This window comes from Pristiophorus japonicus, chromosome 19 (genome assembly GCF_044704955.1).
Source record: "Pristiophorus japonicus isolate sPriJap1 chromosome 19, sPriJap1.hap1, whole genome shotgun sequence".
NCBI classification, from domain to species: Eukaryota; Metazoa; Chordata; class Chondrichthyes; family Pristiophoridae; genus Pristiophorus; species Pristiophorus japonicus.
This window is the reverse complement of record NC_091995.1, coordinates 85,538,043-85,650,597: the sequence shown is the minus strand read 5'-3', so window position 1 is coordinate 85,650,597 and position 112,555 is coordinate 85,538,043. Positions and strand designations below refer to the sequence as shown.

Sequence of the window (112,555 nt, the reverse complement as noted above, 5' to 3'; positions counted from 1 at the left end):
ATTAGTCCAGGCCCCTGGATTACTAGCCCAGTAACACAACGACTATGCTACCAGGTACAGTAAGTGTCAGCCGTGGCTCAGTGGGTAGCACTCTCTCCTCTGAGTCAGAAGTTTGTGGGTTCAAGTCCCACTCCAGGGACTTGAGCCCATAAATCCAGGCTGATGCTGCAGTGCCGAGGGAGCGCTGCACTGTCGGAGGTGCCGTCTTTCGGATGAGACGTTAAACTGAGGCCCTGTCTGCTCTCTCGGGTGAATGTAAAAGATCCCACGGCAGTATTTCAAAGAAGAGCAGCGGTGTTATTCCTGGTGTCCTGGGCCAATATTTATCCCTCAATCAACATCACTAAAAGCAGATTATCTGGTTGTTATCACGTTGCTGCTTGTGGGAGCTTGCTGTGTGCAAATTGGCTGCTGTGTTTACAACAGTGACTGCATTCCAAAACGACTTCATTGGCTGTATAGTGTATTGAGACGTCCGGTGGCTGTGAAAGATGCTCTATAAATCCAAGTCATTCTTTCTTTCTGTAAGCATGACGATAGATGTCAATGCAACACTCAGTGTGTTCATTGACTGCAGAGCAGCAATGACTTGCATTTTTATAGCGCCTTTATCATCTCAAGGCACTTCACTGGAGTGACTATCAAACAAAACTTCGCAGCAAGCCAAGTAAGGAGATGTCAGGGCAGCTGACCAAAAGCTTGGTCAAAGAGGTAGGTGTTATATATGTAAACCTATATATACCTTGTGTAGCCACCAGAGGGCTCACCCCCTGGATCCCACAATCCCGTGGGAGCACAGGTACTTAAGGAAGCCTCACAGGCTAGAGAGGCACTCTGGAGACCTGCAATAAAAGACTAAGGTCACACTTTACTTTGAGCTCATAGTATTCAGTCAGACTCCTTATGGCAAAAACGGCCGACTCCTGCCACATTCTATGGACAAGGTCACTGTATGATCTGAACCTTTATTCACAGGACCAAGAAGTGATGACCCTGCATGGGACCTCCCTTTATATACCTGATGACCAGGTAAGGAGTGTCTCCCACAAGTTCACCCCCTGTGGTCAAGGTGTGCATTGCTTAAGTATATACAGTATTGCAGTGGTGTTACATAGAGGTTACATACATGACAGAAGGCATGGCCGCCCATCAACAAAGCCAGTAGAACAGTAAAATATAAGACGGAGGAAGTCATGGCCCAATTCTCACAGATTGCACCTTGAGTACTGTGAGGAGTTCTGCTCAATGAGGAACAAGGGAGATATTTAAACACTGAAGGCGGGGTGGAGATGAGCCACTGAGCTAATCCCTACTGTTCTTCTTCTTTCGTTCGGTAGCAGCAAAGCAAATCAAATGTCAACATCTAAGCCAAATATCCAGGCCAAAGCTTCCGGTGTAACAGTGTGGATATCTTGTAGGCTGCCTGCAAATTTCCTCTGAGGGCAGTGCCCACAGGAACACAAGAAATAGGAGCAGGAGTCGGCCGTTTGTCCCCCCCCCACACTGAGCCTGCTCCTCCATTTAATAAGATCATGGCTGATCTGATCATGGACTCAGCTCCACTTCCCCGCCTGCTCCCCATAACCCTTTACTCCCTTATCACTCAAAAATCTCTCTATCTCCACCTTAAATATATTCAATGACCCAGCCTCCACAGCTCTCTGGGGCAGAGACTTCCACAGATTTACAACCCTCTGAGAGAAGAAATTTCTACTCATTTCAGTTTTAATTGGGCGACCCCTTATCCTAAGACTATTGTGAAAGGATATAAAAGGGGTCAGAGGGTCTAGTAAGGGGGAGGAACTGAGGGAAATCCTTATTAGTCGGGAAATTGTGTTGGGGGAAATTGATGGCATTGAAGGCCGATAAATCCCCAGGGCCTGATGGACTGCATCCCAGAGTACTTAAGGAGGTGGCCTTGGAAATAGCGGATGCATTGACAGTCATTTTCCAACATTCCATTGACTCTGGATCAGTTCCTATGGAGTGGAGGGTAGTCAATGTAACCCCACTTTTTAAAAAAGGAGGGAGAGAGAAAACAGGGAATTATAGACCGGTCAGCCTGACCTCAGTAGTGGGTAAAATGATGGAATCAATTATTAAGTATGTCATAGCAGCGCATTTGGAAAGAGGTGACATGATAGGTCCAAGTCAGCATGGATTTGTGAAAGGGAAATCATGCTTGACAAATCTTCTGGAATTTTTTGAGGATGTTTCCAGTAGAGTGGACAAGGGAGAACCAGTTGATGTGGTATATTTGGACTTTCAGAAGGCTTTCGACAAGGTCCCACACAAGAGATTAATGTGCAAAGTTAAAGCACATGGGATTGGGGGTAGTGTGCTGACATGGATTGAGAACTGGTTGTCAGACAGGAAGCAAAGAGTAGGAGTAAATGGGTACTTTTCAGAATGGCAGGCAGTGACTAGTGGGGTACCGCAAGGCTCTGTGCTGGGGCCCCAGCTGTTTACATTGTACATTAATGATTTAGACGAGGGGATTAAATGTAGTATCTCCAAATTTGCGGATGACACTAAGTTGGGTGGCAGTGTGAGCTGCGAGGAGGATGCTATGAGGCTGCAGAGTGACTTGGATAGGTTAGGTGAGTGGGCAAATGCATGGCAGATGAAGTATAATGTGGATAAATGTGAGGTTATCCACTTTGGTGGTAAAAACAGAGAGACAGCCTATTATCTGAATGGTGACAGATTAGGAAAAGGAGAGGTGCAACGAGACCTGGGTGTCATGGTACATCAGTCATTGAAGGTTGGCATGCAGGTACAGCAGGCGGTTAAGAAAGCAAATGGCATGTTGGCCTTCATAGCGAGGGGATTTGAGTACAGGGGCAGGGAGGTGTTGTTACAGTTGTACAGGGCCTTGGTGAGGCCACACTTGGAGTATTGTGTTACAGTTTTGGTCTCCTAACTTGAGGAAGGACACTCTAGCTATTGAGGAAGTGCAGCGAAGGTTCGCCAGACTGATTCCCGTGATGGTGGGACTGACCTATCAAGAAAGACTGGATCAACTGGGCTTGTATTCACTGGAGTTCAGAAGAAAGAGAGGGGACCTCATAGAAACGTTTAAAATTCTGACGGGTTTGGACAGGTTGGATGCAGGAAGAATGTTCCCAATGTTGGGGAAGTCCAGAACCAGGGGTCACAGTCTAAGGATAAGGGGTAAGCCATTTAGGACCGAGATGAGGAGAAACTTCTTCACCCAGAGAGTGGTGAACCTGTGGAATTCTCTACCACAGAAAGTAGTTGAGGCCAATTCGCTAAATATATTCAAAAGGCAGTTAGATGAAGTCCTTACTACTATGGGGATCAAGGGGTGGCGAGAAAGCAGGAAGGGGGTACTGAATTTGCATGTTCAGCCATGAACTCATTGAATGGCGGTGCAGGCTAGAAGGGCCGAATGGCCTACTCCTGCACCTATTTTCTATGTTTCTATGTTTCTATGTCCCCTAGTTTTAGTTTCCTCTATGAGTGGAAATATCCTATCTGCATCCATCTTGTCAAGCCCCCTCATTATCTTATATGTTTTGATAAGATCACCTCTCATTCTTCTGAACTCCAATGTGTATAGGCCCAACCTACCCAACCTATCTTCATAAGTCAACCCCCTCATCCCCGGAATCAACCCAATGAACCTTCTCTGAACAGCCTCCAATACAAATACAAATATATCCTTCCTTAAATACGGGGACCAAAACTGTACGCAGTACTCCAGGTGTGGCCTCACCAATACCCTGTACAGTTGTAGCAGGAATTCTCTGCTTTTATACTCCATCCCCCTTGCAATAAAGGCCAACATTCCATTTGCCTTCCTGATTACTTGCTGTAGCAGCATACTAACTTTTTGTGTTTCATAGACAAGGACCCCCAGGTCCCTCTGTACTGCAGCACTTTGCAATTTTTCTTCATTTAAATTATAATCTCATTTTCTATTTTTTCTGTCAAAGTCTTTAACCTCACACTTTCCCACATCATACTCCATCTGTCAAATGTTTGCCCACTCACTTAGCCTGTCTATATCCCTTTGCAGATTTTTTGCGTCCTCCTCACAATTTGCTTTCCCACCCATCTTTGTATCATCAAACTTAGTTACATTACATTCGGTCCCTTCATCCAAGTCATTAATATAGATTGTAAATAGTTGAGGCCCCAGCACCGATCCCTGTGACACCCCACTAGTCACTGTTTCCCAACCGGAAAATGACCCATTTATCCCGACTCTCTGTTTTCTGTTAGTTAGCCAATCCTCAATCCATGCTAATATATTACTCCCAACCCCGTGAACTTTTATCTTGTGCAGTAACCTTTTATGTGGCACCTTATCGAATACCTTCTGGAAATCCAAATACACCACATCCACTGGTTCCCCCTTATCCATCCTGCTCATTACATCCTCAAAGAGCTCCAGCAAATTTGTCAAACATGATTTCCCTTTCATAAAACCATGCTGACTCTGCTTGATTGAATTATGTTTTTCCAAATGACCTGCTACTGCTTCTTTAATAATGGACTCCAGCATTTTCCCAACAACCGATGTTAGGCTAACTGGTCTATAGTTTCCTGCTTTCTGTCTCCCTCCTTTTTAAATAGGGGCATTACATTTGTGGTTGCTCAACGATGTACTCCAGGGTCTGGTTAGGAGCTCCACAGTCACATGATGGGGATGCTTTACTCTTCCACCTATGGAGAAGGTGGCAGCATCGACCATGACCGGTTCTGAGGTGGTTGATGGTTGTCCACTGTTTGCGAGGAAGGTTTGATCCTTCAGGTTGTACTGTGGGGTCCTCGATAAGGAATCCATTACATATGTCGCAGCTCTTCCAAGCATTTCACCATCGGCCATCGAGACTGAGGGGAGATCGCTGAAGGGCTTCGGTGACGGTCCAAAATGGCCTTCTAGATTTGAGACGGGTTGGTGGTAGGTTGTTCAAATCGGCCTGGATCGGTATGTCATTGCTGGTGTAGCGGTTGTATTCTCTGGAGACTGCGTATTTGCGGCATAGATGTGGTGGTGCGATGTTTGCAAGCACGGGGAGCCAAGGTGTTGATGTCGCTAAAAGCATACCGGTGATAATTCTCATAATAGAATTCAGCTGGACATTGACGGATTTGACATGTGGACTTGATAGCCATCCCTAATGTTGAAGACCTGCCTTAATGAGCAAAGTGTGATGAAACTTGTGGTGGGTAATTTTGACTTTGGGTGATAGTGTAAAACTGGCGATATTGATTCATCCGCCTGTTATACATCTGTCCCGGTTTTTATACCCAATCGGGAGCGATGTATATAGGCGGCTTTCATTACGTTTATTCCTGGGATGTGGGCATCACTGGAAGGCCAGCATTTATTGCCCGTCCCTAATTGCCCCTTGAGAAGGTGGTGGTGAGCCGCCTTCTTGAACCACTGCGGTCCGTGTGGTGAAGGTGCTCCCACAGTGCTGTTTGGGAGGGAGTTCCAGGATTTTGACCCAGCGATGATGAAGGAACGGCCGATATATTTCCAAGTCAGGATGGTGTGTGACTCGGAGGGGAACGTGGAGGTGGTGGTGTTCCCATGCGCCTGCTGTCCTTGTCCTTCTAGGGGGTAGAGGTCGCGGGTTTGGGAGGTGCTGCCGAAGAAGCCTTGGCGAGTTGCTGCAGTGCATCTTGTAGATGGTGCACACTGCAGCCATGTGTAAGGGGAGCTTGGGGCGTGGGTTCGAATCCACACTCCCCTGGGGTTCTGTACGTGCGATTTATGAGGATGGGTGAGTAACGAGGCACCAGACACGGTGGGTAAGAGTACAAAATGGCTAATGTTGTTTATTTGAATAGTAAACACCAAGAGAGCATCGGAAGAGGTCATAAATAGAAGTAATGGCACAATCTCATTCAACAACACGAAAAATCTCGCAACAGGGAAGGGGAAAATAAGAGGTTAAAACATCCCACTCACACACAACCACACCTCCCATTTCCATCCTTCTTCCCAATTCCTATCCTAAATTGAGTCTGTGAGGGGGTTTGGGCTATCCTCACAATCCTATCAACTCCGGGGTTCTGTGGGCACTTATTTCAGCTCGGGGTCCCTCTGGGGTGGGTTTTACGTTGTCGATCATTTCGGTTTTCCTCCTCGATGTTGCGTCGGTTTCTTCGCTTTGCCTTTCGGTTGGCTCCTAAGCAAAAAGCTGCTGGAGTTGAGCGAGGGCCCTGTGAAAAACTGACTCAACTCCCAAAATCTGACTCCAACCTCCAACCTCTGGTTGGTTTCCTTGCTCAGCTCAGCTGTGGGAAGTCACTGCCACTGCCTGCTGGTTTTTCAGTCTTGGTGGCTTCGTCTGCGGAACTGCTGCTTCTTCCTCTGGTGGAGCGAGAGCGAGAGGGAGAGGGAGAGCGCTCTCTGGATACAAGCTGCAAACTCCCCAGCTGCTTCCACACCCTGCTGCTTCTACCTCCCGGTGGTTCTGTGGGTCCTATAACCAATTTAGTTCTGGCCTTTTCGCGCTCAAACTCAGTTGGTGGTCCATTGTGTAAGTTTGGGCGGGGAGATAGCTTTGAATATTTAATCAGAAGATGTCACAGGTGCAGATAGATAGGTGTGAGGACAGGGGTATTGTTTCAGTGCACATTGGTGCCTAAAAGTCTGCTGGTCCTTTGTTACAGTCCTGGGAGTCTATTGGTTTGGACCTCCCCTTTGATGGGCCATTACTGCAGTAATCTCAGAGCTATTGTCCATTGTCCATATTAATTAGGTAGATGATGGTCCACGTTCATAATTTGAGTCATATTTTCAAACTGGGCTGGGCAGTTCCTATTGGTTGAGGATTTCCCCGCTTCAGGCCCGACTCGACCCCTGATTGGCCGGCCAGAATGCACTTTTCCCCCATTGGCCAGTGCCTCTGCCTCGCTTGTGAACCAGACTCCACAATCTCTGTATATGCCCACACGTTTCCCAGCCTGCCTGGTCTGTGGGTTTGGTGGCCCAAAAAAATGTTCATTTAAAATGAATAGAACGATCCCATGTTAGTTTTCTTGTCCTTAGGGTGTTTCAATAAAATGCGGCCGTGGATTTTCAAACCGTACACACGATGCGCCGGTGGTGGAGGGAGTGAATGTTGAAGGTGGTGGATGGGGTGCCGATCAAGTGGGCTGCTTTGTCCTGGATGGTGTTGAGCTTCTTGAGTGTTGTTGGAGCTGCACTCATCCAGGCAAGTGGAGAGTGTTCCATCACACTCCTGACTTGTGCCTTGTAGATGGTGGAAATGCTTTGGGGAGTCAGGAGGTGAGACACTCGCCGCAGAATACCCAGCCTCTGACCTGCTCTTGTTGCCACAGTATTTATGTGGCTGATCCAGTTAAGTTTCTAAAGGCTAAATCAATATTGCTTGTTTTACACTATCGGTCCTCGTGGACTTTTCAGCTTGGAAATGTGACATCTGAGAGACGATAGTATCGAAGTACATAAGGTCATTACAGGAATAGAAAAGGTAAACGTTGAATAGAAAGGAAAGACTTGCATTTTTATCGCGCCTTTCACGGCCACTGGACGTCTCAAAGCGCTTTGCAGCCAATAAAGTACTTTTGGAGTGTAGTCACTGTTGTACTGTGGGAAACGCAGCCAGCAATTTCACTACAGCAAGCTCCCACAAACAGCAATGTGATAAATGACCAGAGAATCTATTTTTTGTTACGTTGATTGAGGGATAAATATTGGCCCAGGACACCATGAATGACCTCCTCCTGTTCCTATATTCCTAATTTCCCTGCTGTTCTTTGAAATAGTGCCTGGGATCTTTTACATCCACCTGAGAGAGCAGACAGGGCCTCGGTTTAACGTCTCATCTGAAAGACGGCACCTCCGACTGCAGCACTCCCTCAGCACTGCATTGGGAGTGTCAGCCTAGATTTATGTGCTCAAGCCTCTGGAGTGGGACTTGAACCCACGACCTTCTGACTCCGAGGCGAGGGTGCTGCGCACCGAGCCACAGATTGCACACGAGTTTGACTCCAATTCCTCGTGTTCAGGGACTCACAGTGTGAGAGCAGCCCCTTTAATTCACCATCTCGCTCAGATAGATCACAAGTGCGGGAAGTGAGAGAAACATCACATTGGGCCGTGTCAGGGACGTGAAGGGGTGGGGTGGGGGGTGGGGTGCTGTGTGGCCTGCCCTTCAGAGGTTAACATTGTCCTCTGCCGCGATTGGTCAGCGCTGCACCCTGTTCGAGTGCTTGGGGTTGATCGTGGCGGATCGTGGCTGATCGCTGCGGATCGCGGCTGCCTTTGGTGAGCAGGGATTCCATGAATTGCAGAGCCTGAATCGATGGCCCTTGCCTTGAAGGGAGAGAAGGAGCCTGTGATCCCGGCAGCATTGCACGGGACATTGTGCAGCGCTCTGCTGCTATGGCCCCTCTTCCCTGCTTTTGCACTCCAAGGGAAGTGGTAGTGTTTGATTTCATGCTCCACTTCCCTCCCGGAGCGCTAAACTGGAAGTTTGTATCTGCTAGGATTAGGTTGCAGCCAGCGATACAAAGGTTATCGCCCCAAATGGAATAGAATCATAGAAACATAGAAAATAGGTGCAGGAGTAGGCCATTCGGCCCTTCGGGCCTGCACCACCATTCAATGAGTTCATGGCTGAACATGCAACTTCAGTACCCCATTCCTGCTTTCTCGCCATACCCCTTGATCCCCCTCGTACTAAGGACTGCATCTAACTCCTTTTTGAATATAGGCTGATTCACTAGGCTGATTCCGGAGATGAGAGGGTTACCTTATGATGATAGATTGAGCAGACTGGGTCTTTACTTGTTGGAGTTCAGAAGGATGAGGGGTGATCTTATAGAAACATTTAAAATAATGAAAGAGATAGACAAGATAGAGGCAGAGAGGTTGTTTCCACTGGTCAGGGAGACTAGAACTAGGGGGCACAACCTCAAAATATGGGGGAGCCAATTTAAAACTGTGTTGAGAAGAAATTTCTTCTCCCAGAGTGTTGTGAATCTGTGGAATTCTCTGCCCAAGGAAGCAGTTGAGGCTAGCTCATTGAATGTATTCAAGTCACAGATAGATAGATTTTTAACCAATAAGAGAATTAAGGGTTATGGGGAGCAGGCGGGTAAGTGGAGCTGAGTCCACGGCCAGATCAGCCATGATCTTGTTGAATGGCGGAGCAGGCTCGAGGGGCTAGATGGCCTACACCTGTTCCTAATTCTTATGTTCTTATGTTCTTATATTTAGTGAATTGGCCTCAACAACTTTCTGTGGTAGAGAATTCCACAGGTTCACCACTCTCTGGGTGAAGAAGTTTCTCCTCATCTCGGTCCCAAATGGCTTACCCCTTATCCTTAGACTGTGACCCCTGGTTCTGGACTTCCCCAACATTGGGAACATTCTTCCTGCATCTAACCTGTCTAAACCCGTCAGAATTTTAAACGTTTCTATGAGATCCCCTCGCATTCTTCTGAACTCCAGTGAATACAAGCCCAGTTGATCCAATCTTTCTTGATATGTCAGTCCCGCCATCCCGGGATGCTACGCAATTTCTAGCCCATAAACTTCTCTGGCTCAGCATTATCTCACAGAATGTTCGCCCATCTCTCTCTTTTTCTCACGCTGAACAACCAGCTGCACAATTTCATCATATCCTTTTCGTTTTTCATTTCAGACAGTCCATTGGGTCCATGTGGTCAGGGTCACATCGCAGCAGAGCTGTGATTCTTTGTTGATTGAAGAAATTTCCCTTCAAATCCCTTCGAAACCTCTTATCAATTATTTTAAATCCATGTCCCCTGGTTGTTGATCCCTCTGCTAAGGGAACCAGGTCCTTCCTATCCACTCTATCCAGGTCCCTCATAATTGTATACACCTCAATCAGGTCTCCCCTCAGCTTCCTCTGTCCCAAAGAAAACAACCCCAGCCTATCCAATCTTTCCTCCTAGCTAAAATTCTCCAGTCCAGGCAACATCCTCATAAATCTCCTCTGTCCCCTCTCTAGTGCGATCACATCTGTCCTGTAATGCACGCAGTACTCTAGCTGTGACCTAACTAGTGTTTTATACAGTTCAGGCATAACCTCCCTGCTCTTGTAGTCTACGTCTCGGCCAATAAAGGCAAGCATTCCGTGTGCCTTCTTAACCACCTTATCTGCCTGGCCTGGTTTTGTCCCATCCATATGTGGTGCATTTTATTTTCCTGTTGGCTCTTCCTCCAAAAGACAGCAAATCCCAACGACAGAATAATTATGAAAGCAATTTTATACAAAGAGGATGGTGTTGGCTTAGGAATTGGATTGTGCAGTGTGTGCAGGATTGTGGCGTTTATATCTGCATCCTCTCTCTCCGGGATCAGCGGCCTATCTGGATGGGAGACTCCGGCCTGGTGATCAGAATTTAAAAATTAAATGGCATTCAGGCCATCCTTAAATCCATAAAAATGAAACCAGTGTCAGTCAAGGCAAAAGGATTCCACAATCGCCTCGCACAACCCCAACAAGCGCTGAAGTCAGACCTGTGTGAGCGAGAGAGTGTATCTGGGCGTGATCACAAACCCGCAGCCTACAGCAAGTCGCAGGGTTTCTGTATAAAATAAGGGATACCAGGGAGTCATTGCAGGATGCAACCTAACGGAAGGGTTTGTATGCTTTAGCAGATAGCTGAAAGGACTGGAATCTAATTGAGGGAATCAAATGGTTCATAGTTAGATTAATGGATATCTGGACATAATGTTCCCATGTACCTGTTGTATTTTTTTCTTCTCTTCTGTGAATGTTTGCTGTGCAGTAAACCACCCCCCCCGACCTGTGTGAGAACAGCACCGTGGCTCGGGGCTATAAATAGAGCTGGAGCGCCGGGCTCTGGAACATCGTGGGCGAAGGTGCGGTGAATGAGGGTACAGGGCCCAGAAGAGCCGAGGGCCCAGGGGCAGCACGGGCCCAGCCCACACTGCGATATGTGCGCACACTAGGTCCGTGCAGCAGAGCAGGTCTCCAGTCGTCCTGGTTAATCCTTGCCATTGGTTAAATGCCTAGCTCGGTCAAGCCCGTGTGGTGGCTGGTGTGCAACGGCCACCCCACGTTAAAAAAATCCACGCACAGGCATCTTCCACCCCCTCAACTGGAGTTCAGGACTGGAACATCGGGTACTTATTGAAATATCTGTGAACTCTCGTGGAAGCAAGTCATCATCGTTCAAGGGACCACCTATGATGATGATAACGTCCCGTATCGTGTACAGAGGCGGAAAAGGTAGTTAGCGTAGTAACGCTCGAAATACTCAGTCCACTAAGTTAGCAGAGGTTTCAACAGCAACTTGCGGCATCTGTAACGTAGTGGAACAACCCAAGCTGCTTCACGGGAGCGTTATCTGACAAAGCGGTATTTGACACCGAGCCACACAAGGAGATATTGGACCAGAAATTGCAAATGCCTCCGACCTGAAACATTTCTACGAATTTACCTGGTGGTCCAGGAGGAGCGTGAGATTAGTGGGGAGGCCTTCTCTTCCCGCGCTGCGAAGCGCGCTCCCGTCCTCCAGGTTCCCACGGAGACGGTGCAGTCATGTGTGAGTGCTCAGCCAATCAGGTGCAGTATTCCACAGCTTTCTCAGTAATAGCAACGGGAACTCGGTATCTACCAGTTCTCATTGCCATCAATGAGAAAAAAACTCAAACACACTAAACACCATAATAAAAAATAAAAAACACAAGTCACATCATTAAAATTAATTGAAGTTAAAGTTAATAAATATCTTAGAAAAAATATATCATTTTCCGATTTTTTGTAAAGTTTTGTAATTTGGGTTAAAAATAAACTTACCTTAGTGGGCAGGGTTTTTAAACAATAACATGTGTTTTTTAAATTTAATTTAATTATGTTTTTGTATGTTTTAAAACTCTTACGCCTGCTTTTATCAGGCACAAGAGTTTTGAGGACAGTTGCTGGGCAAAAGCAGGAAAGGGGTACTGAGGTGAATGATCAGCCATGATCTTATTGAATAGTGGTGCAGGCTCGAAGAGCCGATGGCCTACTCCTGCTCCTATTTTCTATGTTTCTAAATCCTGCAATCTTGCCCTTGCAAATGTCCTCGCTCCCGAGATGCGTTGGATCTGTAAAGCATGCGCATTGTGAGCTGAAAACTGGCTTTTGCGATGCCTTCCCGGGTCTGTACACACTCCGTACACACTCTGTATACACTCCGCACGGACCCGGGGAGGCTGGGATTTCCAGGCCATTAGGGCAGATGGGTAGGTTTTAAGCGGTGTCTTAAAGGAGGAGAGAGAGGGGGAGGGAGGCGGAATAATTTAGGGAGGGAATTCTAGAGCTTAGGGCCTTGGCAGCTGAAGGCATGGCACGAATGATGGAGCGATTACAGAAAGCAAGACTTGCATTTATAGAGCGCCTTTCTCCATCTCAGGACATCCCATAGCGCTTCATAGTACTTTTGACGTGTAGTCACCGTATTAATGTAGGAAAGTTGGGGATGTGCATGGGGCCAGAATTGTAGGGTCTAGAATGGTTGTGGGGCTGGAGGAGATTACAGAGATAGGGAGGGACGAGGCCATGGAGGGATTGGAAAATAAGGATGAGAATTTTGAAATCGAGACGTTGCTTAACCGGAAGCCGAACAACAGTGTATACACTTCAAAAAGTAATTTATGAAGCGTCTTGTAACTGGGCAGGGCCGTAATTAGATAACACAGGGACACGCAACTGGGTTCCTATTGATAAAGAACAGGCAGCCAGAATGCCGCTTCTGGCTGCCTGTATTCCCCTCAGTGCAAGCTCCAGACTGTAACATTTCTCTCCTATGAGATAATTACTCGGGGAGTTACATAAACTCGCATTGCAGCCGACTGACGCTGAATCAAAGTTCCGCACTTTCGCTGTGGCAGCTAAGTCCTCTTTTTCAAACTTTCGGCGAGTGTTACACCTGAAAGGGTGGGGGCATCGTCGCCTTTGCAGGTGCATTCCTTCCGAGACGCGTGGGGGGGGGGGGGGGGGGGAACCTAGGGTCAATGAGCCAACTCATTCCAACTCGTGGTTCGAAACGGGCCAGCGCCACGGCAACCCGCAGGCGCTGGCTTGAGGACCCCCCCGAAATTTGGGCCTCGTGTGCGTGAGACAGGCGAGCTGCGGACGCCAATCTGGGCCTTAGGATTTTCGGCTGGCTTTATCCCTGAGCGGATAGGGGGAGAGAGTTCCAGATTTCCACTGTTCTTTGTGCGAAGAAGTGCCTCCTCACATCACCCCTGAACGGCCTAGCTCTAAATTTAAGACTATGCTCCTTGTACTGGGCCCCTCCCCCACCAGAGGAAATAGTTTCTCTCTATCTACCCTAAAAAAAATCCTTGATACAACTTAAACACCACAATTAGATCATCCCTTAATTTTCGATGCTGTGGCTCAGTGGGTAGCACACTTGCCTCTGAGTCTGATGGTCGTGGATTCAAGACATTCCAATGACTCGAGCACGAAAATAATCTAGGCTGACACTCCCAGTGCAATAGTGAGCAAGTGCTGCACTGTCGGAGGTACCGAGTTTCGGGTAAAATGTTAAATCAAGGCCCCGTCTGCCCGTTCAAGTGGTACTATTTCGAAGAAGAGCAGAGGAGTTATCCCCAGTGGCCTGGCCAATATTTATCCCTCAATCAACATAACAAAAACACAGATGATCTGGTCATTATCACATTGCTGTTTGTGGGAGCTTGCTGTGCGCAAATTGACTGCCGTGTTTCCCACATTACAACAGTGACTACACTCCAAAAGTACTTCATTGGCTGTAAAGCGCTTTTAGACATACGGTGGACGTGAAAGGCGCTATATAAATCCAAGTCTTTCTTTTTTTCTATACTCGAGGGAAAACAAGACAAGTCTATGCAATACTTTTAGCCCTGGTGTAATGCTGGAGAATCTACCTCGCAACCCCTCCAAAGCCAATATATCTTTCCTGCCCAGAACTGAATGCAGTACACCAGGTGGGGTCTAACCAGAGCTTTATATAACTGTAAGGTAACTTCCATCCCTTTGTATTCCAGCCCCCTTGAGATAAAGGCCAACATTCCATTAACATTTTTACAATATTTTCTTGCAGCCCATCTAGAAGGCATCTATCCACTCGTTTAATCTAGTCCTACTGTCTGTCGCTTGAAGTTGCTGTTGAAAGTTGCAAGAAAGAAAGACTTGCATTTATAGCGTGCCTTTCACGACCACCAGACGTCCCAAAGCGCTTTGCAGCCAATAGAGTGTTTTTTGAAATGTCGTTGTTATGGGCCCAAGTTTCCACATGATTTGCGCCTGATTTTTAGGAGCAACTGGTGGAGAACGGACTATTTTAGAAATCGCAATTCTCCACATTTTTTTTTCTGCAGTTCTAGTCAGGTAGAACAGTTCTAGTTTAGAACAGAATTTTTTCTTCAAAAGGGGGCGTGTCCGGCCACTGACGCCTGATTTGAAAGTTTCCACAGTGAAAATGTACTCCAAACTAAAGTAGAATGGCGCCAGTGAAGATTTTTGTAGAACTGAAAAAACCTGTTCTACACATTAAAAAATCAGGCGCAGGTTACAAATTAGGCGTCCAGAACGAGGTGGGGGGGCAAGGGAAGTCATTAAATTCGACAATACATCCTTATTTATACTTCTACAAATATTATACAAATAAATCCAACCTGAATAAACATTTATAAGCCAAGAAAAGATTAAATAAACCATCTTCCTACCTGTGTGAAAGTGCTTCAGCCAGGGAGAATTCTGCAGCTGTTTGTGCCGCTGAGCGAGAGAGGGAGGGAGAGAGAGAAGGGGAGAGGGAGAGAGGGAGGGGGAGAGGGAGGGAGAGGGAGAGGGAGAGAGGGAGGGAGAGGGGGAGGGAGAGGGAGAGAGGGAGGGAGAGGGAGAGAGGGAGGGAGAGGGAGAGAGAGAGGGGGAGGGAGAGAGGGAGGGAGGGGTCGGGGAACAGGAGCGGGTGTCGGGTCGGGTCGGGGGGCGGGGAGTGGGTGTCGGGTGGGGGTGGGGGAGCGGGTGTCGGGTCTAGGGGGGGGAGCGGGTGTCGGGTCGGTGGGGGGGGGGGAGCGGGTGTCGGGTCGGGTCTCGGGTTGGGTCAGGTCGGGGGGGGGGCGCGGGCCTCGGGTCAGGGAGCAGGCCTCGGGTAGGGGCGGGGGGAAGAGCGGATCTCGGGTCTCGGTCGGGGCGGGGGGGAGCGGGTCTCGGGTGTCGGGTCGGGGCGGGGGGGGAGAGCGGGTGTCGGGTCGGGGCGGGGGGGGGGAGCGGGTCTCGGGTGTCGGGTCTCGGTCGGGGCGGGGGGGAGCGGGTCTCGGGTGTCGGGTCGGGGCGGGGGGGAGCGGGTCTCGGGTGTCGGGTCTCGGTCGGGGCGGGGGGGAGCGGGTCTCGGGTGTCGGGTCGGGGCGGGGGGGGGGGGAGCGGGTGTCGGGTCTGGTCGGGGCGGGGGGGAGCGGGTCTCGGGTGTCGGGTCGGGGCGGGGGAGCGGGTCTCGGGTGTCGGGTCGGGTCTGGGGGGGAGAGCGGGTGTCGGGTCGGGGCGGGGGGGGGGGAGCGGGTCTCGGGTGTCGGGTCGGGGCGGGGGGGGGGAGCGGGTCTCGGGTGTCGGGTCTCGGTCGGGGCGGGGGGGAGCGGGTCTCGGGTGTCGGGTCGGGGCGGGGAGAGCGGGTGTCGGGTCGGGTCGGGGGGGGGGAGCGGGTCTCGGGTCGGGTCGGGGAGAGCGGGTGTCGGGTCTCGGTCGGGGCGGGGGTGGGAGCGGGTCTCGGGTCGGGTCGGGGCGGGGGGGGGGGGGAGCGGGTGTCGGGTCTCGGTCGGGGCGGGGGTGGGAGCGGGTCTCGGGTCGGGTCGGGGCGGGGGGGGGGGAGCGGGTGTCGGGTTGGGTCTGGTCGGGGGGGGGGGAGCGAGTGTCGGGTCTGGTCGGGGGGGGAGCAGGAGCTGGCCGTGGGAGGAGCCTCATTCACGCAGCCCCAGTGAGGCCATTGGGCCAGGGCTAGGGGCTGCGTGCTTCGGGCCCCTCCCACACAGTTCGGCACCTGGAGCTACTGCACTTGCGTGCCGACTGTAGCACGCATGTGCAGAGGTCCCGGCACTGTTTTCAGAGCAGGGACCTGGCTCCACCCCCCCACAGCTCGTGCCGGCTGCGCCGAGGGCCACAGGACCTGTAAGTCGGTGGAGAATACCGAGGATTTTTTTAGGCGCCGTTTTAGGCACGAAAAACGGGCGCCCAGCTCGGAGGGGCGCCCGTTTTTTTTCTTGTGGAAACTTGGGCCCATTGTGTGCACATGTTTGTAGAGCTGTTGAGTTGGGAGTGGCTTAGCCAGTCACGTGATGTTCACAAGACTCAATAAAACCCCAGCCAGTTGGGTTCGGAGGATCCACGATGAGGCAGGTGGTTGTGAGCCTGGTGGATGAACTGGTAATGTGTAGTGTGATTGTTAAACCTTTTGCTAATAAACCAACTAGTTCTTAATAGCATTGTGTTGTTATGAATTCTTAAGCAAAGAACCCACGAAGCAAATACATTACAGTCGTCGCTGTTGTAATGTATGAAACGCGGCAACCAATTTGTGCACAGCAAGCTCCCACAAACAGCAATGTGATAATGACCAGATAATTTGTTTTTTATAGCGATGTTGATTAAGGCATAAAAATTGCCCAGATCATGCGGGGATAACTCCCCTGGCCTTCTCCGAAATATCACCGTGGGATCTTTTACGTCCACCTGAGAGAGCAGCTGAAAAGAAGCATCGATAGCTATTTTCAACTGTGGCAGTGAGTTTCACATTCTCATCCCTCTCTGTGTAAAGAAATTCCTTCTAAGTTCTTTATTTGATCTCTTAGTGACTATCTTATATTTATGTCCCCTTGTTCTGGATTCTCCCACAAGTGGAAACAGTTTCTCCACTTTAATTCACGGGATGTGGGCATCGCTGGCAAGGCCGGCATTTATTTCCCATCCCTAATTGCCCCTTGAGAAGGTGGTGGTGAGCCGCCTTCTTGAACCGCTGCAGTCCCGTGTGGTGAAGGTGCTCCCACAGTGCTGTTAGGGAAGGAGTTCCAGGATTTTGACCCAGCGACAATGAAGGAACGGCCGATATATTTCCAAGTCAGGATGGTGTGTGACTTGGAGGGGAACGTGGAGGTGGTGGTGTTCCCATGCCCCTGCAGCCCTTGTCCTTCTAGGCGGTAGGGCTCGTGGGTTTGGGAGATGCTGCTCAGTCTTCAGTGCAGTGCTGAGGGAGTGCCGCTCTGTCGGAGGTGCCGTCTTTCGGATGAGACCTTAAACCGAGGTCCCGTCTGTCCTCTCAGGTGGATACAAAAGATCCCATGACACTATTTGAAGAAGAGCAGGGGAATACACCTAGTGTTCTGGTCAATATTTATCCTTCAATTAACATCGAAACAGGCTATCTGGCCATTTATCACATTGCCGTCTGTGGGAGCTTGCTGTGCGCAAATTGGCCACATTACAACAGTGACTGCACTTCAGAAATACTTCATTGGCTGTAAAGAGCTTTGGAACAACCTGAAGATGTGAAAGACTTGGTATAAAGGCTAATTCGTTCTTTCTAATGCATCTTCTATATAAGGCATTAAAAGATCAGCACATTCTGCTCCGTTTTATAGACCTTTTCTAAAAAGCAATTATGCTAAAGGCATTTCGATGGAAAGTTACATTTGTCATTGGTTAACACTGAAGCAAACGCTGAACCGAGCAGACTTTCTGCTCCCAAACTTCTACCAGATGTGGGTTTTCTCTTTATTTCGCTCGGGTTACAAATGCAATTATTTGGCAGACAGCTGTCTTCCTTGTGGTTTGAACGAAGCAGCCGTATGTAGTTCTGGGAGTAGGCTGGAAATGAGTTCCAGTGAGGGGATACGTGGCCATGCATCATCGCAAGTTTCTTGCGCGTCGGTCTGAAACTTCGTCAACCCTAATTTCGGTGAGCTTTATTAGTCGAGCTGAGGTGCCCTCATCTCGAGCTATCCCGGGCGCCTGTTTCTTGTGAAAATGATTGCAGAGCTGCAAGAGAATCGCTGCACCCAGCATCTTTGACAGCTGGATCTTAGTGCACGTTGCCAGCAGGAGTAAGATCACACGCATTCTGCTGCCGAAACATTTATTCAATTGGAGCCTCCGACACGGATTCTGGAGGTCCTTTGGTCTCATTATTGTTGCAGGATAGATCCCACATGTGGGTCCATGACTGCTGGTGACAGGAATGTCTGATTATAGGCACTTGGACGGGGTCTGATGCAAGGAGGTGGTCAGACTGGAGTCGGCAGAGGGTTATCAGAGGGTATTTCACTCAGTGAGAAAGCTATCCCGATCATATCCAGAACGACCTTAGCTTCAACTCAGGATCCCGTTCGTTCCAAGGGAGTAATAGCTTGGTGGGAAATCACAATTGTTTTCCACATCAATGGACCACATGGGTAACTGAGTCGCTAATGGGCGTCCCTCCCTCACATAAGGGATTACTGTGCATACTGAACTTTTGCTCTGTGGTTCCTAATCATAGAATCATAGAATAATTACTGCACAGAAGGAGGCCATTCGGCCCGTCGAGCCCGTGCCGGCTCTCTGCAAGAGCACCTCAGCCAGTCCCACTCCCCCGCCCTTTCCCCATAGCCCTGCTAATTTTTTTCCTTCAGGTGCTTATCCAACTCCCTTTTGAAAGTCACGATTGAGTCTGCCTCCACCACCCTCTCAGGCAGCGCATTCCAGATCCTAACCACTCGCTGCGTAAAAACGTTTTTCCTCACGTTGCCTTTGTTTCTTCTGCCAATCGCCTTAAATCTGTGGCCTCTGGTTCTCCACCCTTCCGCCAATGGGAACAGTTTCTCTCTATCTACTCATGATTTTGAACACCTCCATCAAACCTCCTCTCAATCTTCTCTGCTCCAAGGACAACATCCCCAGCTTCTCCAGTCTCTCCACGTAACTGGTCCATCATCCCTGGAACCATTCTCGTAAATCTTTCCTGCACCCTCTCTAAGACCTTCACATCCTTCCTAAAGTGTGGGGCCCAGAATACTCCAGTTGAGGCCGAACCAGTGTTTTATAAAGGTTCACCATAACTTCCTTGCTTTTGTACTCGAATGCCTGTATTTATGAAGCCCAGGATCCCGTGAGCTTTTTTAAACTGCTTTCTCAACTTGCCCCGCCACCTTCAACAATTTGTGCACATATACCCCCAGGTCCCTCTGTTCATGCACCCCCTTTAGAATTGTATTTATTGTAAAACTATTATTCAGAAATGTAAATGTATGTCTTCTGGTCCTCATATCCTTGCTTAAACTGCTAAATTGGGATCATTTATTTATACCATTTAATATAACAACAACTTGCATTTATATAGCACCTTTAACGTAGTAAATGTCCCAAGGCACTGGACAAAGGCGTTTAGTGATTTGTGTATGTGTACTTCGAGATGCCTTTGTTTCTCTACCCTACCCAGACTCTCACCCTCCAAGTAATAAGTGACCTGTCTATTGTCCAAGGTCGTTGGTTAATGACACATGACTGCACTCAACTCAGGAAATCAGAGAACAATATTTTGAGAAACCAGATTCAAACATAGCATCTATTGTAGTTTGCATTTCTAGCTGGATACATATCTTAGCACTGTCGTTTTCAAAGATAGTTTTTATGTTAACTAATTTTTGATAAACAAATTCTTTTGGTTGAGTCAGACAAGTCAGCTCCAGCCAACCGATTCAGGTTTCAACAAAATGAGTGAAATCCATCTTAGAATGTGGTTATAAATACACACGGACTTATCAGGACAAAAAATCCTTTTGTTTTGTTACAGCCTCCTATCTCGCTGATGGGTATTGAATAGCACAGCGGACTGCAATGATCCAAACATTGGCTTGTAGCCAATCGAAGACGGACATGGACATCTTTTGTGCCGAGGACTCAATTTCATGCTAGGTCAAGAACATGGTCCTTCCACATTCAGAGTTTGTTTTGAGCAAGTGACGAGGATTAAAGTGAATTAAAGCCTTGCATTTATACAGCTCCTTTCACAATCCGGATGTCTCAAAGCATTTTACAGCTAATGAAGTACTTTTGAAGGGCAATCATTGTTGTAATGTGGGAAATACGGCAGCCAATTTGCGCACAGCAAGCTCCCACAAATGGCAATGTGATAATGATCAGAAAATCTGTTTTAGTTATGTTGATTGAGGGATAAATAATGGCCAGGGCACTGGGAAGAACGTCCCTGCTCTTCTTTGAAATAGTGCCATGGGATCTTTTACGGCCACCAGAAAAAGCAGACAGGACATCAGTTTAACATCTCAACCGAAAGGCAGCACCCCCTCAGCATTGCACTAGAGAGTTAACCTAGATTTTTTTGTACTCAGCCCCTTGGAGTGGGATTTGAACTCACAACTTTCTGATTCAGAGGCCAGGGTGCTACCCACTGAACCACAGCTGACAGGATATTGGGAGGATGGTTCCCCTAGCTGGAGAGCCTAGAACTCGGGGTCATCATCTCATGGAGTTCAGAAGAGATCAGAAGAATGAGAGGGGATCTCATAGAAACGTTTAAAATTCTGACGGGTTTAGACAGGTTAGATGCAGGAAGAATGTTCCCAATGTTGGGGAAGTCCAGAACCAGGGGTCACAGCCTAAGGATAAGGGGTAAGCCATTTAGGATTGAGATGAGGAGAAACTTCTTCACCCAGAGAGTGGTGAACCTGTGGAATCCTCTACCACAGAAAGTTGTTGAGGCCAATTCACTAAATATATTCAAAAAGGAGTTAGATATAGTCCTTACTACTAGGGGGATCAAGGGGTATGGTGAGAAAGCAGGAATGGGGTACTGAGGTTGCATGTTCAGCCATGAACTCATTGAATGGCGGTGCAGGCTCAAAGGGCCGAATGGCCTATTCCTGCACCTATTTTCTATGTTTCTATGTTTCTATGTTTCTATGTCTATGATGAGGGGTTGGCCATTTACAACTGAGATGAAGAAAAATTTCTTCACTTGGAGGGTTGTGAATCTTTGGAATTCTCTCCCCCAGAGGGCTGTGGTGCATGGTCGTTGAGTATATTCAAGGCTGGGATTGATAGATTTTTGGGCACTAAGGGAATCAAGGGATTTGGGGATAGGGCGGGAAAGTGGAGTTGAGGGAGAAGATCAGCCTTGATCTCATTGCATGGTGGTGCAGGCTCAAGGGGCCATTTGGCTCCTATTCCTTACGTTCTTATGAAAAGAGCCCATTTCGAAGGACATAGCAAGCTAAACATATAATCAAATGCTGGGAGGCCATAAAGATAATAATGGTGTTCTTTTGAGGTTAGCATTTTGGTACATGATGAGATGCGATGCAGAGGAGAAAGGAAGGGGTGGTCCCATGTCTCAAACTAATGATGTCCCCAGGGCCGAATTAAGGGCCTGGTGGCTCGGGAGCAATCTAATCCAAATGGGCCAATAGCTCTGTTTGATCATGTTCATTACATCACGTGTATGATTCTGATTCTGAGGTATGGAAACATAGGCCGGTATATTCAACAATTAAAGCATATATTCTGTGTCAAGTAGGTATAAATTCTGGTTCTGGTATCATTGCAATACTAGATTCCTATACATATATGCAAATTTCTCTCAATAACATGTGAAATAAAACAGGCTAGTACATATTCTATTTTGTATATCGTTACATTAATATAGGTACTTCTGTATATAGGTACATTAGTGTATATAGGTACTTCTGTATATGGGTACATTAGAGTGTATATAGATATTTCTGTATATAGGTACATTAGTGTATATAGGTACTTCTGTATATAAGTACATTAGTGTATATAGGTACTTTATATAGGTACATTAGTGTATATAGGTACTTCTGTATATAGGTACATTAGTGTATATAGGTACTTCTGTATATAGGTACATTAGTGTATATAGGTACTTCTTTATATAGGTACATTAGTGTATATGGGTACTTCTGTATATAGGTACATTAGTGTATATAGGTACAGGTGTAACTTCCCTTATCCGGAACCCTTGGGACCTGGCCTGTTCTGGATAAGGGATGTTTCTGGACGAGGGGTGGTCACGTTAAATTGGATGGCACGGGTACTAAGCAAGGGGATATCGGGGCTGGCTTGGGGCTGGGAGTGCGGCAAACAGATCATGGGGATTGGGGGGGGGGAAGGGGGCGGTGGATCGCGGGGTCAGGCCAGCGATTGCAGGAGTCGGCAGCGAGGAAGGACTTCAGTTTGTTCGTGTCGGAGTTCTGTGCATGTGCCACCTGGTGGCCGGGAATGGTTCTGGACGAGGGATGGTTCTGGATAAGGGAATTCTGGATAAGGGAGGTTCAACCGGTATAAACAAGTGAATCTATTTTCCTTGGTCTTGTTTTTCCTCTCTTATTGTCTATTCTATTCAGCCTATTTGGGAGGCCTTATATTTTTTTTCCTACATTTATTTGGTGGGCCTGTGTTCGTTGGTGGGCCTGGGGCTATAGACCCATCCGCCCCGTGGTTAATCCGCCTCTGGGTGCGCCCATTCCTCGTGTAGGAAGTGGACACAGTTAGCCTCCAGCACATTCAGAGGTAAGCCATTGCTTCCTGCAGAATTGGACCATGGTCATGGGTTAGCTTTTCCCCTTGCTGCCTGGATATGGAACTGACGATGCAGATTGGCCGCCCGCTCTCGAAACCCCCTCGATTTTCAGCGCCCTTCATTTCAATTTTACGCCCGGGCGGCAGGTTTAAAATCGATCCCAATGAGTCGCCAACTGGAGAGTGAGGGGAAGGAGAGCCATTTCTCGAGTACTGATAACATAGATTTACATGATATTTACAGCTCAGAAACAGGCCATTCAGCCCAACTTTGGACTCGATATCAGACCCTTCCATCACTGGCAAACTGTGGCCGTATAGGATTACATAAGTACATAATAGGAGCAAGAGTAGGCCATTTGGCCCCTCGGGCCTGCTCCGCCATTCAATAAGATCATGGCTGATCTGATCCTGGCCTCAACTCTACTTCTTTGCCCGCTCCCATAACCCTTGACTCCCTTATTAGACAGGTTAGATGCAGGAAGAATGTTCCCAATGTTGGGGAAGTCCAGAACCAGGGGTCACAGTCTAAGGATAAGGGGTAAGCCATTTAGGACCGAGATGAGGAGAAACTTCTTCACCCAGAGAGTGGTGAACCTGTGGAATTCTCTACCACAGAAAGTTGTTGAGGCCAATTCACTAAATATATTCAAAAAGGAGTTAGATGTAGTCGTTACTACTCGGGGGATCAAGGGGTATGGCGAGAAAGCAGGAATGGGGTACTGAAGTTGCATGTTCAACCATGAACTCATTGAATGGCGGTGCAGGCTCGAAGGGCCGAATGGCCTACTCCTGCACCTATTTTCTATGTTTCTATGTTTCTATGGGCCCAAGTTTCCACATGATTTGCGCCTGATTTTTAGGAGCAACTGGTGGAGAACGGACTATCTTAGAAATTGCAATTCTCCACATTTTTTTTTCTGCAGTTCTAGTCAGGTAGAACAGTTCTACTTTGGAACAGAATTTTTTCTTCAAAAGGGGGCGTGTCCGGCCACTGACGCCTGATTTGAAAGTTTCCACAGTGAAAACGTACTCCAAATGAAAGTAGAATGGAGCAAGTGAAGATTTTTGTAGAACTGAAAAAACCTGTTCTACACATTAAAAAATCAGGCGCAGATTACAAATTAGGCGTCCAGAACGAGGTGGGGGGGGGGAAGGGAAGTCATTAAATTCTATAATAAATCCTTATTTATACTTATACAAATATTATACAAATAAATCCAACCTGAATAAACATTTATAAGCAAAGAAAAGATTAAATAAACCATCTTCCTACCTGTGTGAAAGTGTTTCAGGCAGGCCTTTCGGGACCGAAGGCTGAACGGGCCGGCCCGAGACTTCAGGCAGGGCCCGTCCCCAGCACCAGATTTACAGGTAGGTGGCGTTGGGTTGGGTCGGGTCGGGGAGGTTCGGTTCGGTTCGGTTCGGGTCGGGGGGGGGGGTGAGGGGAGAGGGAGAGAGAGAGAGAGAGAGAGGGGGGGAGAGGGGGGGAGGGAGAGAGAGAGGGAGAGGGGGGGGGGAGGGAGAGAGAGAGAGAGGGGGAGGTCAGGTCGGATCCAGTCCGGGAGTGGGAGTCGGGTCGGGTCCAGTTGGGGGGTCGAGTCGGGGGGCGGGAGCGCGGGTCGGGTTGGGTCCAGTCGGGAGGGCAGGGAGCGGGAACAGGAGCGCGGGTCGGGTTGGGTCCAGTCGGGAGGGCAGGGAGCGGGAACAGGAGCGCGGGTCGGGTCGGGTCCAGTCGGGAGGGCAGGGAGCGGGAACAGGAGCGCGGGTCGGGTTGGGTCCAGTCGGGAGGGCAGGGAGCGGGAACAGGAGCGCGGGTCGGGTCGGGTCCAGTCGGGGGGGGGGGGGGCACGGGTGTCTGGTCTGGTCTGGAGGCCGGGGGGGGGGGGGGGGCAGCGGGTGTCGGGTCTGGTCGGGGGCGGGGAGCAGGAGCTGGCCGTGGGAGGAGCCTTATTCACGCAGCCCCAGTGAGGCCATTCAGCCAGGGCTAGGGGCTGCGTGCTTCGGGCCCCTCCCACACAGTTCGGCGCCTGGAGCTACTGCACTTGCGTGCCCAATGTAGCACGCATGTGCAGAGGTCCCGGCACTGTTTTCAGCGCAGGGACCTGGCTCCGCCCCCCTACAGCTCGTGCTGGCTGCGCCGAGGGCCAGAGGACCTGCAAGTAGGTGGAGAATACCGAGGATTTTTTTAGGCGCACTTTGTGGCCCAGCTCGGAGGGGCGCCCGTTTTCTTTCTTGTGGAAACATGGGCCCTATGTTTCTATATTATTGTTCAAAAATCTGTCTATCTCCACCTTATATATATTCAATGACCCAGCCTCCACAGCTCTCTGGGGCAGAGAATTCCATAGGCTTATAACCCTCTGAGACAAGAAATTCCTCCTCATTTACGTTTTAAATGGGCGACCCTTTATTCTGAAACTATGACCCCCTAGTTCCAGATTTCCCCACGAGGGGAAAACATCCTCTCTGCATCCACCCTGTCAAGCCCCTCAGGATCTTATACGTTTCAATAAGGTCACCTCTCATTCTTCTAAACTCCAATGAGTATAGGCCCAACCTGCTCAATCTTTCTTCATAAGGCAACCCCTTCAATCTCAGGGAAGTGAGTTACATACAGCACAGAAACAGGCTATTTGGCCCAACAGGTCCGTGTTGGTGTTTATGATCCACACCAGCCTCCTCCCAACACTCTTCATCTTCGCCCATCAATATATTCTTCTAGTCCTTTCTCCCTCTTGTTCATATCTAGCTTCCCCTTAAATGCATCTATACTATTTGCCTCATCACCATAGGCGGTCCCTCGAAGCGAGGATGACTTGCTTCTGCGCCAAAAAGAGATGAGTTCACAGGTGTTTCAATGAAGGACCTAATATTCCAGGTCCTGAACTACATCCTGAAGGGTGGAAGATGCCTGGGGGTGGATTTTTTTTAATGTGTGGTGGCCGTTGCACACCAGCCACCACACGGGCTTGACAGAGCTCGGTCTTGGTCCAGTGGCAAGGGTTATCCAAGACTAACCGGAGACCAGCTCTGCTGCACAGACCGAGCGCGCGCACACATTTGCCTTAATCACACCATGTGGAAGCGAGTTCCACGTTCTCAGCACTCTCTGGGTAAAGAAGTTTCTCCTGAACTCTTTATTAGCAGCTATCTTATATTTCTGACCCCGAGTTTTGGTCTGCCTCACAAGTAGAAGCATCTTCTCTACATCTACCCTATCGAACCCTTTCATAATTTTAAAGACCGCTATCAGGTCACCCCCCCCACCGCCTTAGTCTTCTGTTTTCTCGAGAGAAGAGCCCCAACCTGTTCAGTTTTCCTGATAGGTATAAGCTCTCAGTTCTCGTATCATCTTTTTAGCACTTTCTCCAGTTGGTGAGAGGGGAGCAGCCTATAAAAGGCCCAGCGGGAGATCGAGAGCCAGCGGCAGTTGGTGAGAGGGGAGCGACCTATAAAAGGGCCAGCGGGAGATCGAGAGCCAGCGGCAGTTGGTGAGAGGCGGGAGCAGCCTATCAAAAGGCAGCTACAGCGGGAGAGAAAGCAAAATAGAAGTAGAAAGTAATCAAAAGGTGACGTCACAGCCAATGAGGTAAGTGATTGGCTGGTGATTGGTGAGTAGCTTTTCTTTTATTTTTTATATCAGTAAGTGAACTGTAACATTGTTATTACCAATTTAAGGGTATCTAAGGTTAAGACATGGCAGGAGAGCTCGGTCACGTGATATGCTCCTCCTGTACCATGTGGGAACTCGGGGACACTTCCGGTGTCCCTGGGCGCTACGTGTGTGGGAAGTGTATCCGCCTCGAGCTCTTGACGGTCCGCGTTGCGGAATTGGAGCTGAGGGTGGATTCACTCTGGAGCATCCACGATGCTGAGAATGACGTGAGTATCAAGTGTAGTGAGTTGGTCTTACCGCAGGAGAAGGGTCCAAAGCCAGATAGGGAATGGAAGACCAGCAGGAAGAGCAGTGCAAGAAAGATAGTGCAGGGGTCCCATGTGGTTATCCCCCTGCAAAACAGATACACCGCTTTGGGTACTGTTGGGGAGGATGACTCATCAGGGGAGGGCAGCAGCAGCCAAGTTCATGGCACCGTAGGTGGCTCTGCTGCACAGGAGGGCAGGAAAAAGAGTGGGAGAGCGATAGTGATAGGGGATTCGATGGTGAGGGGAATAGATAGGCGTTTCTGCGGACGCAACCGAGACTCCAGGATGGTATGTTGCCTCCCTGGTGCAAGGGCCAAGGATGTCTCGGAGCGGGTGCAGGACATTCTGAAATGGGAGGGAGAACAGCCAGTTGTCGTGGTGCACATTGGTACCAACGACATAGGTAAAAAAAAGTGATGAGGTCCTACGAAAAGAATTTAAGGGGCTAGGAGCTAAATTAAAAAGTAGGACCTCAAAAGTAGTAATCTCGGGATTGCTACCAGTGTCACGTGCTAGTCAGAGTAGGAATCGCAGGATAGCGCAGATGAATACATGGCTTGAGCAGTGGTGCAGCAGGGAGGGATTCAAATTCTTGGGGCATTGGAACCGGTTCTGGGGGAGGTGGGACCAGTACAAACCGGATGGTCTGCACCTGGGCAGGACCGGAACCAATGTCCTAGGGGGAGTGTTTGCTAGTGCTGTTGGGGAGGAGTTAAACTAATATTGCAGGGGGATGGGAACCTATGCAGGGAGACAGAGGGAGACAAAAATGAGGCAAAAGCAAAAGACAGAAAGGAGATGAGGAAAAGTGGAGGGCAGAGAAACCCAAGGCAAAGAACAAAAAGGGCCACTGTACAGCAAAATTCTAAAAGGACAAAGGGTGTTAAAAAAGCAAGCCTGAAGGCTTTGTGTCTTAATGCAAGGAGTATCCGCAATAAGGTGGATGAATTAACTGTGCAAATAGATGTTAACAAATATGATGTGATTGGGATTACGGAGACGTGGCTCCAGGATGATCAGGGCTGGGAACTCAACATCCAGGGGTATTCAACATTCAGGAAGGATAGAATAAAAGGAAAAGGAGGTGGGGTAACATTGCTGGTTAAAGAGGAGATTAATGCAATAGTTAGGAAAGACATTAGCTTGGATGATGTGGAATCTATATGGGTAGAGCTGCAGAACACTAAAGGGCAAAAATCGTTAGTGGGAGTTGTGTACAGACCTCCAAACAGTAGTAGTGATGTAGGGGAGGGCATCAAACAGGAAATTAGGAGTACATGCAATAAAGATGCAGCAGTTATAATGGGTGACTTTAATATGCACATAGATTGGGCCAGCCAAACTGGAAGCAATACGATGGAGGAGGATTTCCTGGAGTGCATAAGGGATGGTTTTCTAGACCAATATGTCGAGGAACCAACTAGGGGGGAGGCCATCTTAGACTGGGTGTTGTGTAATGAGAGAGGATTAAATAGCAATCTCATTGTGCGAGGCCCCTTGGGGAAGAGTGACCATAATATGGTGGAATTCTGCATTAGGATGGAGAATGAAACAGTTAATTCAGAGACCATGGTCCAGAACTTAAAGAAGGGTAACTTTGAAGGTATGAGGCATGAATTGGCTAAGATAGATTGGCTAATGATATTTAAGGGGTTGACTGTGGATGGGCAATGGCAGACATTTAGAGACCGCATGGATGAATTACAACAATTGTACATTCCTGTCTGGCGTAAAAATAAAAAAGGGAAGGTGGCTCAACCGTGGCTATCTAGGGAAATCAGGGATAGTATTAAAGCCAAGGAAATGGCATACAAATTGGCCAGAAATAACAGCGAACCTGGGGACTGGGAGAAATTTAGAACTCAGCAGAGGAGGACAAAGGGTTTGATTAGGGCAGGGAAAATGGAGTACGAGAAGAAGCTTGCAGGGAACATTAAGGCGGATTGCAAAAGTTTCTATAGGTATGTAAAGAGAAAAAGGTTAGTAAAGACAAACGTAGGTCCCCTGCAGTCAGAATCAGGGGAAGTCATAACGGGGAACAAAGAAATGGCAGACCAATTGAACAAGTACTTTGGTTCAGTATTCACTAAGGAGGACACAAACAACCTTCCGGATATAAAAGTGGTCAGAGGGTCTATTAAGGAGGAGGAACTGAGGGAAATCTTTATTAGTCGGGAAATTGTGTTGGGGAAATTGATGGGATTGAAGGCCGATAAATTCCCAGGGCCTGATGGACTGCATCCCAGAGTACTTAAGGAGGTGGCCTTGGAAATAGCGGATGCATTGACAGTCATTTTCCAACATTCCATTGACTCTGGATCAGTTCTTATCGAGTGGAGGGTAGCCAATGTAACCCCACTTTTTAAAAAAGGAGGGAGAGAGAAAGCAGGGAATTATAGACTGGTCAGCCTGACCTCAGTAGTGGGTAAAATGATGGAATCAATTATTAAGGATGTCATAGCAGCGCATTTGGAAAATGGTGACATGATAGGTCCAAGTCAGCATGGATTTGTGAAAGGGAGATCATGCTTGACAAATCTTCTGGAATTTTTTGAAGATGTTTCCAATAAAGTGGACAAAGGAGTACCAGTTGATGTAGTATATTTGGACTTTCAGAAGGCTTTCGACAAGGTCCCACACAGGAGATTAAAGTGCAATGTTAAAGCACATGGGATTGGGGGTAGTGTGCTGACGTGGATTGAGAACTGGTTGTCAGACAGGAAGCAAAGAGTAGGAGTAAATGGGTACTTTTCGGAATGGCAGGCAGTGACTAGTGGGGTACCGCAGGGTTCTGTGCTGGGGCCCCAGTTGTTTACATTGTACATTAATGATTTAGACGAGGGGATTAAATGTAGTATCTCCAAATTTGCGGATGACACTAAGTTGGGTGGCAGTGTGAGCTGCGAGGAGGATGCTATGAGGCTGCAGAGTGACTTGGATAGGTTAGGTGAGTGGGCAAATGCGTGGCAGATGAAGTATAATGTGGATAAATGTGAGGTTATCCACTTTGGTGGTAAAAACAGAGAGACAGACTATTATCTGAATGGTGACAGATTAGGAAAAGGGAAGGTGCAACGAGACCTGGGTGTCATGGTACATCAGTCATTGAAGGTTGGCATGCAGGTACAGCAGGCGGTTAAGAAAGCAAATGGCATGTTGGCCTTCATAGCGAGGGGATTTGAGTACAGGGGCAGGGAGGTGTTGCTACAGTTGTACAGGGCCTTGGTGAGGCCACACCTGGAGTATTGTGTACAGTTTTGGTCTCCTAACTTGAGGAAGGACATTCTTGCTATTGAGGGAGTGCAGCGAAGATTCACCAGACTGATTCCCGGGATGGTGGGACTGACCTATCAAGAAAGACTGGATCAACTGGGCTTGTATTCACTGGAGTTCAGAAGAGTGAGAGGGAACCTCATAGAAACGTTTAAAATTCTGACGGGGTTAGACAGGTTAGATGCAGGAAGAATGTTCCCAATGTTGGGGAAGTCCAGAACCAGAGGTCACAGTCTAAGGATAAGGGGTAAGCCATTTAGGACCGAGATAAGGAGAAACTTCTTCACCCAGAGAGTGGTGAACCTGTGGAATTCTCTACCACAGAAAGTAGTTGAGGCCAATTCACTAAATATATTCAAAAGGGAGTTAGATGAAGTCCTTACTACTCGGGGGATCAAGGGATATGGCGTGAAAGCAGGAATGGGGTACTGAAGTTGCATGTTCAGCCATGAACTCATTGAATGGTGGTGCTGGCTAGAAGGGCTGAATGGCCTACTCCTGCACCTATTTTCTATGTTTCTATGTTTCTATTTGTAATATGGAGACCAAAACTGCGCGCGGTACTCTGTCGGCTGGATTTTCGGTCTTCTGCTGCCCCAGTTAGCGCCTCGGAGGGTAGGACAGGCTTTTTTGGGCGGGCGGCCAGATTCCAGCAACCCACCGAGACTTTCGATGCTGGTTTCGATGGGGCACGGAGCAGTACCACCAGGAAGAGGCCACGCCCCTGGTTTCGACACCGGCTCGATTTTTGGCTGTCGCCCGACCAGTAGCGCTCCGTGGAGCGTTCCCTGCTGGGACCACCTGTGAAAGCGGGCAGTCCAAGGTGTAGCGGCCACAGTGAGGTCAGTAATATCAACCTCGGGTAAGTGTGACTGTTTTTTTTTGCGATTTATGTTGTGGTGGCATGAGTTATTTATTGGGAATGTTTTGAATGTAATATCTCCAAGTTTGCAAGAAAGAATTGAGTGTAATATCTCCAAGTTTGCGGATGACACTAAGCTGGGTGGCAGTGTGAGCTGTGAGGGGTATGCTAAGAGGCTGCAGTGTGACTTGGACAGGTTAGATGAGTGGGCAAGTGCATGGCAGATGCAGTATAATGTGGATAAGTGTGAGGTTATCCATTTTGGTGGTAAAAACAGGAAGGCAGATTATTATCTGAATGGTGACAGATTAGTAAAAGGGGAGGTGCAACGACACCTGGGTGTCATGGTTCATCAGTCATTGAAAGTTGGCATGCAGGTACAGCAGGCAGTAAAGAAAGCAAATGACATGTTGGCCTTCATAGCGAGGGGATTTGAGTATAGGAGCAGGGAGGTCTTACTGCAGTTGTACAGGGCCTTGCTGAGGCCTCACCTGGAATATTGTGTTCAGCGTGAAACAAGCTGTTACCCCCCACACACAGACAAAAGCGGGAGAGCAGGCCCTCGACAGCAGGCAGTGGCACCAGAAGCCATCAAGGGCCACATGAACGGCCGTTCACACCTCATCAACCCACAATGCGAGCAATCAACTACAGACTGTGAGAAGCTCAAGAGAGATCAGCCAGACGCAGCTCATTCTTTGGAAACAATGGAAGCGGTCAGTGCTGGAGGTGTCGGGGTGGCCACTCGTCAAGGGGATGTCAATTTCAGCAGGCTGTTTGCAGGAACTGTGAATATACAGGGCATCTGGCCCGCATGTGCAAAAAAACGGCAGCTCGGCTGGTATACGAATCGGATGGGTCGGAAAGCGGACCAGAGTACCCGGGACACTGATGTACAGCGGGTCAACACGATCAATGGCCGCTGCTCCTACAACAGGACGCCTCCTATAATGATGAGGTCCTACTCAACGGGATACCTGTCAACATTAAGCTGGATACGCGAGCGAGTCAATCTATCATGGGCGCTCAACAATTTGAACAACTGTGGCCGCATAACAGAGACAGACAAAACCTCACAGGGGTTGACACCAAACTAAGGACCTATACCAAAGAAATCGTACCAGTCCTCGACAGCGCCATGCTCTCCGTCACACACAAAGGGACAGTGAACCGACTTCCCCTGTGGATTGTCCCCGGAGACCCCCCAACACTGTTGGGGAGAAGCTGGCTGGCAAAACTAAACTGGAAATGGGATGATGTTCATGCCATGTCGTTAGAGGAACGGACCTCCTGCTCAACAGTTATAAAGCAATTTGAATATCTCTTTCAGCCAGGTATGGGCACTTTCAAAGGGGCCAAAGTCAAAATCTACATCACACAGGATGCTAGACCAGCCCATCACAAGGCCAGAGCTGTACCCTATGTGATGAGGGAAAAGATTGAACACGAATTAGACAGGCTTCTGCGGGAAGGCATTATATCACCTGTGGAATTTAGCGACTGGGCAAGTCCCATCGTCCCAGTCATGAAGCCTGATGGATCCGTACGAATCTGTGGGGACTACAAATCTACCATAAACAGAGTCTTCCTACAGGACCAGTACCCGCTGCCCAGAGCGGGTGACTTATTTGCCACATTGGCTGGAGGTAAACTTTTCTCAAAACTAGACCTCACATCTGCGTATATGACACAAGAATTGACCGAGGAATCCAAGCTACTCACCACCATCAACACACATCGAGGCCTTTTCATGTACAATCGATGCCCATTCGGCATCAGGTCGGCAGCTGCCATATTCCAGCGCAACATGGAGAGTCTGCTCAAGTCCATCCCGGGGACGGTTGTATTTCAAGACGACATACTTATCACGGGCAGGGACACCAACTCCCAACTCCGTAATTTGGAGGAAGTACTAAAGCGGTTGGATCGGGTAGGCCTACGAGTTCAGAAATCCAAGTGCCTGTTTCTCACACCCGAGGTTGAATTTTTGGGCAGAAGGATTGCCGCTGATGGAATCCGCCCAACAGAGTCCAAAACAGAAGCAATTCGCCTGGCACCCAGGCCCCGGAATGTCTCAGAACTGCGCGCCTTTCTCGGGCTATTCAATTACTTTGGGAACTTTATGCAGAACTTAAGCAGGCTGCTGGAGCCTCTCCATCTGCTACTCAGGAAGGGGTGTGATTGGTTTTGGGGGACGCCCAGGAACGCGCCTTCAATAAGGCACGCAACCTTCTGTGTTCCAACAGTGTTTTGACTTTCCTTGATCCAGGTAAAAAGTTAGTCCTCACATGCAATGCGTCAGTGTATGGGATCGGGTGCGTTTTACAACATGTCAACAGTGCGAGCAAATTACAACCCATAGCTTATGCCTCCAGGTCACTTTCGCGGGCGGAGCGTGGGTACGGAATGGAAGAGAAGGAGGCGCTCGCGTGCGTGTACGGTGTCAAAAAGATGCACCAATTTCTTTTCAGGGCCAAGTTCACGTTAAAAACCGACACAAGCCCCTTATGTCCTTCCTATCCGAGAGCAAGGCAATAAACGCCAATGCCTCGGCGCGAATTCAACGGTGGGCACTCAGGTTGGCTTCCTACGACTATACGATAAGGCACAGACCAAGCACAGACAAGCTCAGCAGGCTACCCCTGGCGACCACGGAAGGGTCTGATGAACAGGACTGTGAGATGGTCATGGCAATCAATGCCTTTGAGTCCACAGGTTCGCCCATGACGGCTCGTCAACTCAGAGCCTGGACGGCCAGCGACCCCACGTTATCCTTAGTAAAAAGATGTGTCCTAACCGGTGACTGGGCAGAGGCTCGCGATGCTTGCCCCAAGGAATTAAAACCCTTTCACAGGCGCATGCATGAGCTATCATGACAAGCGGACTGCCTGATGTGGGGCAGCTGAGTAGTCATGCCTCTGCGAGGCAGAGAGGCATTTGTCCGGGAGCTCTACCGCGAGCACCCGGGCATCGTTCTCATGAAGGCCATAGCCAGATCCCACGTCTGGTGGCCTGGTATTGACGCGGACTTGGAGCTCTGCGTCCGACGGTGCACCATTTGTGCCCAACTCAGCAATGCCCCCAGGGAGGCACCCCTGAGCCCCTGGCCCTGGCCTACCAAACCGTGGTCTCAGGTGCACGTAGACTATGCGGGCCCATTCATGGGCAAAATGTTCCTCGTAGTTGTAGATGCATTTTCAAAGTGGATCGAATGCACCATTTTAAACTCGAGCACAACCTCCACCACTATGGAGAGCCTCGCAACCATGTTTGCAACACACGGAATCCTTGACATATTGGTCAGTGACAATGGTCCGTGCTTCACCAGCGCAGAATTCCAAGATTTTATAATTGACCACGGCATAAATCACGTCAAGATGGCACCGTTCAAGCCGGCCTCCAACGGCCAGGCGGAGAGAGCAGTGCAAATCATTAAACAAGGCATGCTTAAAATCCAAGGTCCCACGCTGCAGGGTTGCCTGTCGCGACTGCTGCTGGCATACAGATCTCGTCCGCACTCATTGACTGGGATCCCCCCGCGCAACTGTTGATGAAAAGTACTTTAAAAACAAGGCTCTCATTAATCCTCCCTGACTTGCACGAAATCGTTGAGGCAAAGCGCCGTAAGCTGACTGAGTACCTTGACAGAAACTCGAGGGGGAGATGGAATAAGATAGGGGACAAAGTGTTTGTACTAAACTATGGCAGGGGTCCCAAATGGCTTGCAGGGACAGTAATGGGCAAGGAAGGAAACAGGCTACTGGTAGTACAAATGGACAATGGCAAAACCTGCCGGAGGCATGTAGACCAAGTCAAAAGCAGATTTACCAACAACACTGCGGAACCAGAGGCAGACTACAATGTGGAACTCGCACCACACCTGGTGGACAGACAGAGGGAACAACCTGAGGAAAGGGCAATCCCAACAGACAGCCCAGGTGAGTCAACAACAATCACACCAATCGAAACAGACAGCCCAGGCGAAATACAAGCAACCACACCGAAAGAAAAACAGACACCAAGGCAAACAACTGAACCACAACTCAGACGCTCCACGTAAGAGCGTAGACCACCTGAGAGACTGAACCTATAAAGACAATAAGACCTTGGGAGAGGGTGATGTCATGTGTCTTACATTATTATATATAACTGTATCCTAACATGCTATACATGACTGTAATAAGATCTGACCTGTAACCACCAGCATACCTTATCACCAGGAGACACTGGATATCTGTCCCAGACAGGTATATAAGGATAGGTCTCAGACAAGTGCAGCATTCCAGAGCTGTGTAATAAAGGTGCAGGTCCAGAGTGACCTTGACTTCACTACATGCCTCCTGTGAACTGTACTGAGGGAACAGGACTTTACACTTATTATTGTCAGTGAATGAACCCAGCTGGTTGAATTTATTTTCCACATTCAAAAACCCATCCTGTCCCATTCCAATTCTAGTTAAGAAGTTCAGTGAAAGTGACACTCAGTGAAAGTGTCAATCACTCTACCATTTCCATGACCCGTTTTATGATTCATTTTCCTTCAGTTTCCTTTCAAGGGCTATTGTTAGCCGGCAGCTGGTGGGGAGGGGGAACGGCTTGAGTGCCTGGCAGCCAGTGCAGAGGTTTGCTTTAAATTGTTCTTGGAATCACAGGCTGGGGACTTGTGGCTGACGCTGGATTTTTTTTGCGAAACTGACACAAAACATTTTTGCTTCAAAAGCGGGGAGCTGCCAAATGAAAGTTTCTTAAAAAATAAAACATGGACAACGGAGCAACAGGGTGGGTGGGAGTCGCTCAGGAGTGGCCCCTGGTGCTGGGTACATTGTACCCTTGTATCTTGCACCTTGTTCGGCACAGCCCTGGACAATGTGGACCATTTCCCATACGTCGGGAGCCTCTTAGCAACAAGAGCAGACATTGACGACAAGATTCAACATCGCCTCCAGTGCGCCAGTGCAGCCTTTGGCTGCCTGAGGAAAAGAGTGTTCGAAGACCAGGCCCTCAACTACACCACCAAGCTCATGGTCTACAGGGCTGTAGTAATACCCGCCCTCCTGTATGAGTCATAGACCATGTACAGTAGGCACCTCAAGTCGCTGGAGAAATACCACCAACGATCTCTCCGCAAGATTGTACAAATCCCCTGGGACACACCAACGTTAGCGTCCTCGTCCAGGCCAACATCCCCAGCATTGAAGCAATGACCACACTTGATCAGCTCCGCTGGGCAGGCCACATTGTCCACGTGCCAGACACGAGACTCCCAAAGTAAACGCTCGACTCGGAACTCCTTCACGGCAAATGAGCCAAAGGTGGGCAGAGGAAACGTTACAAGGACACCCTCAAAGCCTCCCTGATAAAGTGCAACATCCCCACCGGCACCTGGGAGTCCCTGGCCAAAGACCGCCCTAAGTGAAGGAAGAGCATCCGGGAGGGCGCTGAGCACCCTGAGTCTCATCGCCGAGAGCATGCAGAAATCAAGCGCAGGCAGCGGAAAGAGCGTGCGGCAAACCTGTCCCACCCTCCCTTTCCTTCAACGACTATCTGTCCCACCTGTGACAGGGACTGTGGTTCTCATCTTGGACTGTTCACCCACCTAAGGACTCATTTTAAGAGTGGAAGCAAGTCTTCCTCGATTCCTCAATCTATAATTATTTGTATTTGTTTTGATGATAGAATAATGAGAAAACACAAGAATGCCACAGTCTTGATGACAATTCATTTTTATAGAATTTTTAAGTAATAAATACGAGCAGATCTTCTGTGGATTGCTACCAGTGCTGTATATTAACAATCGGGGTGTTAGTAACAGAGTGTGACAGGGGAAAGTAGCAGAGAGGTTATGTTACTGAACTGGTAATCCAGAACCTGGATTCATCATTTCAGAGCCATGAGTTGAAATCCCATTGTTCTGATTGGACAATCATGTTAAGAGTTGAATTATAAAGGAAAAAAAAATACTTTCATGGAAGGCAAAATGGTCAAACACAACCATACTAGCTGAGGCAGCTTAATGGGTTAGAATAATGCTTGAAAATTTATATAAATGTACGACACATAGAAGTAAAGAAAGACAGGACAACGTATGGAGGTTAACTTTATTTTTTGATGATATACAATGGGCAATATTGCATTAGCCGCCATTATACAACACACCTGGTTTCCCTTTTCGACTGAAACCAACGGAAGTGAATTCGAGCGGGGTGTAGAACAGGCGGTCAATTCGATATCGGCCACCTTACACTATCACCCCAAGGTTAAAGTTACCCCACACAGTCTCCGGAATGTTGAAACAGCTAAGGATCAATTTGAAAGTGGTCCTGGGTGGTGAGGGAGTGAGGAAGGGGAGGTCTTAGTGGACTCAACGCTCAGCATGTGCAGCCAGGTCAGAGTAGCAGTCGACAGAGGAAGTATATATATATATATATATATGGGCTGGATTTTCTGTCTTTTGTCACCCGGAAGTGCTTACCGCCTGGGCGGCAATGACGGTGGTAAGCACTTCCGGGCCCAGTTTCAGCGCGGTGCGGAGCATTACCGCCCGGGAGAAGCGAGCCAGTGTGCAACATCCCTGCTCGCGACACCGGCTCAATTTTTGGCCGCCGCCGGATCCATAGTGCTCCATGGCGCCCCCCCCCCCCCCCCGCGGGGACCACCTGTGAAAGCGGGCGGCCCGACCTGTCGCGGTTTGCAGTGAGGTAATGCCGACCTCGGGTAAGTGTGATCGTTTTTTTTATTTTTTATTTCTTTGCGATTTATATTGTGGTGGCGTGAGGTATTTATTGGGAATGTTTTTTGGTGTTTTTTTTTTTGTTCAGGTTTCCCCCTCTCCCCCCCCCCCCCCCCCCCGCCCACTCCACAGACCTCTCTTACAGCGCTCCGAGGCCGGCTGATGAATTGATGTTGTCCCCTCTTTATTGTCTTAAGTTTCTTCCTGTAGTGTGGATTTTCACTTGCTCAGCCGGCCTAGCGCCCTAAGAGAGGTGACCTCCCTTAGCGCTCCGCCCCACACTCAGGGCCCAGCTGATGACATTTTCTGACTGAGGCGCAAGCTTTACCGCCATTAATGCCCCGAAATGAGCAGGACCGAAAATCCTGCCCATATTCTTAAACAGCAGTGTACAAGTCAAAGGCAGTCATGCCCCACATCTATTAGTGCACTAACAGATCGTGCAGTGAGTGCCATGTTCTGCTCTGGCCACCGAGACACAAGGGAGATCTTCAAATGCTGTAGAACAGCCAGAGGCTGATCATTAGTGTTAGAGGGATCTGAGCTATGAGGCCAGACTGGGGAAACTTGGAGTCCCTTTCTATCTGCCCTGTCCTATCCCTTCATCAGTTCCAAGACTTACCAAAATCACCCTGAAATCTCCGCCTTTCCAAAAAAAAATGTTCACGTCTTTCTCCATATTTATATTTACACATCCCAGGTAACATCCGAATGAATTGATGTTGTCCCGTCTTTATTGCCTTCAGTTTCTTCCTGTAGTGTGGAGCCTGAAACTGCGCACAGCACCCCGACTGTGGGGGGGGGCGAAATTTGGTCCCGCCGTCTTTGAGGCGGTAACACCGCCTAAAGGGTGATTTCACCGCCTCAAGTTGCCAAATTCCTTACTATTCCCCAAAGTTGAGGGAGCAGCGCTAAAAGAGGCAGCGTACACTCGTCCTCGGGCGCCAAACGGAGCGGTAGCTCAGGAGGGCCCGCTCAATTTCCCGATGGTCGGCTGCCGGCATCCTAGCAGATAAAACTGAGGGAGAAAAAAGTTTCCGAAAATTTATTTCGCCCACACTTCCCCACTGTTGTTATTAATATATATATTCTGAAAAATGTAAGTTAACAACTTACCTTGATCCCCGATGCACCCACGGCTTTTCCAATACAGGTTTAACCTCCCTTATCCGGAATCCTCGGGACCTGGCCGGTTCTGCATAAGGGATTTTTCCGGACGAGGGGTGGTCACGTTAAATTGGATGGTACAGGTACTGAGCAAGGGGATATCGGGTTTAGCTGGCTTGGGGCTGGCAGTGCGGCAGAGAGATCATGGTGTGGTGGGAGAGGGGGGGGGGTGGTGTGGTGGATCGCGGGGTCAGGCCAGCGATTGCGGGAGTCGGCAGCGAGGAAGGACTTCAATTGGTTCGTGTCGGAGCTCTGCGCATGCGCAACCCGGTGGCCGGGAATGCTTCCGGACGAGGGATGGTTCTGGATAATGGAGTTCTGGATAAGGGAGGTTCAACCTGTACAACACCTGCCGACGAAGCCGCCGAACCTACCTAACGCTGCAGCCGCCGCGCCAAGGGGGCGTTGCACGCTCGATGATGTCACCACGTGGGTGTCGGTAGAGTGCGCAGCGGTGCCTCTTTGAGCTGCCCCGACCGCTCACCTCCCATGGTAAGCCCGTTAGCCACCACTCTCTGACACTAGCGGGGAGGCACAACACATCGAATTTCGACCCCTGAGTGTTTCGATAGCTTTACCATTACATTGTTCACTAGGTTGATTCCGGGGATGAGGGGGTTGACTTATGAGGAAAGGTTGAGTAGGTTGGGCCTCTACTCAGTGGAATTCAGAAGAATGAGAGGTGATCTTATCGAAACGTTTAAGATTATGAGAGGGCTCACAAGGTGGATGCAGAGAGGATGTTTCCACTGATAGGGGAGACTAGAACTAGAGGGCTTGATCTTAGAATAAGGGGCCGCCCGTTTAAAACAGAGATGAGGAGAAATTTCTTCTCTCAGAGGGTTGTAAATCTGTGGAATTCGCTGCCTCAGGGAGCTGTGGAAGCTGGGACATTGAATAAATTTAAGACAGAAATAGACAGTTTCTTAAATGATAAAGGGGATAAGGGGTTATGGGGAGCGGGCGGGGAAGTGGAGCTGAGTCCATGATCAGATCAGCCATGATCTTATTGAATGGCGGAGCAGGCTCGAGGGGCCGTATGGCCTACTCCTGTTCCTATTTCTTATGTTCTTATTGTGACTTTTATATTCGCTACCTCTTGCTGTAACACCCAATGGGGTATAATTTCATCTTGACTGGCAGCTTCAATGTGATTTCAATGGGGAAGAAGGTTGGGGGACGTGTAAAGCCGGCTGTCGATTCGCTGTCGCACTACCGTGTACAAGCTGAAGTTATACCCCAGTATTCCATTCGCTTTTTTCATGCCTTCATCTGCTTGAGGTGCTGCTCTTAAGATCATTTCAACCTGAACCTCAAAATCCCTCAGTTCTTCCAGATCTCCCAGCTTACACCCAGTTAAAGTATAATTATTAAGTTTATTTTAAAAAAAAATCATAGCCGCTCACATTTACTGACATGGAATTCCACCTTCCGCTTTTTTTCCCTTTGCCCCATCCTGTCGCTATCCGCTTGGAGGTTCCTTTGGCCCACAGTGTTGTCTCCGATTTTAGCAGCATCTGCAAGTGTGGGGCCTCTTCCTCTGGAAACTATAACCAGATCACTAGGTGTACGCAGCGTACGGAGGTGGTGCCAGAACAGAACACGGGCATTGGTGGCCATCCCAGAGGTAGCTCCAGCACAAGCCATTCCACGTCCATAGATTAGGGAGACCAGGATGAGGAAGAACGCAGGTGAGGGAGAATTGAAAGAAAAGGGAGCAGCCCAAATAATATTTTTTCCCCCAAATTAGTAGGTCATGGAGAATTAACCCATTCAAAGGAGACCATGCGAGCACAAACACCCATTGCATGCTTCCATAGCAACAACGTCACGGATTAGTGTTGTACACTGATAGATCGTTCTTCCTGGTCACGTGAAGTTCCCACGGGACAAAATCGGGCGATTTGATCCCAGATGCACCTTTAGCCTGCAACGCCATCAATTCAACATCCATGTTGTCCACAATCCGCACCATATCTCCTTCGGGGTCGCGGTAGTTCAGGGCAATGGCTTCTTTCCCAAATTCAGTCCTGGAACGCCAAGAAAACAAAACTGATTTTAGTCTAAAGAAGGAACGGTGAGAGTCTTAGTTGCCATCTTGCTACAGCCATGGAAAAAGGAGATCGCCATTTTGTGCTACTCCCTCAGCACCAATCATCCCGTTGCCCCGAGGCCAAGAATCCAGCTTGATTCCAGCTCCCCACAAATCCCAGTTTGGAGATATCCCCGGTGTCCTGAGGCCAATATTTATCTCTCAATCAACGTAACAAAAAAACCCAGATTATCTGATCATTATCACATTGCTATTGTGGGAGCTTGCTGTGCGCACAAATTGGCTCCCGCTTTTCCGACATTACAACAGTGCCAACACTCCAAAAGTACTTCATTGGCTGTAAAGCACTTTGAGACGCCCTTAAAACCTACCTCTTTGGCCAAGCTTTTGGTCACCTGCGCTAATTTCTACTTATGCGGCTTGGTGTTAATTTTTTTAATCTCTTAATGCTCCTGTGGAGCGCCTTGGGATGTTTCACTATGTTAAAGGCGCTATATAAATACAGGTTGTTGTTGTGGTTGTAGACTGAGGAAAATCAGTGACCTTTTGTTGGCACCTCAGTCTATGGTCCTCTGTGCTTCCAATGACCTCCAGGGTCAATTCTACGGGATACCTGTCCTTGTTACAAGATCACAGGATATGGCCAAGCCCTGCAGCCCCTTTGATCTCACACTTCCAGAACACCCACCCATAAGAACATAAGAAAAAAGAGCAGGAGTAGGCCATTCGGCCCCTCGTGCCTGCTCATCAACGTAACAAAAACAGTTTATCCGGTCACTATCACATTGCTGTTTGTGGGAGCTTGCTGTGCGCAAGTTGGCTGCTGTGTTTCCCACATTGCAACAGTGACTACACTCCAAAAGTACTGCATTGGCAGTAAAGCGCTTTGAGATGTCTGATGGTTGTGAAAGGTGCTATAGAAATGCAAGTCTTTCTTTCTATATAATTACAGAGAGACTTCTTTACTCTTATACTCCAACCTTACAATTATGGCATCTTGTTGGATAATTCATAAATAAGTCACAGGCGGCGTTTGGCTTGCAAAGGTTCGGTTTGTGGCTCCGACATTTTACCAGAAAATTTATATTTAGTCCTGTCACGCTCGATCAGTTCCGATGGGCGGGCCATATGCTCGATAATAGACTGCCAAAATAAGTGCTCTACTTAGAGCTCCAGGAGGGCAGAGGAAACGCTTCAAGGACACCCTCAAAGCCTCTTTGGAAAAGTGCAACATCCCCACTGACACCTGGGAGTCCTTGGCCCATGACTGCCCAAAGTGGGGGAGGAGCATCCGGGAGTGCGCCGAACACTTCGGGTCTCTTCGCCGGGAGCACGCGGAAGCCAAGCACAAACAGAGGAAGGAGCGCACGGCAAGCCAAACGCCCCACCCACCCGTCCCTCCAACCACCGCCTGCCCCCACCCGTGACTGCAGGTCCCGCAATGATCTCTTCGGTTACCTGAGAACTCGTGTTAGTGTGGAAGCAAGTCATCCTCGACTCCAAGGGACTGCCCCAAGAGAGGTTTAAACTTATCACTGGCTCGGGGCTCCCAGGCCCCGACGTAACCCCCTGGCTCTGGTCTCAAATTGCCCACACTTCCACTCATTTCAACCCAACTGCTCCTTCTTGTTCGCTATCCCAATGTAAAACGTGTTCCGCTGAACTGGAGCAGGATAATTCATTCAAAACATCGAAAGTGCTGACACCACAACACAGAAACAATAGCGGCCAAGGAAAAATGGTCCAATCCCGTTGAGTACAGAGCGGACGCTACGTAATCACTTCCTAATCCAAGTCTGGAATTCCAATGGAGAAAATTAATTTCCTATTCAAAACATTGAATATTACGCTTCTGGTCCAAGTATAACATGGTTGAGATGTTAATGCTTAGCCGATCAGGCTCATTAATTTCCCACCCCTTTCTCCTCTGATGTAGATGGAATCGTAGATTGAAAATTCTCATCCTTATTTTCAAATCCCTCCTTGGCCCTCGCTCCTCCCTATCTCTGTAATCTCCTCCAGACCACCCCCCCCTCCACCCCCACCCCCCCAAGATGTCTGCACTCCTCTAATTCAGCCCCCTTGAGCATCCCTGATTTTAATCGCTCAACCATCGGTGGCCGTGCCTTCTGTTGCCTGGGCTCCAAGCTCTGGAGCTCCCTCCCTAAACCTCTCCGCCTCTCTACCTCTCTTTCCTCCTTCAAGATGCTCCTTAAAATCTACCTCTTTGACCAAGCTTTGGTCACCTGCGCTAATTTCTACTTATGCGGCTCGGTGTCAAATTTTTTTGTCTCATAATATTCCTGTGAAGCGCCTTGGGACATTTCACTATGTTAAAGGCGTTCAGTAACTTGAGCACATAAATCTAGGCTAACACTCCCAGTGCAGTGCTGGGGGAGCGCCGCACTGTCGGAGGTGCCGTCTTTCCGATGAGACGTTAAACTGAGGCCCCGTCTGCTCTCTCAGGTGGACGTAAAAGATCCCACGGCACTATTTCGAAGAAGAGCATGGGAAGTTATCCCTGGTGTCCTGGACAATATTTATCCCTCAATCAGCAGTAGCACATTTTATTGTGGGAACTTTCTGTGCGCAAATTGGCAGCTGCGTTTCCTACATTGCAACAGTGACTACACTCCAAAAAGTACTTCATTGGCTGTAAAGCACTTTGAGACGGTCCGGTGGTCGTGAAAGGCGCTATATAAATGCAAGTTGTTGTTGTTGTTGATGCCAGCCATCCTGTAGTGCCTTGCCCGAGAGGCCATTGTTCCGTGAGCCTAGATAGTGAGCATCGGTGACCCTTTCAATCATAGGGGTGTCACGACCAAATCCAGTCCCGCCTGCACTTGCACTCGTGTATTCTCCATGTGCAGCAGACACCTCAAGTTGCTGGTGAAATACCACCAACTATGCCTACAAATCCCCTGGGAGGACAGACCCACCAACATTAACGTCCTCGACCAGGCCAACATCCCCAGCATTGAAGCACTGACCACACTTGATCAGCTCCGCTGGGCAGGCCACATAGTTCGCATGCCAGACACGAGACTCCCAAAGCCAGCGCTCTACTCGGAACTCCTGCACGGCAAACAAGCCAAAGGTGGGCAGCGGAAATTTTACAGGGACACCCTCAAAGCCTCCCTGAAAAAGTGCAACATCCCCACCGACACCTGGGAGTCCCTGGCCAAAGACCGCCCTAAGTGGAGGAAGTGCATCCGGGAGGATGCTGAGCACCTCGAATCTCATCGCCGAGAGCATGCAGAAACCCAACGCAGACAGCGGAAAGAGCATGCGGCAAACCAGTCCCACTCATCCCTTCCCTCAACGAATATCTATCCCTCCTGTGACTGGGACTGTGGTTCTCGTATTGGACTGTTCAACCACCCAAGGACTGATTTTAAGAGTGGAAGCAAGAATTCCTTGATTCTGAGAGACTACCTATGATGAGGTATTCTCCAGCAAAAGACTCCTGGCAGCGATCAGTGGTATGAATCCGGTGTTCTGATGATGGGAAACGTTAACTCCGTTTCTCCTTCCACAGCTGCAGTCTGACCTGCTGAGGGTTTTCCAGCCTTTTCTCTTCTTACATCAGTAGTGTGAGCCCTCAGCCACGTTTCCCCTCAGACCACAGAGATCGTTGTAACATTTGCCCTGCCACCCTGGCTGATATCACCTAACCCTGTGACTGTTTTCTTTTATTAGTTCACGGGATGTGGGCGTCGCTGGCAAGACCAGACTTTATTGCCCGTCGCTAATCGCCCCCTTGAGAAGGTGGTGGTGAACCGCCTTCTTGAACCGCTGCAGTCCGTGTGGTGAAGGTGCTCTCACAGTGCAGTTAGGGAGGGAGTTCCAGGATTTTGACCCAGCGGCGATGAAGAAACGACCGATATATTTCCAAGTCAGGATGGTGTGCGACTTGGAGGGGAACATGGAGGTGGTGGTGTTCCCATGCGCCTGCTGCCCTTGTCACTCTAGGGGGTAAAGGTCGCAGGTTTGGTAGAGGTCAAGGCCGAAGAAGCCTTGGCGCGTTACTGCAGTGCATCTTGTAGATGGTACTTTCCTGATTTGTATTACAGGCACAGCACTCACCTACCCAATCAGTGGGGTCGCTCAAAGGAAGATCGGAACACACAAGGCTGGTGCTCAGACAAGTTTTCACCACCATTAAGAATGTAAGAAATAGGAGCAGGAGTAGGCCATACGGCCCCTCGAGCCTGCTCTGCCATTCAATAAGATCATGGCTGATCTGCTACTTCAACTCCACTTTCCCGCCCGATCTCTTGATTCCCTTAGTACCCAAAAGTCTGCCGATCTCAGCCTTCAATATCAACATCATCATAGGCAGTCCCTCGTATCGAGGATGACTTGCTTCCATGCCAAAAAGGGATGAGTTCACAGGTGTTTCAATGAAGGACCTAATATTCCGGACCCCGAACTACATCCTGAAGGGTGGAAGGTGCCTGTGCGTGGATTTTTTTAACGTGGGGTGGCCGTTGCACATCAGCCACCACACGGGGCTCGACAGAGCTAGGTCTTGGTCCAGTGACAAGGATTAACTATGAGAATCCACTGACCTCTGGGGTAGGGACAAAAGGAACAACGCCAAGCTGGGCTTCAAGTTGGCAGGGCCTGTTGAGATCCTGACTTCAGCCAGCTTGTCAGGGGCAAGGCACTGTGAAGGTGCCAGGCATTCCCGCGCAGAGAGGGGAATAGTTTACCCCCTCTCCTGCATCTCCTTGATAGATGACTGAAGAGCACTTTGCCACAATGCCCATTTTTGACAGGGGTTTCTGGATCGCAATCACTGCTGGGGAAGCACATGCCCATCCTCTTGGTTGGGAATGGTGCCTGGCACCTCAGATGAGAGGGCACGGCAAGTCCCTAGAGGCTAAAGAGGAGGGGAAGGTGAGTTACAAACACATTTTGGAGAAGAAAAACACAGCGAGGGGAACAAAACTGTTGTGGTGGGGGTGGGGGCAGGGGGAACTGTGTGGTAGAGGCAGGGCAGGATTCAGGGCCTGATGGGTCAGGGGCAAACTGGTCCACATGGGCCGATAGTTCTGTTTGATCATGTTCATTACATTATGTGTATGATTCTGATTCTGAGTATGGAAACACAGGCTGGTATATTCAACAATGAAAGCATATATTCTGTTTCTGGTAACATTGCAATACTAGATTCCTATACATATATGCAAATTTCTCTCAATAACATGTGAAATAAAACAGGCTAGTACATATTCTGTTCTGTATATCGGTACATTAGTGTATATAGGTACTTCTTTATATAGGTACATTAGTGTATATGGGTACTTCTGCATATAGGTACATTAGTATACATAGGTATTTCTGTATATAGGTACATTAGTGTATATGGATACTTCTATATAGAGGTACATTAGTGTATATAGGTACTTCTGTATATAGGTACATTAGTGTATATAGGTACTTCTGTATATAGTACATTAGTGTATATGGGTACTTCTGTATATAGATACATTAATGTATATGGATACTTCTGTATATAGGTACATTAGTGTATATAGGTACTTCTGTATATAGGTACATTAGTGTATATAGGTACTTCTGTATATAGGTACATTAGTGTATATGGGTACTTCTGTATATAGGTACATTAGTGTATATGGGTACTTCTGTATATAGGTACATTAGTGTATATAGGTACTTCTGTATATAGTACATTAGTGTATATGGGTACTTCTGTATATAGATACATTAATGTATATGGATACTTCTGTATATAGGTACATTAGTGTATATAGGTACTTCTGTATATAGGTACATTAGTGTATATAGGTACTTCTGTATATAGGTACATTAGTGTATATGGGTACTTCTGTATATAGGTACATTAGTGTATATAGGTACTTCTGTATATAGGTATAAACAAGTGAATCTATTTCCCTCGGTATTATTTTTCCTCTCTTATTGTCGATTCTATTCAGCCTATTTGGGAGGCCTTATATATTTTTTCCTACATTTATTTGGTGGGCCTGTATTCTTTGGTGGGCCTGGGGCTGTAGCCCCTCCGCCCCGTGGTTAATCCGCCCCTGGGTGCAGTGACTCAGAAAGCAACCACTTTCAATTCTAAGTTTGAATCCAAAGTTCCCTCCCTTTGGATCCCACATGAAATGAGTCCCCAATGGAATGCTCTGTCAGCCTTTCACTAAGGGCGAGGTTTGGAGAAATTCCTTGCTCAGAGGGTTGTTGGAGCATGGGATGCTTTGCCACAGGGTGTGGTTGAGGCCGAGATCTCTGGGTCTTTGAAGGGACAATTAGAGAAGTTGTTTGAAGCAGAGAGAGATACAGGGGGCCACGTGGAGCGAGCACGGCAGTGGGATTGGTTTAGGATTGCTCGAGCAAAGAGCCGGAAGAGACATGATGGGCTGAATGGCCTCCTTCTGAGCTGGAAACCTATGTGGAGTTTCCATCCGTTCTTTGTGCTGAATCATCATGGGGTGGTTGGGGGTGAGGGGGGGGGGTGGCGGGTGGCGGGGGTTGGGGGGAGGGGGTGGAGGTGAAGAGTCGGGTTGCAAACTTTCGTTGAATGTTTTCCTTGCGATTTCATCACATGACCTCTCATCTCCCACTGCCCCTCCCCACCATTGGTTCATCAACACGCCCATCCTCGTGAAGCAGTGCCTTCCACTTGAGCCAATTGAGAAGTGAACGGACTCTTCATTACCCGAATGAATGCTTCTCAACTTCACAGTGTCAGCCGTGGCCCAATACGTCGCACCCTTGCCTACTGAGCCAGAAGGCTGTGGGTCCAAGTTTCACCTCAGGAACTTGGGCACATAAATCTAGGCTGACACTCCAGTCATCATCATAGGCAGTCCCTCGAAATCGAGGAAAACTTGCTTCTACTCCAAAAGTGAGTTCTCAGGTGGCTGGACAGTCCAATATGGGAATTAGGTGGGACAGACAGTGGTTGAGGGAAAGGGTGGGTGGGGAGTCTGGTTTGCCGCACGCACCTTCCGCTGCCTGTGCTTGCTTTCTGTATGCTCTCGGCGACGAGACTCAAGGTGCTCAGCGCCCTCCCGGATGCTCTTCCTCCACTTAGGACGGTCTTTGACCAGGATGCCATTTGCTGAGGAATGCTGCACTGGCTTTTGGATGAGATGTTAAACCGAGGCCCTGTTTGCCTTATCAGGGGGGATGTAAAAGATCTCATGACACTGTTTCAAGGAAGAGCAAGGGAGTTATCCCTGGTGTCCTGACCAAAATTTATCTCTCAATAAATAGAATCATAGAATCATAGAAATTTACATCATGGAAGGAGGCCATTTCTGCCCATGTCCGCGCCGGCCGACTAAGAGCTATCCAGCCTAATCCCACTTTCCAGTAACCCAAAGCAATCTATAGACCCTGTAGGTTACAACACCTCAGGTGCACATCCAAGTACTTTTTAAATGTGGTGAGGGTTTCTGCCTCTACCACCCTTTCAGGCAGTGAGTTCCAGACCCCTACCACCCTCTGGGTGAAGAAATTTCCCCTCAAATCCCCTCTAAACCTTCTACCAATTACTTTATGTCCCCTGGTTGTTGACCCCTCTGCTAAGGGAAATAGGCCCTTTCTATCCACTATATCTAGGCCCCTCATAATTTTATACACCTCAATCAGGTCACCCCTCAGCCTTCTCTGTTCCAAGGAAAACAAACCCAGCCTATCCAATCTGTCCTCTTAGCTAAGATTCCCCACTCTCGGCAACATCCTCATAAATCTCCTCTGTATCCTCTCCAGTGCAATCACGTCCTTCCTGTAATGTAGTGACCAGAACTGCATGCAGTACTCTAGCTGTGATCTAACTAGTGTTTTATACAGTTCAAGCATAAACCCCCTGCTTTTGTATTCTATGCCTCGGCTAATAAAGACAAGCATTCCCTATGTCTTCTTAACCATCTTATCTACCTGGCCTGCTACCTTCAGGGATCTGTGGACATGCACTCCAAAATCCCTTTGTTCCTCTACACTTCTCAGTGTCCTATCATTTAATGTGTATTCCCTTTCCATGTTAGCCCTCCCCAAATGCATTACTTCACCCTTCTCCAGATTAAATTCCACTGTTCTGCCCACCTGAGCAGTTGATTGATATCTTCCTGCAGCTTATAGCTTTCTTCTTCATTATCAATCACACAGCCGATTTTAGTATCATCTGCAAACTTCTTAATCATTCCCCCTATATTCAAGTCTAGATCATTGATATATATCACAAAAGCAAGGGACCTAGTACTGAGCCCTGTGGAACCCCACTGGAAACAGCCTTCCAGTCACAAAAACACCCATCAACCGTCCTGCCTTTGAGCCAATTTTGGATCCAACTTGTCACTTTTCCCTGGATCCCATGGGCTTTTACTTTCGTGACCAGTCTGCCATGTGGGACCTTATCAAAAGTATTGCTGAAATCCATATACACTACATCATACGCACCGCCCTCATCGACCCTCCTGGTTACCTCCTCAAAAAATTCAATCAAATTAGTCAGACACGATCTTCCCTTAACAAATCCGTGCTGACTGTGCTTGATTAATCTGTGTCTTTCTAAATGAAGATTTATCCTATCCTTCAGAAGTTTTTCGAATAATTTTCCCAACGCTGAGGTTAGACCGACTGGCCTGTAATTACTCAGTCTATCCCTTTCTCCCTTCTTAAACAAAGGTATCACATTAGCATCCCTCCAGTCCTCTGGCATCGCACCTGAAGCAAGAGAGGATCGGAAAATAATGGTCAAAGCCTCTGCCATTTCCTCTTTTGCTTCGTTTAACAGCTTTGGATACATTTCATCCGAGCCTGGGGACTTATCCACTTTCAAAGCTGCTAAGCCCCTTAATACTTCCTCTCTCACTATGTTTATTTCATCTAATATTTCTTACTCCTCCTCCGCGATAGCAGTGTCTGCATCGCCCCTCTCCTTTGGGAAAACAGACGCAACGCATTCATTAAAAACCATACCCATATCTCCTGCCTCCACACACAGATTACCCTCATGGTTTCTAATAGGCCCTACCCTTTCTTTAGTTATCCTCTTGCTCTTTATATATTTATAAAATATTTTTGGGTTCTCCTTGATTTTACTTGCCAACAATTTTGCATGCTCTCTTTTTGCTTTCCTAATATCCTTTTTAATTTCACCCCTGCAATTTCTATACTCCTCCAGAGATTCTGCAGTATTTAGCCCTTGGTATCTGTCATAAGCCTCCCTTTTTTTCTTTATCCTACCCTGTATGTCCCTCGACATCCAGGGGGCTCTAGATTTGTTAGCCCCACCCTTTTTCTTTAAGGGAACATATTTGGTCTGAATCAATGTCACTAAATACAGATTATCTGGGTCATTATCACTTTTAGCTGCTGTGCGTAAATTGGCTGCTGCCTTTTCCACATTACAACAGTGACCACACTCCAAAAGTACTTCATTGGCTGTAAAGCGCTTTGGGACTTCCTGATGTTGTGAAAGGCACTATATAAATGCAAGACTTTCTTCTCTTTGAATCAAACAGTCCTTTTTTCCCCATTTCCAATGTTTGTTATAACTAAGAAGTGAAACTATTCAAAGAAAATGGGAAAATAAAGCACATGATTCTTTTAATATACCTATGATTTCTCTCCAGGATTGCTCTCTGCGGTGCTCTGGAGATCATGCTTCAATTTCTGGAACCTCCGGGACAAGCTTGGAGGGTTGGTAATGCTAAGGAGGGTCCTGCTAAACATAATCAGCCTTTGTGGTTGTACGGAGCGAACAACAATCGCTTCTTTCATTGACTCCCAAGCGAACAAGTGCAGCCAAGGGCTGGAAAAGCTGATGTCCGCGGCAAAGGCAGATGGTTGGCACCTCTAAGGTCTAAGGTTCTCTGGTTGAAAAACAAGATGGAGTTCCACATATCTGACACGCCCTTCACCTTCAGGGAGGGGGAAGAGAGTCGCTTGGAGGCGACTGTCTCTGATTGGGTGAGACTCCATTCTCTCAAAGCGGACCCCCCCCCCCCGCCTGTCAGCCAATTGGAATCGTCGCCACAGAAGATGTCTATGCCTCTTGAACATCTCAACATCGTGATTGAATTGAAATAGACTTGCATTTCTATAGCGCCTTTCACAATCTTAGGATGTCTCAAAGCGCTTTACAGTCAATGAAGTACTTCTAAAGTGTAGTCACTATTGTGATGTACCAGTGACGACACTTCATTGGCAGTAAAAACATTTTGGGACGTCCCAAGGTTGTGAAAGACGCTATTTAAATGCAAGTCTTTCTTTCTTTCATTGGCTTTGTCCTTCAGCTCGCTCTTTATTTATGATGAACATAGATGAAGAGCCAAGGCCCATAGTACCCAACCGACATTATACCGAGTAGGAAAAAAAATAACTCGATAATTGATGGTAAAAGGGCTTGACACGGGCTCGACGGGCCAAATGGCCTCCTTCTGTGCTGTAACCATTCTATGATTCTAGGAAAGAAAGACTTGCATTTATATAGCATCTTTCATGACCTCAGGATGTCCCAAAACGCTTTACAGCCAATGAAGTACTATAATGTAGGAAACACAGCAGCCAATTTGAGCACAGCAAGCTCCCGCAAACAGCAATATAATAATGACCCAGATAATCTGTTTTTTTGTTATGTTGATTGAGGGATAACTATTGGCCCCAGGACACCGGGGATAACTCCCTCACTCTTCTTCAAAAAAATGGCCATGGGATCTTTTACGTCCACTGTAGAAGGCAGATGGGGCCTCGGTTTAACATCTAATATGGAAAGACGTCACCTCCGACAGTGCGGCGCTCCCTCAGCACTGCACTGGGAGTGTCAGCCTAGATTTATGTGCTCAAGTCCCTGGAGTGGGACTCAAACCCACAACCTTCTGGCATGGAGGAGAGTGGTAGCACCCACTGAGCTACGGCTGACTTCGAATATTTTGGACCTAGATCCAAAAAGCGGAGACAAAACTAGAGGGGAAAAACCCACACCAATAAAAAACACGAGTTAAAAGCAGAATGTTTAGTACTGACTGTTCACCGATGTAGATAATACCTCATCAAGGACAAAAGATCTGTGTATTCCGGTTGGAGAGGGATACCATCCTTTAGAGATACATCCCTGCAACAGGAGAAGAGAAGCTGAATAACTCTTTCGCTAACACAGTTGCTATTGAAGAATTTCACTGATAGCTGCCTCTCATAGGTACAGCAATATTATATATTAATTTCAAACTTTTACTCGTTACTATATTGTGCTGAGGCCCAATTCCTGCTCAACAGGCTTGCGATGTTGATGTGCCAGCAAGTAAGCCTAGGTAAAGTAAATTATAGGAGGTTTAGAGGGGATTTGAAGGGGACATTTTTTCACCAGAGGGTGGTGGGGGTCTGGAACTCACTGCCTGAAAGGGTGGTAGAGGCAGAAACCCTCACCACATTTGGACGTGCACTTGAAGTGCCGTAACCTACAGGGCTACGGATCAAGAGCTGGAATGTGGGATTAGGCTGGGTAGCTCTTTGTCGGCCAGCGCAGACACGATGGGCCGAAATGGCCTCCTTCCGCGCTGTAAATTTCCATAATTCTCTGATTTTGTGTTTTTGTGGGTCTGTACATTTATATCCACTGTTAACAGGCACCAAAAATTCATGTGCAAAATGTCCAACAGCTTCTGGGCGGGGTAAAGCTGAGCATAGAGCCTACGGCGAAAAGAATTGGGCCTCTTGGGAGGGGAAAAAAACCATGCAAATCCATTAATAAATACAACCTTGACCTCAGTTGCTCACAGCTGGAGTTCTTCATCGCTGGGGCTGAGATGCCAAGAACAAACTTCAAACATTCAGAGAGGCCCCAAGCCTACTCTGAGGTGCCTCTGCACAACGCCAGCACTTAGTGCAGCTCCTGCCTGCCACACGCCAACCCACGGATCCCAGAAAGCACCCTTGTGCGTGTCAGGAGCTGTAGTCGGGTTAGAAACCAGCTTGCCCACTACCAGCTGGCACCAGCAAGGGAGCAAAATCAAGGTCAGGCCAAAGTTGGGGCCCTCAAGAGATTGCAGATGGGTACCCAATGCACATCTACGTTAACTATGCTGAGGTAAACTTTCAACCCAGCTGCCCCGAACTCCTCTATCGGAAATGCTGAGGGAGCATGTCCACAGGAAGCTGCCATCCTTCAACACCTCACACAAGTGACTATTCTTCACGTGAAACAGGGCTGAATACAAAGAACAACTAAAGAAAATGAAGGCTGCGATTATATCAGTAAAAAGGTTAATGGAAAGCATCTTAGTTACCAAGCATAGACTTAAGGGGGGTCTGATTGAGGTTTATAAGAACATAAGGAATAGGAGAAGGACTGGGCCATTTGGCCATTCGGCCCTTCGAACCTGTTCCGCCATTCAATAAAATCATGGCTGACCTGATCATGGACTCAGCTCCACTTTCCTGCCCAATCCCCATAACCCTTGACTCCCTTATCGCTCAAAAATCTGCCTATCTCCGCTTTAAATATATTCAATGACCCAGCCTCCACAGCTCTCCGAGGCAGAGAATTCCATAAATTTACAATCCTTTGAGAGAACAAATTTCTCCTCATCTCAGTTTTAAATGGGCGGCCCCTTAATCTAAGACTATGTCTCCTAGTTTTAGTTTCCCCTATGAGTGGAAATATCCTCTCTGCATCCACCTTGTTGAGCCCCCTCATTATCTCATAAGTTTCAATAAGATCACCTCTCATTCTTCTGAACTCCAATGTGTATAGGCCCAACCTACTCAACCTTTCCTCATAAGTCAACTCCGGAATCAACCTAGTGAACCTTCTCTGAACAGCCTCCAATGCAAGTATATCCTTCCTTAAATACGGAGATCAAAACTGTATGCAGTTAATGAAGGGAATATTCGGTGTTCCAGCTGACAGTTTATTTTAATCAAATAGGTTAGGTAGGACCAGGGGGCAAAAATTTAAGTTGTATAGGGCTAGATCTAGGTTTGATGTCAGGAGGTGGTTCTTTTCCCAGAGAATAGTAGACCGTTTCATGTGGTGGATGCAGACTCGCTGAATTTGTTCAAGCGAGAGCTGGATTTGTTTCTGTCTGTGGCGGAGAGCACCTCTTACAAAAACATAGAAACGCAGAAACATAGAAAATAGGTGCAGGAGTAGGCCATTCGGCCCTTCGAGCCTGCACCACCATTCAATAAGATCATGGCTGATCATTCACCTCAGTACCCCTTTCCTGCTTCCTCTCCATACCCCTTGATCCCTTTAGCCTCAAGGGTCACTTCTAACTCCCTCTTGAATATATCCAACAAACTGGCATCAACAACCCTCTGCGGTAGGGAATTCCACAGATTAACAACTCTCTGAGTGAAGAAATGTCTCTTCATTTCAGTCCTAAATGGTTCACTCCTTATCCTTAGACTGTGACTCCTGGTTCTGGACTTCCCCAACATCAGGAACATTCTTCCTGCATCTAACCTGTCCAGTCCCGTCAGAATTTTATATGTTTCTATGATATTCCCTCTCATCTTTCTAAACTCCAGTGAATAAAGGCCCAGTCGATCCAGTCTCTCCTCATATGTCAGTGCAGCCATCCCGGGAATCAGTTTGGTGAACCTTCGCTGCACTCCCTCAATAGCAAGAACGTCCTTCCTCAGATTAGGAGACCAAAACTGAACACAATATTCCAGGTGAGGCCTTACCAAGGCCTTGTACAACTGCAGTAAGACCTCCCTGCTCCTATATTCAAAACCCCTAGATATGAAGGCCATCATACCATTTGCCTTCTTCACCGCCTGCTGTACCTGCATGCCAACTTTCAATGACTGATGTACCATGACACCCAGGTATCATTGCACCTCCCCTTTTCCTAATCTGCCACCATTCAGATAATATTCTGCCTTCGTGTTTTTGCCACCAAAGTGGATAACCTCACATTTATCCACATTATACTGCATCTGCCATGTATTTGCCCACTCACCTAACCTGTCCAAGTCACCCTGCAGCCTCTTAGTGTCCTCTTCACAGCTCACACCGTCACCCAGCTTAGTGTCATCTGCAAACTTGGAGATATTACACTCAATTCCTTCATCCAAATCATTAATGTATATTATAAATAGCTGGGGTCCCAGTACTGAGCCCTGCGGCACCCCACTAGTCACTACCTGCCATTCTGAAAAGGACCCGTATCCTGACTCTCTGCTTCCTGTCTGCCAACCAGTTATCTATCCACGTCAATACATTACACCCAATTCTATGTGCTTTAATTTTTCACACCAATCTCTCATGTGGGACCTTATCAAAAGCTTTTTGAAAGTCCAAATACACCACATCCACTGGTTCTCCCTTGTCCACTCTACTAGTTGCATCCTCAAAAAAATTTCAGAAGATTTGTCAAGCATGATTTGCCTTTCATTAATCCATGTTGACTTGGACCGATCCTGTCACTGCTTTCCAAATGCACTGTTATTTCATCTTTAATAATTGATTCTAACATTTTTCCCACTACTGATGTCAGGCTAACCGGTCTATAATTACCCATTTTCTCTCCCCCTCCTTTTTTAAAAAGTGGTGTTACATTAGCTACCCTTCAGTCCATAGGAACTGATCCAGAGTCGATAGACTGTTGGAACATGATCACCAATGCATCCACTATTTCTAGGGCCACTTCCTTAAGTACCCTGGAATGCAGACTATCAGGCCCCGGGGATTTATCAGCCTTCAATCCCATCAATTTCCCTAACACAATTTCCTGCCTAATAAGGATATCCTTCAGTTCCTCCTTCTCACTAGACCCTCGGCCCCTAGTTCTTCCGGAAGGTTATTTGTGACTTCCTTCGTGAAGACAGAACCAAAGTATTTGTTCAACTGGTCTGCCATTTTTTTGTTCCCCATTATAAATTCACCTGAATCTGACTGCAAGGGACCTACGTTTGTCTTCACTAATCTTTTTCTCTTCACATATCTATAGAAGCTTTTGCAGTCAGTTTTTATGTTCCCGGCAAGCTTCCTCTCATACTCTATTTCCCCCCTCCTAATTAAACCCTTTGTCCTCCTCTGCTGAATTCTAAATTTCTCCCAATCCTCAATTTTGTTGCTTTTTCTGGCCAATCTCTATGCCTCTTCCTTGGATTTAGCACTATCCTTAATTTCCCTTGTTAGCCATGGTTGAGCCACCTTCTCCGTTTTATTTTTACTCCAGATAGGAATGTACAATTGTTGAAGTTCATCCATGTGATCTTTAAATAATTGCCATTGCCTATCCACTATCAACCCTCTAAGTATCATTTGCCAGTCTATTCTAGCCAATTCACGCCTCATACCATCAAAGTTATCTTATCTTAAGTTCAGGACCCTAGTCTCTGAATTAACTGTGTCACTCTCCAGCTTAATAAGGAATTCTACCATATTATGGTCATTCTTCCCCAACGGGCCTCACACAACAAGATTGCTAATTAGTCCTTTATCATTACACATCACCCAGTCTAGGATGGCCAGCCCTCTAGTTGGTTCCTCGACATATTGGTCCAGAAAACCATCCTGAATACACTCCAGGAAATCCTCTCCATCGTATTGCTACCAGTTTGGTTAGCCTAATCTATATGGAGATTAAAGTCACCCATGATAACTGCTGTACCTTTATTGCACGCATCGCTAATTTCTTGTTTGATGCTGTCCACAACCTCACTAGCACTATTTAGTGGTCTGTACACAACTCCCACTAGTGTTTTCTGCCTTTTGGTATTCCGCAGCTCCACCCATACAGATTCCACATCATCCAAGCTAATGTCTTTCCTTACTATTGCATTAATTTCCTCTTTAACCAGCAACGCTATCCCACCTCCTTTTCCTTTCTGTCTATCCTTCCTGAATGTTGAATACCCCTAGATGTTGAGTTCCCAGACTTGGTCACCCTGGAGCCATGTCTTCATGATGCCAATTACATCATATTTATTAATTGCTGCCTGTGCAGTTAATTCATCCACCTTATTATGAATACTCCTCGCATTGAGGCACAGAGCCTTCAGGCTTGACCTTTTAACACACTTTGCCCTTTTAGAATTTTGCTGTAATGTGGTCCTTTTTGATTTTTGCCTTGGGTTTCTCTGCCCTCCACTTTTACTTTTCTTCTTTCTATCTTTTGCTTCTGCCTCTATTCTACTTCCCTCTGTCTCCCTGCATAGATACCCATCTCCCTGCCATATTAGTTTAACCCCTCCCCAACAGCACTAGCAAACACTCCCCCTAGGACATTGGTTCCGGTCCTGCCCGGGTGCAGACCGTCCGGTTTGTACTGGTCCCACCTTCCCCAGAACCGGTCTCAATGTCCCAGGAATTTGAATCCCTCCCTTCTGCACCACTGCTCAAGCCACGTATTCATCTGGTGGGTACTGCAGGGAGTTTAATGGCCAGAGTGATCGCCTGGACTAGTTTCGATCGCCTAGGTGGGTCAGAGAGGAATTTCACAGATATTTTCCCCCAAATTGGCTTGTGTTTTTTATCTGTTTTTTTGCCTTTCCCAAGAGACCACATGGTTTTGGGTGGGTTAGAGAGTGTATATGTTGTGATACACAAGGTATCGCAATTGTGTGGGACAGGCTCTATGGACCAAAGGGTCTTTACCTGTCCGTCATTGTTCTTATGTTCGTAAGTTTGTTAAGTGTAGGCTAGCTACCTTACTGTGGCAGGCCTTCAGCCAAGCCCCATCCAGTTCTCACCCACTGTCCACTTCCAGCAGGGGTCGCTGGAGAGCAGTCAAGAAGAGTCACCCGACCTAATTTTGCTTCTTTCCCAGCATAGCGACACAACAATCAAATGTAATGCCCTCCTTACCACTATTGCTGGCATCAGCTGAATCAGCCTAGATTGAGAACTGAGCCAGGGCCTGCCTGGTCTGTGGAGCTCAGTTCCTACAACAACAACTTGTATTTATATGGCGCCTTTAACGTAGTGAGGGTGTTCAGAGAAAGTTCACTAGGTTGATTCTGAAGATGAGGGGCTTGACTTATGAAGATAGGTTGAGTAGGTTGGGCCTCTACACATTGGTGTTCAGAAGAATGAGAGGTGATTTTATCGAAACATATAAGATAATGAGGGGGCTCGACAAGGTGGATGCGAAGAGTATACTTCCACTCATAGGGGAAACTAGGGGACATAGTCTCAGATAAGTGGCCGCCCTTTTAAAACTGAGATGAGGAGGAATTTCTTCTCTCAGAAGGTTGTAAATCTGTGGAATTCTCTGCCTCAGAGAGCTGTGGAGGCTGGGTCATTGAATATATTTAAGGTACAGATAGACAGATTTTTGAGCGATAAGGGAATAAAGGGTTATGGGGAGCGGGCAGGGAAGTGGAGCTGAGTCCATGATCGGATCAGCCCGGGATCTTATAAAATGGCGGAACAGGCTTGAGGGGCCAGGTGGCCCACTCCTGCTCCTATTTCTTATGTTCCTGTTTCTTATGTTCTTATGAAACGTTCCATGGCGCTTCACAGGAATATTATGTGCTAAAAAATTTGACACTGAGCCGCATAAGTAGAAATTAGAGCAGGTGACCAGAAGCTGGTCAAAGAGGTAGGTTTTAAGGAGTGTCTTGAAGGAGGAAAGAGAGGTGGAGAGGTTTAGGGAGGGAGTTCCAGAGCTTAGGATTACAATCAGGGAGGCTCAAGGGGGCAGAATTAGAGGAGCGCAGACATCTCGGCAGGGGCGGGGTGGCGGGGGTTTGTGGGACTGGAGGAGGTTACAGAGATAGGGAGGGGGCTAGGCCATGGAGGGATTTGAAAATAAGGATGAGAATTTTGAAAGCGAGGCGTTGCTTAACCGGAAGCCAATGTCGGTAAACGAGCACAGGGGGTGATGGGTGAGCAGGACTTGGCGCGAGTTAGGACACGGGGCAGCCAAGTTTTGGATCAGCTCTAGTTTACGTAGGGTAGAATGTGGGAGGCCAGACAGGAGTGCGTTGGAATGGTCAAGTCTAGAGGCAACAAGGGCATGGATGAGGGTTTCAGCAGTGGATGAGCTGAGGCAATGGCGGAGACGGGTGATGTTTTGGGTCGTCCTACTGAGCCATTGTCCGATTAGGAGCTCCACAGTCGCATGATGGGGATGCTTTAATCTTCCATCTATGGAGAAGATGGCAGCATCGTCCATGGTCATGCGAGTATCTTGGAGCACATCACTGAGCACTGCCCTCAGAGGGAATTCGCAGGCAGCCTGCAAGATATCCACGCTGTTACACCAGAAGCTTTGGCCCGGATATCCGGCTTAGATATTAACATTTGATTTGCTTTGCTGCCACCGTACGAAAGAAGAGGAAGATTGAGTTTAAAGAGATACCCTTACAGAGTGCACATAATTTGTGGCATATTACTTGAGTCATTTGAAATGATCACAGGCACAGGGGTCCAGAGAAGTTCAGTTTAGTAACTACCCTTTTTAGGCCTCATTTCAAGGGTGTGTGAATGTTGAAAACCATCTGTAATTGTGTTGGATACTGAAATGAGAGTTAATTCCAGCCTTGCCAAGTGAGAAAAAAAAGTTAATTCTAAGGCACATTAGATATTACCTGAGCTCCTTGTCAATGATCCTGGGGACGTTTTATTACATTACAAACGCTATATAATCATAGGAATTTACAGCACGGAAGGAGGCCATTTTGGCCCATTGTGTCCGCGCCAGCCGACAAAGAGCTACCCAGCCTAATCCCACTTTCCAGCTCTTGGTCCGTAGCCCTGCAGGTTACGGCACTTCAAGTGCACATCCAAGTACTTTTTAAATGTGGTGAGGGTTTCTGCCTCCACCACCCTTTCAGGCAGTGAGTTCCAGACCCCCAACCTCTGGGTGAAAAGATTTCCCCTCAAATCCCCTCTAAACCTCCTACCAATTACTTTAAATCTATGCCCCCTGGTTATTGAACCCTCTGCTAAGGGAAATAGGTCCTTTCTATCCACTCTATCTAGGCCCCTCATGATTTTGTACACCTCAATAATGTCTCCCCTCAGTCTCCTCTGTTCCAAAGAAAACAAACCCAGCCTATCCAATCTTTCCTCATGGCTATAATTCTCTAGTCCAGATAAAATCCTCTGCAATATCCTCTGTACCTGTAATGTGGCATGCAGTATTCTAACTATTGTTTTATACAGTTCAAGCATAACTCCCCTGCTCTTGTAATATATGCCTCGGCTAATAAAGGCAAGCATTCCGTATGCCTTCTTAACCACCTTATCCACCTGGCCTGCTATCTTCAGGGATCTGTGGACATGAACTCCAAGGTCCCCTTGTTCCTCTACACTTCCCAGTGTCCTACCATTTACCCTTCAAGATGTAGTTCGGGATCTGGAATATTAGGTCTTTCATTGAAACACCTGTGAACTCATCCCTTTTTGGCGTGGAAGCAAGTCATCCTCGTTTTGAGGGACTGCCTATGATGATGACCATTTAATGTGTATTCCCTTGCCTTGTTAGTCCTCCCCAAATGCATTACCTCACACTTCTCCGGATTGATTTGCATTTGCCACTAGTCTGCCCACCTGACCAGTCGATTGATACCTTCCTGCAGTCTACAGCTTTCTTCTTCATTATCAACCACACGGCCAATTTTAGTATCATCTGCAAACTTCTTAATCATACCCCCCTACATTCAAGTCTAAGTCATTGATATATAGCACAAAAAGCAAGGGACCTGGTACCGAGCCCTGCGGAACCCTTGCTAAAATCCACACACTCTACATCAAATGTAAGTTGTTCCTTCCGCACCCATGGTTGGCTGGCCAATCACATACCTGATCACACAACAATGGACATCATGGTAGATGCATCGGACGCTGTGAGCAACCGCGCTCGCTTCATCGTGTGCACTGGGGTTTTTTTGCGATAAATCTTGAATAATCCTCACGAAAGACTTGGGGAAAATCCCTGTGCAGTTACACAGAAGGCCCTGATTTGAGAGAGCAGCGGAAGGAAAAATAAATAATTATTGGGGAGAAAAATGAAAGAACTGTTGAAATATGCATTTAAGAGGGGAAGGGAATAGGGGGTTCCACTGATAGAGTTAGATGAGGAAAGACGGGAGGAGGCTCGAGTGGAGCATAAACACCGGCATGGACCGGTTGGACCGAATGGCCTGTTTCTGTGCTGTATATCCGATGCAATCCTGTGTAATAAAAGGACCTCAAAATGGAAAAGAAGAAATAAAAAGAGGAGGAAGAAAGAAGGAGAGGGAGAGAAAGAGAAAGAAAGGGAGAATGAAAGAGAGAAAGAAAGAAAAGATGAATCCCCTGTGACAAGCGATTTGGGGTAGATCCTGACTTTGCCTGATGTAAAACCCAGTGTACATCTTTCCCGATGAAGTCAACGGAAATAAAAATGGAGAAAGGTTTAAAGGTGGCTGCCGATTCATTATCACCAGTTTTACACCAGCACACAAAGCCAAGATTTTTGGAGCCTAGAGGAATCAAGGGATATGAAGATCAGGTGGGAAAGTGGAGCTGAGTCCATGATCAGATCAGCCATGGCGGAGCAGGCTCGAGGGGCCGTGTGGCCGACTCCTGCTCCTATTTCTTATGTTCTTATGTTCTTAACCCTTATCACTTGTCATAGGGAAGATGTATTTATGTTCATGTATTTATGCAGAACTTCCACCGGAGGGACTCAATGGGATGGTGCAGTCTATGATAACAACAACAACTTGTATTTAGAGAGCGCCTTTAGCGTAGTAAAATGTCCCAAGGTGCTTCACAGCAGTGTTATGAGACAAAATCATTTACACTGAGCCACATAAGGAGAAATGAGGGCAGGTGACCAAAAAGCTTGGTCAAAGACATAGGTTTTAAGGAGTGTCTTAGAGAGAGGCAGAGAGGCGGAGAGGTTTGGGCAGGGAGTTCCAGAGCTTGGGGCCGAGGCAACAGAAGACACGGCCACCGATGGTGGAGCGGTTATAATCAGGGATGCTCAAGAGGGCAGAATTAGAGGAGCGCAGACATCTCGGGGGGTTGTGGGGCTGGAGGAGATTCATCATAGGCAGTCCCTCATATCGAGGATGACTTACTTCCATGCCAAAGATTGCAAAGATAAGGAGGGGCGAGGCCATGGAGGGATTTGTAAACAAGGATGAGAATTTTGAAATTGAGGTGCTGCTTAACCGGGAGCCAGTGTAGGTCAGAGAGCACAGGGGGTGATGGGTGAGCGGGCCTTGGTGTGAGTTAGGACACGGGGCAGCCCAGTTTTGGATGACGGCAAGTTTACGTAGAGTAGAGTCACGTGGGTGGCCAGCCAGGAGTGCGTTGGAATAGTCAAGTCTGGAGGTAACGGATGAGGGTTTCAGCAGAGGAGGAGCTGGGGGCAGGGGCGGAGACGGGCGATGTTACGCAGGTGGAAACAGGCGGTCTTAGTTGTGCCGCGGATGTGTGGTCGGAAGTTCATTTCAGTGTGAACAGTGTGGTTCAGCGTCAGACAGATGCTAGGGAGAGGGATGGAATCAATGGCTAGGGAACGGAGTTTGTGGCGGGGTCCGAAGACAATGGCTTTGGTCTTCCCAATATTGAATTGGAGAAAACAAGGCTGACTCTTTGGGAGAAGTAGGTTCAGTGGCCCAAATGGCCTTTCCCATCCCATCCTGCCTCGTGGTTTGAAAATACTCATTAGCTAACTTTCAACAGCTTGCTGAGCCACTCTTATTATAGAAGCACGGTGGAAGGAGACCACTTTGTGGCTTGTTAGGTCTGTAATATAGAAAGCAGCAGCTGGGAGTTACTATATCCGAGGTAACAGACTATACATTTTTCTTTGCAGGATATGCTCCTGTCAGAGCCAGATTGTACACTTGGGCACATCTGTTGGTCCTGCTGTTTCAACACAGCTGGCCACCTTCTGCCCACAGAATTCAACAGAAAATATCTCGAGCGCACCACATACAGCTTTTCAAAATATATCCTTGTTGTCTTTCAAAACAAGTGGGGAATTCGGAGATAATTGGAGGACAGGACTTGGAGGAATGATAAACAGAGCGACGGACGGAAAGAAAGAAAGGGTTGTTGTTCTTGAGAAGTTAATAAAGAAAAATAACAAGGCGTTCCTTCTGAAACAGATGAACTTGTTCAGTAGGTTTAACTTTGTAGGGCAAGGAGCAATGAACTTGCAATCATCCAAAACTCTGCAGCCCGTGTCCTAACTCGCATCAAATCCCGTTCACCCATCTCTCCTGTGCTCGCTGACCTACAGTAACCTAAGCAACGCCTCGATTTTAAAATTCTCATCCTTGTGTCCAAATCCCTCCTTGGCCTTGCCCCCTCCCTATCTCTGAAACCTCCTCCAGCCCTACAACTCCCCGCGATCTCTGCGCTCCTCCAATTCTGGCCTCTTGCGCATCCCCTATTTTCATCGCTCTACCATCGGTGGCCCTGCCTTCAGCTGCCTGGGCCCTAAGCTCTGGAACTCCCTCCCTAAACCTCTCCGCCTCTCTACCTCTCTCTCTTCCTTCAAGACGCTCCTTAAAACCTACCTCTTTGACCAAGCTTTTTGGTCACCTGTCCTAAAATCTCCTTGTGTGACTCTGTCAAATTTTGTTCGCTAACGCTACAGTGACGTGCCTTGGAAGGTTTTAACACTGATAAGGCGCTAGTTAAATGAAAGTTGTTACTGTTGTACCCAACTTTTAGCTCTCCTAGCATCCGCAGCATTTTGCTATTGTTTTACCTCTGGGACCCAGGTTCAAAAGAATGCGATGGGATCTTATTGAAACATATAAGATTCTGAGAGGGATTGACAGGGTAGATGCAGAGAGGATGTTTCCCCTCGTGGGGAATCTAGAACTAGGGGGCATAGTTTCAGAATAAGGGGCTGCCCATTTAAAACAGAGATGAGGATGAATTTTTTCTCTCAGAGGGTCGTGAATCTTTGGAATTCTCTGGCCAGAGAGCTGTGGAGGCTGGGTTGTTGAATATATTTAAGGTGGTGATAGAGAGATTTTTGAACAATAAGGGAATCAAGGGTTATGGGGAGCGGGTGGGGAAGTGGAGTTGAGGCCAGGATCAGATCAGCCATGATCTTATTGAATGGCGGAGCAGGCTCGAGGGGCCAAATGGCCTGCTCCTGCTCCTATTTCTTATGTTCTTATGTCCATCTCTTTAGTCTGCATGGTCAGTTGTGATATAAATTTGGAGCTCCTTGCAGCACAAAGCTGTCAGGAATCGGCAATCTCACTCCAACCATGCGTGGGAAATGGATGAAACGTCACACTACTGCAGAAGGGGGCGATGTTCTGGGGTAGGGATAAAGCTTTGCTCCGCCCTGAGCTACGTTATAATTGCCCTGGGAGACTTGATGCTGTCACCGGGTGCCCGAAATGAAAATCCTTCACCCTCCCAGCACTAAAAAATTATGACAACAACAACTTGAATTTATATAGTGCCTTTAACGTAGTAAAAGATCCCAAGGCACTTAACAAGAGTGTTAAAAGACAAAACAAATACACTTGATACTGAGCCACATAAGGATAAATTAGGGCAGGAAAGAGATAGGTTTTAAGGAGCGTTTTGAAGGAGGAAAGAAAGGTAGAAAGGCAGAGAGGTTTAGGCAGGGAGTTCCAGAGCTTGAGGCCCAGGCAACAGAAGGCACGGCCGCCGATGGTTGAGCGATTATAATCAGGGATGCTCAAGAGGGCAGGATTAGAGGAGCGCAGATATCTCGGGGGGGGTTGTGGGGCTGAAGGAGATTACAGAGACAGGGAGGGGCGAGGCCATGGACGGATTTGTAAACAAGGAGAATACTGAAATTGAGGTGTTGCTCAACTGGGAGCCAATGCAGGTCAGCGAGCACAGAGGTGATGGGTGAGCGGGACTTGGTGACCAGCATTAACATGATTTATTTCAAAAACAAACATGTCAGAACTATCAAATCGGATCACGTTGCCTTTTGAAAGTTATTGTTGAATCGGCTTCCCCCACCCTTTCAGGCAGTGCATTCCTGATCGTAACTACTCGTTGCGTAAAAATATTTCTCCTCATCTCAACTTTTGTTCTTTTGCCAATTGCCTTAAATCTGTGTCCTCTAGTTACCGACCATCTGCCTGTGGAAACAGTTTTTCCTTATTTACTCCATCAAAACCCTTCATGATCAATAATGTACTACGCTGTATTGAAATAATTGGTTCTGATGTTCTATGGCACCGAACAAGTAGTGCAGTTATTGTCACGGTGATTATGGTTGGTTAGTCCGATAGAAGATAACCTGCTTAATCGAGGCAATGTATTGCAGCAATGTTAATCACCTGAATCTGCCTACCACTCACTCACTCACTCACTCACTCTATCTATCTATCTGTGTGTCTGTGTGCCAGTCTGTCTGTCTGTCTGTCTATCTATCTATCTGTCTATCAGTCTGTCTATCTGTCTATCTATCTGTCTATCTATCTGTCTATCTGTCTGTTTGTCTGTCTGTCTGTCTATCTATCTATCTATCTGTCTATCAGTCTATCTATCTGTCTATCTATCTGTCTATTAGTCTATCTATCTATCTGTCTGTCTATCTATCTGTCTGTCTGTTTGTCTGTCTGTCTGTCTATCTATCTATCTGTCTATCAGTCTATCTATCTGTCTATCTATCTGTCTATCTGTCTGTTTGTCTGTCTGTCAGTCTATCTATCTGTCTATCTGTCTGTTTGTCTGTCTGTCAATCTATCTATCTGTCTATCTATCAGTCTATCTATCTGTCTATCTATCTGTCTATCTATATGTCTATCTATCTGTCTATCTGTCTATCAGTCTATCTATCAGTCTATCTATCTGTCTATCTGTCTGTTTGTCTGTCTGTCTGTCAATCTATCTATCTGTCTATCTATCTGTCTATCTATCTGTCTATCTGTCTGTCTGTCTATCTGTCTGTCAGTCTATCTATCTGTCTATCTGTCTGTTTGTCTGTCTGTCTGTCAATCTATCTATCTGTCTATCAGTCTATCTATCAGTCTATCTATCTGTCTATCTATCTGTCTATCTATATGTCTATCTATCTGTCTATCTGTCTATCAGTCTATCTATCTGTCTATCAGTCTATCTATCAGTCTATCTATCTGTCTATCTATCTGTCTATCTGTCTGTCTGTCCATCTGTCTATCTATCTGTCTGTCTGTATCTGTCTATAAGGAAGGGAGACACACAGCAATGAGCAGCTCCTTTAAGGGACACACATGGATAAAATGGTCATCTTCATCGTGCAATCCCTCTATTATCACCCCAAAACACATTAGAAAACAGCAGACATAGATAGACAGATAGATAGACAGACAGATAGACAGACAGATAGACAGATAGATAGACAGATAGATAGACAGATAGATAGATAGACAGATAGACAGACAGATAGACAGATAGATAGACAGATAGATAGACAGATAGATAGATAGATAGATAGATAGATAGATAGATAGATAGATAGACTGATAGACAGATAGATAGATAGGCTGATGGACACTGATTAATTCAGTTAGGCAGACTTACCTCCAGCCATTCTTCATTGACTCGTTTTAGCAGATGGATAACGTCACCAGCTTTGAATGTCAGTTCCAGGTCATTGGCCCCAGTAAAATCATACAGAGCCTGGGGGGCAGCGAGAAAAACAGAGGTTTCAGCACTAAGGAACAGCTTCTTAAACCAAGCTGTGATGCAGATATAGAGTACTTACAGTAAAATAGTTATTTGACATTTGAGGTGTAGTAAAGAGATGGATAGATAGCGTCCGCCCTTCCTATCTTTATAATTTTTTCCAGTCCTACAACCCATAAGAAGATAAGAGCAAAATAATTAATGGCAGGAGTAGGCCATACGGCCCCTCGAGCCTGCTCCGCTATTGAATAAGATCATGGCTGATCTTCGACCTCAACTCCACTTTCCCGTCCTATCTCCATAACCTTTGATTTCCCTAGAGTCCATCCCCTAGAGTCCATCCCAAACTATCCACGTTTCTTATACGTCCTTACTATACAGTATAAATGCACACGAGGCCCATGCTTGAGAGAAGGTCAGTCTGTGACCTGTCCTTTATTCCTTAGCACTCAAGTGATGAAAGTGGGTGGAGCTTCCCCTTTTATACCTGAAGGTCCAGGTTAGGAGTGTCTCCCACAAGTTCACCACCTAATAGTCATTGTTCTCACAGTGTACAACTTAGGTCAGATTATACATGGGTTACAATGCTGGTTGAGTACATGACATTTCTGACTGTCCCTCTTGTGCATCTTTCCTCCCTTTGCCCCACCATTAGCAACTATGCCTTTCTTCTGAAATTCCCAACCTTCTGAAATTTCCTTTCTAAACCTATCTGCTTCTCCACCTCCCCTTCCTTCTTTAAGACCCTCCTTGAGACATAAGAACATAAGAAGTAGGAGCAGGAGTCAGCCATATGGCCCCTTGAGCCTGCTCCGCTACTCAATAAAATCCTGGCTGATCTTCTACCTCAACTCCACTTGCCTGCACTATCCCCATATCCCATGATTCCATTAATATCCAAAAATCTATCGATCTCAGTCTTGAATATACTCAATGACTGAGCCTCCACAGCCCTCTGGGGTAGAGAATTCCAAAGATTCACCACCCTCTGAGTGAAGAAATTTCTCCTCATCTCAGTCCAGAAGACGCTTGGCAAGGTGCCACATAAAAGGTTACTGCACAAGATAAAAGTTCACGGGGTTGGGGGTAATATATTAACATGGATAGAGGATTGGCTAACTAACAGAGAACAGAGAGTCAGGATAAATGGTTCATTCTCTGGTTGGCAACCAGTAACTGGAGGGGTGCCACAGGAATCACTGCTGGGACCCCAACTATTTGCAATCTATATTAACGACTTGGAAGAAGGGACTGAGTGTAACGTAGCCAAGTTTGCTGATGATACAAAGATGGGAGGAAAAGCAATGTGTGAGAAGGACACAAAAAATCTACAAAAGGACATAGACAGGCTAAGTGAGTGGGCAAAAATTTGGCAGATGGAATATAATGTTGGAAAGTGTGAGGTCATGCACTTTGGCAGAAAAAAATCAAAGGGCAAGTTATTATTTAAATGGAGAAAGATTGCAAAGTGCTGCAGTACAGCGGGACCTGGAGGAATTTGTACATGAAACACAAATGGATAGTATACAGGTACAGCAAGTGATCAGGAAGGCCAATGGAATCTTGACCTTTATTGCAAAGGGGATGGAGTATAAAAGCAGGGAAGTCTTGTTACAATTATACAGGGTATTGGTGAGGCCACACCTGGAATACTGCGTGCAGTTTTGGTTTCCATATTTAAGAAAGGATATACTTGCTTTGGAGGCAGTTCAGAGAAGGTTCACTAGGTTGATTCCGGAGATAAGGGAGTTGACTTATGAGGAAAAGTTGAGTAGGTTGGGCATCTACTCATTGGAATTCAGAAGAATGAGAGGTGATCTTATCGAAACGTATAAGATTATGAGGGGGCTTGAGAAGGTGGATGTAGAGAGGATGTTTCTGCTGATAGGGGAGACTAGAACTAGAATAAGGGGCCGCCCATCTAAAATTGAGATGAGGAGAAATTTCAGAGGGTTGTAAATCTGTGGAATTCACTGCCTCAGAGAGCTGTGGAAGCTGGGACATTGAATAAATTTAAGACAGAAATAGACAGTTTCTTAAACGATAAGGGAATAGGGGGTTATGGGGAGCGGGCAGGGAAGTGGACCCGAGTCCATGATCGGATCAGCCATGATCTTATTGAATGGCGGAGCAGGCTCGAGGGGCCGTATAGCCTACTCCTGCTTCTATTTCTTATGTTCTTATAAGTGGCCGACCCCTTATTCTGAGACTGTGACCCCCGGTTCTAGACTCCCCAGCCCGGGGGGAAACATCCTCCTTGCATCTACCCTGTCAAGCCCTGTAAGAATTTTGTATGTTTCAATGAGATCACCTCTCATTCTTCTAAACACTCGAGAATATCGGCCTAGTCTACTCAATCTCTCCTCATAGGACAATCCCCCCATCCCAGGAATCAGTCTGGTGAACCTTCGTTGCACTCCCTCTATGACAAGTATATCCTTCCTTAGGTAAGAAGACCAGAACTGTGCACACTACTCCAGGTGTGGTCTCACCAGACCTCCCTTTTTGGCCAAGCTCTCGTCACCCTTTCTAACATCGCCTTCTTTAGCTCAGCATCCATTTTTTTCTCCTGATTACGCCTCTGTAAAGCGTCTTGGGATATTTTTCTACATTAAAGGAAGCAGTTGGATTGTGCATTCATTCATTGAGAAAGTTCCGCTGGACAACTAGCCATCGGTCAAAACCCTGAAGCCCACTGTGTAATGTATGCACCTGTGAGTATGCTCACAGGCTTGTAGAGCTGTTGGTAAACCACAAAAATAAACCAAAAAAAGGACACTTGAAAAGTGTTTGGAGTGTCCCCTTCCTTTAGTTTGGGGGCACTTGAGTTAATGTTTATTTTTTGTTCTCAACAAAAAGAGTTGCAGAGCCATTGGTAAACCACAAAAAAACACAAAAAAAAGGGCACTTGAAAAACGTTTGCCGTGTTTCCCGCCCCCCCCCCCTCCCCCCCGCCCTTTAATAAGGGGGCACTTGATTTAACTGTTTATTTATTGGTTTGCAGCAAAAGAGTTGTAGAGCTTTTGGCTGCTCCTCAAATTCTGGCTGCACTTCAGTCCCACGCTCCTGATCTTTGGGCACCCTGTGCGGAGGGGAGCGGGTAGGTCCGAGGGCCTCCTCGTAGGACCGCTCCTGGGCACGGCCATCTCCAGGGCAGCGGGCGGTCGAGGGGGTCGTTCAGCCCGACTGCCTGCCTCTCTTCCACGCCTACATCCGAGCCAGGGTGTCCCTTGGAGATGGAGCACGCGGTGTCCACCGGTACGCCCGCGGCCTTCCGCGAGAGGTGGGCGCCGGAGGGACTGGAGTGCATCATCACCCCCGGCAACCAAATTTTAATTTGATTTTAATGCCGAAAGTTTAATTTGTTTAAGTGTGTCGGTTTTAGTGCCCCTTTAATAAGGGGGCACGTGTATTAATGTTTCTACTTAAAATAGTTGTGGAGCTGTTGAGTTGTGAGTGGTTCACAAGACTCAATAAAACCCCAGCCAGTTGGGCCGAGATCACCCACGATGAGGCAGGTGGTTGTGAGCCTGGTGATGAACTGGTAATGTGTAGTGTGATTGTTGAACATTCTGCTAATAAAACAATTAGTTCTTAATAGCAATGTGTTGTTATGAATTCTTAAGCAAAGAACCCCATGGAGCAAATACATCACACCCACTGCCATGGGGAGCTTTCAAACCAAGCTGCTGAGAAAGCCACAGAGCTAAGTTTAGGGTTGCTTGTTATGGAGTGCACTCTTTGCCTGCAGCCTGGGAAGAGGCAACAGCTGGGGATTTCCACTTCTGCGCTTGGCAGACTTTCCGCCCGTTAGTGAATGTTACAGCTGGCAGGCACAAGATGTAGAAAAGCCGAAGCCAACCACAACAAACATGTCTTTTACCTGCTGCCTTTCCGACATAGCTCAATGTCACAGGTCCAAACTGCACACAAAGCTGGTCACGGTATAAAGACTTTAAAAGACTTGCATTTATATAGCGCCTTTCACGACCACCAGAAGCCTCAAAGCGCTTTGCAGCCAGTGACATACTTTTTGTACTGTCGACATTGTCTGGTCATGATCACATTGCTGTTTGTGGGAGCTTGCTGTACGCAAATTGGCTGCCGCGTTTCCCACATTAAACAGTGACAACACTCCTAAAAGCACTTCATTGGCAGTAGAGCGCTTTGAGACGTCCGGTGATCATGAAAGGCGCTCTATAAATGCAAGTCTTTCTTTTCTTATGAGCAACGCCGTTAATAATTTTTAAAAATTGGAGTGTAGTCGTTGTTGTCATGTGGGAAATGCGGCAGCCTCTTTGCGCACAGCAAGCTCCCACAAACAGCAATGTGATAATGACCCAGATAATCTGTTTTTTTTGTTATGTTGATTGAGGGATAAATGTTGACTGGAGGGATGGAGGCCCGGACGTTGCTGGAGGGATGGAGGCCTGAAGGGGGGAAGGCCTGTGCGTGAGGGCGAGGAGCGAAGGTAGGTCCCAAACCTGTGGTTGGAACTGGTCGGAGGCTTACCGCCGTTGAGATCGCTGGGGATCGGTTGGAGCTGCTGAGTCAGCCAGTGGGGAGCGAGAAGCGAGGGTCTAATTGGAGGGACTTGGCAGCAGGGAGGTCGACCTGAAAGGTAAGTCGTGATTGGGGGATGGGGGATGGGCAGTAGGCCCTTGCAGCACGAGTTTTAGGGGTAAGAAAATACTTTGGGAGGTCGAAGTGGACCCACTGTTAGGGCCAGGGGGGGCTTAGATAGTGGTTGGGGGGGGGGGGTGGGGCGGGCAGTGGGTGGATGTTGTGTATCTGTAAAGCATGCACTCCCATATTCTGCCACCAGGGAGCGCATCCCCTGAAGTCCCAAGGAATCCCAGCATCCCTTGGGAGCAGTGTATATAAGCCGGCCCCTAAGGCCTGTTCCTCACTCTGGAGTGTCTTAATAAAGACTGAGGTCACTGTTACTTTAACCTCCCTGTGTGCAGTCTCATCTGTGTTAGGAACACAATAATTGGCGACGAGTATATGAATCCAACGCAAAGATGCAGCAAACTGTGGGCATCCTGGAGAAGTTCTCGGTGGGTGAGGACTGGGAAGCCTATGTCGAACGGCTAGACCAGTACTTTGTAGCCAACGAGCTGGACGGAGAAGGAAGCGCTGCAAAAAGGAGAGCGGTCCTCCTCACGGTCTGCGGGGCACCGACCTACAGCCTCATGAAGAATCTTCTGGCTCCAGTGAAACCCACAGATAAGTCATATGAGGAGCTGTGTACATTAGTTCGGGAGCATCTTAACCCGAGGGAGAGCGTGCTGATGGCGTGATATCGGTTCTACACGTGCCAGCGATCTGAAGGACAGGAAGTGGTGAGCTACGTCGCTGAGCTAAGGCGACTTGCAGGGCAATGTGAGTTTGATGGCTACCTGGTGCAAATGCTCAGAGACTTTTTTGTACTAGGCATTGGCCACGAGACCATCCTACGAAAACTTTTGACGGTAGAGACACCGACCCTCAATAAGGCCATCGCGATAGTACAGGCATTTATGACCACCAGTGATAACACCAAACAAATCTCTCAGCACACAAGTGCTAGCAATGTTCATAAATTAACTGGAACTGTGTTTGCGAGCAGAAATGTACAGGGCAGAAACCATGAGTCTGCAACTGCCAGCAGACCTCAGGTGACCCAGATGACTCAGAGTCCGCAAGAATGAATACAAGGCAATTCACACCTTGTTGGCGATGTGGAGGCTTCCATTCAGCCTATTCATGCTTCAAAGGGTATGTTTGCAAGAGCTGTGGAACAATGGGGCACCTCCAACTCTGCAAAGCTCTGCAAAACCTGCTAACCACCACGTGGCAGAGGAAGATCGGTCCATGGTGGATCAGAGAGAGGAGGCAGATGCTGAAGTACATGGGGTGCACACATTTTTGACGAAATGTCCACCTATAATGCTAAATGTAAAATTGAATGGCCATGAAACTGGACACTGGTGCTAGCCAATCCATCATGAGTAAAAAGATGTTTGAGAGAATATGGTGTAACAAGGCACTCAGACCAGCCCTGAGCCCCATTCACACGAAACTGAGAACATACACCAAAGAGCTTATCACTGTCCCGGGCAGCGCCATGGTCAAGATCACCTACAAGGGCACGGTGCATGAACTGCCACTCTGGATTGTCCCGGGTGATGGCCCCAAACTGCTTGGAAGGAGCTGGCTGGGCAAAATCCGCTGGAACTGGGATGACATCCGAGCGCTATCACATGTCGATGAGGCCTCATGTACCAAGGTTCTTAACAAATTTCTTTCCCTTTTTGAGCCAGGCATTGGAAACTTTTCCGAGGCAAAGGTGCGGATCCACTTGGTCTCAGAGGCACGACCCATTCACCACAAGGCGCGAACGGTACCTCACATGATGAGAGAGAGTGGAAATTGAGCTGGACAGGCTGCAATGCAAGGGCATCATCTCCCCAGTGGAATTCAGTGAGTGGGCCAGCCCGATCGTTCCAGTACTCAAAAGTGATGGCACGGTCAGGATTTGCGGCGATTATAAAGTATCTATTAATCGTTTCTCGCTACAGGATCAATACCCGCTACCTAAGGCAGACGACCTATTTGCGATGCTGGCAGGAGGCAAGACGTTCACCAAGCTCGACCTGACTTCGGCCTACATGACACAGGAGCTGGAGGAGTCTTCGAAGGACCTCACCTGCATCAACACGCACAAGGGACTGTTCATCTACAACAGATGCCCATTTGGAATTAGGTCGGCTGCAGCAATCTTCCAGAGAAACATGGAGAGCCTACTCAAGTCGGTACCACGCATGGTGGTATTTCAGGACGACATATTGGTCACGGGTCGGGACACCGTCGAGCACCTACAAAACCTGGAGGAGGTCCTCCAGCGACTGGATCGCGTAGGGCTGCGACTGAAGAGGTCGAAATGCATCTTCATGGCAACAGAAGTGGAGTTTTTGGGGAGAAAGATCGCGGCAGACGGCATTTGGCCCACAGATGCCAAGACAGAAGCTATCAGGAACGCGCCCAGGCCACAGAACGTCACGGAGCTGCGGTCGTTCCTGGGACTTCTCAACTATTTTGGTAACTTCCTACCGGGGTTAAGCACCCTCTTAGAGCCCCTGCATGTGTTATTGCATAAAGGTGAGAACTGGGCATGGGGAAAAAAACAAATAATAGCTTTTGAGAAAGCCAGAAACATTTTATGCTCCAACAAGCTGCTTGTATTGTATAACCTGTGTAAAAGACTTGTGCTAGCATGTGATGCGTCGTCGTACGGGGAAGTTGCAACCTGTCGCCAATGCCTCCAGGAGTTTGTCTAAGGCCGAGAGAGCCTACAGCATGATTGAGAAAAAGGCATTAGCGTGTGTGTTCGGGTTAAAGAAAATGCATCAGTACCTGTTTGGCCTCAAATTTGAGCTGGAAACCGATCACAAGCCCCTCATATCCCTGTTCGCTGAAAACAAGGGGATAAATACTAATGCCTCAGCCCGCATACAAAGGTGGGAACTCGCGCTATCAGCGTATAACTATACCATCCGCCACAGGCCAGACACCGAGAACTGTGCGGATGCTCTCAGTTGGCTACCATTGCCCACCATGGGATTTGAAATGGCGCAGCCTGCAAACTTGTTGATTGTGGCGCAGCCCGCAGACTTGTTGATGGTCATGGAAGCGTTTGAAAATGATAAATCACCTCTCATTGCCCGCCAGATTAGGACTTGGACCAGCCAAGATCCTCTGCTGTCCCTAGTAAAAAAACTGTGTAATGCATGGGAGCTGGGCCAGCATCCCCGTTGAAATGCAAGAGCTAATCAAACCATTCCAGCGGCGAAAGGCCGAGCTGTCTATTCAGGCAGAATGCCTGTTGTGGGGTAACCATGAAGTGCTACCCAAAAAGGGCAGGGAGACGTTCATCTCGGATCTCCACAGCACACACCCGGGTATAGTAATGATGAAAGCAATAGCCAGATCCCACATGTGGTGGCCCGGTATCGACTCTGATTTAGAATCCTGTGTAGGGCAATGCAGTGTGCTCAGTTGAACAACGTGCCCAGAGAGGCACCACTAAATTTGTGGTCCTGGCCCTCCAGACCATGGTCAAGGATCCATGTCGACTATGCGGGCCCGTTTCTCGGTAAAATATTCCTGGTGCTGGTGGATGCTTTTTCAAAATGGATTGAATGTGAAATAATGTCGGGAAGCACCGCCACCACCACCATTGAAAGCCTGAGGGCCATGTTTGCCACCCATGGCCTGCCTGACATACTGGTCAGTGACAACAGGCCATGTTTCACCAGTGCCGAATTTAAAGAATTCATGACCCGCAATGGGATCAAATATGTCACCTCGGCCCCGTTTAAAATAGCCTCCAATGGGCAGGCAGAGCGGGCAGTACAAACCATCAAACAGAGCCTTAAACGAGTCACAGAAGGCTCACTCCAACCCGCCTGTCCCGAGTACTGCTCAGCTACCGCACGAGACCCCATTCACTCACAGGGGTACCCCCGACTGAGCTACTCATGAAAAGGATACTTAAAACCAGACTCTCGCTAGCCCACCCCAACCTGCACGATCAGGTAGAGAGCAGGCGCCAGCAACAAAATGTAGAAGATGGTCGCGCCACTGTGTCACGGGAAATTGATCTGAATTACCCTGTGTATGTGCTAAACTATGGACATGGTCCCAAGTGGATCGCGGGCATGGTGATAGCTAAAGAAGGGAGTAGGGTGTTTGTCGTCAAACTAGACAATGGACAAATTTGCAGAAAGCACCTGGACCAAACGAGGCTGCGGTTCACAGACTGCCCTGAACAACCCACAGCAGACACCACCTTTTTCAAGCCCACAACACACACCCAAAGGATCAACGACACCACCCCGGACCAGGAAATTGAACCCATCACGCCAAACAGCCCAGCAAGGCCAGGCTCACCCAGCAGCCCTGCAGGGCCAACAACACGGCAGCCCAGCGAGGGCACAGCCAACACACCAGAACAGACAGTTGTACCGAGGCGGTCATCCAGGGAAAGAAAGGCTCCCAACCGCCTCACCTTGTAAATAGTTTTCACTTTGACGGGGTGGGGTGAGGGAGTGATGTTGTGTATCTGTAAAGCATGCACTCCCATGTTCCGCCACCAGGGAGTGCATCCCCTGAAGACCCAAGGGATCCCAGCATCCCTTGGGAGCACTGTATATAAGCCAGCCCCTGAGGCCTGTTCCTCACTCTGGAGTGTCTCAATAAAGACTGAGGTCTCTGTTACTTTAACCTCCCTGTGTGCAGCCTCATCTGTGTTAGGAACACAATAGTGGGGATTGAAGGAGAGAGAGCTGAAGGATGGCAGCAAATGGCCAGAGGGAGATTTGTTCGGGGAGAGCTCCCTAGGGAGCTGCTATCCCATCCGCCATCTTGCTCTTGAATCCGGATGTGGATTGGGTCTGTGGTGGACCCATTGGCCATGATCACAGCTTGCATGTTGTCGTGAAGCAGGCGGAGAATGGCGACAAACTTTTGGGAGAAGTCCAAACGGAGGAGGACGCTCCATAGTCCCTTGCGGTTAACAGTGTCATAGGCCATTGTGAGGTCAAAGAAGGCCATGTACAAGGGATGCTGTTGTTCCCTGCATTTCTCTTGCAGTTGTTGCGCGGTGAAGATCATGTCCGTTGTACCCACCGTAGCGGACGAAATCCGCATTGTGACTCTGGGAGGAGCTCTTCAGCTACAGGGAAGGGACGGTCAAAGAGGATTCTAGCAATGACTTTCCCAGTGACCGACAACAGGGAGATGCCTCTGTAGTTGCCGCAGTCGATGCTCTGCTGGGAGTGTCAACCAAGATTTTTTTCCCTGGAGTGGGACTTGAACCCCATACCTTCTGACTCCGAGGAGCGGGTGCTGCACACTGAGCCACGGCTGACACCTCTTAATGGTCCGACTCCCTTTAAGAGAGACACAGCTCAAATTCAATTGCCCCAGCCGGTATCTCAGTAGGGGTTTGGCTCCGAATGTACAACACTTGCCAAATGGCTGCTCGATCAACAGGCTTAATTAACCTTCCAGCCTCTCCCTTTATTATACAACTTAGTTTGGCAAAGAGAGTTTAAACATGTGCATCCATTACTGCCTAAACACAGAGCAACCACAAAGAACAGCTGGCCCCAATCCAACCAGACTGTAGCATTTTCCAATACGTGGTGCACTGCATTGTGTCACCAGACTGTGTGCTTGCCGGCTCTGTAGTCTGTTTCAGTTGAAGAGCATTATCGGTATGGAGAGCAGAAAAGGGACATCTTTATCTAACCTTAAGTCCTGCTCCAGGGACTTGAGCACAAAAATAATCAAGGCTGGCACTCCCATCATCACCATCGGCAGTCCCTCGAGTCGAGGATGACTTGCTTCCATGTCAAAAAGTTCACAGGTGTCTCAATGAAGGACCTAATATTCCGGATCCCGAACTAAATCTTGAAGGGTGGAAGATGCCTGTGGGTGGATTTTTTTAATGTGGGGTGACCGTTGCACACCAGCCACCACACGGGCTTGACAGAGCCAGGTCTTGGTCCAGTGGCAAGGGTTAACCAGGACGACTGGAGACCAGCTCTGCTGCACGGACCTAGTGCGCACACATATCGCACAGTGTGGGCTGGGTCCGTGCTGCCCCTGGGCCCTCGGCTCTTCTGGGCCCTGAACTCGCGCCTCTCCCGGGCCCCGATCATGTCCGCTCCTTCGCCCCGACCTCACCGCTCCTGCTGATTCTGCCCTCGCTTCAATCACCGACCTGGATCTTGGTGACGTGCTGAGGGAGCACTGCACTGTCGGAGGTGGTCTCTTCGGATTAAACCGAGGCCCAGTCTGCCCTCTCAAGCAGACATAAAAGATCCCACAGCACTATTTCGAAGAAGAGCAGGGGAGTTATCCCCGGTGTCCTGGGCCAATATGTATCCCTCAATCAACATAACGAAAAAATAGATTATCTGGTCATTATCACAGTTCTGTTTGTGGGAGCTTGCTGTGCGCAAATTGGCTGCGCGTTTCCCACATTACAACAGTGACTACACTCCAAAAGTACTTCATTGGCTGTAAAGCGTTTTGAGACGTCCGGTGGTTGTGAAAGGCGCTATATAAATGCAAATCTTTCTTTTCATATTAGCAACATTGTTAATCATTTTAAAAATTAATAAGCATTAACCAGATGTTTCCTTCAATATAATGGGCTGTTTTTGCACAGTTCAAATCCTCTCCTCATTATAGCCTAATCTTCCTCATTTACACCCAAACTGCAGGTCATTGAATCGTAAGTGGCTTTGGGTTCGGTGTTCCCAAATCTACAGGTATCCCAGTGTTTAACAGGAGCTCTGATAAAGCCCAGGTAAACAGCGAATCTCATTATCCGCTCAGGTTTTGCCCTGCTGAGTGTTTTGCTTTGACTTGGAAACAAAGATTGTTGAGCATGGCGGCCGCCATGATTGTTCCTGGCAGTTTGTGGGCAGCCATGATTGATCCTGGCACAACTGGATGGCAGGTGGAGAGAGATGGTGGAGATAAGCATGGAGCCAAAGTCACAGAGAGAGGCAGTAAAACCTGTGCGTGTATGTGTGCGCATCTGTAAGTGTATGTGCGTATTCATGTGTATGTGTGTGTGTTTTTTTTCATTCGTGGGATATGGGCATCACTGGCAAGGCCAGCATTTATTGCCATCCCTAATTGCCCTTTGAGAAGGTGGTGGTGAGCCGCCGCCTTGAACCGCTGCAGTCCGTGTGGTGAAGGTGCTCCCACAGTGCTGTTAGACAGTGAGTGCCAAGATTTTGACCCAGCGACGATGAAGGAACGGCGATATAGCCAGGATGGTGTGTGTGACTTGGAGGGGAACGTAAAGGTGCTGGTGTTCCCATGTGCCTGCTGTCCTGTCCCTTCTAGGTGGTAGAAGTTGTGGTGAGGTGTGTGCGTATATATGTGTGCATGTGAGTGTGTGCCTGTCCATGTGTGTGTATATGTGTGCATGTCTGTGCATGTGTATGCATGTCTGTGCATGTGTGTGTATATGTGTGCATGTCTGTGCTTGTGTATATGTGTGCATGTCTGTGCATGTGTGTGTATATGTGTGCATGTCTGTGCACGTGTGTGTATATTTGTATATGTTTGTGTGTGTATATATGTGAGCATGTCTGCATGTGTGTGTGTATATGTGTGAATGACTGTGTGTGTGATTATATGTGAGCATGTCTGCATGTGTGTGTGTATATGTGTGAATGACTGTGTGTGTGTGTGTATATGTGTGAATGACTGTGTGTGTGATTATATGTGAGCATGTCTATGTGTGTGTGTATATGTGAGCATGTCTATGTGTGCGCGTATATGTGTGTGACTGCAGGCTTTAGATGCGGACAATGTTAGGCTCGGCTGTGATGCACCTTGTGGTCAAATAGCGTCGGACCTACACATAAAGGATGATCAAGTGGGCAAAGGAGCAGGGAGCTTTCAGCAACTGTGGAACTGTGCTCCAGCAATGGTTCGAAGAGGAGGGACAGAAACGAGAGGGGAGGGAGGGCGGGACAGAACAGTTTCTGGCTCAGCGAAGATGCAATCATTCACCACCCGTACCATTGCCAGCTCGTGCGCTGCACCAGTTCCACTCTTTCAGCAACACTTACCTCTGCCCGTGGAGTGTCTGCTTTTCCACTCTCATCTTCCTTTGCTATTTTGAATTTGCTAAATAACAAATGAGGAATGATTAGTGTTGTAATAACACAATTAAAGTAAGTGCAATTCATTAAGCAAAAAAAAACCGTGGTGGATCAGAAGAGGAGTGACATTAATTGCAAGCGCTCCACAGATGCAAATGCATCTGATTATTCCACATTTAAAAATTACTCGTTTATTCTCATTCCCGCACACTGACGTTTTGGCAAAATCTAATGGCGTGCGGTTTTATGAACTCCCTGTAAATTCTCCAACTATGCCACTGATTAACCTTCACCCTTGGGGTGTCAGGAAAGTCGACTGAAGGATGTAACACTGATTCAAAATTAAAATAATGCCTCCAGAATGTAAAAGGGAGTGAAGGGTTATGGGGAGCAGGGCAGGGGAGTGGAGCTGAGTCCATGATCAGATCAGCCATGATCTCATTGAATGGCTCGAGGGGCCGAATGGCCGACTCCTGTTCCTACTTCTTATGTTCTTACATATCCTATGGTGCTATTTGAAGAACAGCTGGTGGGTTCTCTCAGTGGCCATGGTGCCCAATGAGTGCCAATAGAACTTGCATTTATATAGCGCCTTTCACAACCTCAATATATTCCATAGCGATTTACAGCCAATGAAGTACTTTTGAAGTGTAGTCACTGTTGTAATGCAGCAGCAAATGTGCGCACAGCAAGCTCCCACTAACAGTGATGTGATAAATGACCAGATAATCAGTTTTTCTCAGTGTCAGCCTGTGGATCAGTGGGATACTCTCAGTCAGAAGGTTGTGGGTTCGAGACCCACTCCAGAGACTTGAGCACATAAATCCAGGCTGACACTCCCAGTGCAGTGCTGAGGGAGTGCCGCACTGTCGGAGGTGCCGTCTTTTGGATGAGACGTTAAACCGAGGCCCTGCCTGCTCTTTCAGGTGGACGTAAAAGATCCGATGGTGCCAGTTTGAAGAAGAGCAGGTGTCCTGGTCAATATTTAGCTCGCAATCAAACGAACAAAAAAAACAGATGATCTGGACATTATCACACTGTTGTTTGTGGGAGCTTGCTGTGCGCAAATTGACTGCTGCGTTTCCCACATTACAACAGTGACTACACTCCAAAAAGTACTTCATTGGCTGTAAAGCGCTTTCGGAAGTCTGATGGTCGTGAAAAAGGCTATATAAATGTAAGTCTTTCTTTTAGGTGTTGCCTAAATGCTGGCCAGAACACCAGCAGCTGGATTTTTGGGTCGTTTGCGGCCGGGTTTTTGCCGCATTTTGACCCTCCGCGGCGAAAAATGGGGGCGCTCGACCGTTTGTCGTCCAGGCAGCGATCGTTCGGTTGGGTTTTGCGGCGGTGCTTAGAAGCAGCCCCCGAGAGAGCTGCGCCGGGCATGCAACGGCTCGCGGTGCGAGACCGCTGCGAGTTTCGAGACTCACACCCGCCCCTTGCGCCCTGAAGGGCGTCCCGCGATGACCACCCGGGAAAACACAGCCCTGTCGGCGGCGGTGAGCTGGATAAAACTGCAAAAAACAGTAAGTTAAAACGTTTATTTTTTTCAATATTTTTGCATCGGTTCGTCAGTTAAGGGTGTTGGCAAAGTTTTTACAATGTTTTCCTGAATTTCCACCACCCCCCCAGCCCCCCGGCTCCCGAGGCCTCTCTCGGAGCGCTCCCGGCCCCCGCACTAAAGTTGGCGAGGATCCCGCCTTTGCGAAGGGGAAAATAGTTCCACGCCTCCCTTTGCGCTGGCTCACAGCCCCCAAAATGCCAAAAATTGAGCAATTAATCGCCGACGTTAATTGGGCGTTAATTTTCCCGCCCCGCCTCCGTTTGCGCCTCGAAAATTGAGCCCAAGGGATTACTCCAATGCTCTTTTTTGAGCATTGCCATCATCATCATCATAGGAATTCCCTCAGGATCGAGGGAGACTTGCTTCCACTCCTGAAGTGAGTTCTTTGGTGGCTGAACAGTCCAATACGAGAGCCACAGACTCTGTCACAGGTGGGACAGTTGAGGGAAAGGGAGGGTGGGACAGGTTTGCCGCACGCTCTTTCCGCTGCCTGCGCTTGATTTCTGCATGCTCTCGGCGATGAGACTCGAGGTGCTCAGCGTCCTCCCGGATGCACTTCCTCCACTTAGGGCGGTCTTTGGCCAGGGACTCCCAGGTGTCAGTGGGGATGTCGCACTTTATCAGGGAGGCTTTGAGGATGTCCTTGTAACGTTTCCTCTGCCCACCTTTGGCTCATTTGCCATGAAGGAGCTCTGAGTAGAGCGCTTGCTTTGGGAGTCTCGTGTCTGGCATGCGGATTATGTGGCCTGCCCAGCGGAGCTGATCGAGTGTGGTCAGTGCTTCGATGCTGGGAATGTTGGCCTGAGTGAGGACGCTAACATTGGTGCACCTGTCCTCACGAGATTTGTAGGATCTTGCAGAGACATCATTGGTGATATTTCTCCAGCAACTTGAGGTGTCTACTGTACATGGTCCATGTCTCTGAGCCATACAGGAGGGCGGGTATTATTACAGCCCTGCAGACCATGAGCTTGGTGGCAGTTTTGAGGGCCTGGTCTTGAGCAGTGCCATGGGATAAGTGACTAAACGGATAGATAAAGGGAGTGCAATAGATGTGCTACACACAGATTTTGACAAGGTGTTCAATAAGGTGTGGGATTGGGGGTAGTGTGCTGACATGGATTGAGAACTGGTTGTCAGACAGGAAGCAAAGAGTAGGAGTCTTGGGGCCGAAACGATCTCAACCTATTCTCAAACTTTAAATGGGAGAATGGCAGGCAGTGACTAGTGGGGTACCGCAAGGTTCTGGGCCCCAGCTGTTTACACTGTACATTAATGCTTTAGACGAGGGGATTAAATGTAGTATCTCCAAATTTGCGGATGACACTAAGTTGGGTGGCAGTGTGAGCTGCGAGGAGGATGCTATGAGGCTGCAGAGCGACTTGGATAGGTTAGGTGAGTGGGCAAATGCATGGCAGATGAAGTATAATGTGGATAAATGTGAGGTTATCCACTTTGGTGGTAAAAACAGAGAGACAGACTATTATCTGAATGGTGACAGATTAGGAAAAGGGGAGGTGCAACGAGACCTGGGTGTCATGGTACATCAGTCATTGAAGGTTGGCATGCAGGTACAGCAGGCGGTTAAGAAAGCAAATGGCATGTTGGCCTTCATAGCGAGGGGATTTGAGTACAGGGGTAGGGAGGTGTTGCTACAATTGTACAGGGCCGTGGTGAGGCCACACCTGGAGTATTGTGTACAGTTTTGGTCTCCTAACTTGAGGAAGGACATTCTTGCTATTGAGGGAGTGCAGCGAAGGTTCACCAGACTGATTCCCGGGATGGCGGGACTGACCTATCAAGAAAGACTGGATCAACTGGGCTTGTATTCACTGGAGTTCAGAAGAATGAGAGGGGACCTCATAGAAACGTTTAAAATTCTGACGGGGTTAGACAGGTTAGATGCAGGAAGAATGTTCCCAATGTTGGGGAAGTCCAGAACCAGGGGACACAGTCTAAGGATAAGGGGGAAGCCATTTAGGACCGAGATGAGGAGGAATTTCTTCACCCAGAGAGTGGTGAACCTGTGGAATTCTCTACCACAGAAAGTTGTTGAGGCCAATTCACTAAATATATTCAAAAAGGAGTTAGATGAAGTCCTTACTACTAGGGGAATCAAGGGGTATGGTGAGAAAGCAGAAATGGGGTACTGAAGTTGCATGTTCAGCCATGAACTCATTGAATGGCGGTGCAGGCTAGAAGGGCCGAATGGCCTACTCCTGCACCTATTTTCTATGTTTCTATGTTTCTATGTTTCTAACTTGCAGTAAACACAAGTTTCCCCCGATCCATTTTCAGTGCAATGGCAGCGGAATAATAGTGCATGTGCTGAAGAGGGCAAGGAAACTCAGGGCTTAAGGATGTTAATGGAACCTTCGGTTACCATGGTTACTCACACTTTTCGGGTAGTGGGCCTCAGTCTCCGGAGTGACCGTGGTGTCTGCTCACAGTCGTCTAGGGTCTGATAGAAGAATATTCGCAGGTCTTCATCCAAGAGAAACCAGGGTGGCAGGTCGAGAAGTTTCTAGAATTCCATTCAAATATTAGAAAATGATCAGCCCCCAAATGAAAAAACCATTCAGCTTGTATTACTGCATTGATGTTAAACCTTCGTTTTATTAACGGGGTTTCTAGCCCGCGGCCTTCCTTTTGTTGACCAAAAGAGAGATGGCTTCAATCAGGGAAGATTTGAACCCTGACGTTGGAGGTTAGAGGTCAGAGTTTAACCCACTGTCATGCTATCCAGTCCCCGACACAAAGAGATGTTCACCCTTTCTGTCAAGACTGCACGTAAGAACCATAAGAAATAGAAGCAGGCGTAGGCCATTCAAGCCCCTCGAGCCTGCTCCACCATTCAATGAGATCATGGCTGATCTTCTACCTCAACTCCACTTACCTGCACTATCCTCATATCCCTTAGTTCCCAAAAATCTAGCGATCTCTGTCTTGAATATACTCAACGACTGAGCCTCCACAGCTCTCTGGGGTAGAGAATTCCAAAGTTTCACCACCCTCTATGAGTGAAGAAATTTCTCCTCATCTCAGTCCTAAATGACCAATCTCGTATTCTGAGAATGTGACTCCGTGTTCTAGACCCCCCCCCCCCCCAGCCAGGGGGAAAACATTTTCTCAGCATTAACCCTGTCAAGCCCCTCAAGAATTTTACATGTTTCAAGTAGATCACCTCTCATTTTTCTAAACTCTGTACTTGAATGCAAAGTTCAGGAAATGGAAAAAATGCTGTTTGGACCCACTTCCTACGACTGAGGCCTAAATAGCGAGGTGCCAGAGGCCAGCCAGTATCCAGGGAACATACCACAGCATTAGGCCCCACCTTCTGGAGAAGAGTGGCGGAAACGTTTCGCGGCAATTTTTCAGTCTCCCCCCACCAGAAATGCTTTGAACCATTCTGGGTGAACCTTTTCCACACTGTCTACTATCTTCCAGACCTCGCTGAGATCACCTCTCATGCTGACTGCTGCTCTGGAAAAGCCCATGGGGCCATTTTAACTTTTAAGCGGCGATATGCAGAAGGGTGCTTGCAGATTGACTGCCCGTTAAGTGGCCTGTCCAAAGTCACTGGAACGGGACATCGAGCGAGGTGTATAATTTTGCACTCCCTGCCCAAGGTTAAAATCAGCCCCCCAGGTCTCTCTCCAGTCTTTCCTCACATCGCAGAACCCGTGACGTTATGGATTAGCTCAGTGGATAGCAGCACTCGCTTCTGGGCCAGAAGGTTGTGGGTTCAAGCCCCAATCCATGGAACTTAAGCACATAAATCTAGGCTGACTCTCCCAATGCACTGCTGAGGGAGCGCTGCACTGTCAGAGGTGCTTGGATTTACCATCCATCATCATAAGCAGTCCCTCGGAATCGAGGAAGACTTGCTTCCACTCCCAAAGTGAATTCTTTGGTGGCTGAACAGTCTAATATGAGAGTCACAGGTGGGGCAGACATTTGTCGGGGGAAAGGGGGGGTGATACTGATTTGCTGCACGCTCCTTCCGCTGCCTGCATCTGACCTCATCGCGCTGCTTTCACTGTAATTATATAGAAAGAAAGAAAGACTTGCATTTCTATAGCACCTTTCACGACCACCGGACGTGCTTTACAGCCAATGAAGTACTTTTGGAGTGTAGACACTGGTGTAATGTGGGTAACGCGGCAGCCAATTTGCGCACAGCAAGCTCCCACAAACAGCAATGTGATAATGACCAGGTAATGTTTGTTTTTGTTATGTTGATTGAGGAATAAATATTAGCCCCAGGACAGCGGGGATAACTCCCCTGCTCTTCTTTGAAATAGTGGCCGTGGGATCTTTTACATCCACCTGAGAGAGCAGGCGAGGCCTTGGTTTAATGTCTCATCCGAAAGACGGCACCTCCGACAGTGCGGCGCTCCCTCAGCACTGCACTGGGAGCGTCAGCCTAAATGTTTTGTGCTCAAGTCTCTGGAGTGGGTTTTACTGATGTTGATTGAGGGATAAATATTGGCCCCAGGACACTAGGGGTAACTCCCCCTGCTCTTCTTTGAAATAGTGCCATGGAATCTTTTACATCCACCTGAGAGAGCAGACGGGGCCTCAGTTTAATGTCTCTTTTGAAAGAATTGGCTGCAAAGTGCTTCAGGACGTCGTGAGCTTCTGTAAGGCACCGTGCAAAGACAGGTCCTTTCAAGTTGTTTACAGCTTTTACATTTTGAACTGACTATTACTGGGGTTAGACTCACAAATAGACTTTCTTTGGCGGGCTCTATTAGTGTTCCTTTGATGTCTATACTGCAGTCAGCGGAGAGACAAAGTTAATTGACAACGCACACAAAACCGTTGGATGTTAATGGAACTCCAGCCAGGAGTGGGCCTTGTGCCACCATCATTAGGTGAAAAAAGGCCTCTAAAAGATGTTTCCGGAGCATATGTGGCTGCCCTCAGGATTTGGAAGCCACACAGCAGGTCAACCGACATCTGTGGCGAGGTCAGGCAGGCTGTGATTGAGAAACAGGCCCGTCTTCAATACTGACAGACAGACAGAGACAGACAGGCATATTAACATGACCCGGGAAAGGGAGGACGATGCATACAGTTGTGCACACACAAACAGACAAACATGGAGATGGATCATCAGCAGAAAGATTAAGGGGCTGAATTCGCGGCCCCTGTGGGCGCGTACAAGGTGTGCACCGGCCCATCTCCACCCTCGCATGTTCCGGGTTTAGGCATGCGCTGCGCGTGCGCCGAAACACGGAACTTGCAATCGGTCAAGAATCCTCCGCACAGATCGCACGCATCCGAAGGAAAAGGGCCTCCGCGGGCGGAGAGTTGGGCTGTTTGCCCGTGAAATCCGTACACCTGGTAAAAGCCGGCGTAAGGCCTGCTTTTACCAGCTTACAAGAAAAATAAATTTTTCCACTATATTAAAAACATTAAAGTAAGTTTATTATTAGCCTTGTTAAAATATATTTAAAAAATGTCAAAAATATAATTTAAAAAAATATATTTAATTAAGTGTCATTTTAATTCATTTTAAATATGCAATGTGTCTTTAAAATTTATTCCACGTCTTTGTGTGTTTTTGGGGGTATTCCCATTCATATATATGGCAGCGCTGTAAAAACAGAACTCACCAAAAGTATGAAGAGGGTTCTCCCCTACTGTCATTGGTTGGGCCTGCCCACATGATCCCAGGGGCGCTTGCGAAGCGCAGTGGACCACTGGGTAAGTTTGTAGATTTGTTACAGGTTGAAGGCATCTGACGACCGCAATTTCTACCCCGTAATGTTTCATCTCGGCCGAAAAATAGGCGTTAAAGAAACTAGGGGGATCAAGGGGTATGGCGAGAAAGCAGGAATGGGGTACTGAAGTTGCATGTTCAGCCATGAACTCATTGAATGGCGGTGCAGGCTCGAAGGGCCGAATGGCCTACTCCTGCACCTATTTTCTATGTTTCGATGTGAGCAAAAGACTTGAAAGAACTTGTCTTTATATAGGAGAGAAAGAGAAAATGGGAGTGATAAAGAAAGGAATGAGAAAGAGGGAGAAAGAGAAAAATAAAGAAACCGCCACCTTTTGTGCTTCTTACGAGAATTCCCACCTTCATGTATATGTCGAGTTCGGGGATCCTCTTCTCTGCAATCTCTTGCTTGTTGCCAATATAAATTTTCCCTAATTTGGAATAAGGAGATCATGTTACAGATGGAACAAACCGAGGCGAATGGATGGGTCTGAGTGAGGAAAGGAATTCTCTGGCCAGTATGGTAGTATGTCACTGCACGAGGAATTCACCTGCCCATGAGTTCAAAGTTGATAATCCAGCTGAGAAGGCAGGTCAGACACCAAACCTTCCTCTATCACCTATCTCTAGTTTTACCTACTTCTACCTCCGTAACATCAGGTGACCCCGTCCTGCCTCAGCACATCTGCTGCTGAAACCCTCATCCGTACCTTTGTGACCTTTAGACATGACGATTCCAACCCACTCCTGGCCGGCCCCCCACCCTCCTTATCCAAAACTCTGCTCCCCCTTGTCCTAACTAGCACCTAAGTCCCCTTCGTGCATCACCCTAACCTATTGCTGACCTATGCAGGTTTTGGTCCGCAACGTCTCAATTTTTAAATCCGTTCTTATCTCTCAATGGCCTTGCCCCTCCCTATCTCTGTAACCTCCTCCAGCTCTACAACCCTCTGAGATCTCTGCGCTCCTCCAATTCTGGCCTCTTGCCCATCCCATTTAATCACTGCACCATTGGCGGCCATGTCTTCAGCCGACTAGGCCCCAGGCTCGGGAATTCCCTTCCTAAACCTCTCCGCCTCTCCATCTCTCTCCACCGACCTCTCTCATCAAGCTTCTGGACATCTGCTCTAGTATCTCCTTATGTGGCTCAATGCCAAATTTTGTTTGATAACCCTCCTGTGAAACTCATTTTATTAACGTTAAGGGCGCTATATAAATTCAAGTTGTTGTCCACTTGAACCCTCTGAATACCAACAACAACATTTTGCATTTATATAGCCGCCTGATTTGAGACTCGCACACCCTACTCACGCCACTCCCCTCCACCCCCGACCTTTAAAAGCGGGGCCGTGGTCTCCCATTCATGATCACTAACCTTTGACCCTTCGGTAGTATCTGTCCAGATGTGCAGATTAGGTGAGGCTTGGACCAGCTTTGGGCCAGCTGTCACGTTCCAGCCCCACCCCTGTAACCGATGAGGCTGCAGATGCTCACGTCTAGACTTTGGCATGGCGAGGTAACCACTTTGAGTGAGGTGCTCGAGGGTGGTTGATCCGAAACTCGGCAGCCCGTGTCCTAACTCGCAACAAGTCCCGCTCACCCATCACCCCCCTGTGCTCGCTGATCTACATTGGCTCCCAGTTGAGCAACACCTCGATTTCAAAATTCTCATCCTTGTGTTCAAATCCCTCCATGGCCCTCGCTCCCTCCCTATCTCTGTAATCTCCTCCAGCCCCACAATCCCCCCGAGATACCTGCACTCCTCAAATTCTGGCCTCTTGCCATTTAATTGCTCCACCATTGGCGGCCGTGCCTTCAGCCGCCTAGGCCCTGAGCTCTGGAACTCCCTCCCTAAACCTCTCCGCCTCTCTACCTCTCTTTCCTCCTTTAAGACACTCCTTAAAACCTAGCTCTTTGACCAAGCTTTTGGACATCTGCCCTAATATCTGCTTATGCGGCTTGGTATCAAATTTTGTTTGATAATACTCCTGTGAAGCGCTTCAGGACGATTTACTACGTTAAAGGCGCTATATAAATGCAAGTTGTTGATGTTGGTCAGCTTCCTGGGGGGGACCAAACCCTAAGAATCGTCAGCAGAGAAGACTGGAGAGGAAAAATAAAAACCAGGATCATCAACCTGGGCATCACAATAATGCTTGGGTGGGCACTTAAATAAGGCACTTTAAAATCCTTTCATCTTCCATAACTCCTAAGTATACCTTTTCACTGGAAGCACAATAGCTGGGAAGAAATTAATAATCGGTTGAATCAGTCATCCATAGGCCACATATAGAGGCAGTATCTACGGCAACCCTCTCGCAAACAACATAAAGGCAATTGCTACCTTTCATTCATTTGTGAGGACACAGAATTGTCAGCAATGATTAGTTTTCTAACTCCATTGGCTTTTGGAGATATTTCCGTGCCTTGTTTCTCAGCGTGTTAACCCATCCTGGTCCTAACAGTTCCAATGCTTTCAGAGGAAACATCTCGCCTCCTACACCTTATCAGCCTGGCCGATGTCCTGCACCGTGGGATTTGTCCCGCGATTGGTACCTTTCCCCATCACACTCCCGGGCCATGGCAGCACCCTCCGCTTTGCCAGCTTTGCCATACGTCCCTCCATCTCTGCAGTTCCGCCCTAACCATTTCCACCTCCCTGGCACTGTAATGTCTGCGCCTGTGAGCGTGCTCACAGGCCTGTGGAGCCGTTGCCCTGTGAGTGGCTTCGCCAAGTCACGTGATGTTTACAAGACTCAATAAAACCCCGGTCAATTGAGTTCAGGTTCTCCATGATGAGGCGTGCGGTTATGAGCTTGGTGGATGAACTGGTCGTGTTCAGTTTGATTGTTAAACCTTTGCTAATAAACCAGCTAGTTCTTTACAGCAAATATGTAGCTGTGAATTCTTAAGCAAAAAACCCATCAAGCAAATACACTACAGGCACCAGCATTTGTTTCATTCACAGTCCCATATCAAACCCTCTTTTGCCTTGCAACCATCATCCCTTTTGCCATTTAATCACTCCTGCCTTCCACCCTGTCAAATATCTTAATTCCATCCACCCACCTTCCTTCAGTAGCCTCTCCCTTTGTTCTTTATGGCCACAACAATAGCCCACCCCTATTCCCCATCCTTTCCCTGGCTCTGTACATAGAATCATAGAATGGCCACAGCACAGAAGGAGGCCATTCGGCCCGTCGAGCCCGTGCCGGCTCTCTGCAAGAGCACCTCAGCCAGTCCCACCCCGCCCCCCCCCGCCCTTTCCCCGCAGCCCTGAAATTTTTTTCATTCAGGACCTTATCCAACTCCCTTTTGAAAGCCACGATTGAGTCTGCCTCCACCGCCCTCTCAGCAGTGCATTCCAGATCCTAACCACTCGCTGTGTAAAAATGTTTTTTCTCATGGTTCTTCTGCCAATCACCTTAAATCTGTGTCCTCTGGTTCTCGACCCCTCCGCCAATGGGAACAGTTTCTCGCTATCTACTCTGTCCAGACCCCTCATGATTTTGAACACCTCGATCAAATCTCCTCTCCACCTTCTCTGCTCCAAGGAGAACAACCCCAGCTTCTCCAGTCTATCCACGTAACTGAGGTCCCCCATAAGAACATAAGCAATAGGAGCAGGAGTCGGCCATAAGGCCCCTCGTGCCAGCTCCGTCTTTAATAAGATCATGGAATCATTCTCTTAAATCTTTTCTGCATCCTCTATAAGGCCTTCACATCCTTCCTAAACTGCGGTGCCCAGAATTGGACACAATACTCCAGTTGGGACCAAACCAGTGTTTTATACAAGTTCATCATAACGTCCATACTTTTGTACTCTATGATGGGGCTAAACTTTTGCGATCTTTTCACCCAATTACTGCCCGATTTAGTGCCCGATTTGAGGTTTTAATGTATTACCGCCCGATTTAAGCTTGAGATCCAAACTTGCACACATATACTGCCCGATTACCGATGGTGGTAGTTTCGGGGTCCATTGAACGCCGGCGGCCAATCCAGCCGCCCGCCTAGTAGATGCAATCAATTTTCGCTCATAAATGTCATGCACCGCCCGTTTACCGCCCGCAAGACCACCCAGTGCTATTTTCGGCTATTTCTTAAAGTACCGCCCAAAATACCGCCGGCAAATAATAGCGCCATGAAAAGGGTACACTTAAGTGCCCCTGACCCAGCGATATGGATGCCATTTTGGAATCGGAGCTCAAGGCCGATTTAAATTGCAGGTTACATTTACATCATTTATTAATGCATTTTATTGGTGACCAGATCATCTACCCCCTCTTGGCAAACGGATGCATGATGGCAAGCAGCAGCATCAGAAAAGGAAAAAAAATGGAGGGACACAAAAATATTCATCATTTAATGTTATGTATAATCATAGGGATTTCCAGTAATGCTCCGATATTTTTTTCACCCAAGCCCGGCAGATCTGCCACATAATGGTTAAAGGTATGTGACAACACAATTGGCAAAACACACTCTAAATACAAATAAATCATCAAACAAATGATTCATGAAATGATTATGTAAATTGCGGGAAGGAAAACCCCCATCGCACATGTGTATTTATAAAAAAAAAAAATTGCGGATGCGCACAAAAAAAAAATCGCGCGTGAACATTTTAATTTTAAATCGCGCATGCGCATTAAAGAAAAAAAAATCGCGCATGCGCAGTAGACCGGTCAGAATGAAGCCAGCCTTACACAGGATAAGGACTAAGACCTTCCACTGCTGCACACTGCCGCCACCGCTACTGCTGGAAGCGAATAAGGTCAATGTTGAGGCTTTACGTCTCGGCGGTAATTGGTCAGTACGGATGAATCCACATCTTCATACCGCCCGGTTACCGGCGAGATACGGGAAATGCAAAGTCTAGCCCATATGTCTCTACTTATGAAGCCCAGTCACCCATACTTGTTTAAAGCCTGTTACATCTCCAACGTCTTCCAGTTCTGATGAAAGGTCAACGACCTGAAACCTTAACTCTGTTTCTCTCTCCGCAGATGATGCCTGACCCGCTGAGTGCTTTCCAGCGCTTTCTGTTTTCAGTTAACAAGCCGCACTGAGTGGAACGGCAAGAGAGGATCGGGCAATTTAGATTGGATCAGAATGTTCCACCAGTAATGAAGGGAGGAAGGCTACACATGGGAAAAACCAGGCTCACAATTATATCAGAGGGGGGAAAAAATATTGAAAACTAGACTGTCGTTAAGTTTGTGGATAATCCCAAGGTGTGTTGGAAATAGAGCATTCAGAGGAACAGGATAAAATAAATCACAAATAGAACTTAATGCTGCCAAGTGTAAAATAGGAAAGAATTGTACTGAATAAACCAAATGTGATTTGAAAACGAAGGATACCATGCACTCCAGTTACCGTGAGCAACACAGACAGAATCAAAACACGGTAACGAGGGCATATTTTCCTTTGGCTCATGTAGCCAAGAATTTTGCGGCTATTTCTAAAATTATAATCAATTGTCATTCCAGCAGCAACAGAGAGGTGTGGGGAACGAGGGCTGGCTTAGAATTGCAGTGCACACCTCAATGTTCCCTGGTACCAGAAAAATGGCTGTGAACATCAGCGGTTAGTTGTAAAAAAAACTCAACTGGTGCACTCATAAGAACATAAGCATTAGGAGCAGGAGTAGGCCTTTCGGCCCCTCGAGCCTGCTCCACCATTCAATGAGATCACGGCTGATCTTCGATCTAAATTCCACTTTCCCGCACGATCCCCATATCCCTTGATTCCCTTAGTATACAAAAATCTATCAATCTCTGTCTTGAATATACTCAGACTGAGCCTCCACAGCCCTCTGGGGTAGAGAATTCCAAAGATTCACCACCCTCTGAGTGAAGAAATTCCTCCTCCTCTATGTCTTAAATGGCCGACCCCTTATTCTGAGACTGTGACCCCTGGTTCTAGACTCCCCAGTCATAGCAACATAGAAAATAGGAGCGGTAGCAGGCCAATCGGCCCTTCGAGCCTGCTCTGCCGTTCAATATTATCATGGCTGATCCTCTATCTCAACACCATATTCCTGTTTTCTCCCCATACCCCTTAATGTCTTTTGTTTCTAGAAATCTATCTATCTCCCTCTTAAATATATTCAGTGACTTGGCCTCCACAGCCTTCTGTGGTAGAGAATTCCACAGGTTCACCACCCTCTGAGTGAAAACATTTCTCCTCATCTCGGTCCTAAATTTCCTACCTCGTATCCTGAGACTGTGACCCCTTGTTCTAGACTTCCCAGTCAGGGGAAACATCCTCCCCGCATCCAGTCTATCCAACCCAGTTAAAATTTTATACGTTTCAATGAGATCCCCTCTCATTCTTCTAAACTCTAGTGAATACAGGTCCAGTCGACCCAATCTCTCCTCATATAGTCAGGGGAAACAACCTCCCTGCATCTACCCTGTCAAGCTCCTTAAGAATATTGTATGATTCAACGAGATCACCTCTCATTCTTCTAAACTCTAGAGAATATAGGCCTAGTCTACTCAATCTCTCCTCAAACGACAATCCCCCTATCCCAGAAACCAGTCACTCATGCCCCTCAGGGAAGGGAATCTGCCACCCCTATATGGTCTGGTCTATGTGTACTTCCGGTCACAGGAAACATAGGAACAGGAGTAAACCATTCAGCCCCTCGGGGTGTTCCACCATTTAATTAGATCGTGGTTGAGCCTTGATTCCATGACCCTTAATACCCTTGCTTAACAAAACTCTTATCACATTGCTTGGTTGAATCTGCCTGCCCTCGGGCCATTGGGGGATGGGCAATAAATGCTGCCTTGCCAATGTGGCTCCCACCCCAGCAACAAAAAATATCTTCTCCGAATCATCCTTTTTGGGAAGGGCTGGGGAGTAGAGTTTCAAAGCTCCAAGTGATTCAGTGACCACGGAGGACATTAGGAGTGGGGTCGCTTTTCAGGGAGCGGGAGAAGGCCAGCCTTGCAATGAACAGTATTAATCTGAAGAAAATTGAAAAAAAAAATTATAGAATCGGAAAATCATCCAGCACAGAAGGAGGCCATTTGGCCCATCGTGCCTGTGCCGGCTCTTTAAAAGAGCTATCCAATTGGTCTCACTCCCCCGTTCTTACCCCATTGCCCTGCAGATTTTTCCTTTTCAATGATTAATCTAATTCCTTTTTGAAAGTTACAAATGAATCTGACTCCACCAGCCCTTTCAGGCAGCGCGTTCCAGATTGAAAAACCATAACAAATCATTTTCGGCTTAAGTCGCCTTACCCAGAACCGGACCAACCTTGACCCTTTACAAAGGACAATGGACTAATCCGTCGGACTCCAGCACATACACTGCTGCTGTCCTTTAAGACGAGATATTATACGGGCCGCAATCAGGTGGGTGTAAAAGCTCCCACGGTACTATTTTGAAGAAGAGCAGTGGCGTTTTCCTGAGGTCCTGGCCAATATTTATCCCTCAACCAACACCACCAAAACAGATCAGCCATTCATTTAACTCATTGCTGTGCACAAATCAGCTGCCTACCGTACAACATAGCCTGGACGGGCACAAGCGAGTCCTAAGCGGTGAAAAAGTAAATAAAGTATTGCATTTCTATAGCGCCTTTCACGACCTCAAGATGCCCCAAAGTGCTTTACAGCCAATGAAGTACTTTTAAAGCATAGTCCCTGTTGTAATGTGGGCAACGCGGCAGCCAATTTGCGCACAGCAAGCTCCCACACACAGCAATGTGATAATGACCAGATCATCTGTTTTTGTTATGTTGACTGCGGGATAAATATCGGCCAGCACACCGGGGATAACTCCCCTGTTCTTCTGCCAAATTGCGCCGTGGGATCTTTTACGTCCACTTGTGAGGGCAGACGGGGCCTGGGTTTAACGTCTCATCCGAAAGACGACACCTCCGACAGTGCGGCGCTCCCTCAGCACTGCGCTGGGGGTGTCAGCCTAGATTATTGTGCTCAAGTCCCTGGGGTGGAATGGAGTGAAGGGCTTTGCGATGTTCCGAGGATGTAAAAATCATTTCCTTTGATATAGAATTTATTCTAAGTTGGGAGGAGTTTATCTTGCAGTGGGGGTGGGGGTTGGAGAATATGATCCACACGTGAAAATAATGAGAAGACTTGATAAGGTGAACTTAGAGGAGAATATCCAGAAGACACGATGATAAACGGAGGAGACTACCAACGTGAAGAATAGTTCCTTTGCATTTGTAGCTCTCCATTTATGTGTTAGGCTGCCATCTAGTGCAGTAAAAGTCGACTCTTCTCAAGCACTCAGAAGGGAATGAGATAAGTGCTGATTCAGCAGAGATAACGACACAGGCATAGGGTAAAGCCTTGTGGGGGAGAAATTCATTATCGCCCCGTTTGGGGGTGGTTTCATTTGAGGCAGGAACCTTAGTGCTCGGCTTAGTGCTCCTGGAGGGAAGTGAGGCGCTAAGAGTGCGCTGCGGTCAGCATGGGTCCATGTCTCTGAGCCATACAGGAGGGCGGGTATTACTACAGCCCTGTAGACCATGAGCTTGGTGGCAGATTTGAGGGTCTGATCTTCAAACACTCTTTTCCTCAGGCGGCCGAAGACTGCACTGACGCACTGGAGGCGGTGTTGAATCTCGTGGTCAATGTCTGCTCTTGTTGATAAGACCGCCCTAAGCGGAGGAAGTGCATCCGGGAGGGCGCTGAGCACCTCGAGTCTCATCGCCGAGAGTGTTATGTCTTTAATACTCTTACGAATGACTCCACGAGGTCTAGTATTGGACTTGAGCTGTTGTGACCTGAGTTCCATTTATTGTAACTCCAGAGTGAGGCACAAGCACGGTGGGCAGCCTTTTATACTGGGCCCTGCACACCTAGGCAGGTGACCCTCAGGTCCCCCACCGCAGTGCCCTCTGGTGGCACTCCTTATGTGACTATACAGTTAGTATACATGGTCTACATACATGACAGAGAGCGTGCAGAAATCAAGCGGAAGGAGCGTGCGGCAAATCAGTCCCACCCACCCCTTCCTTCAACCACTGTCTGTCCCACCTGTGACGGGGACTGTGCTTTTCAATATTGGACTGTTCAGCCACCTAAGGACTCATTTTTAAAGTGGAAGCAAGTCTTCCTCGATTCCGATGATGATGATGATGATGAGATCAGCAGCGCTGCACATTGGGCCGTGTACTGCTGCCATTCCAAAGGTCCCTTCCGTCCCTTAAAGGGAAAGGCCCATATTACAGACTCTGCAATGATAAAAGGACCGAGACGGAGCACCGGGGAGTGTGGGGCTGAGCGATCGTGGCCCGGACTCTACGAAGAAAACGGAGTAACATCGCGGAAACCAAGGAATGTTTTTTTTTATACTTACGTCGGCCAACACGCCTTTAATTATCGCCCCAGTAACGTCATCATCATCATAGGCAGTCCTTCGGAATCGAGGAAGACTTGCATCCACTCTAAAAGTGAGTTCTCAGGTGACTGAACAGTCCAATACGGGAATTACAGTCTCTGTCACAAGTGGGACAGACAGTGGTTGGAGGAAAGGGTGGGTGGGGAGTCTGGTTTGCCGCACGCTCCTTCCCGCTGCCTGCGCTTGCTTTCTGCACGCTCTCGGCGACGAGACTCGAGGTGCTCAGCGCCCTCCCGGATGCTCTTCTTCCATTTAGACCGGTCTTTGGCCAGGGACTCCCAGGTGCCGGTGGGGGATGTTGCACTTTATCAAGGACGCTTTGAGGGTGTCCTTGAAACGTTTCCTCTGCCCACCTGGGGATCGCTTGCCGTGTAGGAATTCCGAGTAGAGCGCTTGCTCTTGCGTCGGGCATGCGGACAATGTGGCCCGCTGGTCGCGTGCGGTCAGTGCTTCGAAGCTGGGAATGTTGGCCTGATCGAGAACACTGACGTTGGTGCGTCTGTCCTCCCAGACGATTTGCAGGATCTTGCGGAGACATCGTTGGTGGTATTTCTCCAGCGATTTGAGGTGTCTACTGTACATGGTCTGGCCGCCCGATCTGTGCCTCCTGCAGCTGCCAGTGTTTTCGCCCGGCACTGCCGTCCCGAACTCAATTTCTAGTCCGGGACGCTAACGGGCTTCACAGGAATTTGCCAAGTTCACTGGGCCAGAAGGTTGTGGGTTCAAGTCCCACTCCCGAGACTTGAGCACAAAAATCTAGGCTGACACTCCCAGTGAAGTACTTTTGGAGTGTAGTCACTGTTGAAATGTGGAAAACGCGGCAGCCGATTTGCGCACAGCAAGCTCCCACAAACAGCAATGTGATAATGACCAGATAACCTGTTTTCGATATGTTGATTGAGGGATAAATATTGGCCAGGACACTGGGGAGAACTCCCCTGCTCTTCTCTGAACTAGTGCCATGGGATCTTTTACATCCACCTGAGGAAGCAGATGGGGCCTACGGTTTAACGTCTCATCCGAAAGACAGCACCTCCGACAGTGCAGCACTCCCTCAGCACTGCACTGGGAGTGTCAGCTTAGATTTTTGTGCTCAAGTCTCTGGAGTGGAACTTGAACCCATGACCTTCTGACTCAGAGTCGAGTGTACTGCCCACTGAGCCATAAAGCATTTCTCTGAAACGGGGACTGGTTTAGTGGGAGTGTCAAAACCCACCCATCTGGTTGAGGGAGGGGTGACTGCTGTGACACTCAGCTCTGTTTGCACACGGATAGGCAGCCAAGCCTCACAGCTCCTTGCGATGAACGCTCACTGGAACAGCGGCAGAGAGGTGGGGATAAACAGGACTCGTGGCTAAACAGGAAAGATTGGCTCAGACGGAAAAGTTTCTGCTGTGGCGCAATACACGAGAAAAGCTGTCAAAAACATCTGGCAGTAATGTGTCAACAACTACTTCTGCAAAATCTAATCAAGCGTTATACACTCCTCCAACTTAGACACCCAACACCTTGCATTTATATAGCGCCTTTAACGTAGTAAAACGTCCCAGGGCGCTTCACAGGAGCGTTAGCAAACAAAGTTTGGCACCGAGCCACGTAAGGAGATATTGGACAGGACGACCAAAAGCTTGGTCAAAGACGTAGGTTGTAAGGAGCGTCTTAACAAAGACTTGAAAGAATACTGTGTACAGTTTTGATTCCATATTTACGAAAGGATATACTTGCTTTGGAGGCAGATCAGAGAAGGTTCACGAGATTGATTCCGGGGATGAGGGGGTTGACTTATGAGGAAAGTTGAGTATGTTGGGCCTCTACTCATTGGAATTGAGAAGAATGAGAGATGATCTTATCGAAATGTATAAGATTATGAGGGGGCTTGACAAGGTGGATGCAGAGAGGATGTTTCCACTGATGGGGGAGACTAGAACTAGATGGTATGATCTTAGAATAAGGGGCCGCCCCTTTAAAACTGAGATGAGGAGAAATTTCTTCTCTCAGAGGGTTGTAAATCTGTGGAATTCATGCCTCAGAGAGCTGTGGAAGTCGGGTCATTGAATAAATTTAAGACAGAGATAGACAGTTTCTTAATCGATAAGGGAATAAGGGGTTATGGGGAGCGGGCAGGGAATTGGAGCTGAGTCCATGATCGGATCAGCCATGATCTTATTGAATGGCGGAGCAGGCTCGAGGGGCCATAGGGCCTACTCCTGCTCCTGTTTCTTAGGTGCTTACATTCTTATTAAAGAAAGACTTGCATTTATATAGCGCCTTTCATGACCACCGAACGCCTCCAAGCACTTTACAGCCAATGAAGTACTTTTGGAGTGCAGTCACTGTTGTAATGTGAGAAACATGGCAGCCAATATTCAGCACAGCAAGCTCCCACAAACGTAAAGGAGGAAAGAGAGGTAGAGAGCCGGAGAGATTTAGGGAAGGTATTCCAGAGCTTGGGGCCCAGGCAGCTGAAGGCACGACCACCAATGTTGGAGCGATTATAATCAGGGATGCTCAAGAGGCCAGAATTGGAGGAGCACAGATATCTCGGGCGGGGGAGCGGGGTTGGGGAGCTGGAAGAGATTACAGAGATAGGGAGGGGTGAGGCCCTGTAGAGATTTGAGAAGGATGAGAATTTTAAAATCGAGGCCTTTCGAATGAATATTTTCTTGTGTCTGTAACATACAGCTTAGGCAGTTTCATGGAAAATCAACAGAGAGTGCTTACGTATCCCTCAGATATATCCTAAATTGAACAGAACCACATAGAAATTATAGCACAGAAATAGGCCAATCAGTCCAACTGGTCCGTGCCAGTGTTTATGCTCCACACGAGCCTCCTCCCACCCCTCTTCATCTCACCCTGTCAGCATAACCTCTATTCCTATCTCCCTCACATGTTTACCTAGATTCCCCTTAAATGCATCGATACTATTCACGTCAACTACTGAATGTGGCAGCGAATTCCACATTCTCACCACTCTCTGGGTGAAGAAGTTTCTCCTAAAATCCTGACTGAATTTATTAGTGACTATCGTATATTGATGGATCCTAATTCTGGACTCCCCCGCAAGTGGAAACGTCCTCACTAGTCTCCCCTGTCAAACCCTTTCATAGAAACATAGAAACATAAAAAGTAGGTGCAGGAGTAGGCCATTCGGCCCTTCGAGCCTGCACCACCATTCAATAAGATCATGGCTGATCATTCCTTCAGTACCCCTTTCCTGTTTTCTCTCCATAATCTTAAAGACCTCTATCAGATCACCCCCTGAGAGAAAAAAAGCCACTAGTCTGTTCAGTCTTTCGTCATAGTTATAATCTCTCAGTTCTGGTATCCTTCTTGTAGAATCTTTTCTGCGCCCTCTGCAGTGCCTCCTCTGTCCTTTCTGTACGAAGGGGACCAGAATGGATCCATCCCATTGACAGGACGGGACCTTTCCAAGTGTGTCCTTACCTGGTAGTGTAGGCAAGACATAGGTGCTGTTGTTCTTGTAGGTCCCCAGAGTGAATTTCATCAGCAGTTTAACCTGGAGGCTATAAAATTGCCGGTAACGTCGAAAGATAAAATACTTGCCGCCGCCTTTCTGCTTCACCTGGATGACAAACACCTGTGAATAGGACAGAGCCAGTTTTATTGAGCATGTCATAGAATCAGACGATGGTTACAGCACACGAGGAGGCTGTAATGTACGCACCTGTGAGCATGCTCACAGGCTTGTGGTGCTGTTGCGTCCCCAATGGAATGCACTCTACGCGGGAGTCCTCCCTCGATTTATTGGGGACTTGGCCTGGAGGGTGTTGACGGGGCAGTCCCGTGCAATCGGTTTTTAAGCTGGCTCACGGACTCCCAGACCACCTGCAATTTCTGCGGTCTGGAAGAGTCCGTGTTCCATGTTTATGTACAGTGAATTTCATCTGCAGTTTACCATGGAGGCTGTAAAATTGCCGGTAACAATGGAAGATAAAATACTTGCCGCCGCCTTTCTGCTTCACCTGGATGACAAACACCTGTGAGTAGAACAGAGCCAGTTTTATTGAGCATGTCAGACAATATTTGAAGGGGCTGCTCCTCAAATTCTGGTTGCACTTCAGTCCCACACTCCTGATCTTTGGGCACCATGTACGGAGAGGAGCGGGCAGGTTGGAGGGCCTCCTTGTAGGACTGCTCCTGGGCACGGCCAAGGGGGCTATCAGCTGGTCCAGGCAGCGGGTGGTCGAGGGGGTCGTTCAGCCTGACTGCCTGCCTCTCTTCCGCGGTTACATCCGAGCCAGGGTGTCCCTGGAGATGGAGCACGCGGTGTCCACCGGTACGCTCGCGGACTTCCACGAGAGGTGGGCGCCGGAGGGACTGGAGTGCATCATCACTGCCGGCAACCAAAATCTAATTTGATCTGTTTAATGTTAAAAGTTTAATTTGTCGGTTTTAGTGCCCCTTTAATAAGGGGCACTTGATTTATAGTTTCAACTTAAAATAGAGCTGTTGCATTGTGAGTGGCTTAGCCAGTCACATGATGTTCACAAGACTCAATAAAACCCCAGCCAGTTGGGTCTAGGTCATCCACAATGAGGCAGGTGGTTGTGAGCCTGGTGGATGAACTGGTAATGTGTAGTGTGATTGTTAAACCTTTGTTAATAAAGCAACTAGTACTTAATAGCAATGTTTTGCTATGAATTCTTAAGCAAAGAACCCATGAAGCAAATACATTACAGCGGCCATTCAGCCCGTCGAGCCCATGCCGGCTCCCTGCAAGAGGACTTTGGTTAGTCCCACTCCCCCCGCACTTTCCCCGTAACCCTACAACTAGTTTTTCCTTCAAGTACTTATCCAATTCCCCTTTTGAAAGCCACGATTGAGTCTGCCTCCACCATCCTTTCAGGCAGCGCATTCCAGATCCTAAACACTCGCTGCGTTAAAAAAGCTCTTCCTCATGTCGCCTTTGGTTCTTCTGGCAATCACTCGATTAGAAACGTTCATCTAATACCGAATTCCCGGGCGGGGCATCCCAGTACTGGGGTCAGGAAGGTGTCAGGACAAACTCTTGTTCTGGGTTCAGTTAGCTGATCTTAGCCAAGGTGGCACTAAGAGGCATTGCAATCGACCTGAACCAGCCTGGTCTAGGAGGAGATAAATCAGCCAAGGTCCCTGCTCCTGGTTCTATCCAGGGATCCCTGCTGAATAGTGTACATGTGTTTGCAGGGTCGGGGTAGTTGATAAACCGGCTGGATCTTACTGCCCGGACTCACGTAGGAACATTGGGCAGCTGGTTGGGGTACTGGCCATTGGGACCATGCCCCAGAAAGAGCCAGTACCCTCCTGGGGAAGAGCGGGGGGGGGGGGGGGATTGAAGAGGAGGGGATGGGGAGAGGAAAAGAGAGGGGTGCGGAGGGAGGAGAGTAGAGCAGGAGAACAGAGGGCAGGGGGAGGAAGGGAGGGAATGAGAGAAGGAAGAAGGGGAGGCGAAGATAGGGGAACAGTGAGAGAAGAGGAGGGAGAGGAAAGAGGGGAGGAAATGAGGGGGGAGGGGCGGGATCGGTGAGGGGAGGAACCAGGGTGGGGAGGAGAGGGGAGGGAAGGGGAGGGGAGAGGGAAGGGGAAACGAGAGGTGAGAGGGGAGGAGAGGAAGAGAGGAGAGGGGAGGGGGAGGTATGGGTGAGGGATGGTGGAGGAGAGGAGAGGAGAGGCTGAGGGTGATGGGGAGGGGAGGGGGAGGGGAAGAGAAGGGGCGGGGAGGGGGAGGGGAGGGGAGGAGAGGGGGAGAGGGTGGGAGGGGAGGAGAGGGGTAGGGGAGGAGAGGGGAGGGGAGGGGACAGGAGGGGAGAGGGTGGAAAGGTGAGGGCAGGAGGGGAGAGGGAGAAGAGGCTGAGGGGGAGGGGAGGAGAGGGGGAGGGGAGTAGAGGAGTGGGGAGGGGGTCGAAAGGAGAGTGGAGGGGGAGGGGAGTAGAAGAGGGAGGGGAGGGGAGTTGGGAGGGGAAGAAAGAAGAGGGGGAGGGGAGAGGAAAGGAGAGGAGGATGAGGAGAGGAGAAAGGAGGGGAGGTGAGACTGAAGGGGAGGGGAGGGGGAGGAGAGGATAGGGGATGGAGGAGGGTGGGAAGAGGAGAGGGGAGGGGGAGGGGGGGAGGGGCGGGGAGGAGAGGAGAGGAGAGGAGAGGGGAGGGGGAGGGGACATTATTTTACTGTTTATACAAAGGGACGCAGCTGACCGTGGAGAACACCATTGGGTGTGTTCTGAATGTAAAAGCACCTTAATACAACCGAGCATGAAGCTTCCCAGTGATGAGTCACAGCCACCCCACCCCCAACCCCAGTTACGTTCAAATCGTATTAATCACAGAGAACGCACTTCACAAAGAATTCAGCCTCCCTTTAAGAAAACAAACACGGAGAAACGCTGAAACAAGGGGAACAGGATTTGGCGGCATGCAGTGGGATTGATCTTGCCGCGATAAACGCCCGGTGGGCCTCAACACCACAGAGGGCGGAAAAAATAAAAGGGCTGATCACTACAGAGGGCAATTCTTTCCTCTTTATTCGTTCTCGGGATCTGGCTGTCACTGGCAAGGCTGGCATTTTTTGCCCATCCCCATTTGCCCCTCAACAACAACAACTTGAATTTATATAGCGCCTGTAACGTAGTAAAACGTCCCAAGGCGCTTCACAGCAGCATTGATCACAGGGCACTCAACCAGCTCCGCTGGGCGGGCCACTTAGTCCGCATGCCAGACACGAGACTCCCAAAGCGAGCGTTCTACTCGGAACTCCTTCACGGCAAACGAGCCAAAGGTGGGCAGAGGAAACCCTCAAAGCCTCCCTGATAAAGTGCAACATCCCCACCGACACCTGGGAGTCCCTGGCCAAAGACCTCCCTAAGTGGAGGAAGTGCATCCGGGAGGGCGCTGAGCACCTCGAGTCTCGTCGCCGAGAGCGTGCAGAAATCAAGTGCAGGCAGCGGAAGGAGCGTGCGTCAAACCAGTCCCACCCACCCTTTCCCTCAACCACTGTCTGTCCCACCTGTGACAGGGACTTTGGTTCCCGTATTGGTCTGTACAGTCAACAAAGAACTCATGTTAAGAGTGGAAGCAAGTCTTCCTCGATTCCGAGGGACTGCCTATGATGACGATGATGATGAGATGAAAAGATTTTGATACCGAGCCACATAAGTAGAAATTAGGGTAGGGGACCAAATGCTTGCTCAAAGAAGTAGGTTTTAAGGAATGTTTTGAAGGAGGAAAAAGAGGTAGAGAGGTGGAGAGGTTTAGGGAGGGAGTTCCAGAGCTTGGAGCCCAGGCAACAGAAGGCACGGCCACCGCTGGTTGAGCGATTATAATCAGGGATCCTCAAAATTAGAGGAGCGCAGATATCTCAGGGGTTGTGGGGCTGGAGGAGATTACAGAGATAGGGAGGGACGAGGCCATGGACTGATGTATAAAGAATGATGAGAATTTTGAAATCGAAGTGTAGCTTAACCGGGAGCCAATGTAGGTCGGTGAGCACGGGGGGGGTGGACTTTCTTCGTGGACCACTACAGTTCATGTGGTGAAGGTGCTCCCTCAATGTTGTTCAGTGGTTTGGTGTGAATGGTTCGTCGGGCCACCTCAGAGGGCAGTTGGTGTGGGACTGGAGTCACATAGAGGCCCGACCGGTGAAGGGTGGCAGATTTCCTTCCCAACCAGTTGGGTTTTTACAACAATCTGACAGCTTCTGGGTCACTTTTACCGACGTGGCTTTTTTAGTTACAGTCACCTTGAGCTCAGCCAAAACTCTGCTGCCCTTTATAAAACACTGGTTCAGCCTCAACTGTGTCCAATTCTGGGCACCGCACTTTAGGAAGGATGTGAAGGCCTTACAGAGGGTGCAGAAAAGATTTACGAGAATGGTTCCAGGGATGAGGGACTTCAGTGACGTGGATAGACTGGAGAAGCTGGGATTGTTCTCTTTGGAGCAGAGAAGGTTGAGAGGAGATTTGATCGAGGTGTTCAAAATCATGAGGGGTCTGGACAGAGTAGAGAGAGAGAGAGTGTTCCCATTGGTGGAAGGGTGGAGAACCAGAGGACGCAGATTTAAGGCGATTGGCAAAAGAATCAAAGTCTACACGAGAAAAAACGCTTTTACGCAGCGAGTGGTTAGGATCTGGAATGCGCTGCCTGAGAGGGTGGTGGAGGCAGACTCAATCGTGGCTTTCAAAAGGGAGTTGAATAAGTACCTGAAGGAAAAAGAATTTGCAGGGCTACGGGGAAAGGGCGGGGGAGTGGGACTGGCTGAGGTGCTCTTGCAGAGAGCCGGCACGGGCTCGACGGGCCAAATGGCCTCCTTCTGTGCCGTAACCGTTCTATGATTCTATGCCAAGTCTCGTTCATCCATCACCCCTGCGCTCACTGAGCTACATTGGCTCCCAGTTAAGCAACGCCTCGATTTTAAAATTCTGATCCTTGTTTTCAAATCATTCCATGGCCTCAACTCCTCCCTATCTCTAATTCTCCGAGATCTCTGTACTCTTCTAATTTTGAGCATCCAAGATATTAATCCGTCCACCATCGGCGGCCGTGTCTTCTGTTGCCTGGGCCCTAAGCTCTGGAACTCGCTGCCTAAACCTCTCTGCCTCTCCTCCTCTCTCTCCTCCTTTAAGAAGCTCCTTAAAACCTACCTCTCACCTGCCCTAATTTCTCCTACTGTGGCTCGGTGTCAAATTTTGTTTGATAATGCTCCTGTGAAGTGCTTTGGGACATGTTACTACGTTAAAGGTGCCTACATAAATGCAAGTTGTTGTTGTTTTCTTTTTTAAAGCGGAATTTTAATTCTCAAAAGGCCATGGTGGGATTTAAACTCACGTTCTCGCGATCATTAGTCCAGCAACATAACAGGCCAGGTCCAAGACCACCACAACCTCTGTCGTCGAGCTACAGTACGCAAACGATGTCTGCGCCAGCACACATACAGAGGCTGCACTCCAGGACATAATCGACGTATTTACTGAGGCCTACGAAAGCATAGGCCTTACGCTAAATATCCATAAGGCAAAGGTCCTCCACCAGCCTGTCCTCGCTGCATATCACTGCCCCCTAGTCACCAAAAATAACACAACACTACCGTGGTCGCCACGCATAGCATTACATAGAACCTGCAGCAAAGAAACAGGCCAACTGGTCTATGCCGGTGTTCAAGCTCCCCACGAGCCTCCTCCCATTCGAATGACCTCTTCCCACCCGACCCCCATATCTCTCTGCTCCTGACTACCTCAGATATGTGTCAATCCTCCCCTTGAAGAAGATAGAACAGTCATGTGTGAATGTTAGGTGAGGACAAGCTGCATGGTTTCTCCCCCCCCCCCCCTCCCCACTTACTCACGAGGGTTATGCAGGAAGAATGGTCAATCGCTCTCAGGGTTGTCAAAACCAGCACAATTTAGTGTTATGTATTTAACCCCTTGTAACCTGCATCACGCCTGACCACCAGAGGGCCTACTTGTTGGAGTCCCAAGAGATCTCAGCATCCGTTGGGAGTACAGTATATAAGCAGGCCGCCCATGAGGTACCTGCACTCTGGAACTACAATAAAGGAGCTAAGGTCACACTTGCTCATTACACACAGTACTCGGTCTGACCATTTATTATGAGTATAACAGTTAGTCCCTTTGTCAGGACGGGACAGAATCGAAATGGGGGTGGGGAAAGCAGGGGTCAGCCATTTAGGACTGAGATGGGGAGGAATTTCTTCACTCAGAGGGCAGTGAATCTTTGGAATTCTCTGCCCCAGAGGGCTGTGGAGGCTCAGTCGTTGATTATATTCAAGACTGAGATCAATCAAATTTTAGACTCTATGGGGATCAGGCGGGAAAGTGGAACTGAGGTAGAAGGTCAGCCATGAGCAGGCTCGAGGGGCCAAATGGCCAACTCACCGATCACCTCGGCTCAGTCAGTAGCGCTTTCATCTCTAAATCAGCCAGGGCGATCTTGTGGACTAGTTTCGATCGCCTGGATGGGTCGGAGAGGAATTTTCCCAGATTCCTTTTTCCCCACTTGGCCTGGGTTTTTATCTGGTTTTTGCCTCTCCCAGGAGATCACATGGCTCCGGTTGGGGTGGAGTGTCGAATGTTTCAGTGTAAGGGGTGTCGCAGTTATGTGGGGCGGACTGGTTGGGCCGGGTGCTTTTTCCCTTTCCGCCATTGTTCATAGGTTTACATGTAACCATCAGGGCTGCTGACCAAGGGCCGTGCGGCTCTTTGTCGGCCGGCGCGGACACGATGGGCCGAAATGGCCTCCTTCTGCCCTGTAAATTTCAGTGTAAATCTGTTTCTAAATCAGAAGTTTGTGAGTTCAATCATTGCTCTACAGATTTGAGAGCACATAATCCAGGCTGACACTCCCAGTACAGTGCTGAGGGAGCGCTGTGCTGCCGGAGGTGCTGTCTTTCGGGTGAGACGCTAAACCGAGGCCCCGTCTGGGTGAACATAAAAGGTCCCGTGGCACTGGTTGAGGAAGAGCAGGGGACTTCTCCCAGTCTCCTGGCCAATGTTCCTTCCTTCAACCGACATCCCCAAAAGAGAATAACTGGCCCTCGAGCTGACTGATGTTGGTGGGACCTTGCTGTACGCAACTTGGCCGCAGCACGCTTGCTCAGAAGCATATGCTGCTCCCCTTGTCCCCGCTCCCCCCAACCCCTCCAGTCCGAACACAACAGAAAAGAGGTTGCCTGCCCCTTTAAGAGGTGGGATACTCACAAAGTGGCTGGTGAATCCTTTACTCTGTTCCACATCTGCAATGTGGGCGAAAACTGGCACGTCGTCAGGGAGCTGATTGTAATCACTGAAAAGAACAGATACATTTTAGCTTCTGCTTCTCGCGCTTTCAGTCCTGTCGCTCCCCCCCACCGTCGCCCTCCGCCTCGGCCCCCCGGCACAATGTCGGAGGCAGAAGGAACAGAACGGTGCAATTGGCTTTGTCCGCTGCTCACCTCTCAGGCCTCAGCTGTTGCTGCATCGCCGCAGCTTTTTGGCACGCCGGGGAGCTCAAGAAAGAGGAATGAAAAAAAGCAAGTAATTAATAAATCTCTTCACAACGACAGCAAAGAAGCTAGTCACACGGCCTTTTTGTGCATTGCGTAACGAGGTTTGAGGAAGTGTGACCAAATGATTGATTTGCGACTGACTATTCCGGGTTTGGGAGACCTGTTGGTCTTTCTATATCTATAAACGGTCGCTAACTGCGGTCGGCGGGACAGGAAGTCGACACCTTTGCCTGATCGAGCCGAGTCCCGGACGGGTTTTTTCCCGCACACTTCCTGTCGGAGGCCTATCAGCCGATCTGTTTTTTTTTTTGGATGAGATGGTCTGGTTTTTGGAGCAGGCCACCTGAAAAGCGACGGAGCCTGGAAAGTGCGGAGCTGAATCTCTGCAGGTGAGTCACCCCCCCCCGCAATCGAACGGGGCGAATCTACAGAGCAACAACTGCAGAATGAAAAGAAAAGGACTCACATTCCTAAAGTGTTCTTCGCCAGCTCAGGACGTCCCGAAGAGCTTCCCAGCCGATAAATTATTTGTATTGAGAGAAAAACTTGAGGGGTGGGGGAGGGGGGGAGGGAGGCAGGGGCGGGAAATTCGGCCGTGCCTCTGTTGCGGTGTTAATCCGGGCGGAACGGTACTTTTAGCGCCTTAAAAAAGTTTGCACCTCCCGCCCAGAAATTCGGCAGATTCGGTCGAAGAGTTGACAGGGGCGATAAATCGGCCATTGCACACCAGAGCCGGGGGCGATAACGAAAGTTTGGTCGGTACATTTTGCGCGGGCCCATTGCGCATCCGTGGAACTCCAAATCAGACCCCGGGAGTGTTAAAGGCACAGCATAGTAATGCACCCGTTAAAGTTTACAAAATCACCTCTTTTCAAGCCGCACTGTTATGTGTGTTGGCCGCTGCAAACGCGGAGGCTCACACACCGTGCAAGACCATCAGCAGGCCGGGGCCATTGGAGGGAGCAGCGCGCGCTGCTGTAGGAGGGCGACGGCTGACTGCAGCGTGGGCAGGTACAGCAGGAGCGGCGAGGTCGGGGCGAAGGAGCGGCGAGAGATTGCAAAGCGACGTGATCGGGGGCCCAGGAGAGGCGTGAGTTTGGGACCCAGAAGAGCCGAGGGGCCAGGGGGCAGCACGGGCCCAGCCCACACTGCGATGTGTGTGTGTGCGCGCACTAGGTCCGTGCAGCAGAGCTTGGTCTCCAGTCGTCCTGGTCAATCCTTGCCACTGGACCAAGACCGAGCTCTGTCAAGGCCGTGTGGTGGCTGGTGTGCAACGGTCACCCCACGTTAAAAAAAATCCACCCACAGGCATCTTCCACCCTTCAGGATGTAGTTCGGGATCCGGAATATTAGGTCCTTCATTGAAACACTTGTGAACTCATCCCTTTTCGGCGTGGAAGCAAGTTATTCTCGTTTCGAGGGACCGCCTATGATGATGATGTGTGTAAACGTTGCACTGACTGCGATCTCCCGAGAGAAGTGCTTGCTCATCCCTTTAAGTAGCCGCCAGTTAACGACACTGCAAGCCTGTACCGACTGATCTTCCAGACGTTGTTATTGGTGGGCGCTCAATGAGGCGCACGCACCGAATTTACCGATCGGGGTGCAAGCGTAGGCATTGCACCAGGAATACGTCATAATCGGAGCGATCGTCGGCAGCCAGGCGCTATGGGTTTGCGCCCCCCCCGGGGAGCCTCTGATGAATTTTCCGTTGGGGCGCTAAAAGCTGTGCTCCCGGTCTCTAAGCGCTAACTGAGGCTATGGACAACCGAAAATCCAGCCCTTGGATTTATATAGCGCCTTTCACAACCACCGGACGTCTCAAAGCGCTTAACAGCCAATGAAGTACTTTTTGAAGTGTAGTCGCTGTTGTAATGTGGGAAACGCGGCTGAAATTCAGGCGAACCGATGTAACCGCTGGTTCGCGCCATTTTCCTGCGAAATTGAGGCATCCCCATCGGGAAATTCGAACCCCCCCGCCCCGACAGAGTTTGTGGGTTTTGCCGGCAGGGACTGAGCAAGTGGGGCCTGGGGAATTGGGCTTTGGGAAACTGGGTCTCCCTCCCTTCTACGCTTCACTCGATGGCCCTTACCCAGCAGCCCGTGCGGGGAGGGGGGGGGGGGGCGGGGCTCTCTCACACCACCTGATCAATCGCCCGTGGCTCAGTGGGTGGCACACTTGCCTCTGTGTCAGAAGGTCATGGGTTCAAGTCCCACTCCAGGGTATTGAGCACAAAAAATCCAGGCTGACAATCCCAGTGCAGTGCTGAGGGAGCGCCGCACTGTCGAAGGTGCCGTCTTTCGAAAGAGACGTTAAGCCGACGCCCTCCGTCCCATCAAAGAATACATTTATAAAAATCTACCCTGTCCGGGTCCTTCATGATTTTAAACACCTCTATCAAATCTCCTTTCAAGCTTTTCCACTCTAAGGAGAAGAACCCCAGCTTCTCCAGTCTACCCACGTAACTGAAGTCCCTCTGCCCTGGAAACATTCTCATAAATCTTTTTCGGGCCCCGCTCCAAGGCCTTCACATCCTTCCCAGAGTGCGGTGCCACACAACCCAGAATGCACTGCAGGAAGGAGAGACGGTGGCAATGTCACGATTTGTGCGGAACACGTTAGGAATGTTACATTTGTGAATAAATTATTGAAATAGCCAAGTTCAGGGAAGGTCCCCTTGAAGGGAAATGATATATTTAAAGAGGAAGAACATTGTTGTTCCCTTATTAGATTTTTAAAAATACTCGGTCATGGGATGCGGGCGTCGCTGGCAAGGCTGGCATTTATTGCCCATCCCCAATTGCCCCTGAGAAGGTGGTGGTGAGCCGCCATTTCAGAGTCAGCCACATTGCTGTGTGTTTGGAGTCACATGTAGGCCAGACCAGGTAAGGGTGACAGATTTCCTTCCCTAAAGGACATTAGGTTTTTACAACAATCCAGTAGTTACATCATTACTAACACTAGCTTTTTATTCCAGATTTATTCAATTTAAATTCTGCAGCTGCTGTGGGTAGGATTTGAACTAATGTCTCCAGATCATTAGTCCAGACCTCTGGTTTACTCGTCCAGTGATGTAACCACTACGCTACCCCACCCTCGTACATCGCAGTTGCTGAGATCCCCTTTGAAACACCAGCTTTGAAAACGTAAAGGTTCTTTTCAGCTTTTACAATTCCTGGTATGATGCTGCTTCAGTTTTGTTATTTTGGGGAAGAAAATTCCTGGAAGAGGCTGAATTATCATCAGCCCAGATTCGTGACACCAAAGTATTTTTATTGCCTCATTGCATTGATTGTTAATCTTAATGACAAGAAAACAAATAACTCTACAGGCCCCTTTAAACGGTGACTTTAATTGGGCCGAGACTGGCTTGAAGGGGGGAGTTGCCGTGGGGATTCCTCCATCGGTCGGCGGAAGAGCTGCGGAAACACCGGGACAATGGCGCGACCGGCTTTTCTGGCATTTTAAGAACATAAGCAATAGGAGCAGGAGTAGGCCATTCGGCCCATCGAGCCTGCTCCGCCATTCAATAAGATCATGGCTGATCAGCGACCTCAACTCCTTTCCCGCCCGATTCCCATATCCCTTGATTCCCCTAGACTCCAAAAATCTATCGATCTCAGCCTTGACTATAATCAGCGACTCAGCATCCACAGCTCTCTGGGGCAGACAATTCCAAAGATTCACAACCCTCTGAGTCCTAAATGGCCGACATCTTAGCCTGAGACCGTGACTCCCCTAGTTCTTGACATTCGGGAAAGAAAGAAAGAAAGACAGACATCCTAGCACCTCTTTAGCCTAGTAGGGAATGGAAGTTGGGAAGCAGAGAAAAACCTGAGGTAGGCCGTGAGTGACCCAGAAATGAAGAAAGAATATTTTTTTAAATCCCGCCTTGAACCAATATAATCGATAGCCCTCCAACCAATTGGACTGGCGAAAGCAGTTCTTTACATTTTTAAATACTCACCTCACTCCCAAACCCTCCCGACCACGACCCGTTGCCATAGCTGACCTTCCCAGTGCTCAGCGTTGCTATGCCACAAATAACTCACATGACATATTCCATTCATTCTGGCAGAAAGGAGTGGAGGAACAGGAAAAGCACCATCAAAGGAATTTCCCGTCACTCTTTGCTGGAGTTATGCCAGGGGCCCAGCCTAACTCCAGCAGGAAGCCCTGCCTATCTTGCTTAGAGTTCCCCCTCTCCTCAGTAAGGCTATGAATTGGGAGTCTTGGGCAACCTCCTATCCACAATTGTCACTAAGGAGGGACGTCTGCACACAAAATAACTTCCCCTGAGCCGCCTGCTCACTCGTAGTTTTGAAGCGGAACTCGGAGCAGTGTAAGAAAACTGAGCTCCCCAGCAGGAACTAGAAAGCCACTTCCTCTTTTAAATTTGGAACAATGTGGCAATTCAGAAATTCTGAAGTAATAAATAGGAATGTTCCTATCTCTGTAACCTCCTCCCACCACTCAGTGTTCCTCCAATTCTGGCCTCTCGCGCATCCCTGATTTTCATCGCTCTCCCATCAGCGGCTGGGCCTTCAGTTGCCGAGACCCTACGCTCCAGAATTCTGCCCCTAAACCTCTCCACCTCTCAACCTCTCTCTCCCCTCCTTTAGGATGCTGCTTAAAGCCTACCTCTTTGACCAAGCTTTTGGTCATCTATCTTTTATTAAAGACGTGGTAACAGGCCACTTAGAAAATAATAAGACTGGGCCAAGTCAACACGGATTTATGAAAGGAAAATCATGTTTAACAAGCCTGTTGTAACTAGCAGAATAGGTAAGGGGGGACCAGTGGATGTGGTTCAGTTAACCTTTGTATTTCACCTGTAATTATTCTCTCAGTCACTGGGTGGCAATGCTTGGGAAGCTAAGAAGTACACCAGTTAGCGAGCCTGTGATAAAAGGGTTGAATGCAGTTCTGAGTTTATATATTCAATCGTCCAATTTTTACCGTTGGGGGGGGGGAGGAACGGATCCTACAGTGTGGTGGGAGATCGTGGCAGAGGTGCGCCGAATATTTGTGGAGGAGGAGCGATAAGGGATCGTGGCGGAGGAGCGGCGAGAGATCCTGGCGGAGGTGTGGCAAATGAGGGTATGAGGCCCAGAAGAGGCGAGGGCCCAGGGGCAGCACGGGCCCAGCCCACACTGTGCGATATGTGCGCACACTAGGTCCAGGCAGCAGAGCAGGTCCCCAGTCGTCCTGGTTAATCCTTGCCACTGGACCAAGACCTAGCTCTGTCAAGCCCGTGTGGTGGCTGGTGTGCAACGGCCACCACACGTTAAAAAAATCCACCCACAGGCACCTTCCACCCCCTCAATCGGAGTTCAGGACCTGGAACATCGGGTCCTTCATTGAAACATCTGAACTCATGTGGAAGCAAGTCATCCTGTTCGAGTGATAAAAGGGTTGAGTGCCAGCTCTTACGACAGGAGGAGGTAGGTTAAATAGAAGAATTCACGTTACAGGGTGGAGATCAGGAATGGCAAAAATGCTGCAGTAAATTGGACCGTCCATAGGGTAGCCTCCAGACATAAGACATATGTTAAACTGCATGGCTGGTAATGTGTCAGCTGTGGCTCAACTGGTAGCACTCTCACTTCTGGGTCAGAAGGTTGTGGGTTCAAGTCCTACTCCAGAGGCTTGAACACAAAAATCTAGGCTGGCTGTACTGAGGGAGTGCCGCACTGTCAGAGGTGTTGTCTTTCAGATGAGATGTTAAACCGAGACCTTGTCTACCCTCTCAAGTGGATGTAAACGATCCCATGACACTATTTCGAAGAAGAGCAGGGGGAGTTATTCCTGGGGCCAATATTTATCCCTCAATCAACATAACAAAAACCAATTAGCCGGTCATTATTATGTTACTGTTTGTGGGAGCTTGCTGTGCGCATATTGGCTGCTGCGTTTCCTACATTACAACAGTGACTACACTCCAAAAGTACTTCATTGGCTCTAAAGCGCTTTGGGACATCCTGAGGTCGTGAAAGGCGCTATATAAATGCAAGTCTCTCTTTCTTTCTTAATACAGTTCTTCTTCTCACAATGGGCC

General features: G+C 48.3%; 1 protein-coding gene across 2 annotated transcripts; it reads right to left on the bottom strand.

Annotated features, from left to right (window-relative positions):
- Positions 1-37,482: 37,482 nt before the first annotated feature.
- On the bottom strand, positions 37,483-110,510 carry ncf4 (neutrophil cytosolic factor 4). 2 transcript variants are annotated; one of them, XM_070861719.1, is made up of 11 exons: positions 110,465-110,489; positions 106,443-106,496; positions 106,210-106,294; positions 98,948-99,101; positions 86,471-86,541; positions 82,779-82,906; positions 78,786-78,843; positions 66,037-66,135; positions 60,328-60,482; positions 51,613-51,678; positions 37,483-40,548 (listed from the first exon to the last, which is right to left on the bottom strand). In XM_070861719.1, exons 2-11 carry the CDS (start codon positions 106,466-106,468, stop codon positions 40,347-40,349), a joined length of 1,044 nt encoding a protein of 347 aa, XP_070717820.1. In that variant the 5' UTR covers positions 106,469-106,496; positions 110,465-110,489; the 3' UTR covers positions 37,483-40,346. The 2 variants fall into 2 exon arrangements, with proteins under 2 accessions (XP_070717820.1, XP_070717819.1); XM_070861718.1 differs by lacking the exon at positions 106,443-106,496 and having other exon boundaries at positions 110,465-110,510.
- Between the last annotated feature and the right edge of the window lie 2,045 nt (positions 110,511-112,555).

Excerpts from the sequence above, each read along its gene's own strand:
- ncf4 (XM_070861718.1), bottom strand. The coding sequence starts at position 110,502 with ATGGCAACGGGTCGTGGTCGGGAGGGTTTGGGAGTGAG. Across the intron at positions 99,102-106,209 it reads AAGGATTCACCAGCCACTTT|GTGTTTGTCATCCAGGTGAA; the intron begins GTGAGTATCCCA and ends TCCTATTCACAG. Across the intron at positions 66,136-78,785 it reads CAGACACTCCACGGGCAGAG|GCTCTGTATGATTTTACTGG; the intron begins GTAAGTGTTGCT and ends GCTGCCCCCCAG.